Genomic DNA, 105,348 nt, shown 5'->3' with positions numbered 1-105,348 from the left:
CATGTACTCAGACATTTCATTTCATATAATGGTTGTTGTTGTTTCAATCACAAGCAGTAAAGAATCCAAAATAGACTCAAATAGTAAAGTTATTACTCAAGTTCAAGCGAAATTAAAACAAGATGATGGGATTCACCTGTAAATTATTCTCTAGAAATCCCTTTTAGAGTTTTGATAGTTTAGAGTCACCTCCAGTTCACTTCATGAATACCATTCTTTGTAAAAAAAAAAAATACTTCATTTGGAAACAGTTGGGAAGCTCAGAATTAAATCAAACATATTATTTACTCTGCCTCCCTCATCTGGTCAAAGGTTGTCACAACAACTCTGGTTTGCGTGGACTGTGTTCGGGTTCTGTGCTGGTATCACAGGTGGAAAATAGGAAGGGATATTAAAAGATTCCCTGCATGCGTTTTAAGACACTTAAAGAACAAACTCACCCAAAAATTACATTCAGGAATTATCAACTCAATCCCCATGCAGATGGAAAGTTATTTGAAGTTTCGCAGTCCTAAAACCATTCCTGGAGCTTCGCAACAAAACAGCGTTGTGTCATTCTCCTGACTAACTGAAGCACATGGGGACTTGTTTTAAAAGATAATAAAACAGCCGAAAAACAAACATAAAACGGCCTCATACAGTTCGTCAAGCATGATCCAAGTCTCCCAGAGCCCTGAGATCCAATACTGATTTGAAAAGACATTATTTACAACCTCATAACACGGTCGAGCTTATGCAAACATTTGAAATACCAACCCTTTCAGCTCAGCCGCTCAGCATTTCAGCCAAGATTTTAGCTTCCAAAAGAGTGTATATACACTCTTCAAGAGTTCAAGAGTTTTGATCTTGGGGTTTTCCGGTAACTTGGATTACAACAGAACCGTTTTTGAGTAATTTTTGCCGTTGTCTTTTTTTTGTTGTTGGCGGTGGTTAGGGTTAGTTTCTGCATCTTCTTCAGTTGTCTTGGAGAATGCTTTTTTGCTGAAGAAAGAACAGTTGAGGAGAGAGCGGCAGGAGAGAGGGATATCAGTTTGTGGTGGTTGGTGACCGTGTGAGGTGTAGGGGCGATGGAGGCGGTGGACTTCAAGGGGAGAGAGAAAGTGACAAAGTGGTGGTGGTCAGACACAGTGGGCGGGGTAACAGAGTGGCACAACACATCTGATCCCCAGTCATTCCTTCCAAACTTCCCAACAACTATATTACACTGTAACTTTTTGTTGTTGTTGTTCAAGTATATTTTTTGGCCTTTTCATGGCTTTATTATTGTACAGCTGAAGAGATGACAGGAAACAGGACGACCTCTGTACATGGGACGCCCGCTCTACCAACTGAGCTAAACGGCACTCCATTACACTGTAACTTTCACAAAGTAAGCATTATACTATTTCACTAATGACAACACTGTAGGTTTGTATTAAATGTGCTTTAAAGTCTGTCCCCGAGCTGTGGATTTACCTTCTTCAGAGCACTCTTGTTTAGACTAAGCATCAACAGACTGGCGGCGACTTTAAATCCATTTCAACCTTCAAAAGAAGATTTCTATGGAGGTATTATGGAAAATCAAATGATGCCATATCAAGGAATTAGTTGTTGTGCTGACCTACTGCTCGTTTACACTAATATTTTAGCCAACATGATGCACAGGATTTCTTACAATTATAAAGACTTTTTCACATTTTATTTTTAGTTTTGGTTGTGTGGTTTTATTTTGGGTTTGGGTTAATTAGTATATTTCAATATTTATTTCACATCAGGGCTCAACTATATCCACTGCCCAGAGTGGGTAAAATGAAATGTTGTGCAAGAAATTTAGCAACTCACGTAAAAGAAAAAAGGAGTGAGTTGCACATGTGCAGGACCAATCAGGCATTCATTTATTTCATTAATTATTTATTTGATATTGTTCCCTTTTTATAGTGATGCAAGACATAACGAGCGAAACGAGACATAACTAGGTACAATCATGTCATGACAGGGTTAAACACGTTGAGGTAAGACAAGCAATCACTGATTAGAGAAAATGGAAGCAGCAAAAAACAAACACCCGGAAAATACTGGTATGTTAGGACGGTGTGTTCTGGAGAAACTTTATGGCAGTACACAGGTGTTGGTGTGTGTGTGAAAAAAAATATAGTGGGTTTACAAAAAAATAGGAAACACAAAGTGGATCGACTTGCGTAACTATCTGACTATCAACAATTAAAAGTTCATTGCTCTTCGACATGATGTTATTGCATTGTTATGCTATCATAATATCATTATATCAGCGTCATAAAATGTCCTCAAAGGACAATGTTTTTTTATGTGATCATTACTGGACAATATGTTGTCCAACAAAAAGAAGTGACAGGCCTGGTAGGTATAGAAAGTAGTATAGTTAAATATTTAGGAGACAAGAGTTTTGCATGAAACCTGAAGTAAATACCTCCAACAACTCCATCCAGGTTGATGTAGGAGAAGGCCTTCATGTTCAGAGAAGTAAGATAACCCTGGATATACAAAAAGATACATTAACAAAATTAAGGAAGAGCGCTGAAACCAACGGAAAAAGATCTTACAGCAGCATCGTCAACATGGAGGACTTTCCCTCCCTAACTTCCAGTTTTACTATTGGGCTGCCAACATTAGGTCTATGCTGTTTTGGAAAGATTCTCCATCTGGTGACACTAACCCTGAGTGGTTACGAATGGAAAACTCCTCGTGTCCTCATACTTCTTTACACTCACTACTCTGCCCAAAACTTCCTCTTTTGGAATCAATATCTAAATTTACCTTAAATCCAATTGTGAAACACTCTTTTAGAATTCTGACACAGTTCAGACGAGCTTTCTCTCTGTCAGGGATCTGCCCACTTGTGCTCCTATAATAAAAAATCACCAGTTCATGCCATCAATTATAGACAGTGCTTTTCATGAACAGACTAATAGAGGAGTTGCGACATTAGAGAATCTATTCATTGATTATACATTTGCATCCATTGATCAATTAATGCTTAAATTTTACATCCCTAATTCTCATTTTTTTAGATTTCTGCAGCTCCATAGTTTTATATCAACATCATTTACTCCCTTCCTGTCCCAGCCACCCAACTCCCTCTTAAATTCCATTCTGAAGCTTAATTCAGGTTCCAGAGGGACTATTGGGAAAATATACTCCTTACTAAACACATACCATTTGGAGCCTTTGACGTCATTAAAGATTCAATGGGAGGGCGACTTGGGGTTCGAACTTCCTGAGGAGATCTGGGAAAGAGCTTTAGATAGAATACATTCCTCTTCAATCTGCTTACAACACACAGTTATCCAGTTCAATGTTATGCATCGCCTTCACTGGTCTAAAGTGAGACTAGCAAAGTTCACACCTAGCATCAATCCTTTGTGGGATCAGTGCAGGCAAATGCCAGCCACGGTCTGACATATGTTCTGGTTTTGTTCAAAACGAGACAATTTCTGGCAGTCAATATTTTAAACTTTTTCATAACAAGTACCTATAGAACCTTTTGCCATCACTGCCATATTTGCAATAACTCCACAAGACACTCACCTTCACCGCCAGGCAAAGAATATGATAGCTTTTGCATCTCTCATAGCTGGGTGATTAATACTCTTTAAGTGGAAGGGGAAACTTCCCCAAACCTTTAAGACGTGGATCAATGACCTTTTACACCATTTGGTATTGGAGAAGATTCGCTATTCTATGTATTGATGGATGTATTCAAAAATGTTATGCTACATGGAAACCTTTTTTAAGTTACATAGAGAAATTATGTGTCACTAATATTGGTGTTTTCTATGACTGATCCTGTATTGTGTATAATTTGAAACCCATAAGGACCATCCTTGATTACTTATTGATTTTTTATTTACGTATGTATCTTACTGTTTTATTCAAAACCTTTTTTTTGTATATGTAATTTTGATATGTAAGTGATGCATGTAATATAAGCGAGGGGGGGGTGATGTTTATACTTGTGTTATTTCTGTTCACTCATGCTTCTGAATGTATGTTCTTTGTATACTTTCTCTCTATATATAAATCTCTCTATAAACGCAAGGAATCTCTGTCTGTGTGTGTGTGTGTGTATGTGTCTGTACCTCAAATATCTCTGCGGATCAGGATCAGACTGACCTGAGAGTTTCAACATGGCTGCTGCTTGGTTCAATGGTGTGCAACTAAGCATTTGTTTGGACTGCAATGATACCGTGAATAAATTATTTCATAAATGCTTTACAAATTCCACAAGCATTGTCCACCGGAGCCACCACAGTCACGTGCGCACCAGAGCCAATCACTGCAGAGCTCAAGCCCACGACATACCTTAATAAACAAGAGGATTTCTACCTGCAGCGGCGCGAGCTGGACCGGGATTTTGCCGGCGGTTCGGTCCCGTTCTGTTCTGTTCTGTGCATCTAAACTGACTGTTGTGGATTAATGAGAGGTCTGAGGAGATCCGGAGACGCGCGGACAACAAGGTGGAATCGGAATCTGTGGATGTTCATGTGTAGCTAGCTGCTAGCCACTAGCCAACCCACACAGCCCACCTACCGAGTCGACGGACCGGACGCACCGGCACGTCCAAAACCGGACTTAGGGTAAATAATGTCCAACACGCTTTTTTGAGAACATTGCCGTCACGTTTGCTTTGTGTCTGATGCAGGAAGAAACGGTAAAAACAAGCTTTTGTCACGAAGGTGTCCAAGCAACAAGTTTGGTTGTTGAGGAAGAGGAAGATGTGGGAGGAACGTCGGCAGATGAGTGACAGCAGCAGTGATGTGTTGGAGATGGCGACAGAGATAGCGAGTTTTGAGAGTTGAGAGATTTGTGACATATAGCGTGTTTTGGAGTGTATAGTTAGTGTGTTATATAGTGTTTGGTGTGGTGTGTTTAGTGAGTAGTGGAGTCGTTCTTTTGTGTTGTGAGTCAAAACAAGGAGGAGACGGCTGAATGTGGAACAGGCAGGAATGAGCTGAGCCCTGAACCTGAGGCATTGCCTACATGTAAATGTAAATAGTTACACATAACTTTGTAAATTTCAAAAACTTATGCACCAATTTAGCAAACAACAATTTATATTTACATTATAACTAATGCAATTGGTTCATTAAACATATTTGTGGTTTTCACAGTAAAAAATCTAACTTTTTCCTACTCTGATTTTATGTTATTTTGTGATTTTAGGTCCATAGTGTTAATATAGTACCTTAAAATGAAAAAATAACTGTACAGTCACACATGTGAGTTTGTGCTGAAAATAATGACACCAAACAAGGCAAGGTAAATAGTTTTTAAGGCGAAATATTATGGTATAATCAAAAGTAGTCAAAAACAGCCAATTATATCCCTGACGTCCCACCTTCAAACACAGCCTCATTTGGCCATCAATGAAAAAGCTACTTAACCTCCCACTTTTCTATAGGAATACATTCTTCCTACGGGCAATGCACTAGTATCAATAAAAAGACTTGGAGCAAAAAAAAGAAAGAAACGGCTTCACTTTCATCAATCCCTCAATAAAAAAACAAAAGGAAACTGGCCAACTGGTTTTCATACTGCCGGTTGTGATAAGAGGGCCAAACCATGAACAAGGGAGGTGGGGGGGATATTACTATTAAGTTTCCATCAAAGCCAAAGACCAGATGTCCCCTGCTAGTGAGTTGGCACAGCTCTGAACGGTCCAGGTGGCCAGGGCGAACTGGTTGCAGAACAGGTCGGCGTCTGCCACGGGGTCGTCGGCCTTGAGGGCGTCGAGGTGGCTGGACAGAGCTTTGAGAGTGTGAGGCCCCGAACCCAGCAGGATGTGACGGAAAGGACTCTCTCTGGGGGACACGTAGGGAGACAGGAAGTTTCTTTCCACCTGAAGAAACAAGAAGATGATGGAAAGAAGTAAATTTGCCATCTGTTTTTCTTTGATGATTCAGATAAAGGGAGTTTTTTCTTTGACTAACTCTGGATTAAAAAAGCTGAGATATGTCCAGGTGCCCTGCGGTACTTCATACATTGCAACCTGCTGTTAATTTAAAAAGCCAGAAAAGCTACTATAAGTGCATTCTGATGAGACTGAACACAGCTTTGGTAATATGATCATATTGTCTTTTATAGATTAAAAAAACACGGACGTTTGTAACTTGTTCATTGAACTTTTGAGTTGTAATCTTAATTCAAGCATATGTTGTAAAAGCTAAAATAAAACTGGATTTGTATTCAGTACATTCCAACCAAAGTCCTGACTTGATGATCATTTATTTTGATCTCCAGTTGCGTTTCATATTGCATAAAGAACACCAGTTTGGCAAACATTATGCTGGAGTGAGCAACGGAAAACAGAAGAATCAAGAACTATTTTGAAATAAGAATCAGTGGTGAATCAAGTCACCCAACACCCAAGAATTGCTTTTAATCTAGAGACTGCTTAAGATTTATACTGCTACAATTCTGGGATGCTTAGAGTTCAACTGGAGTGTAGAACCACAGAATGTGCATCAATTAATCATCTCAAAGATGTGCAAAGTTGAGGTGGACTTACAGCCATGATGCGGTCATTAATGATGCGGCACATCTCGATGTCGTCCAGGTTGCTGTTTGTAACGTCTTCCGCCAGTTGGTGAGCAGCACGGCCGTACGTGCCCATGGCCGAGATAAACCACTGCATAGTCAGGTCCTTGGGAAGCAGCTGGGGCTGCATCTGGAAGCATAAATAGCATCCATGGGGGTCAGTAAGTGTTCTGGATAACAACTCATCTAAGAACATCTGGGTTACAAACTGGACAAAAACATGGACAAAATCTATTGAACACTGTCGTATATCGACTTCTCTTTTCTTGGTTGGTCCAAAAGATTTCAGAGATCAAAAAATCACCAGGAGTCTTCAAGGCTGAGAGCAATATAACTTTATTTGCTGGCAAAAAAGAGCAAGATCAGACACAGACAAAATCTGTGAAAAAAACAAACAAAATGACCCAAGATTCAAAGTCCTGAGCACCCTATTTTTAAACACAAAAAAACTGGGAGTGTCCTCTCGGACGCCATGGTCTCAACCACTCCCTATTTTTTATTTCTGCTGACACTGCTATTTCACTATGGAAAATTCCCATATTTCTATGGAAAATCTATTGCAACTACGCAACGACTGGCGTACGTGCAGAACTGCATGTCGACCAGTTGCTCTTTGCCTCGCTTTGGGTTTTTTTAAGTAGGTGCTCTCCCTGTGTCCCTATCGCTGGCTCTTACAAACTCAGGCCTTCAGGCTTTCTGATAACACAGTCCCCATCTTGATGCATCTCAGTATAACTGATCACTCTTTGCACTGTATTTTCAAACTTAATAAAAGTGTTACATGTTTGGTTATCTCTCTATAAAAGCAAATAACCTCTGTCTGTCTTTCTGTGTGTGTGTGTGTGTGTGTGTATTCCTCAAATATCTCTGCGGATCAGGATCAGACTGACCTGAGAGTTTCAACATGGCTGCTGCGTGGTTCAAGGGTGTGCAACTAAGCATTTGTTTGGACTGCAATGATACCGTGAATAAATTATTTCATAAATGCTTTGCAAATTCCACGAGCATGTCCACCGGAGCCACTACAGTCACGTGCGCACCAGAGCCAATCACTGCACACCGTGGCCACGCGCGCACCAGAGCCAATCACTGCAGAGCCCACCGCGACCCCCCACCTTAAGAAACAAGCAGATTTGTACCTGCAGCGGTGCGAGCTGGACCGGGATTTTGCCAGCGGTTCGGTCCCGTTCTGTTCTGTTCTGTGCATCTAAACTGACTGTTGTGGATTAATGAGATCAAACGAGTCCGGACTGAGTCTGTTCGGGTCTGAGGAGATCCGGAGACGCGCGGACAACAAAGTGGAATCGGAATCTGTGGATGTTCGTGTGTAGCTAGCTGCTAGCTAGCGGCTAGCTTCTAGCCGCTAGCTACACGGCCCACCTCCCGAGTCGACGGACTGGAAGCATCGGCACGTCCAAAACCGGACCTAGAGTAAATAATGTCCGCCACGCTTTTTCGCGAACATTGCCGTCACGTTTGCTTTGTGTCTGGTGCAGGAAGAAACGGTAAAAACGGGCTTTTGTCACGAAAGTGTCCAAGCAGCAAGTTTGGTTGTTGAGGAACAGGAAGTTGTGGGAGGGACCTGGGCGGATGATTGACATGCAACGACGGTTGGTGTGTGTGTGAGTTGAGAGATTTGTGACATTTAGCGTGTTTGGAGTGTGTAGTTAGTGTGTTATGTAGTGTTTGGTGTAGTGTGTTTAGTGAGTAGTGGAGTCGTTTTTTTGTTTAATGAGTCAGAATAATGAGGAGAAGCTGAATGTGGAGCAGGCGATGCAGCTCTTCATTCAGCTGGAAGGAGCACAGGCAGACCTGAGTATTGCCTGCATTTAAATGTAAATAGTTACATATATTTTTGTAAATTTTTTAAATGTATGCACACATTTAGATAAACAACAATTTATATTTGCATTATAAGTAAAAAAAAAAAAAAAAAAAGGTTTGTTAAACATATTTGTAGTTTTCACAGTAAAAAAATCTAACTTTTTCTAAACAGTAAAGAGCTTTTAAGATGAAATATAATGGCAAAATCAAAAATAGTCAAAAACAGCCAATTATACCCTGGAATATCAGATTTCACAACAAACCTAAATATCCCTGACGTCCCACCTTCAAACACAGCCTTATTTGGCCATCCATGAAAAAGCTACTTAACCTCCCACTTTTCTATAGGAATACATTTTTCTTACGGGCACTGCACTAGTATGGCTTAATTCTTGGAATTCACATCATCTGACTACAGCAGCTTTAATCAGTAGATGCACTTTTCAGTCAGTTGGTGCCCAGTAGTATGTTTCAGCAACTCTTATTCAACACTTTATTACCCTTCATTTCTTACTTTTACCATTATAACAGTTATTATCAGTCACCATTAGTCACTATTTACTAACCGTGGTTATTTTATACTGACCACTATCTACTTGCTATGGTTATTTTACACAACAACACCGGTGAGCTGCTACTTTAAAAAGCCAGAAGATCAACCGAGAGTTTATTCATATGTTGATTCTTTATTTCTATTCAGACAGACAGGTCATGAACATGCAGACTCCGAGGCAACAAACCTAACACTGCCACAGTCTGAGTCAGCATGAGCAATACTGGAACTCACCCTCCTCACGTCCTTCAGTCTCTTGTTGATCCGGAACACGTGAGTACGGATCATGTCGTTGTACCTCGTCAGGTTCATCCCCAGCACGTGATGGTGGACCAGCCTCAGTGCTATGTGACCTGTGAATTGGGATGCTATTTCAGCCAGCCGCGTTACATCACCAGACGTGAGTGATTTCAGCCTGTCCGGCGTGTCCAGCATTGTGCCAAAGAATGGGTACTCCTGAGAAGGAAACCCACGGTGTGTTAGGAATGATTTGTCCCAGGATGAAACAAGCTTTAATGGCTCGATGTACATTATTGTCCTGGGTTCTGATAACTGGCTGAAAAAGACATTTATTTTACTGAAAATACAAGAAGATTACTTACTGAATTACCAGGGGTGAACCTAAAGGAGACTGAGGGGATGCCAGAGAAGGCGAGGAAAGGATATGCAGCGTTATCCATCTTCAGATCCTCATATCTGGAAAACAAACGCATAAAAGATAGAGCTTTAGACGACAAGATTAGGTTGTGAGCTTTCACCCAACATGAAAGTGACAGCTATCCTATACATTCCAGCTGTGGCTGGAATACTGGGGAGAAAAACTTTGTTGTCATGGTGACGTATGAACACAGACTAGTCACAGCCCAGTCAGACTTACACATTTGATTCCCAGCTGTCCCTACCACTTCCAAACTGAGTAAAGAGAGACACAGCCTTGTTGAGGGTGCTCACCTAAGGAGAAGACAATTGTATATGTACGTTACACTGTAACTTTCACAAACAAAGCATTATACTTTATTTCTCATGACAACACTGCAGGTTTGTATTAAATGTGCTCTAAAGTCTGACTGACTGACTGACTGACTGACTGACAGCCCCCCGGCTGTTGATTTACCTTCTTCAGAGCGCCCTCGATCAGGCTATGCATCAACGGACTGGCTGCAACTTTAAACCCATTTCGACCTGCATAAGAAGATTTCTATGGAGTTATTGTGGAGAATCAAATGATGCCATATCAAGGAATTAGTTGTTGTGCTGACCTACTGCTTGTTTACAGAGATGTCACTAATATTTTAGCTAACATGATGCACAGGATTTCTTACAATTATAAAGACTTTTTCACATTTTATTTTTTGTTTTGGTTGTGTGGGTTAATTTTCAGTTTGGGTTTTTAAGGATATTCTAATATTTGTTTCAAATCAGGGCTCAACTATTTTAACTGCCCAGAGTGGGTAGAATGAAATGTTAGGCGAGAAATTTAGCAACTCACACAAAGAAACTTAGCCATCTTGCTTGCGTCTCATATCTGTTTAGATTTGCACATGTGCAGTACCAAGCAGCACTTGAAAATGGCAGCAGGTTAAGATATTTATTTTATATTTTCTTTTATATTTTTTTCCTTTTACTTAGTGAAACAAGTCATAACTAGGTACATTCAGGTCATGACAGGCCTAAACACGTTGAGGTAAGACAAGCAAACTCTGATCAGAGAAAATAGAAGCAGCAAAAAACAAACAAACACTGGCAAAATAATAGCACGGTGTGTTCTATGTAAAATAAAATATTAGTATGTTTACAACAAATACGAAACACAAAGTGGATCGACTTGCGAACTATCTGACTATCAACAATGAAAAGTTCATTGCTCTTTGACATGATGCGATTGCATTGTTATGCTATTATAATATCAATATATCAGTGTCATAAAATGTTCTTAAAGAACAGTGTTATTTTATGTGATCATTTATTGGACAATATGTTGTCCAACATAAAGTAGTGACTAGTGCCTAGTAGGTATAGAAAGTAGTTTAGTTAAATATTTAGGAGACTGATTTAGAGTTTTGCATGAAACCTGAAGTAAATACCTCCAACAACTCCATCCAGGTTGATGTAGGAGAAGGCCTTCATGTTCAGAGAAGTAAGATAACCCTGGATATACGAAAAGATACATTAACAAAATTAAGGAAGAGTGCTGAAACCAATCAAAGTTTGAACAGTCAACATCAACTTCATTGTGCTACTCTTACCTCCAGCCACTCGGTGGCGCCAACACTCCCATATTCTCCAGCGCTCCAGCTGGCAAACACAATGCTTCTCCTTGGTTTGAATCCATCTGACAAAGGGATAATAAATGCATTTTAACAAAAAACAGCATAGAGAAGACTGAGCATATCCTGCAACCACAACCTTTTGCGTCCAATGACTACATGATGACTTCATTATCATTTTAGTCAATTTGTATTCAAAACTACTCATCAGCTGCCACCTTAGACTCACCATTCTTCACCATGTCAGAGATGGACCGGGCCAGCTCCACAAGGATGCTGGTGCCGACAGTGGACGAAGCAAAACCTGGACCCCAAGCATCCCTCTGGGCTCCGATAACCACATATCGATCTAAAATAAAACTCAGATTCACTCATATTCTTTTCACTACGAGTTCCTGATCGCAGTGTTTCTTGTTTAACAAACATTTTGTTGTACCTGCATCCACAAAGCCTTTAATGACCCCGAAGACATTATGTATCTCCTTCTCAACGAGAACGTTGTTGACTTCCAAAGTTATAAGATCGCTCTCGTCTCCCAGTCTGTTGATTCCTCCCCATGTTTGCGGGACATTCTGACCCCCGAGCTGCCTGTGGGATGCAGACAATACGCATCAACACTATGTAAGCCGCTACAAAGCCAACTGTAGACAATCACAGTGCAAGAGGAAGATTTGAAAGTGACAGAAATGGCCAAGTATTTATCATAATCTGCCGTGTGTCAGGTGATCTGCAGTGTCAGTGAGCCTTACCTCAGAATGCTGGTACCCATGGCTGCTGTGATGGTCTGAGCCAAGATTTTTGGCAGGCCTGAAGATTTGACAGGTGGATACTGGGTGTGGTTGAAGGAGGGGAAGCCTGGGGTGTAGGGATCCCCCGAACCCATGTGGACCTATGGGAGACAAACAGGAGGGTAAGATTCAAAGATGTAGTATTACAACATTTGCAGAGGAGCGTTGATTCAACGCTGACATTTGGAAAGTTTTCGTTTTCTTGTGCATTTCCTCCCTGCAGCCTCACCCTCAAACTTCTACATCTGAAATTAACTAAATTATTGTATTTATTTCATTATCAGTTTAAAGGCTCAGTTGGTAGCATAAATGTCAAACACATGTTCTTACTCATGAAACATTTGCAAAGTTTTTTATCTAATATGTGGACCTGCATTGTTTAACACTATGGTTTAAACAGCTCGCAGTCTTCCTCTTTCCTTATCTTTGCTGTCGCACTGCTACATTCTCCACAGCAGACAGAAAAACGTGAAACTATCTGCAGGAATTTGTTTTCCGTCATGCTCCTATGCAGGCAGGCGAGCATGCATCAAGTTGTTTGATGCATTTAAAAAAGAAGCAATATGAAGTTTAAAAACAAAATCAACAGATTATGAAGACAGATAATTAATACATTTTCTCAAAGATGTATTTGTGTTGCAGCGATATCTACTGAAGTTAGCATGCTAACCAGCTAGGCTTGTGCTAGAAAACCTTGGTCCAAAGCTCCTGATCAAGGGGCCCAAACACCATCACTCCACTGGAAGTTCAGCTAGCTGCCCTGCTAAATAAGCTAACTAGGTAACAGCAATACAGTTAGCAGTTATTCTGGTGATATGCTGCACCTGTTTGTTGGCAGTATAAATTCAACAGGTAGCCATTCTGACATACTGCACCTTTAATAATAGGGTTGAGCAAGTCTTCATCTGAAACAAATATCAGGTACATATAATGTACTTTTTACAAAGATGAAATGAGAGGTCTCACAGCCTGAGGAATGAAGCTGCCCTGTAGTCTGGAGGTACAGTACAGCACTGAAACAAAGTTTACTGTGTTTCACCACAGTCATCTTTTTTCTAGAGGAGAACAAAGAATCAATAAAAGATGAAAGTCTCTCAGCTTTAAATATTTGTGATCAAAAACATTAATCTGAAACTGTATTTTCAGGCTGTTTGGGGAATAGTTTTCTCATAATTAATCGATATAGCAACTTCTGATCAAACCATATCGGGCTCAAATTAACACCTTTCAGTTAGCCCCCATTTCTGGCTTAAGACCATTTCGAGTGTGGATACAGATAATTCTGTTGGTTGAACAGCTCATTCATCTCTATCTAATATCATCAGTACACTGCACAAACTAAATGTGTTCCAGCATTATTCCTCTAAACATTCCACACTCACATGTCCAAAAAGCTCAGTGGTGTCTCCAATAGGGTAATCAGTGGGGTCTGGGTAGATCAACACAGCAGCAGCATTCATTTTGGCAGCATTGGCTACCTGTAAGAGAAAAAAAAGTCAGGGAAATCACTTCTCAATTACTGTTAATAACAAAATACTTTATAAGAAGTCACATACGTTACAAAAACTGTAACAGTAATATTAAAGTTATGCTGGGATCCTTACTGAAACCACCTACCTTCTCAGCAAAGCTGATTTTACCAGCTCTGACCAGCAGGACTCTGCCAGTCAGGTTGATATTCTTGTCCCGCAGCAATATGAAGTCACTTTCCTGCCCGTAGTATGCATACAAGACAGTACCGTTCACTTTTCCAGTTGCACTGTAGGACAGGAATCCTGTAGGACGCTGCTCAGTCCCCTTGAAAACAAATTTGTTGTAGCCAGAAGCCGGGGGGTCCTGAACCTTCACAAAGAGCTCATCACTCCAGGTGTCCATGCCGTACGTTTTAAACTTGGTGATCACTTTGATAGCCAGAGCTTTATCACCCGGTGAACCAGCTCGATGGTCAGCACTGGTAAACTCACTACAGTAGAGGAAAATAAGCCGTGAAGAGGAAAAAAAAGGGAAGCAGGACAAATTGACTAACTTTGCAATAAAAAAAAAACACACTATTTTCCAAGAATATCATTTTGGTAAGAAATGCCTTACTGCAGATTCTGTGGGGGGTTTATACTGACCTCAACACGGATTCAAATTTGGATGGAGAGATTTTATCAGCGAAGAGCTTCTTCACATCGTCCCAGTCCATGAGGGGGGCAGCGCCTGTCTCATGGACAGGAGGTTCTTGAAAAGCGCTCACGGAGGGTGCACATGTTGGAGCCACATCCTTTTTGCGATGAACCAGGAAGCCAATCGAGTAACCTGAAATCAGCAGTGGTTTTAAACAAGGAATAACCAGACACATACAGGAACAATTGCACTTACAGCGAGGTAGAGAGGACACATCCAAGGCCTAAAAGGCATCCAGTTACAGCTTGAACCACACAATCAGCAATTTAAAATTCTGTATCATCAAGAGACAAAGACTGTGCCGTGCAGTATGCACACCTTACACCACCTGAGATACTTCTACTACTAAGCCTGGCGTAGTAGAAAAGCATTATCCTGGTTGAGCTGTAACTAATTTCTAGATTACGTCTGAGGTAGGTGGGGAAAGATGTACTGTCTAATGGAACGCCCACCAATACAGATTAAGAAGTAGTGGTCTGATGAGTGACCCCTGAGGATCTCCTCATATTTTAGAGTGCATCAAACTTTATACAAAGCCAGCTTTTCCATTCCACAACCCCGTCTTACCGATGATGAAGAACAGGAGGGTGGCGGCTGCCATGAGGCAGAGGTTCTTTGAGGTGCGTCCGAGCTTCTGAGCCACGTAGGGTTTAGGGTTGGAGTTGTGACTGCCATTTCCTCCAACCTCCTCATCCATGTCGGACGACAGCTTCATCTCCACCTGGCCTTTATCACCTTCCATGTTCTGGGTCAGGTTGAAAAAAGTGTAGGAGTGTGGCTCCCCGTTAAATTGTAATAACATAACAATCAGGAAACGAAAAGGATCATTCTTTTAGTTAAGAACATACATTTTTGACACCTATTAATGCAGGGCATAAAATTGAATCTAATAGAGTATTTTTGTAAAATTATGACTTGCTTGAGATTACACAGAATAAGAAATTATGGATGTGAACATTGATTTTTAAATGTTCCAACATCAGCAGTACATTTTTTGTGCCACTTTTTATTAAGCCATACTTTAAATTAGTGGATGTGTAAATTAAAGCCAAAGAGTTTACAACTGGCAAATGGACTACGGTTTCTAACAAAGTACACAATCTAGAAGGGCACAGCCTCGTCGTATGCCGATATGATCACGTTCATATAAATAAATAATATGCATTAAACAAGAATGTGAATAAGTGTATAATTAAATGAACTTACAACAGTCGCTTTCTGAGAGCTGCCTTTATCTTAGTTAATTGTGGGGATTTGGGCAGGAAGTCTGACACACTCACACACCCTGCAGGGTCACATGATGTCTCATGATCACATGACTGAAATCAGGAAGTGATAATTGTTTTTTCTTTTTTTTGGCCTTATTGATAGTACAGCTGAAGATATGACAAGAAACAGGGAGAGAGAGAGGGGGAGTGACACGCAGCAAAGGGACCCAGGCCGGGAGTAGAACCCAGGTCCATTGCAGGGCTTCGGCACATGGGATGTGCGCTCTACCCACTGAGCTACACGGCGCCCCGGAAGTGATAAATGTTTGGGAGATGCCACTCAGTCTCTCTTTGTTCTTCCAGCTAACTCTGCACAGCTGAGCTGGGTTCGCCTCACATGCAGGTATGGGGGGTCATTTAGGTATATGTCGGTTCAGTTGCTAAAACATAGGTTTAATACTTATTTATTCCATTTTATCAGGATAATCTAGTGTGTTTGCTCCTTGCGGAGAACACAGACCACTGCATGGCCTTTTCATATTGACGGGATCATCACATTGTGACTCCAGCTGTGGAGATATGCTGCACTTGGAATGTTCAACTACACCTGCATAGTTACTGCAATGTGGGACAATTGAGAATACCTGCCAAGTAGGCCTATATTTATTGATTATGTTAAAGGTTGAATATGCTGTGGTGTTAAACTAGGCTGGCAACTAATGTGTTTTATTTCTCTCTTAGAGAAAGGACCAGGCCAGCCACTGTTTTGTTGTTAAATCATAGGTCTTTGTGAATTCAACTTGTTTTGGTTCTTTTTCTTTCTTTTGTCTTTGTGTGTTTCTGGGGCCAATTGTCAGTTGTAATTCTGAGTGAATTAATTTAAATGCGCTGATGCTGGTTGTTCTCCTCTCTTACATGTGCTCTCTTCTTAGGCTGTCTCTGTATAAGGCCGGATTCGCACGGGTGTACTGCTCCTCTCCTCGGGGTGACCACACAGGTAAGACACTGTAGTGGTGTGTAGTATACCTATAACCGCAACAGGGTGTGATATACTGTAGTGGTGTATTGATATTTTATGTGTTTAGTGTTTGCTGTGTTGCATGTGTGTCCCGGTGTTGGGTTTGCTGTCTCTTGTTTCCGGTCTCTCCAGGGGCCTCTTAAGGAAGAGTGATCTTTGCTCGTGCCAGTCCGACCTTTTCCTGAGTGAGGAGTTCCAACCAGTTATCTTTTAAAACATTCTATTCATGACATCCCAGACTTATTGCTTTTATACTGAATGTTTGGTATTTATACTAATTGTAATAAATGTGTTACTTTTTTATACATATTTGCCTCATTGTCAACTGTCCCTGTTGCGGGGAAGATAACAGATAGCCACACTACAAAAACTGAGGGGTCCCCTCTGCCCACCATCAGGGGGTGGCGTTGTCAGACAGTTACGTGGTTGTGCTGCTTGCCAGGCACCAGATAAATATTAAGCACTGAGTGTATGATATGTGTGCAAGAAATATCTAGAAGTCAAGAATGCTCTGGCCTCATGAGATAGGATGTCATATGTACCCTGTACGACCACCAGGCCCAAAAAGGTATGGATGACGACATAGTGACATCTGCTCTGAGTTTATATCTCTCACGATCTTTGCAAACTACGCAGTCCAGAGCTGCTGTAGATATGTCGAGTGAACAGATCTCCGACAGACCAAAGCTGAATGTCCGTGTAAACTCGTAGGAGAGCAGACTTATTGTAGTAGATTTAGTGTCTTCTATTCCTCACTAGGCCAGAGGGTGAGGAGCTCTGCAGTATCTTTTTGCTGTTAAACGGATAACCATGTATGGTGATCTGAACATTGGGGAGACTCGACATGATTAACATGGCATCTCATCGTGCAGACAGATGTGCTGTTATTTTGTCCCTACATGATTGTGTTTTATAAACTACTTCAATGCAATTCATCTAAAAAAAATCAGCACAGAACATCCAGATGCTGATATAATATCTTATGCAGCAGTCATCGCTCCATTGTGACAAAGATGTTTGCTTGGAGAGTAATAGAGGTCAGAGGTTGTAACTGCATGGATATCATTGCAGAAAGGGATGTTTACAGGACAAGTGACTAAATGACTTATTTTCCATATGAGCCTTTCATTTAGTGTACAGAATACAACAACCCTCCACGTCTATTTTCATTTATAATGTAAAGTCATGTCATTCTAGAGGCGGAGAACAGATGCAGATACTGTGAAATAATAATCATACCAGGACTCAGCAGCTGTGACGTGATTGTTTATTGCAGCAACAAAAATGTAAAGCTAAAAAAACATGTACAGTTTGAGAAAAAAAAACACATTGTTGTTTTTAAAACAATTTCAAAGGACATTCCTTATCCACATTGTCAGAATTTTGAAACAACCAATTTTGCAGATAATTTCCTTCATCTTCATCCAATCAGTAAAGACACATTTTTTGCAAGTTCTCTGCAAGATGCCAATATCAGAAAACCAACTTCTATTTCCTGCCTCAGTATAACCCAATAGATCAGGTCAATCACTCAGGCAAGGTACGCCTGACCGCTTACCAATCTAAAATTAATGTTTTGCCACTGAGGCGTAACACCAGGAGGTTTTCGTACAGAGATATTGAAAACAAGTGACCAGATTAGCTAAGAGAAGTCTACTGTAACATTCGCATTGTAATTTTTTAAATCCTTTGTTTTTTTAAATAATGTTCATCTTGTGGTAACTTCTTCTACAGGGTATTGTAGCATTACAGGCTTTTGAACCAGTAACTTTAGATTCTAACAGATCAGAAACATCAAAACTAAAAACAAGCCAAATACACATCAACTGAAACCTCTTTCAGCACTGTACTGCACATACAAACTCAGCTCTATGAAGCACTCATGAAACAAAAAAGGCACAAGGAAATCTCTTTAAGAATGAATGAACACATCGAAATAGAAAGCAGCATGTACTTTCATTAAAACATTTTGCAGAGTGGTGGTCTTCACTGGAAATCCTGGTCAATGCTGCTGTAACCAGTGGTCCCAAACATGTTTGTGACTTTTTTTCTTCTTTTAAAAGCAAAAGACTGCCAACATCAGTTCCATATGAAGCCCAAAGAAAAGATAACACATTATCAGCGTTTGATTAAAATGACACAAACAGCTCAAAAGAAACCCAGACCTGCAGCCTCTTAGCCTCACTTCTCAGAGCAGATGTTAAAGCTCATCCCTGTCATTCAGACGTCTGCAGGCCTCAGAGGAAACTGCAGAGGACATATCAGCATGGAAACATCATAAAAGGGTCCAAAAGACGCAGACAACATGTGCATGGTGCAGCGATGTACTGTATATTTACACATTATGGGAAACACTGTTCCCGATAATAAAAACAACCACTCCTACAGTGTAATATGGAGGGCACTGCCTCCGATACGGACACACACTGGTAGGCAAAAACTACCTTCTTCTTGTTTCACATTATGGAAGACACTGCTCCCAATAATGGCTTCAGGACGAGACGTGTGCATGGACCAAGGGAGCGATGCTGACACAAGTGTTCTGGGAACATTATCCAGGGTGTGATATGTGTAATGGTCTTCACTCAAAGACCAATCCAGTGTCAGTTAAGTTTTTTTTTGCTTTTGTTAATTACCACAGCGAACTGGTTTTCATACTGCCGGTTGTGATTAGAGGGCCAAACCATGATCAAGGGAGGTGGGGGGGATATTACTATTAAGTTTCCATCAAAGCCAAAGACCAGATGTCCCCTGCTAGTGAGTTGGCACAGCTCTGAACTGTCCAGGTGGCCAGGGCGAACTGGTTGCGGAACAGGTCGGCGTCTGCCCCGGGGTTGCCGGCCTTGAGGGCGTCGAGGTGGCTGGACAGAGCTTTGAGAGTGTGAGGCCCCGAACCCAGCAGGATGTGACGGAAAGGACTCTCTCTGGGGGACACGTAGGGAGACAGGAAGTTCCTTTCCACCTGAAGAAACAAGAAGATGATGGAAAGAAGTAAATTTGCCATCTGTTTTTCTTTGATGATTCAGATAAAGGGAGTTTTTTTATTTTTTTATCTAAAAAATATGAGATATGTCCAGGTGCCCTGTGGTACTTCATAAAGCGCTACCTGTTAATTAAAAAAGCCAGAAAAGCTACTTTACACTCAAGAATTGCATTTAATCTAGAGACTGCTTAAGATTTATACCGCTACAATTCTGGGTTCTGAGTTCTGAGTTCAACTGGAGTGTAGAACCACAGAATGTGCATCAATTAATCATCTCAAAGATGTGCAAAGTTGAGGTGGTCTTACAGCCATGATGCGGTCATTAATGATGCGGCACATCTCGATGTCGTCCAGGTTGCTGTTCATAACATCTTCCGCCAGTTGGTGAGCAGCGCGGTCGTACGCGCCGGAGGCCGAGAAAAACCACTGCATAGTCAGGTCCTTGGGAAGCAGCTGGGGCTGCATCTGGAAGCATAAATAGCATCCATGGGGGTCAGTAAGTGTTCTGGATAACAACTCTTCTAAGAACATCTGGGTTACAAGCTGGACAAAAACATGGACAAAATCTATTGAACACTGGCGTATATCGACTTCTCTTTTCTCGGTTGGTCCAAAAGATTTCAGAGATCAAAACAGTCACCAGGAGTCTTCAAGGCTGAGAGTAATAGAACTTTATTTGCTGGCAAAAAAGAGCAAGATCAGACACAGACAAAATCTGTGAAAAAAAAAACAAATTGACCCAAGATTCAAAGCCCTGAGCACCCTGTTTTTAAACACAAAAAAACTGGGAGTGTCCTTCTCGGACGCCATGGTCTCAACCACTCCCTATTCTTCTTTATTTCTGCTGACACTGCTATTTCACAATGGAAAATCTATTGCAACTACGCAACGACTGGCGTACGTGCAGAACTGCATGTCGACCAGTTGCTCTTTGTCTCGCTTTGTTTTTTTAAGTAGGTGCTCTCCCTGTGTCCCTATCGCTGGCTCTTACAAACTCAGGCCTTAAGGCTTTCTGATAACACAGTCCCCTTCTTGATGCATCTCAGTATAACTGATCACTCTTTGCACTGTATTTTCAAACTTAATAAAAGTGTTACATATTTGGTTATATGACTTAATTCTTGGATTTGTGGTTACATTTTCACAATTCACATCATCTGACTACAGCAGCTTTAATCAGTAGATGCACTTTTCAGTCAGTTGGTACCCAGTAGTATGTTTCAGCAACTCTTATTCAACACTTTATTACCCTTCATTTCTTACTTTTACCATTATAACAGTTATTATCAGTCACCATTAGTCACTATTTACTAACCGTGGTTATTTTATACTGACCACTATCTACTTGCTATGGTTATTTTACACTTCAACACCGGTGAGCTGCTACTTTAAAAAGCCAGAAGATCAACCGAGAGTTTATTCATATGTTGATTCTTTATTTCTATTCAGACAGACAGGTCATGAACATGCAGACTCCGAGGCAACAAACCTAACACTGCCACAGTCTGACTCAGCATGAGCAACACTGGAACTCACCCTCCTCACGTCCTTCAGTCTCTTGTTGATCCAGTACACGTGAGTACGGATCATGTCGTTGTACCTCGTCAGGTTCATCCCCAGCAGGTGATTGTGGACCAGCCTCAGTGCTATGTGACCTGCGAATTGGGATGCTATTTCAGCCAGCCGCGTTACATCACCAGACGTGAGTGATTTCAGCCTGTCCGGCGTGTCCAGCATTGTGCCAAAGAATGGGTACTCCTGAGAAGGAAACCCACGGTGTGTTAGGAATGATTTGTCCCAGGATGAAACAAGCTTTAATGGCTCGATGTACATCGCTGTCCTGGGTTCTGATAACTGGCTGAAAATCGATTTATTTTACTGAAAATACAAGAATATTACTTACTGAACTACCAGAGGTGAACCTAAAGGAGACTGAGGGGATGCCAGAGAAGGCGAGGAAAGGATATGCAGCGTTATCCATCTTCAGATCCTCATATCTGGAAAACAAACGCATAAAAGATAGAGCTTTAGACGACAAGATTAGGTTGTGAGCTTTCACCCAACATGAAAGTGACAGCTATCCTATACATTCCAGCTGTGGCTGGAATACTGGGGAGAAAAACTTGGTTGTCATGTTGACGTATGAACACAGACTAGATGCAACAGCCCAGTCAGACTTACACATTTGATTCCCGGCTGTTCCTTCCAAACTGAGTAAAGAGAGACACAGCCTTGTTGAGGGTGCTCACCTAAGGAGAAGACAATTGTATATGTAAGTTATGCTGTAACCTTCACAAACAAAGCATTATACTTTATTACTCATGACAACACTGCAGGTTTGTATTAAATGTGCTCTAAAGTCTGACTGACTGACTGACTGACTGACTGACAGCCCCCCGGCTGTTGATTTACCTTCTTCAGAGCGCCCTCGATCAGGCTATGCATCAACGGACTGGCTGCAACTTTGAACCCATTTCGACCTGCAAAAGAAGATTTCCATGGAGTTATTATGGAAAATCAAATGATACTATATCAAGGAATTAGTTGTTGTGCTGACCTACTGCTTGTTTACAGAGATGTCGCTAACATTTTAGCTAACATGATGCCTAGGATTCCTTAAATTTAACATTTTATTTATTGTTTTGGTTATGTGGTTTAATTTTGGGTTTGAGTTGTTAAGGATATTCTAATATTTGCGTCACATCAGGACTCAATTATATTAACTGCCCAGAGTGGGTAAAATAAAATGTTGGGTGAGAAATTTAGCATCTCACACAAAGAAACTTAGCCATCTTGCTTGCGTCTCATATCTGTTTAGATTTGCACATGTGCAGTACCAAGCAGCACTTGAAAATGCCAGCAGGTTAAGATATTTATTTTATATTTTCTTTCATATTTTTTCCTTTTACTTAGTGAAACAAGTCATAACTAGGTACATTCAGGTCATGACAGGCTTAAACACGTTGAGGTAAGACAAGCAAACTCTGATCAGAGAAAATAGAAGCAGCAAAAACAAACACTGAGAAAATAATGGTATAATAGCACGGTGTGTTCTGGAAAAACTTTAAGGCAGTACACAGGTGTTAGTATGTAAAATAAAATATTTGTATATTTACAACAAATACTAAACACAAAGTGGATCGACTTGCGAACTATCTGACTATCAACAATGAAAAGTTCATTGCTCTTTGACATGATGCGATTGCATTGTTATGCTATTATAATATCAATATATCAGTGTCATAAAATGTTCTTAAAGGACAGTGTTATTTTATGTGATCATTTATTGGACAATATGTTGTCCAACATAAAGTAGTGACAGGCCTAGTAGGTATAGAAAGTAGTTTAGTTAAATATTTAGGAGACTGATTTAGAGTTTAGCATGAAACCTGAAGTAAATACCTCCAACAACTCCATCCAGGTTGATGTAGGAGAAGGCTTTCATGTTCAGAGAAGTAAGATAACCCTGGATATACAAAAATACACATTAACAAAATTAAGGAAGAGTGCTGAAACCAATCAAAGTTTAAACAGTATAAGGGAGTATCAACTTCATTGTGCTACTCTCACCTCCAGCCACTCGGTGGCGCCAACACTCCCATATTCTCCAGCGCTCCAGCTGGCAAACACAATGCTTCTCCTTGGTTTGAATCCATCTGACAAAGGGATAATAAATGCATTTTAACAAAAAACAGCATAGAGAAGACTGAGCATATCCTGCGACCACAACTTGTTGCGTCCAATGACTACATGATGACTTCATTATCATTTTAGTCAATTTGTATTTAAAACTACTCATCAGCTGCCACCTTAGACTCACCATTCTTCACCATGTCAGAGATGGACCGGGCTAGCTCCACAAGGACGCTGGTGCCGACGGTGGACGAAGCAAAACCTGGACCCCAAGCATCCCTCTGGGCTCCGATAACCACATATCGATCTAAAATAAAACTCAGATTCACTCATATTCTTTTCACTACGAGTTCCTGATCGCAGTGTCTCTTGTTCAACAAACATTTTGTTGTACCTGCATCCACAAAGCCTTTAATGACCCCGAAGACATTATGTATCTCCTTCTCAACGAGAACGTTGTTGACTTCCAAAGTTATAAGATCGCTCTCGTCTCCCAGTCTGTTGATTCCTCCCCATGTTTGCGGGACATTCTGACCCCCGAGCTGCCTGTGGGATGCAGACAATACGCATCAACACTATGTAAGCCGCTACAAAGCCAACTGTAGACAATCACAGTGCAAGAGGAAGATTTGAAAGTGACAGAAATGGCCAAGTATTTATCATAATCTGCCGTGTGTCAGTTGATCTGCAGTGTCAGTGAGCCTTACCTCAGAATGCTGGTACCCATGGCTGCTGTGATGGTCTGAGCCAAGATTTTTGGCAGGCCTGAAGATTTGACAGGTGGATACTGGGTGTGGTTGAAGGAGGGGAAGCCTGGGGTGTAGGGATCCCCCGAACCCATGTGGACCTATGGGAGACACACAGGAGGGTAAGATGTAGTTTTACAACATTTGCAGAGGAGCGTTGATTCAACGCTGACATTTGGAAAGTTTTCGTTTTCTTGTGCATTTCCTCCCTGCAGCCTCACCCTCAAACTTCTACATCTGAAATTAACTAAATTATTGTATTTATTTCATTATCAGTTTAAAGGCTCAGTTGGTAGCATAAATGTCAAACACATGTTCTTACTCATGAAACATTTGCAAAGTTTTTTATTTTATATGTGGACCTGCATTGTTTAACACTATGGTTTAAACAGCTCGCAGTCTTCCTCTTTCCTTATCTTTGCTGTCGCACTGCTACATTCTCCACAGCAGACAGAAAAACGTGAAACTATCTGCAGGAATTTGTTTTCCGTCATGCTCCTATGCAGGCAGGCAAGCATGCATCAAGTTGTTTGATGCATTTAAAAAAGAAGCAATATGAAGTTTAAAAACAAAATCAACAGATTATGAAGACAGATAATTAATACATTTTCTCAAAGATGTATTTGTGTTGCAGTGATATCTACTGAAGTTAACATGCTAACCAGTTAGCCTTGTGCTAGAAAACCTTGGTCCAAAGCTCCTGATCAAGGGGCCCAAACACCATCACTCCACTGGAAGTTCAGCTAGCTGCCCTGCTAAATAAGCTAACTAGGTAACAGCAATACAGTTAGCAGTTATTCTGGTGATATGCTGCACCTGTTTGTTGGCAGTATAAATTCAACAGGTAGTCATTCTGACATACTGCACCTTTAATAGTAGGGTTGAGCAAGTACTCATCTGAAACAAATATCAGGTACATATAATGTACTTTTTACAAAGATGAAATGAGAGGTCTCACAGCCTGAGGAATGAAGCTGCCCTGTAGTCTGGAGGTACAATACGGCACTGAAACAAAGTTTACTGTGTTTCACCACAGTCATCTTTTGTCTAGAGGAGAACAAAGAATCAATAAAAGATGAAAGTCTCTTAGCTTTAAATATTTGTGATCAAAAACATTAATCTGAAACTGTATTTTCAGGCTGTTTGGGAAATAGTTTTCTCATAATTAATCAATATAGCAACTTCTGATCAAACCATATCGGGCTTAAAATAACACCTTCCAGTTAGCCCCCATTTCTGGCTTAAGACCATTTCGAGTGTGGATACAGATAATTCTGTTGGTTGAACAGCTCACTCATCTCTATCTAATATCATCAGTACACTGCACAAACTAAATGTGTTCCAGCATTATTCCTCTAAACATTCCACACTCACATGTCCAAAAAGCTCAGTGGTGTCTCCAATAGGGTAATCGGTGGGGTCTGGGTAGATCAACACAGCAGCAGCATTCATTTGGGCAGCATTGGCTACCTGTAAGAGAAAAAAAAGTCAGGGAAATCACTTCTCAATTACTGTTAATAACAAAATACTTTATAAGACATGACATGACATGAAGTTATGCTGGGATCCTTACTGAAACCACCTACCTTCTCAGCAAAGCTGATTTTACCAGCTCTGACCAGCAGGACTCTGCCAGTCAGGTTTATATTCTTGTCCCGCAGCAATATGAAGTCACTTTCCTGCCCGTAGTATGCATACAAGACAGTACCGTTCACTTTTCCAGTTGCACTGTAGGACAGGAATCCTGTAGGACGCTGCTCAGTCCCCTTGAAAACAAATTTGTTGTAGCCAGAAGCCGGGGGGTCCTGAACCTTCACAAAGAGCTCATCACTCCAGGTGTCCATGCCGTACGTTTTAAACTTGGTGATCACTTTGATAGCCAGAGCTTTATCACCCGGTGAACCAGCTCGATGGTCAGCACTGGTAAACTCACTATGGTAGAGGAAAATAAGCCGTGAAGGGGAAGGAAAAAGGGAAGCAGGACAAATTGACTAACTTTGCAATAAAAATATACACACTATTTTCCAAGAATAGTCATTTTGGTAAGAAATGCCTTACTGCAGATTCTGTGGGGGGTTTATACTGACCTCAACACGGATTCAAATTTGGATGGAGAGATTTTATCAGCAAAGAGCTTCTTCACATCGTCCCAGTCCATGAGGGGGGCAGCGCCTGTCTCATGGACAGGAGGTTCTTGAAAAGCGCTCACGGAGGGTGCACATGTTGGAGCCACTTCCTTCTGGCGATGAACCAGGAAGCCAATCAAGTACCCTGAAATCAGCAGTGGTTTTAAACGAGGAATAACCAGAGGCATACAGGAACAATTGCACTTACAGCGAGGTAGAGAGGACACATCCAAGGACTAAAAGGCATCCAGTTACAGCTTGAACCACACAATCAGCAATTTGAAATTCTGTATCATCAAGAGACAAAGACTGTGCCGTGCAGTATGCACACCTTACACCACCTGAGATACTTCTACTACTATGCCTGGCGTAGTAGAAAAGCATTATCCTGGTTGAGCTGTAACTAATTTCTAGATTACGTCTGAGGTAGGTGGGGAAAGATGTACTGTCTAATGGAACGCCCACCAATACAGATTAAGAAGTAGTGGTCTGATGAGTGACCCCTGAGGATCTCCTCATATTTTAGAGTGCATCAAACTTAATACAAAGCCAGCTTTTCCATTCCACAACCCCGTCTTACCGATGATGAAGAACAGGAGGGTGGCGGCTGCCATGAGGCAGAGGTTCTTTTGGGTGCGTCCGAGCTTCTGAGCCACGTAGGGTTTAGGGTTGGAGTTGTGACTGCCATTTCCTCCAACCTCCTCATCCATGTCGGACGACAGCTTCATCTCCACCTGGCCTTTATCACCTTCCATGTTCTGGGTCAGGTTGAAAAAAGTGTAGGAGTGTGGCTCCCCATTAAACTGTAATAACATAACAATCAGGAAACGAAAAGGATCATTCTTTTAGTTAAGAACATACATTTTTGACACCTATTAATGCAGGGCATAAAATTGAATCTAATAAAGTATTTTTGTAAAATTATGACTTGCTTGAGATTACACAGAATAAGAAATTATGGATGTGAACATTGATTTTTAAATGTTCCAACATCAGCAGAACATTTTTTGTGCCACTTTTTATTAAGCCATACTTTAAATTAGTGGATGTTTAAATTAAAGCCAAAGAGTTTACAACTGGCAAATGGACTACGGTTTCTAACAAAGTACACAATCTAGAAGGGCACAGCCTCGTCGTATGCCGATATGATCACGTTCATATTAATAAATACCGTGATATGCAGTAAACAAGAATGTGAAAAAGTGCATAATTAAATGAACTTACAACAGTTGCTTTCTGAGAGCTGCCTTTATCTTAGTTAAATGTGGGGATTTGGGCAGGAAGTCTGACACTCAGTGGCAACACTCACACACCCTACAGGGTCACATGACTGATATCAGGAAGTGATAAATGATTGGGAGATGCCACAGATAGCCACACTACATATAAAGGAAAACTGAGGGGTCCCCTCTGCCCACCATCAGGGCGTGGCGTTGTCAGACAGTTACGTGGTTGTGCTGCTTGCCAGGCACCAGATAAATATTAAGTACTGAGTGTATGATATGTGTGCAAGAAATATCTAGAAGTCAAGAATGCTCTGGCCTCATGAGATAGGATGTCATACGTACCCTGTACGACCGCCAGGCCCGATAAGATATGGATGACGGCATAGTGACATCTGCTCTGAGTTTATATCTCTCACGATCTTTGCAAACTACGCAGTCCAGAGCTGCTGTAGATATGTCGAGTGAACAGATCTCTGACAAACCAAAGCTGAATGTCCATGTAAACTCGTAGGAGAGCAGACTTATTGTAGTAGATTTAGTGTCTTCTATTCCTCACTAGGCCAGAGGGTGAGGAGCTCTGCAGTATCTTTTTGCTGTTAAACGGATAACCATGTATGGGAGGGATGCTTTCTGAGCTGTAGCTATGATCTGAACATTGGGGAGACTCAACATGATTAACATGGCATCTCATCGTGCAGACAGATGTGCTGTTATTTTGTCCCTACATGATTGTGTTTTATAAACTACTTCAATGCAATTCATCGAAAAAAATCAGCACAGAACATCCAGATGCTGATATAATATCTTATGCAGCAGTCATCGCTCCATTGTGACACAGATGTTTGCTTGGAGAGTAATAGAGGTCAGAGGTTGTAACTGCATGGATATCATTGCAGAAAGGGTTGTTTACAGGACAAGTGACTAAATGACTTATTTCAGTGTTATTTCAGCCTTTCATTTAGCGTACAGAATACAACAACCCTACACGTCTATTTTCATTTATAATGTAAAGTCATGTCATTCTAGAGGCAGAAAGCAGATTCAGGTACTGTGAAATAATAATCATACCAGGACTCAGCAGCTGTGACGTGATTGTTTATTGCAGCAACAAAAATGTAAAGCTAAGCAAATGTGTACAGTTTGAGAAAAAAATACATTGTTTTCTTTTTTATTTTTCAGAATTTTGAAACAACAAATTTTGCAGATCATTTCCTTTGTCTGCATCCAATCAGTAAAGACACATTTTTTGCAAGTTCTCTGCAAGATGCCAATATCAGAAAACCACCTTCTATTTCCTGCCTCAGTATAACCCAATAGATCAGGTCAATCGCTCAGGCAAGGTACGCCTGACCGCTTACCAATCTAAAATTCATGTTTTGCCACTGAGGCGTAACACCAGGAGGTTTTTCATAACAAAAATATTGAAAACAAGTGACCAGATTAGCTAAGAGAAGTCTACTGTAACATTCGCATTGTAATTTTTAAATTCTTTGTTTTTTTAAATAATTTTCATCTTGTGGTAACTTCTTCTACAGGGTATTGTAGCATTACAGGCTTTTGAACCAGTAACTTTAGATTCTAACAGATCAGAAACATCAAAACTAAAAACAAGCCAAATATACATCAACTGAAACCTCTTTCAGCACTGTACTGCACATACAAACTCAGCTCTATGAAGCACTCATGAAACAAAAAAGGCACAAGGAAATCTCTTTAAGAATGAATGAACACATCGAAATAGAAAGCAGCATGTACTTTCATTAAAACATTTTGCAGAGTGGTGGTCTTCACTGGAAATCCTGGTCAATGCTGCTGTAACCAGTGGTCCCAAACATGTTTGTGACTTTTTTTCTTCTTTTAAAAGCAAAAGACTGCCAACATCAGTTCCATATGAAGCCCAAAGAAAAGATAACACATTATCAGCGTTTGATTAAAATGACACAAACAGCTCAAAAGAAACCCAGACCTGCAGCCTCTTAGCCTCACTTCTCAGAGCAGATGTTAAAGCTCATCCCTGTCATTCAGACGTCTGCAGGCCTCAGAGGAAACTGCAGAGGACATATCAGCATGGAAACATCATAGAAGGGTCCAAAAGACGCAGACAACATGTGCATGGTGCAGCGATGTACTGTATATTTACACATTATGGGAAACACTGTTCCCGATAATAAAAACAACCACTCCTACAGTGAAATATGGAGGGCACTGCCTCCGATACGGACACACACTGGTAGGCAAAAACTACCTTCTTCTTGTTTCACATTATGGAAGACACTGCTCCCGATAATGGCTTCAGGACGAGACGTGTGCATGGACCAAGGGAGCGCTGCTGACACAGGTGTTCTGGGAACATTATCCAGGGTGCGATATGTGTAATGGTCTTCACTCAAAGACCAATCCAGTGTCAGTTAAGTAGAAAAAGAACGACTTCAGAGTTGTGTGGTTTGGCTGATGTGTTCTGTGTTCAGCACCGGCCGTCGGTCCATGTACACTTCTTTAAGCAGATGCTGCTTTTGTCAATTCGACAGTATAACTGTCATAATTATGGAAGGCACTGCTCCCGATAATTATACATTTTTTTTATAAAAGGCAATAAAAAAACTATTTATAGTGAACCCTGCCACTGATAAATAAATAACACAATAAATAGACGTACGGTTTGTTTTTCAGTGCCACATGGTTGGAGACATGCTCCCTCGGTTTTTGAAAGGCCCACAGAGATTTGCTTAATTGTCAGGAAGTGGACGAGTCAGATCATTAACTACTTCAGTTTTGTTTTGTATTTTCGTCGCGTGTAATTAGGATTCTTTTTTTGAAAGATTAATGCAGCCCGAGTGTTGAACGGTGCCAAGTAACGACAGCTGATCCTCCGAGATGTGTCCTGTACAACACACCCGCTGTGTTATTGTAAAATATTCTTTTGTCCTTTTTCGGCAACTCCTGAATCTCTGACGATGAGTTGAGCAGCCAATTTCAGCACAGTACGAAATTATAGCTACCAACATAAACAGCTCAGGTTTGAACATGAGGCTCCAGCAGCAGCGGAAGCACCAGCAGCTCCAATGTGTAATAATTCTGATGAACAGGAGCAAAGTCGTCAGCTTAATACCTAATACTGGCCTCTTGTGTTGTGTTAATCTCTGAGCTGGCAGACGCAGCATTCCCTGTGATAATGACCTGATACTGTGCTGAAAAAGCATCACTTTCACTACATTCAACTCATTCATAGGGTAATCTAAGTAGTGCTGCCACATAACATGGCTGTTTGAAGGTAGTTGTTACTAGCACCAAGGTATTCAAGATGTGGTATTCGAGTACCACGTGTTAGAACTATTCAATAAATTGTCTTTTCAAGTGGGAATAGAAGAATGTGACTTTTTCAACTTTCTTTTTGTTAAGGCGGAAGGTTTAAGTACATTTTCTGGTGAATTTTTGGCTTCAGGGAGAATTTCAGAAAGAAAATTACTATTACTGTTACAGTAACTGTTATTACTGTTGACAATGATGGATCAGAGGTGATGACTGATGTTGGTATACATTTAGAAACAGCTCTACTTTCATCAATCCCTCAATTAAAAAAAAACAAAAAGACACTGGCTGCTGGTTAATTACCACAGCCAACTGGTTTTCATACTGCCGGTTGTGATTAGAGGGCCAAACCATGAACAAGGGAGGTGGGGGGGATATTACTATTAAGTTTCCATCAAAGCCAAAGACCAGATGTCCCCTGCTAGTGAGTTGGCACAGCTCTGAATGGTCCAGGTGGCCAGGGCGAACTGGTTGCGGAACAGGTCGGCGTCTGCCCCGGGGTTGTCGGCCTTGAGGGCGTCGAGGTGGCTGGACAGAGCTTTGAGAGTGTGAGGCCCCGAACCCAGCAGGATGTGACGGAAAGGACTCTCTCTGGGGGACACGTAGGGAGACAGGAAGTTCCTTTCCACCTGAAGAAACAAGAAGATGATGGAAAGAAGTAAATTTGCCATCTGTTTTTCTTTGATGATTCAGATAAAGGGAGTTTTTTAATCTAAAAAATATGAGATATGTCCAGGTGCCCTGTGGTATTTCATAAAGCGCTACCTGTTGTTAATTTGAAAAGCAACTTTAAGTGCATTCTGTTGTCTTTTATAGATAGAAAAATGTGGAAGTGACATTTTGTAACTTGTTCATTGAACTTTTGTGTCGTGTTTTTTTAAATCTTAGCATATGTTTATAAAAGCTAAAATAAAACTGGAATTGTATTCAGTACATTCCAACCAAAGTCCTGACTTGATGATCATTTATTTTAATCTCCAGTTGCATTTCATATTGGATAAAGAACACCAGTTTGGCAAACAGTATGCTGGAGTGAGCAACGGAAAACAGAAGAATCAAGAACTATTCTGAAATGAGAATCAATAGTGAATCAAGTCACCCAACACCCAAGAATTGCTTTTAATCTAGAGACTAGGGGTGTCAACGTCTACACGTGTAAACGGATACACGGATAACAAATCATAACCGTTTAGAAAAATCAATAACCGTTTACACGTCTTTTTTTCTTCCTCCTCCTCGTTCATTTCTCATCAATATATATAGTATTCAGGGTTTCCCCTACATGTAATTGACTGTGGCGCACCGCCACGGCAAAAAATAAGAGCCGCCACACCTTAAAAATTCAGGCATAAATAAATCCAGTGGAAATATTTTACCGTCGTCTTCCACCGCAGTCTTTGACGTTAACTAGCATGTTGGATATTTAGCTTGATAATTGGCTAGAGGATTAAAATGGTCACTTAGACCAGAGTCCTGCACTGGTCACCGCATCCGACCCGTTATCCGACAGTAGCACAGATTACATTCCGTACCAGAGCCGACCCGCTATAAATTGATACCGACGCCCGAAGGAAAATTGGACGGACGCAATTTTTAAAAGTGAAAGTAAGATAATGTTACCTGAAAGCTTCAGATAATAACATTAACTAACTATACACTTAAATGTTCCCACTAGTGCAGTTATCCGCATACATAATAGATGAATGGGGCACAATGTTACGTTGATATAAAAAAAAAAAACCCGCAGCCACAGCCAATGTCGCGTCACGTCACGTCACTTCAAGTTGACTGGGGGACACGATGGCGGCGGTCAACAAGCGGAGCACTGTGTGTTTTTTGAACAAACTGCCAGTGGAAATCAAGTTGAGTGTAGGCTATGTCAGGCAAAGTTGGCTTACAACAGCAGCACGGGATCCATGCTAAACCACCTGTGATGGAAACACCCGAACAAGTTGGAGGGAGAGACTGCTGCTGGCTTCGGTGCCTCCGCAACTGCGATAGAAAGAGATCATAAATCTCCGACGTGTAACCGTGTACACGTCGGTTAGAAGCCCCGTTTACACGTGTAGAACAAATTGTAAACGTTGACACCCCTACTAGAGACTGCTTAAGATTTATACCGCGGCGCGCAGGTGGTCGAGTGGTTAGAGCGCATGCCATATACGCATCTGACCCCCGTTTCAATTCCGGCCGGAGGTCCTTTGCTGCACGTCACACTCCCCTCTCTCTCCCTTATTTCCTATCTGTCTACTGCTTAATAAAAGGTGTCTACCCCAGAAAAAATCTTTAAAAAAAGATTTATACCGCTACAATTCTGGGATGCTTAGAGTTCAACTGGAGTGTAGAACCACAGAATGTGCATCAATTAATCATCTCAAAGATGTGCAAAGTTGAGGTGGACTTACAGCCATGATGCGGTCATTAATGATGCGGCACATCTCGATGTCGTCCAGGTTGCTGTTTGTAACGTCTTCCGCCAGTTGGTGAGCAGCGCGGCCGTACGCACCGGAGGCCGAGAAAAACCACTGCATAGTCAGGTCCTTGGGAAGCAGCTGGGGCTGCATCTGGAAGCATAAATAGCATCCATGGGGGTCAGTAAGTGTTCTGGATAACAACTCATCTAAGAAGATCTGGGTTACAAACTCAAAGCAGAAACTGGACAAAAACATGGACAAAATCTGTTGAACACCGGCGAGCTGCTACTTTAAAAAGCCAGAAGATCAACAGAGTTTATTCATATATTGATTCTTTATTTCTATTCAGACAGACAGGTCATGAACATGCAGACTCTGAGACAACAAACCTAACACCGCCACAGTCTGAGTCAGCCTGAACAACACTGGAACTCACCCTCCTCACGTCCTTCACCCTCTTGTTGATCCGGTACACGTGAGTGTTGATCATGTTGTTGTACCTCGTCAGGTTCATCCCCAGCAGGTGATCGTGGACCAGCCTCAGTGCTATGTGACCTGCGAACTGGGATGCTATTTCAGCCAGCCGCGTTACATCATTGGACGTGAGCGAGTTCAGCTTCTCCGGCGTGTCCAGCATTGTGCCAAAGTACGGGTACTCCTGAGAAGAAAACCCACGGTGTGTTAGGAAGGATTCGTCCCAGGATGAAACAAGCTTTAATGGCTCGATGTACATTGTTGTCCTGGGTTCTGATAACTGGCTGAAAAATAGATTTATTTTACTGAAAATACAAGAATATTACTTACTGAACTACCAGAGGTGAACCTAAAGGAGACTGAGGGGATGCCAGAGAAGGCGAGGAAAGGATATGCAGCGTTATCCATCTTCAGATCCTCATATCTGGAAAACAAACGCATAAAAGATACAAGATTAGGTTGTGAGCTTTCACCCAACATGAAAGTGACAGCTATCCTATACATTCCAGCTGTGGCTGGAATACTGGGGAGAAAAACTTGGTTGTCATGGTGACATATGAACACAGACTAGAAGCAACAGCCCAGTCAGACTTACACATTTGATTCCCAGCTGTTCCTTCCAAACTGAGTAAAGAGAGACACAGCCTTGTTGAGGGTGCTCACCTAAGGAGAAGACAATTGTATATGTACGTTACACTGTAACTTTCACAAACAAAGCATTATACTTTATTACTCATGACAACACTGCAGGTTTGTATTAAATGTGCTCTAAAGTCTGACTGACTGACTGACTGACAGCCCCCCGGCTGTTGATTTACCTTCTTCAGAGCGCCCTCGATCAGGCTATGCATCAACGGACTGGCTGCAACTTTAAATCCATTTCGACCTGCAAAAGAAGATTTCTATGGAGTTATTATGGAAAATCAAATGATGCCATATCAAGGAAATAAGTTATTGTGCTGACCTACTGCTTGTTTACAGAGATGTCGCTAACATTTTAGCTAACATGATGCCTAGGATTCCTTAAATTTAACATTTTATTTATTGTTTTGGTTATGTGGTTTAATTTTGGGTTTGGGTTGTTAAGGATATTCTAATATTTGCTTCACATCAGGACTCAATTATATTAACTGCCCAGAGTGGGTAAAATAAAATGTTAGGTGATAAATTTAGCATCTCACTCAAAGACAGAAACGTAGCCATCTTGCTTGCGTCTCATATCTGTTTAGATTTGCACATGTGCAGTACCAATTGGGCACTCAAGAGAAAATGTCAGCAGTTTAAGATGTTTATTCTTATTTATTTTCGAGCACCATTTTATTTATTTCGTTGATACTTTTTCCCATTACTTAGTGAAACAAGACATAACTAGACACAATCAGGTCATGACAGGGTTAAAAATGCTGAGGCAAGACAAACAAAGACTGATTAGAGAAAATGGAAGCACTGGGAAAATCCTGGTATGTTAGGACGGTGTGTCCTGGAGAAACTTTATGGCAGTACACAGGTGATGGTGTGTAAAATAAAATATAGTTGGTTTACAACAATAAGGAAACAAAGTGGATCAACTTGCGAACTATCTGACTATCAACAATTAAAAGTTCATTGCTCTTTGACATGATGTGCTTGCATCATTATGCTATCATAATATCAATGTATCAGTGTCATAAAATGTTCTTAAAGGACAGTGTTATTTTATGTGATCATTTATTGGACAATATGTTGTCCAACATAAAGCAGTGACAGGCCTAGTAGGCATAGAAAGTACAAACCCCAATTCCAATGAAGTTGGGACATTGTGTAAAACGTAAATAAAAAACAGAATACAATGATTTGCAAATCCTTTTCAACTCAAATTCAATTGAACACACTACAAAGACAAGATATTTAATGTTCAAACTGGTAAACTTCATTGTTTTTGTGCAGATATTCACACATTTTGAATTGGAAGCCTGCAGCATGTTCCAAAATAGCTGGGACAGGGGCAACAAAAGACTGGGAAAGTTATGGAGTGCCTCAAAAATACCTGTTTGGAACATTCCACAGGTGAACAGGTTAATTGGAAACAGTTGAGTGCCATGATTGGGTATAAAAGGAGCATCTCTGAGAGGCTCAGTTGTCACAAGGAAGTATGGGGCGAGGTTCACCATTTTGTGAACAACTGTGTGAGCAAATAGTCTTACAGTTTAAGAACAACATTTCTCCACGTACAACTGAAAGAAATTGAGGGATTTCATTATCTACAGTCCATAATATCAAAAGATTCAGAGAATCTGGCGAAATCTCTGCATGTAAGTGGCGAGGCCTAAAACCAACATCGAATGTCCATGACCTTTGATCCCTCAGGCGGCACTGCATTAAAAATCGGCATCATTCTGTCAAGGATCCACACGAGTCCACATTTCAAATTGTTTTTGGAAACCATGGACGTTGTGTCTTCCAGGCCAAAGAGGAAAAGGACCATCCAGACTATTATCAGCACAAAGTTCAAAAGCCAGCATCTGTGATGGTATGGAAGTGTGTTAGTGCCCATGGCATCATGGGTAACTTGCACATCTGTGAAGGCACCATAAAAGTTGAAAAGTACATACAGGTTTTGGAGCAACATTTGCTGCCATCCAAGCGACGTCATTTTCAGGGACGTCCCTGCTTATTTCAGCAAGATAAGATGCCGAGCCACATTGTACACGTGTTACAACAGCGTGGCTTCATAGTAAAAGAGTGCGGGTACTAGACCGGCCTGCCTGCAGTCCAGACTTGTCTCCCATTGAAAATATTTAGCGCATTATGAAGCGCAAAATACGACAGCGGAGGCCCCTGACTGTTGAGCAACTGAAGTCGTATATCAAGCAAGAATGGAAAAGAATTCCACCTACAACACTTCAACACTTAGTGTCCTCAGTTCCCAAACGCTTACTGAGTGTTGTTAAAAGGAAAGGTGATGTAACACAGGGGTAAACACACCCCTGTCCCAGCTCTTTTGGAACATGTTGTAGGCATCAAATTCAAAATGAGTGAATATTTACAAAAAACAATAAAGTTTATCAGTTTGAACATTAAATATCTTGTCTTTGTAGTGTATTCAATCGAATATAAGTTGAAAAGGATTTTCTAATCATTGTATTCTGTTTTTATTTACATTTTACACAATGTCCCAACTTCATTGGAATTGGGGTTTGTAGTATAGTTAAATATGTAGAGACTGATTTAGAGTTTAGCATGAAACCTGAAGTAAATACCTCCAACAACTCCATCCAGGTTGATGTAGGAGAAGGCCTTCATGTTCAGAGAAGTAAGATAACCCTGGATATACAAAAAGATACATTAACAAAATTAAGGAAGAGTGCTGAAACCAATCAAAGTTTGAACAGTCAACATCAACTTCATTGTGCTACTCTTACCTCCAGCCACTCGGTGGCGCCAATACTCCCATATTCTCCAGCGCTCCAGCTGGCAAACACAATGCTTCTCCTTGGTTTGAATCCATCTGACAAAGGGATAATAAATGCATTTTAACAAAAAACAGCATAGAGAAGACTGAGCATATCCTGCAACCACAACCTTTTGCGTCCAATGACTACATGATGACTTCATTATCATTTTAGTCAATTTGTATTTAAAACTACTCATCAGCTGCCACCTTAGACTCACCATTCTTCACCATGTCAGAGATGGACCGGGCCAGCTCCACAAGGACGCTGGTGCCGACGGTGGACGAAGCAAAACCTGGACCCCAAGCATCCCTCTGGGCTCCGATAACCACATATCGATCTAAAATAAAACTCAGATTCACTCATATTCTTTTCACAACGAGTTCCTGATCACAGTGTCTTGTTTAACATTTTGTTGTACCTGCATCCACAAAGCCTTTAATGACCCCAAAGACATTATGTATCTCCTTCTCAACGAGAACGTTGTTGACTTCCAAAGTTATAACATCGCTCTCGTCTCCCAGTCTGTTGATTCCTCCCCATGTTTGCGGGACATTCTGACCCCCGAGCTGCCTGTGGGATGCAGACAATACGCATCAACACTATGTAAGCCGCTACAAAGCCAACTGTAGACAATCACAGTGCAAGAGGAAGATTTGAAAGTGACAGAAATGGCCAAGTATTTATCATAATCTGCCGTGTGTCAGGTGATCTGCAGTGTCAGTGAGCCTTACCTCAGAATGCTGGTACCCATGGCTGCTGTGATGGTCTGAGCCAAGATTTTTGGCAGGCCTGAAGATTTGACAGGTGGAAACTGGGTGTGGTTGAGGGAGGGGAAGCCTGGGGTGTAGGGATCCCCCGAACCCATGTGGACCTATGGGAGACAAACAGAAGGGTAAGATGTAGTTTTACAACATTTGCTCCTATGCAGGCTTAACATGAACAAAACAAACTAGAGAGGGAACTACTCTTCAATAAATTAAAATCATTAAAGTTGTTTGATATATTTAAAAAAGGTGCAATATGAAGAAGTTTAAAACATTCACAATGTTAGCAAAATCAACAGATTGTGAAGACAGATAATTAATACATTTTCTCCAAGATGTATTTGTGTTGCAGTGATATCTACTGAAGTTAGCATGCTAACCAGCTAGCCTTGTGCTAGAAAACTTTGGTCCAAAGCTCCTGATCAAGGGGCCCAAACACCATCACTCCACTGGAAGTTCAGCTAGCTGCCCTGCTAAATAAGCTAACTAGGTAACAGCAATACAGTTAGCAGTTATTCTGGTGATATGCTGCACCTGTTTGTTGGCAGTATAAATTCAACAGGTAGCCATTCTGAAATACTGCACCTTTAATAATAGGGTTGAGCAAGTACTCATCTGAGACAAATATCAGGTACATATAATGTACTTTTTACAAAGATTAATTGAGAGGTCTCACAGCCTGAGGAATGAAGCTGCCCTGTAGTCTGGAGGTACAATACGGCACTGAAACAAAGTTTACTGTGTTTCACCACAGTCATCTTTTGTCTAAAGGAGAACAAAGAATCAACAAAAGATGAAAGTCTCTTAGCTTTAAATATTTGTGATCAAAGAAATTGATCTGAAGCTCTATTTTCAGGTTGTTTTGGGAATAGTTTTCTCATAATTAATCAATATAGCAACTTCCAATCAAACCATATCGGGCTCAAATTAACACCTTCCAGTTAGCCCCCATTTCTGGCTTAAGACAGTCAGTACCTTTACATGCACAGCTTAGTCGGATTACAGCCATAGTTAGACTATGCTACTCAATCAGACAACTGCATTGTCTGAGTATACATGCCTGTGAGAAAATCGAATTATTGGCGGGAGCATGTCATACCCGGTATGATAAGTGGCGCTGTAACCATTTCAACTAGTGGTAATAGAGCCACCTCCGGCTGACCTCTTTACGTCACCATCAACAACAAACTGCCTCGGCATTCCAGAAAGATGGCGCACGAAGAGCGAGACGAAGCTACATCTTTCTACATCATGTATATGGTGTACATGATAATTACACAAACTAGATGCACAATGGCGCTCTTGCTTGCGGTTATTTCGGAGGAAAGATGCCGCCGTCGTCCTTCTACTTCCGTCTCACGACCCCGGGAAAAAAAATCTCGAGCCTGCGCAGAACGCAAAATTCGATTCCAATCTGATGGAACGTATACATGCAGGAATAATGCGACTATCAATCGAATAATCTAGGTGTATTATATTCCGACTATGAGAAATCCGATCAGGTCCGATTTAAGTCAGACTAAGGTGTATACATGCATCTTAAAAAACGATCATAGTTGGACTGACCCAGTAATTCGGTTTTCTCAAGTGTCATGTAAACGTACTGCATTTCGAGTGTGGATACAGATAATTCTGTTGGTTGAACAGCTCACTCATCTTCAACTAATATCATCAGTACACTGCACAAACTGTGTGTGGACATGTTCCAGCATTATTCCTCTAAACATTCCACACTCACATGTCCAAAAAGCTCAGTGGTGTCTCCAATAGGGTAATCGGTGGGCTCTGGGTAGATCAACACAGCAGCAGCATTCATTTTGGCAGCATTGGCTACCTGTAAGAGAAAAAAAAGTCAGGGAAATCACTTCTCAATTACTGTTAATAACAAAATACTTTATAAGACATGACATGAAGTTATGCTGGGATCCTTACTGAAACCACCTACCTTCTCAGCAAAGCTGATTTTACCAGCTCTGACCAGCAGGACTCTGCCAGTCAGGTTGATATTCTTGTCCCGCAGCAATATGAAGTCACTTTCCTGCCCGTAGTATGCATACAAGACAGTACCGTTCACTTTTCCAGTTGCACTGTAGGACAGGAATCCTGTAGGACGCTGCTCAGTCCCCTTGAAAACGAATTTGTTGTAGCCAGAAGCCGGGGGGTCCTGAACCTTCACAAAGTGCTCATCATTCCAGGTGTCCATGCCGTACGTTTTAAACTTGGTGATCACTTTGTTAGCCAGAGCTTTATCACCCGGTGAACCAGCTCGATGGTCAGCACTGGTAAACTCACTACAGTAGGGGAAAATAAGCCGTGAAGGGGAAGGAAAAGGGAGGCAAGAAACAGGACAAACTGACTTACTTTTGCAATAAAAATACAACACACTATTTTCCAAGTCCAATAGTCATTTTGGTAAGAAATGCCTTACTGCAGATTCTGTGGGGGGTTTATACTGACCTCAACACGGATTCAAATTTGGATGGAGAGATTTTATCAGCAAAGAGCTTCTTCACATCGTCCCAGTCCATGAGGGGGGCAGCGCCTGTCTCATGGACAGGAGGTTCTTGAAAAGCGCTCACGGAGGTTGCACATGTTGGAGCCACTTCCTTTTTGCGATGAACCAGGAATCCAATCAAGTACCCTGAAATCAGCAGTGGTTTTAAACAAGGAATAACCAGACGCATACAGGAACAATTGCACTTACAGCGAGGTAGCGGGGACACATCCAAGGACTAAAAGGCATCCAGTTACAGCCTGAACCACACAATCAGCATTTTGATATTCTGTATCATCAAGAGACAAAGACTGTGCTGTGCAGTATGCACACCTTACACCACCTGAGATACTTCTACTTGACCCTGGCTGCTAGATTATAATTACACAGGGTTTTTCATTAATCATTATTCATTCATTATCATTAATTCATTATCTAGACTCTAGCAGCCCTCCAAAGTAAAATTTTCCCCGCCATAGTTTCATCATGACTAATTCACTTCTCATAGTAGCATTAAAGATCTCTTACATTCTGCTTTGTTGCATCAGCAAAGCGTCTTTTATTTTATGTCAGTCAAGCCACCTGCACCAACAGTCTTGCCCTTGAACCAAGAGTGTGTGTGTGTGCGTGTGTGTGTTTCCACATGAGCCTTTAATCCAAGTTCCAAAGAAACACAAGGTTTTCTGCCTCTTAGGCTGGTGGAAAGTTTTACAGAATTCAGTTTCTTCTTTTTCAGAAGTGGTTACAAATGCTTCAGTTTTATCCTTGTTGTTCCGTTACTCATCTAAATTACATCTGAGGTAGGTGGGGAAAGACGTACCCAGTCTAATAAAAAGCCCACAAATACATATTAGCAAGTAGCGGTCCGACGATTGATCCATGAGGAACTCCATATATCTTAGAGTGAATCAAACTTAATACAAAGCCGGCTTTTCCATTCCACAACCCCCTCTTACCGATGATGAAGATCAGGAGGGTTGCGGCTGCCATGAAGCAGAGGTTCTTTGGGGTGCGTCCGAGCTTCTGTGCCACGTAGGGTTTACGGTTGGAGTTGTGATTGAGGTGATCACCCACGCCATTTCCCCCAACTTCCTCATCCATGTCGGAGGACAGCTTCATCTCCACCTGGCTGTTATCACCTTCCATGTTCTGGGTCAGGTTGAAACGAGTGTACGAGTGTGGCTCCCCATTAAACTGTAATGACAGAACAATCCAGAAAAGGAAAAGGATCATTCTTAAAGTATTTTTGTAAAATTATGGACTTGCTTGAGATTACACAGGAATTGGCGATGTGAACATGTGAAAGTTCACTTTTAAAAGTTCCAAAATGAGCAGTACAATTTATTATAAAAAATTAATATATTTATTAATCCATACTTTAAATTAGTGTATATGTAAGTTAAAGCCAATGAGTTACTACAGTTAATAAACCCTTTATAATGCTTACTTGATCAGTAATAAAGACCGTCTTTTAGGTGCAACAGGGTTATGGAAAACCTCATTTTGTCCTCAAGCATGAGTTAAATTTTTTTAACTCAAACTTCAATTCATGAAAAAAGTACCCATAGCGGACCCCTGGACCACTTACAATCTTTATAAGGCCTAAGAACTTTAGGAGGAAACTCCACGTGGTCAAAGGGTTAACAGGATAAATGATCATTTATTGAGGTAAAAACATCAACTAAAACAAAGGATTTTAATAACCTGGTAAATATTTTGTAAAGGTTTATTATTAATCTAAAAAGGAATGAATTCAAAATGTGCCTTTTTTATTCACGGTCACAATGCGTTTCATTTGGTCGCCTATCGGTATACCTTCTGGCTAAACACCAGGTGAGTGAGTGAGAGAGAGAGAGAGTGAGAGAAAGAGAGAGAGAGCGAGAGAGAGAGAGCGAGAGAGAGAGCGAGAGAGAGAGAGAGAGAACATTAGATGGCGAATGTGATTAAACTCAACACTGAAGTGTAATAACCTCGATTGGCTAAAAATGCATGTGATGCATTCAATTATTTAACAACAATAACAAGTTGTAGTCTCTTATTTCAAAGTGATTGGTGACTAATAATCACTCAGCATGGTGTTGATTAAAATAAATGATAAGTAATAGGTATTTGTTTTCAACATGAAAAGCAAAACATTCAATTATGGAACACAGATAGTTATCATCACACTCATTTCTGAAGTGGTAACAAGAGGAGGATTATTCCTCACAGCAAAGCCTGCAATTTCAGGACTTATGTAATATTTGGTTACAATACTCACAATTTTGGATATCGTTGACCTTGCTTGGTCCATTGCTGCTTCACAGGAGTCTAAAAAAGGGAAACAAACAAGGATACATTAGGCCCAAAGATTGAAGGTTGTCTTTTACACTGTTTGTCATCATCCCATGAAGACTGAGTGGCTATAAATACAATACTTTTTCTTATTATGAACTGCTACATTTCAAGTCCAATGAGGGATTAGTAGTTAATAACCAACAGACAAGCTTTTAGATGGATTAAAACATACTTCAAGGTTTGATTTCTGCACAGTGTGTTACTGTTTCACTTCTGGGAATATTGGGGTGTCTACAGAACCTGTCCCACCTCTTATCAAAACATCCACGGGGTTTCCTCGTCTGCTAACTAGAAAGGCAGCACTGTTTCTGGGCACAAAAGACCAGTGTCCAGAACAGGTCAAAACAGACTCCATGCCTGCGTGTGAACACCATTGCCAGAAGAATACCATTACAGAATAACTAGCCTCCCACTAGCTTTGATACAATAGGCAAGCCAAACAAAGCAAGTTTTTAATTTAACAGAGGAACAAGATCTGAAATGCAACTCTTCTGTATATTTTCTTAAATAATGAAAGGCAGCACCAGTGGAATAAGAGCCATGCATGTGATCGTCCTCAGGGGAGAGGCCTTCTCTGTAAGGTGTTTAATACAACGATTATAACCGACAACCTTCATGCTTTCATATCAAGCTTTTCAGTAAACTTCGAACACATATTATCAAACATATCAAAAGAGTCAGAATCTCTACTATAAATAAACATTCATTCATGAGGGAGACAGTATTGCAGTATAGGATTTCTGACCACTCAGTGAAATTTCTATTGATTCACTGATATTTGACACTTGGACACTGCAGTCACCTTATGGCCCTCTACTGCAGTTTTTTGAAAACTGGCTATGGGTTGCCTTGGAGTAACAAATACAAATACAATGCAATGATTACTTTCAGTTAAATAACTCAGCTATGGTTTAGCAGTTGACAGTGTGCTTTTGACCACAGTGGTCAATAAGACTCAACAAGATTGGCTTATCACACATTTAAACACATCCTTTCTTGATAAGATGTTGAAGTGGAAGAACATAACACATAATCATGCAATCCATTTATTAATTTCAATACATGTATTGAAATTAATAAATGGATTGCATTTCTGTAGCTAGCTATAAAGATGTAAACTGTTTGATATCTCGGTCAAACTACATGCTATTAAAACCAAATTTCAGTTCCTTGGTTGCCATGACACTGGGAAAGGATGAGCCGAATTTGACGAATTTTGGCCACTAGGGGGCGCTAAAAAGATGGGAACTTTATATCTCTGGAACGGCTACACTGATTTTTACGAAATGTGGTCGGTATGATGTAGGGCCAATCCTGAGGTCATATCTTGAAGGTGGTCATTACTGGTCAATGTGGGCGTGGCTTAGTAAAACAAATCCAAATCGGCACACATTCTGCCTTTTGCACTTCCAGTGCACTTCCCATTACAGCGAATTCCACGGCTCAGACGTTGGCCTGTGTCTTCACTTTTGCCCAGAGCCTGTCATCCTTTGGGCCAACTTCTGTGGGCTCTGCGGTGCGCGGGGTCCGAGTCGCGCGGGGGGCTTGGCCCCCGTTCATAACTGCTTGCAGTTCTGCGCGGGGGGCTTGGCCCCCGTTCATAACTGCTTGCAGTTCTAGTTATATTTTGTATTTATATTTTGATTGACTTATTGATAACCAATTGTTGCAGCTCTAGTTTTGACCAATCGGGCTTGCTTATATAGTCGCTTCAAAAAGTTGAGCTCTTCTTCACTGCAAATGTAATTTTGAAGTCATACAACATCAACAACATTGCAACTATTCTACTCCAGTGAAACGTATTCCCCTGTGAGAAGCCCCCCAACTAAGCAACTACTACTAGATAAAAAAAAATAAGAGGCATCACTTCCCTGTTCATTATTAAAAGCACAATGTTTTTTTGTTCAAATAAGGCTCATACAAATGGGTGTTAACAATAGAGGCAGTACAAAGGTACACCGGGTTCCTACAACAATACACACTGAACAACGTACATGTAGAAAACACAATAGGGTTGGAGCAAGGATGTCCTCTAGTTCACAGCCCATCACTAAGACAACAACAACCCGAATAAACAGGTTAGAGAACTGTGCCCTTTTTCCTTGTCTCCATTACTCATGGAGTAACTTATTTTTTAAAAATACATTTTTAACAAGAATAGCACTTCGTACGGGAGGGTTAAATACCTAGGGACCGGGAAGTGTCTTTCAGAATTGGCCTGGCATTACACTACTGTCTCGCCATTTTTCCTCAAGCAAGCTACATTAGATACTTCAACATAAGCCATGAAGTCTCCTGAGTCTTCTTCAACACCTGAGATGTCCAGATCAAAGAATTTCTTCATAAATTGTCATGGTTGGCAGGATACCGCCATTACAGCCCAACAGTCCTCTTTTGTACTTGCGCATGGATACCAGCCACCTGAATATGCTGACAAACCAACTAACCAACCCAGTACCAACAAACGGTTGCGGGCACAACAACTTAATGGTATTGCCAAACTCTCACATGCAGTAATCATTTTCACCCAGACTAATGTAAACCAAAAGGACACCTATGCCATCAAAGCCTTTGTAAATTACTTTTGCAGGTAACCATATTACAGTAAAAAATCCTCTAATTAAGGCATATCCATGAAGAGCTAGCAGTACTTGGACCCAGTTCCACCTTATAACTTCTTAAGCCATAAGCAAAGCAACTTTTTACTAAGCAGACAGGATAATTTGATGGAAGTCCCCATGACCTCTCCTACCCTGTCTGACGTTCAGAAAAGAATAAACAGACCAAAGCTTCTCAACAACCTGGTCTTATCAAGCCCTGAGTTAATCCAACACCTTCTAATCAAATTTTAAGTGAGAGGTATATGGCTTCAGGGTTAAAACGTTACCACACTGACTGAACTTTAGACCGAAAAACACACAGATTTGTTGACAATAGGTTTAATCAAATACTACAAACCTGGTTAGTTTTAGCTCACTTTATAATAAGCACCATCTGTTCTATATATTCTTTAACTATCTGTTCAGTGTTTACCAAGTAATCAAATGGCAGTAAAGCTAAAACTGAAAATGAAAAAAAAGTTGTGGAGTTGGAGTTGTGATGTGTGCTGTGCTGCTAGACAACAGAGAAAAACCCTCAATGACCCCTACAGGCCAATTTACAAGCTTCACTGGAGGGAGATCCCAAAGTGGACATTGCGTGAGGAGAGCCGTGGGCAAATGCCAGAGGGACAGAAACCAGCGGGCAGACAGGCCTGCCCTAGTTTGCAGCTCCAAAGCATGGCCTTGCTTCAATCCAACAGCATGCGTCCAAGACAGCATAGATAAAAAGCCTTACCTTGTACTTCAAGTGCATTGGAATAAAGCACAAGGGTTCAGACATGTTGGAACAAAGCCATACATTAATTTAGCTCAAACACTTTGACCATTCGAGGCATTATGAAGCACAGCTAACTTTAGCACATGGCTTGGCCTTAGACAACCTGAGGACTTCATTGACTTTATAACCTGAAGGGGTGAAACAACCCTCTAAAAACAGTGCAGTAAAGGTCATAAACTAAAGAAATGTTTTTAAAAATGAGTCACCTCACACTTTTCTTACATATCCCATTTGCAAACACAACTTCAAGACATTTGACAAATATGGATGTTAAAAAAACTGGATCAGACCAGGCTTGGCTTTTTAAAACTAATTGCTCTCTAAGGTGGGCAGAGATATGGCAATAATCTTACATACCAAACATACCGGGCCTTAATACTATAAGCAGATTATCTACTCTTTCAGTTAAGAGACCTATGGATTAGGGGTTGACCAATTGTCGGATCCGATATTCAGCATTTTTCATATCTGAATCAGTGTGGGTTTTTTTAATTTTTTTTTTTTTACTTTTTTTGTTTGCTTGCCAATAAAATGTAATCTATAATGCACTTCTTAGGCTTTTATGCAGTATCGTTTCCCTATGACCTCACTCAATATGGCACCCACAAATCCATCTGTGCATCTTAAAATATTCAATCTGAACCTGGGGGTAGCGCTTTAATTCCCAGGGATTACTAAACTGTTACCTTACATTTCCTTTACCGGTGATATCATTTGCCTCAGAATAGATTTTAGTGTGTTTGTGAGTCAAGTGGGTGCATGAGTGATTGAAAAGAAACACATACATTTTTTTAGTTGGGAATTGCAAGTTGTACTCGAGTACAGTTCATGGGTGAATGTATTTAGTTACATTTCAACACTGATTTGTCTAAACTTTGCTTTTGAGATTTTTGTTTTTACTGCAAAAGTATAGCAGTCTTCTTGATTATTCATAATCGGATAAGCCCTGAAAAAAAACAAAAAAATACGTATTGGTCAATCCCTACTGTGGCTATTACATACTCAAAACAAAAAAAATCCTAACACAAATTAGGAATGTACACTTATATATGCAGACAAATACAAACACTACTCTAATAACTCCACTAAAATGTGATAGCATGAGTCGCAACCTTTGAGCCGTGTAGTGACAGTGTCCTTGAAGGGTTCGTATGCTTGTAGTGTTTGTGGTCTCTGAGCGCCAAAGCACGCCTTGAATATCCATTGAATAATTTTTAGACACGTGTCTGCAAGAGATAGTAAGAGTGAACTTGAGACACGCCCTTCTGAGAACTGCACTCACAGGCATGACCTGTTAGTCGTGCTAAATGAGGACTGAATAGCATGGTCCCCTGAGCTTCAACAAGAGATGATGTTGGGCAGAGGTCATCTGCACACCGAGCACATTAAGGCAAGGACACAAAAATTAAATGTGTGGAAGAGCCTGCCAGTTTCACCTGTTACCTGGACAAATTCTATCGCAAAGTAATGAAGACTGAATGAAAGAAAGGCTTGAAAAACATTGTGAAGAACATGTTTCTGGTTTCTAATAAAGCATGATTCAAGATCATCCTCAAGGACTGCATGGCCCTGCAGCTAGATTAAATATCACTGTCGGTGTGTAACGGGTGAATTTCTCAGATGCCCAGGTAAAATGTGGCAAAGGTAGCTCACTCAGTGTTATTAGTAACTGAGCTAATCCCTTTGAAAGAAAAGGAACTATTGCTTCATAAATAGGTTACAGAAGTTGTCGAAAGAGAACTCATGTTGTAACATTACAACAGCACTATTGTGAACTCAGCTGAGTAGTATTGAGGGAGGATGAAGACGTTGGCGGTAAAAAGGCCCTTTTCTCATGCAATAACTGAATCTGTCACACGCATTCACTGGAATTAATCGGTCCATCAGGACAGGTGCAAACATGCACAATGTATTTCAAAATGACATGATCACTTAAAAAATGTCATTGGAAAATTATAACTGGAAAGCAACCTTAAATACATCAGCCATGACAATAATCACACATTTCCAATCGTTATAATGCTCAAGACCTAGTCTTTTGTCTAAATGGCTCTACATTCAGGCTAATTATTGCGAAAGGCAAACTGCCGGCTTATCTAGCAATGTGGAAGAACCTTAATTCATGATTTTACTGATTTGAAAAAAGTCTTCCTGTTACAGTCAGAGCTTTGAAGCTGTTCCTGGTGCCAGTCACACAACTAAATACCATGCAATTAAGGGAAAACCCTGTCCAACTGGTGGTTGAACCTTAACTGGAAACATACAGAGGACATCAGGAAGTGAAGACTTTAAAAAATAATGGAATAAAGTTTTTTTTTTTTTTCAGAGCAGAATGTTCACCCTAGTTCAGATACCACATGGGTGAGAATAATTTAAATGATGTCAGAAACTGCTGATGCAGAGAGACATCTCCAATGCATGTTTTTCATAGATGTGGCTACAGATATTCTGTTAAAAAATATTATACTGAAAACCACCAAGTCAAACAAAACCACTAGACTGTAGTGCACTGCTCAGACATACAAAAGTTTATCATATATTTAATTAGCTCCTCAATTTAAATGCATTCATATACAACTACACTTAATACAGTTTAATTCAGACCGTGATCATTTTCTTCATTTCGGAGTTTAACTTTAAATGCTCTTCTCTGGTCAAAATACCCTGCAATCAGGAACATAACAAAATGAGAAACACTACATCAGAATTTGATCTAGTCTTAAAAATTTCCAGGAATCATAAAGAGACAGCAAGAAAAAGAGGACAGCGGTAGGGGGAGCTGGAGAGGAGAAGGGGAGAGGGGTCAGGGGAGCGTAGGAGTCATTGTTGTAGTGGCAAATCATGTGAGAGTCACACTGGGGGAAAAGCTCCAAGTAGCTCATGGGAAAAAATGCAGTGGAACAGTGAGGAAAGGCAAATCCCACTTTTTCCTTTTTTTAGATCTGCACGTCTGCAAGTCTCCTTGCAACAGCAGCACTTTCTGAATTATAGACACAAGCAGCAACACAAGATGCAGTTCGAGTCTCTGCAGAGGAGAAACAACGACCTCTTGTAGGCTTTACAGAGTTTTTGTTTTTACTATACAACAGGTACTGGCGGTCACTTTCGCCAGAGTTGATCATATCTTTATAGACAGGGGCCCACCAGGTGACACCATGGTGTGTGCATGTCTTTGAACATTTATGGAAGAGGCTTATCAACATTAAATTAAAATTTACATTCAAATAACTGACACTACTACAGACACTGCAAAACCTGCAAGCTGAGCTCTTTCCATCCATCCATTCTTAATAACAAATTCAAACTGCTCTGCTGTGTGTGTGTGTGTGTGTGTGTGTGTGTATGTGTGTGTGTGTGTGTGTGTGTGTGTGAGAGAGAGAGAGACCTAAAATGCAATGACGGATGATGACTTATTGTTCTTCTCAGTAAAACTAAAGACCGCATAAATTTCACCTGCTGCTAGTCTGAACAGTGTGTCTAATGTTTCAGCTATGACTAACACCACACTGTACTGCCTTAGGGTCAACTCATCCATAACCATATCCAGTTCCTGTCCTACCCATATGTTAACATAACAGCCTTCAAATCGCATTTTAGCTCCACTTAAATGCATAAAAGCAAGCTGGGTTACTTGGAAGCCGTCTAGACTGGAGGTTATATCCATGGATGTAGTAGTAAAGATAGCCTATCTATGCAGCAGCCTATTGCTGCCTGTCAAGGTCAGTAAACAGGGACAGTGTCATGTCTACCTACTGACACGGTTACTCCTGGGCAGAAGGGTCACCCAAGGGGAGTTGCTGTGTTTAACACCATCACAGGGCACTCCAGTCAGCCAGGCTCAGGCAGGACAGGCTGGACGTGACTACAGCCTGCACTCGTTATGGCGCCCTCGTTGCATTGGCAACGTGACAGCCTACATAGTGAATAGTGACTCGTATCATAACGAGAAAGCGAGCAGGAAATGTGTAAAGTAAGTGACAGGTGGCGTAACCGCCTCAGCTCCCGTATGCTTTGCTAAACGTGCATGGGCAAGTCAACGTTAGCACTTCAGCCATAAAGGTTAACCGAAGTTTAAGTTACTTAAAAGAAGTATATTCAATATACTACATTTAACACGTACTGGCACACTCCCTGGGTCCCTAGGTCCGTCCACAGAGCACACTTTGAAGTACTCACTTCAGTAACTTACTATAATCCTAAACGCCCCTCCGGCTCAAACTGAGCCATGCTGACTGTACTAGCGGTTTGGATAAAACGCTCACCTTTTTCTTCAACACAGCTCAAACCGACTCACTTCTTCAGTGACAGCCCTTGACACGAGGTTCTTCTCCCTGCTGTTTCCTTGTTATCTGCTCTCGTTCAGCCGGTGCCCTTGACCATGCTGCTTCCAGTTATATCTATCGGATTGGCTACGAGTCAGTGCAGACGACATAGCTCAACGTCACTTCCCCCTTCCTTGGTCTCGCAATAGGCGCCAAATGAATCGAATCATCGCGAGAACAACGTCTGTCCAACCGGTAGGTTGGGTTGTGGGCGAGGGTTACACGTGCCTTTTTGACTGGGTATAGATGTTTGCATTCATTTTAATGAGAAGGTAAGCTATTGTAAGGACTTACTGTATTTCTCTAAACTATAGCAGCAACGTTTTACATAAAACTGTACTGCTCTGTATATGAGACAAAACACCACAAAGGAATAGAATAAGGTCACTGTCAGTGGTGGAAAGTACCTGTGTGGGCTATCTATTCTCTGGAAATGAGTCATAAGTAACAACTTCCAACAGCAATGTACTGTTTTACTTTAGTATCTCCATTTTATGCAACTGAATACCTCTAGTTGACGGCATTTCTTAGGAAGATATTGCACTTTGGACTGCACTAAAATAATAATTGATAATAATTAATAACAGCTTTATTTCAAGGTGGCCATAGGATTAATTGTCTATAAGGTCTACATAAATATTATAGCTATACCAAGGAGGATAGATTGAATCAATCAAAAAGTAATAAATACTGAGATGGTAACACTTTATAAGCACCATCATGAATAGACGGTTAGTGTAATGTTGATTTAACTTAGTTATTTGAACAAACATGAAAATGCTTTATAAACCATTTACTAAGCAATTGTAAAAGTTTATGTTCAACTTTACAATAAAAAATTGCTTAATAAATAACCATTAAAGGTGCAATATGTAAGAATTGGCCACCTGTCAAATTCATACCCTCCCTTCGACATACTGTAACGTCTTAACTATTATGTCTTCACATTCCGTTAATAATTTGCGTTATTTATTTATTTTTTAACATTTGTGTTACCATTATTTGTCTTACGAAGAATCCTCTGGTTCATGTCAGTCAAGGATTACCTTAAATGACCCCCAGTGTGTCACAGACAAATCGGCGACTTCCATCTGGTGCTGGCCTTGAAATGTGAACAAACATTACACCAGAGTGCCTACGAATGTTAATGTTTCAGACCCCACAGTCTGTGCAAAAATAGTGTTTTCTTTGTGCTGCAGCTGTGAAAATATCAGCTCTAGGAAAGGAAAGGAAGTGCAGGCCTATTTAGTTTGGTCACCGGTGTGCTGACTAAGTCAGACGCACAGATTTTTTCCAGTTAAGTTGTCTGGGAACATTCCAACTAATTTCTTCTAATATGCAGAAGTAATGCAGTATTATACAATTGAGGCTTTAAGTACACGACATTGAAACCTACTGAAGCCAACACTGGTAACTTACTGCAAAGACAGAGGTCGCTTGATTTGCCTCTACGTAACAGAAAAACAAAACTCTTATTACAACAGCTTCAAATTGAGACAATATTGATAATTTGGTTATTTTAAAACTAATGTTTTGTCCATACAGACAGGGTTGACAAATCTACAGCCCTGTGATTGGGCACCTGCAGTGGGTAGGGGCAAAGCTGTCGCCAGTGGTGGTAAATTATTAGTAAATCTTTGTAAACAGCTGGTTCCTTTTATCTTTTAATAGCTTGTTTTGCAATCCCATTTATTTACCAGCACTCTTAATTATTGATTATTTTACCATAACAGCCTTAGTAAGGTTGTGTAACTGACCCTGTAATTGCTCTTTTGGGTATCTGCAGTAATCACATGTTTACGCCCAGTGCCAGGCTGCTAACGTGTAATTTGTGCAAACCAGTCATTGGGGGGGTCTTAGCTCAGTTTTTAATAATTTTCCCACCACATACTTTTCTCACATTGTGGGTCACTTTCTGTCATTGCTTTGACATTTCAGGTGGGGGCTGATGTGACTCAGAAGACCTATATTTTCCATATGCAGCAACAACCACATTAAAGTCCAAGAACATGCAGGTTGGTACGCAAGTTTCACTTAAAAAGCTACTGTATATCACCTGCTAAACAGAACAGTGGACGTGATGGGAGTTCATTTCTGTGTCCTCTCTTAGAAACAGCGGCCTCAATTTAGAGCTCTGAAAGTTCAACAGCATTTTTCACAGCAAGTCGTTGTTGTAGTTTCACTTGTTCGCAGGCCAAGAATGTAAAGTCGCCATAGAGACTGTCTGCAGATTTCATTGTCTCTTATTTTCTGTGTGATCATTACTTGACACCAATGAGGCCATGCTGCTGTTGAGCAACATGTAATAATGGCCCAGCCTGTTGTTTGGATCACTTGTTAACTGGGCTCAATGTGTGAGAGGTGAGCAGCACAGCAAGCCAACAGATTTCCACAATATCTGTAGCTGCCACTCATGACACTGTAACAATACTCCAACTGTGCGAAAACAGAGGAGGAAATGTTTTCTTAAAAAGATAATAGAAGTGAAGCAAGGTGAATGTGGTCATGAACTTTAACTGGAAATGTGTGTGACTTTTTTAAGAGTGTACTAAGAAACGTATGTAGCCTTTCATATGCACACACAGACTCAGGAGGCTGCAAGACTAAATGATTCAGTAACACCTCATGCAACAGCTTAGTTCCCTTCTCTTCTTGTGAAAACATCCTCTTTAGCGAATCATTTTCATGAAGTTATTTGTAATTTTTCACAAGCAATGCATCACTGAGTGTAGTCCAAAGCAGAAACACGGATCTAAATGTTAACGGTTAACCAACTCATTAGACTTATCTCACTCCAACAAAGAGACGTGAGATGAGAGATTATATTGTTAACTGTTAACAACTTGACTTCCTCCCGAGTGGTATGATGGTAGAATGGATTTAGTCACTCTTGTTGCATTACTTTAGCGAGCTGGTATCTGTCTCATCTAGCTACCACTTAAATATTTGATCTATCTTCTGTGAAGATTGGTAGTGACATTCATCGTCCCCAGAAGATGAATCCCACTAATCAAACTTGCTTTTTTCATCTCCCGTAAATGTTTGACATTGAGTGTCCACTTACCACGTATACCTGTACAACCTTATGCAGTCCAATACAAATGCACTGCAATAATGTCTGTCTAAATGTTCAGCCTTTGCCTATATTGACTGAAATATTTAAATTCAAATACACATTTATGAGATTATAGTTGTTTTTGTCAATGCCATTTACATTCATGATGAGGAACAGAATAGTATCAACTATGACCTCAATGATAAACATCATACTCATAGTAGACTTTATGGCACAACGGTCGTATATGGTTGCATTAGACTGTACAGGTGCAGCTAATAAAGTGAACACTGAGTGTCCATCCATAACTATTCAATGGATTGCAGTTTGCTACAAATATTCAGGTTCCCCAAAGGATGAACTGAACAGACCTCGTCATCGGCTGACTTTTCATTGTGTGACACCAGCAGGTCGAATGATTCAGTAAAAAAGCTTGTTATCTACTGCAGTGATTAGCACAGCATTTGATCTATCCTAAAACATTTTATAATCCTCAAGGTAGCACCACTTTGAGATTTACATTTTCATTTTAGTGTGAAATATCTTTACTATATAGGCTTTACGATAAGTTCTAGTCACAAAGATTTTCTATCACCATCATCAGATCTATTTTCAGTTAGCCCAGCACTTTGGTTTATTGATATTTACAGGACATGTTAAAATTCCTACTAGCTGCAACTACACATTGTGTTAATCGCTAATTAGCAAATGTGTGCCTGCTTACACCCTAAACTAAGATAGCAAACGTTTTCAAATGTTACCTGCTGAACATTAGCATGTTAGCCTTTTTAGTAGCACATTAGCGCCATTAGCACGTACACATGTGCCTACTTCTTGTTCAAGATACAAGATTCATTCATTAGTCATTATCACTGGTCGACTCGCATATGAAAACATGATGAAGATAAAGTAAGCTACTTGTTATTATACAATACAAGGTTGTACAATGAAATATTAGTTTTTCAACAAATTAGAATAATATTTTATTATATTATACCCTATCTATCTATCTATCTATCTATCTGTCTATCTATATAAATGGATGAATTAACAATAAGTCATATATGTGCAGTGTGGAGGATGAATTGAGGAGTCCCACAGCCTGAGGAGTAGTAGTCTGGTGGTATGGCAGTGGATAATTCCATATCGTTTGCCAGATGGCAGCAAGGTGAACAGAGTGTGGTTGGCTGGGGTTTGTGTTGTCCTTTAAAATCCTTTACGGTCTGTGTAGGCACCTCAACTCACCGATATCACTGATGCTCAGTAGATGGGTACCAGTGATGTTCTGGGCGATTTTACTCACCTGCTGCGGAGCCTTCTCGTCCTGGGCCATGTAAGAACCAAGCCACAGGAATGGGCCTTTTTAAGTTTTCCGTAAGAGTCAGAGCTTTTCCCTCGCAAACACACAAACACACGTCATGAACCATGATTGATTACACCGAAAGGCTCAGAGCGCTCAGGACCATATGAGAGAAAAACATCTTCCGTTTCCCATAACGCTGCTAAATCCCATTTAAAAACTGTTTTATGTCCTCTCAGAAAACAGCTAACACTCAGAGATCTTTTTGTTTAGGTGAAGTCAATTATGAGATCAGGCTTTCCAGGATGTAAACTCAGCCGTGGTGATCCTTTCTTTGAGAAAAGTAAATGAGGCCAGTGTCTACGTCGACCACAGCTGGACCCATAATCTTTTATGGATAGAGTCTTACATGGTGGGATCTGGCAAAACAAGCCTGTTAATGATACCTCATGCTGTATACTGTACATATTCACTTACAGTCAGTTACATGATTCACATGATGTACATGATATCTTTTTAGCGTGTCCTCATTTGCAGAAATTATACTTTTATATCATATCATGTGCTCAGTTGATCCTGAAACTGCAGGTGATTTTACTGTTTCCTGTTCTTGTGTTGATGACAGAGGAAGTGTAAAGATGAACCACTGGACACCTGTGCTGTAGCTATGCAAAATGACAATAAAGAGAGGAAGGAGCGAGTGGAAATAGGTTTTGCACCAGTCTCTATTTCTGCTTCATGTTATTTCAAGCATTAATCTCTTTCAGGGCTTTGAACTAGAAGCTTGTAACCTCACTGTGTCCCTTTCATCTGATAAATGCCCAAGCAGGGCAGATATTCATGGGCTTAATTCAGAGTGACTGGTTTGTGGCTGGCTTGAAAAATTCTTGTGAATCTGGTTCAGTGTTTGGCCTTCAGAGGGTTTTTGGTTTTTTTGTGGGGGGCGGGGGAGTTTGCCACAGGAAACCATGTTTCTGCAGCTGCAAATCCAGACAGACAACCACAACACACACCTGCAAAGGCAACGTGGACCAGTCCAATACAAGTTTTCAACTGTACCCTACTTAGAACTACATGTAACTGTGCAGACAAAACCAGTTGTGGCCTGCACATGTGGTGTTCTGGTGCTCTGGCAAAATCATTCACAAGGTGCGGAGGACAAAAGGAGGTACTGTGAACTTTGTTCACGCTGTCGGAGCCACGTCTGATCACGCAATTTCCAGACATATCAGGTTGAGAGTAAAAGATCATTTTTAATTTGTAATTTGCTTTCATTTTGAGGTGATTCTGCCGATATGGCACACAGAGTCTGTAAGACTGATCAAGTCTGATTATGCAAGTGAAAGAACTAACACCACCCTGTGAAAAAGCTCCAAAGATAATATAGGTCTTGCATTAAAAAAGCTCACTTGAGTAGGAGTATGCAAGTACATAAAGTATCAGATAAAAAGTACCAGTTGTGCAGTAAAATGGTCCCTGTCAGTGTGTTACTATTATATTTGATGGATTAAAGGACAAATTCAGTCATTATCCTCTCACCCCCATGTAGTTTGAAAGTCAGGTGAAGTTTCAATGTCCAAAAACACAAAAATGTCTGGAGCTTTACAGCAGAGCAGTGTTGCAGGAAGCCCTAAGATCCCAAATCGATTTGAAAGACATTATTTACCACTTTTTAAAGCAGAAATCTTCACTTCAGATTACTAAACTTCCCTTCCCTCGTCTTTTCAAATCAGTGGGATCTCAGGGCTTTCTGAGACTTGGATTATGTTCGACAAGCCATATGGAGCCATTTTATGTTTTCTCATTAGTTTTAAAACAAGTCTCCATCTACTTCAGCAGTGTAGGAGAATGCTGCAACTCTGTTTTGGACTATGAAAGTTTGCCAGGGAGATTCCCATCCACATTGGGGTGAGTGAATTATGGCCAAATTCATTTTTCGGTTTTGGGTGAACTCATCCTTTAATGCGTATGTCGTATTCTACTGCTGAAGTTGTTTAAATGAGCTTCATGGAAGAATTCCAGCTGGAAACATTTAAAAATTAACACAAATAATCGACAGTTTGAAAAAATAGTCATCAACGTCATTTCAAAGACGTCGATGCATCGTGTCGCAGGGAGTTAGCATGATAAAAGCTAGCCTTTTACCATGAGTCATCCTCCAAAAGAGTAATCCTACATAAGACACCTTTAATGTTGAGCTCATTTAACTACTTTGTATACTGTAGGCTAGTTTGATCTACAGCAGGTCATCGTGGTCTGTAATATCATCAGATGTTTGTAGCGTGGCTGTCCTGTGAAAACCACATATCTCTGAGGATCATAAAGGCAACTTGTTTTCAAAAACAAAGGCCTGTATTCAGCTCTGTCACAAATCATTTTCCAGCTAATCCAAGAGGGTTTTCAAATGGATTATTTAACTTCGGCCTTAACATTCAAAATCAACACATCTGGAGATAGCTGCTTTCAGATGGACCGGAGGGGTGCAAACAAATATTTAATCTGAAAAGTAACTTGTAACTAAAGCTTTTAGACAAATGTAATAGAGTTAAAGGTGTGGTGTTTTCCTCTGAGGCGATAAAATGGAAACGCTCAGGTAAAGTGCAAGTATCTTAAATGTTGTGATCTGAGTGATGTTACATTCCACCACTGGCAGCTCCTGGATGGTTTCTAGGACCAAACCTCACACACTCTTTTCAGTATGAACACACTCCTGCTTCGATCCTGCCTTCTTCACTCGAATATTATCTCCCGTCACCCTCCTTCTGCCTAACAGTAACACATCTCTGTCCCACAACAGATATCTTTATCGCTGTCCCACCCATGAGCTCTGCAGGGGGGACACACCACGGACAGTACAATCTACAGTGCGTGAACAATCAGCCTTCAACAGTAGCTGAAACAAAGTGATCTGACAGCTGGAATCCCAAGATGGTACGGCATGTAGATGTTGATCTGAGTTGGTCCTGGCACAGTTCTTCTTTAAGCATTTACAGCCGCACCGTCGCGAGACACTTCTAGTAAACACAGAAGGAAGTGATGACTGCTGACTGGAACGATAGCATGTGGAAACCAACAATGGCATCTCTCAGGATCTTTATTTCCTTCTCGGCACGCGCAGAGATGCACAATAGGGGAATATGAGGAAGTAGTTAAAGGTTTAAAAAAAAAAAAACCCTGAGGATTCCAGTATAGTTTTTCTGAATCTCGGGTTCCTGCTTATTTTAAACCTCTGTGCTGTGTGCTTAAATGTTAAAGTAAAAGGCAGCCATGAATGACACTACTCTTGACGACTACTATGGATGATGCAATTCTCATCCTGCATGAGGGCAGACGGGGTCCCAGGGAGGGTCAAGCATCTTCTGGTGAGCTGCTGACGAAAGATACGCTATCTTTCGAATAACAGGGGCCAAGCTTATGCACACAGGGCTGGGCTCTGACATCTTCGGTTACGTAATGTTGGTGACATGTTGGTTTGTACGGAGGCGAGCAGTCTACCTTTGGATATTTATTTAATACTTTTGTGTTCAGTATGAGTCACGTAGCCTCGTGGCAGTGGGTGTACCTGCACGTACATTGGCCGTACCTTTTTCTGCATCTCCCTGTTCCGCTCTTGTTTTCTAACTTTAAATGTCATTCATGGTGCACATGGTTTCCACATTACACCGATCTTTATCTCTTGTTCATAGTGTAAAAATAGAGCAGAGCACATAATAATTGGCTTGGAGCATGATTACGCCTGTGGCAGAGTTCTCTATCCATGCCAGCTTCCAAATAGAGCCCTGAAATGTGTATCTGTGACACTGGAAAGCTGTGTTTGCGGCTGGGAGTGGGATGACAGTGACCACATGTGGTCAGCACAGAGAACAACACCCGGAGTGAGATAAAAAAATATTTATTGGACAGACATGTTAGCCTCACAGTCTGCTGCACAGACAAATCTGCTTATTAACACCATAATACATAATACATCACTTACACACGCCAACACGCAGACAAACAAACCTCATTGACCAGCACACACACACGCGCGCGCGCACACACACACACACACAGCTTCACATCTGCAAATGAGTTTCCTTTAGTGGCTGGGTCTGAAGGGGAACGGCATCCCCGTCATGAAAGGCTGAGCAGGGTACTGAGGGTGAGAGGATGGGTGGGCAGCTAGAGGTGTGTGTGGGGCATGGGCGGGGTGTGCCGGGTGTGGGGGGTGCGAGGCGATGGGCGAGTGAGCTGCATGCGGGCTGAAGGCCAGCGGAGGTGTGTGGATGTTGTTGTAGTACATCACCGGGCCTGACAACACCAGCTGGAGCAAACTGGAGACGGAAAGAGAGGAGGAGGAAAGAGATGTGTTTGAGCAAATGTTGTACACGTCTCAACAACAATCTGAGACACATCCAAAATACAAAGGCCCAAACATAACTTTACTTGGATACAATTAGAGATTCTTTTATCGGTTAGCATCTGCACATCTTATTAGCAATTAGGATTTTTCGATTACTGTTGCTAAGTCAGAATTTGTGTTTTTATAGTGATATATACTTAACATTAACTTAATGTAAACAAAAGTATATCTTTTTGGAATCAACCTGACTGTGCGACAACCTTTACCAGTGTGCTCACTACAGCCATGTGGTGGTTCTAAAAGTGATCCCACTGTAACCCCGTCTGCCCACGAAATTGGCTCTGGTTCTTGAACTGGTTCTGTTTAAGAATTGTGTAAACTTGCTGCGATCAAACAAACCGTGTTTCCACCAGTTTTGAGTTCCATTCTTATCAAGGATGCGTCATCAACAGAGTGCGTCGTGCTTAAGATAATGGAAGACCTGCTGGTTTTTTTGGTTCCGACTTGGCAACGACCATTTAGGCTCCAAACCAATTTATTTTTAGTCACAAAACGGTTCAAATTTAGGTGAGCGAAGTGAAACAGAACAAGTTACATGTTGGCAGAAACGGGGCATGTGTTGTCAGCACATTCAATATAAAACAGGATGATTACAGCACTATGTTTAAAGGACAAAGAATGTCAAATGTCATCAGATATGTCTCAACCTTTCATTTTCAATCTTAAATTACAGGAGTTCAATCTGTATTTGACTGAACGTTACAGTGTTAAACTAAAATGGTTTTATTTTTATCTGTCATTTATCTGGTGAGTTTACAAAACCTCGGTTTAGCACCATGCATTGTTCAGTGTTTGACCGTGAAGCTGGGGCTGAGCTAGTTAAACTCTTAAACGATATAGTTAATTAAACACGTCTTTATCAACATGATCCTATAGTCAGTATTTGACTTGTGAAAGTGGTTGAACTGTGCTTCAGTATTTCTCACAATGTACCTACAGGTCAGTTTTAAACCTTGATCAAACTATTCTCCTCCTAAATGTTACTATTTTTAACTGTTCTCCTGTTTGTTTATTTTCCATTAGTCAATTTTGTGTACTTATTCAGTTTTAAGAGGACTCTCAACATGATTGAAAATCAGGGCATGCCCTCAGTGATTCTTGAAGATGTGAATAGAGGGTTGAATGACTGAAATAGTTCCAGCTGAAACCATGTAAGCTTTGGAAATTGTCACAAGGTAAAGGAAAATAAACGGTTCTTACTTGTTGTGTGGGAGGCGGGAACAGATGGCTCTCAGGTCCTCTGTGGTGATACAGCAGCATGAAATAAGCATCAAACATTACACCACAGCATCATTAGACAGTCCATATGACAAGCAGTCAGTTATTTAGTCATCAATTAAAGGGGCACTGTGTAGTTTTGAAGAAATTCAAACTCAGAATTGTAATATTTACAACACTAGTGAGGTAATTATACAAACTCAGAAATATGTATTTTTTCCAAAACTGAATAAACTAGCTGTGGTCAGAGGAAAATAAGGTCCCCAGAACACCGTTTAATGCAGGAAAGGTGGCAGATTCCGCCACATATAAGCAAAGTTAAACAGTATGAAACTGTAGTTCTTTAAGGTCAGTTTTAGTTCAGCCATAGTTGAACAAGAGTTTGTTTATTCAGTTTTTATGCGTCAAAAAAAAAAAAAAAAAGTAACTCAATGAAGATCATCTTTCTCTTCTGATTAAGGGTGCACTCACTCCATACCATGCCGAAGCATGATTGTCCTTCTTCCCCAGTCCCCCCGCAGGCCTGCATTGACATTGCTCCAGCCCCAACTGGGCCTGAGCTTGGTTATCTCTGTACGTATGTGTCCAAGGTTGCGTACCCGTGCTTTCTGCTCGTGCATGATAACCATACCGTGCCTTAGCACTGACTTCCAACCATGCCAGGGCCAAATAAATGTACTGTGCTTGAGCATGGTACAGAGTGTTCACACTAGTCAAACAAACTGGACTTTGGGGGTCAAACCTGCTTGAGCACGGCATTTCTTCATCAGAACTAGACAGTGCACCTCAAATCTGTAACTTTTCACACAAGTTGCTGTCCTTTGCAGGTCTACAACAAAACATGTGGAAATGTAGAAGCTTATGTGAATGACTGATGATCAATATGTAAATCCAATTCTTCTCCTACATCCACTTTTCTAGCCTCTACTTCTGCACCACTCATATCTTTCCAGCCATTCACTTTTTCAGTCTTACCTCTCGCGCAGAGCAGGGCTCCATTGGCCATGGCCACCTGCAAGGCCTGTGCAAGCCGGTCCAGGGTCAGCTGTGACAGAGCCTGTGTGTCGGCAGATGACGTGTGTGTGTGCTTGTCGGCCTGGTCCAACAGTCTGGAGAGGTCGGAGGTCAGTGTTGCCAGGGACTCCATCTGGAGGAGTGCCAGGCGACCGAACAGCCCCTTCTCATTTAATATGTTTGGTAAAAGCATGAAGACCTGATGTGCAAGGAGATTGACAATGACATGGGAAAATAGCTTTGTTATCTTCATCTCGGATGTGTTTTGTATCCTGAAAGTAAATGTATAATGTAAGCAAACACACACCTGTAGGACACTCAGATGGAGAGCAGAGAACAGAGGCCCCGCCTCTGTCTCACTCTCAGAAGTGCCATTGGTCAGTGGCAGCTTTTTGTCTCTCCTGTAGGCCAGCGGCGCTTTGACACACCAGCGTACCAAACCTCCTAAAGGTGTGACTTCGAGTGAGCTGATTGGCTGGCTGCCAGAGAGGGGCGTGTTCAGGAAGGTGATTAAAACTAGACGAGGATCATCTTGGATCCACGACACAATCATCTGAAGGAGTTCTGAAGGAGGCGTGAGCTCCTCTGAAAAGACACGCACAAAGATTTTCATTTTGTCTGTGAGGATGCAAAAATGTGAGAGAAAGCACTCCAGGATATTTTACATTTTCCGTCATTGTGAAAGGAAATATCTGCTATCTTTTTGCACAAATTACATTTTTAACATAAGACAATTCACACTTGTCATCAATGTTTTTGGACATTTTTGTAATGCCACGGAAGTACCTGAGGTGAGGTCATATAGGGTGGTGACAGCCGTGATGAACTGGCAGCAGAAGCGTGGACTGGCGCTGTGGATGTTCTGCAGGGTTGGCCCCGAGCCTGGCACCATACTACAATAGTCGTCTACCAGCACCTGAGCCAGGCGCACACAGTACACACGGTGCGTTCTCTGCAGGACACAAACACACCCGGAGGCAAATGTTCAGTAATACACAAACACACACAGGGAGTTGAAATACATCACACAAAAGTTCTCAATTAATCTAGCCTCACATTTCAGATCTAACACCCCTCTTACACATGTATTACATTATCTGTATCCAGATATGTTGTCTGCATAATAAATTATCCAATTTTGCCTTGTGTTTTACACCTGATGTTTTGGCCCCAGACTCCCCTGAAAAAAATCATAACAAGTCGTTGAGTTAGGGAGCAACTATGTAAAATGTTGCGAAAGACAAATCCAGAAATTATGTTTGTCTCTTTAGGCTTTTTGGCATACACCAAAATATTTCATTTTAACTTTTCACAAATATCAGTATCAGTGTAGTGCTTTGGATGTCTGCCAGTGTGTTTTTACAGACTGTGTTTACACCCACCAAAGATCTGAACACATTGTGTTGTATGGGGCAATTACGACATATTTACAACTTGCATTAACAGGTATTTATATTTATCTGGAAAACATGTCAGGACAAACACTGCATTTTGACACCAGGTGTAAAAAGGGTATTAAGTCAGCCTGAACAGGAACATAAAAACACACGTCTAAATGTATCTGTTTGAATCCTCACCTGTAACCAGGTAGCTGCGCATTCCAAGATAGGTACCCTACCCACAGCAATAGCCATAGAGACGAGTTTGCTCAACAATGCCATGCGACTTTCGTCCGCCTGGTTGCCTTGGAGACTGAAGAGGGCCGAGAACATCAGCTGACGTACAGTATCGCGGCTCTGTTCCTGGAAACAGCTGCACATGATCTCCAACAGCTGGAGCTCCTGGAGGGCACTCATCCTCTGAGAGAGAAAGAAAGAAAATTTATTGGCTGCCCACATTCATGTGCTTACAATAGGTACTTTGGTTTATAAGCATTTCAGGGTCATGCTGTTTACCCTGGCTGGGGTGTTTCTGTCTTTGGGTGCATGCAGAATGAACTCCTCCACCAGCTCCAGGGTTTTGGAGTCCACCTGGGGAGGCTGCCTCCCTGACTGCACCAGGTTACAGATGTAGATGTCCAGGTGGTACAGCAGCTCCTTGGCTGCACTCAGCACATCGCGAGGCAGCAACGACTGACGGATGTCACCCATCACCACCTATAAAAGGTCAAAAACAATACAGGAGACTTATGTATTACTAGTAAAAGGTGTTGAGTGTTCAAGAGCGACATGTGACAAAAAAGGTTATTTAACTGTTAATGAGTTAAATGTGGTTTTCATTACTCAATAAATGCAACACGGACATGATGTTGTAGATGTTAGCTTTAAAAAATATCGAAATCATTTGCCGGAGATGTATGATGTGCTTCAGAGAAAAACTTCAATAAACTAAGTGCACCTAAATATGTCACAACAATGCACTGAATCTCAGCCTATGTTCGCTTGTCCCTACAACAAAGAGGGAATACGGCTGTAGGATGAACTTGATACAACATTAGTAACAACAAAAAAGAGTTTAACGCTACTTTTCTTTACATCGCTGTTCAAACCGTAGGTTCACAGCTGTAAGCCCACACTTTTAAAGTGGACCAGCTCCACAGTCAATCGCTCTCCTCCATCCTGCTACAGCTAATGCTAGCAAGGTTAGCTAGAAGACTTTACTATACTGCGGCAAATCTCACGCGCCTTAGTTATCATCGGAGCAGCCTGTTAAAGAAAAAAATATACTTGTAGTTAAGCTCTTACCTGTGTAATAAAGCTCTTGATATACTCTTGATACAAATTAGCCGCTGATGAGAGTAGTGAATGGTCTCCCAACGACGACGGATTCACTTCCTGCTTCTACGGAAGCCTGCGTGGGATAAAAGTACTGCCATTGTCGTAGCGAAGTCCGTGCATGTGCTGTTTGGTAAAATGTCAACAAAGACTGATACTTCCATTGTTTGCTGGCACACATTTGTGCTAGCGGCAAACACTAAAACGAATAAGCAAACAAAAACAAAAACGTCGGAACCTCAAGGTGCTGTAAGCAAACTTTACACAACAAAGTCGTATTTGTCAAAAATGTAAATATCTTCATACATAATTACATAGAAGGAAAAAATGTGTCCTCAATTCGGTGGCTATCTAATTTAAAACGGGCCTTTTTTATATCTTAAAATTACATCAAAGAAAAACATTTTTATTTGTATATTAATAGGCTTAATATTATTTTTTTCCATTTGGAGATATTATGGTGAGTCAGCCAAAGAGATCTGTCGAAATTAGGACTGATGGTATTGTCCCTTAGTTTGGTTTACTTTAATTTACTTTCCTGTTTATCGGGTTTATACATTCCGGCCTGGATTTGTTTTTGTGTAGTTTGTGAAGTCTAAAAAACTAGCTAAATGTTTGCGAGAAATACCAATAATACACTGGTTTGTAGTCTTGTTTGTGATGCTAACATGTGGCTAGCCAGCGCTGCTGGCCGACCGTTAGCCTACGCGCTTGACTTTTACGTGTCATTGTGTTAAAAAAACAACTGTATTTTCATTTGTGTATCATATCATATCACACAAATGCCTAATTTAACAGTAAAACTTGTTATATTTCGTATACAGATATAATGATGATATAAATTATAATAATAAAGACCCAGCACATGGAGAAGTTGCTGTTTTCGCTCCTGTAACATCACAAACTACCGTATATATCATATTGAGATTCACTCTGGCACACTGTCTGTAATCCCTCCTAATCTACACAGGGGCGTGCCCGCCCGGCAGCGGAGCCGTGGTGCGGGTGCACTCTCTGCAGCGCGCTCCCGGCACCACTTCGGTGTTTGCACTTTGTCCGTCCCGTCGAGTGATCCCAGGCATCCCGCAACATGACCATCAACACCCTGGCTAAAGGAGGCTGGCAGCGGGAGCAAATGACATGCTTCCGAAAGGTAAGACTGTACAATTCTCTCTGTGTTGGTTAATTTAACAATCTGGCATGTCACACTGTAGTTATAAGCCTGAATGAATCTGGAAACATCAACGTGAGCGGGAGGCAGGCAGGATGGAAAAAAGTGAGGAAAAGGGTGCAACATTTAATATCTGCATTTTATTTATAATTTTTTTGGTTCATACATTTGTTGTGTGTGTGTGTGTGTGTGTGTGTGTGTCAGATGGAGAAAGTGATCGTGGCCATGCAGGACCCTGACATGGGCATGAAGATGAGAAACCAGAGGCTCCTCATCACTGTCATTCCACACGCCATGACAGGTGTGTGTATGTCTGTGTGACTCCTTATGTCAGTGTGCATCAGCATCTGTTTGTGTGTGTGTGTGTGTGTGTGTGTGTGTGTGTGCGTGCGTGTGCGAACAAGCACACTGCAGCTTGTGTTTGTCCCAGCGGTCATGCATAATGCAGCAGTGAATTTTGGAGAATACCGTGTGCTTTGCAGAGCAGAGGGAGGAAGTTTGTCCTCCTTTCTTGACTCCTTCCTCTGTGTCTCTTTATTTTTCCTCAGGCCGCGACATCATCGACTGGTTGATCCAGAAATACAATGTCTCTGAGGAGGGTAAGTAGCTGCATATGTACATTTTCTGTGCGACGGAGAGAGTATTTTGCTGTGATTCTCTGTTTCAGGGTGACCGGCTTGTTGTGTGTCGTTGCTAGCGCGTTGCCAGGATATGGTGTTTTCTCTCAAGCTGACGTGCTAGTGATGTGTGTGTGTGTGTGTATTGTTGGGGTTGCTGTTTCCAGTAAACAGGAACGGGGTGAGCCCCAGAGGATCCCAGTGTGATTAACTCACCCGAACTTCTGGGTTTGATTAGCTTCCCTGTGGAGGATTTTCCCCCCTCAGGAGATTTTACCGTACCTGAACTAAATTAGAGGTTGGAAAAAAAAAAAAGTAGAAGTCTGAGAGCAGACTGAAGTAAGAGAGTGTGGAGTCAGTTAACAAGGGATGGGAAGGGAGAGAGAAAGAGAGAGAGGGAGAGAGTGGCAAAGGCTGATTAAAATGCACCGCACAGCTTTTTTTTGGTAGCTGTCAGTCATAAAAGTAGGGCTCTTTAACAAATGAGAAGAGACTGAAGATTGATGATGCGTTTCATCACTGGAACCGAGCCCTGATTTGAGAGAGATTGCAGACAGGGCGCAGGCGTTTGATAAAAAATGCATGAGGAATTAGGTGCACCGCATTTCATACTCATTTTATTTCTCCTGGCCAAGTGATACAATTTGTTTTCACTCGGGGTAGCTTATCGTTCACCTGAAATTTTAATGCGCCTCATGAGTATGCGTCAAAAACATGTATGGCAGTCTAATGTGTGTGAGGTTGAATAAAGTCCTAGATGACCTTCTCTTCAGTTTACAGCCCTGACAATTCCCCAAAGAAGCTGAAACAGTCTTCATGATTAGGTACTTTTGTGGTGTTTTTAACAGAGTCGCTGCATGTCGGTGGCATGCTGGTGAAATACGGGTACATATACCCCCTCAAGGAGCCAAGATCTCTTGTGCTGCGGCCTGATGAGTCACCCTACCGCTTCCAGGTAAGTCGATCATCCCCCATTCAGTATGTGTACCTTGATAGTTTGTACATTTTCAACAGAAGGGATAGCCCGAATGAGACCCTCAGAGCCCAGACACACTGATTTCTGTCACTGACGGGCTCCGCTGCAGATTCTACACGCTCAGCTGAGACAGGTCGGCAACTAATAGCCGACTAGTGCCAACAGCCTTTATCATCTTTACCATGATCATGAAGGAGATTCTACTCTACAGGCTACAGTATAGCTTAGAATTTAGTATTTCTATTCAGTTTAGAGAATGTTATGGAGCCAAGGCAAAACTGATAGAGGGTTGGGATAGAAAGAAAAAAGCGCAATTAGAATGAGAAATCCTTCTTCTACTTCAGCACCACGGACAGTACCGTGGATTTATCGATACACAGCTGAGGTAGGTTGCTGATATTTCAGAGCCGTGGTTGAGGCCATAGATTCTAACTTGCACAAACCTCAGTCAGATGAAGGATCAATAATTCAGACCGACGAGACCGACATTTTATTCACCTGGTCTGTCACAAAGGGGGGACGGAGAGGGGGCTGCACAATGGGGGGAGGCATCCCCTCTCATTCTCACTACTCACCATGTTTATCTTTTTTCTGGCTGCTTGTGAAAAGCACCGTCCTTTACCACTTTTTACCAAACCCTCATCTTCTCTCCACCACCGTCTATCTCCCTGTCTCCCTCTCAGTCCATTAGCCCACTTCCTAATCCTCCATCCATCTGCCTCTCTCCCTGCCGCCACTTTATCACCACCCCACCGCACAATTAACCTCCGTCAGAAACATCGTAAAGTGTCACTTGGTTTTTTTTTTTCTCAGACTCCTTACTTCTGGACGAGCACCCGGTGGCCTGCCTCAGAGCTGGACTATGGTAATGCCAAAAATCAAACTGAAGGGGTAAGAGGGCAGCTCAGTGGGGTGAAGAAAAAGGACATGCATTTTCAGCACAAGTAAAATTACGTTGTATATTTGATATTTAATTAGAAAAAGAAAAAACAAACGTTTTCAACTCAGTAACACGCTACAACGTGTGACAATCTACCAGTAATGCCTCCATCTAAAATATAGATTTTAGATTTCTCTGGGCAAAAGGAAATAAATAGATCATGGCACAAATCTCTCAACCTCTATTTTCATTTCTATCTTTATCACTCTTCTTGTTTTCCTCCTTATATCCCAACAGCAATCTATTTGGCTAAGAAGAACATAAGAAAACAAGGAGAACTCATGGAATATGAAAAGGTGAGGAAAGTGCGTGTCTGTGTGGGTAAGTAAGGGAGCAAAGTGAGTGCACGTCATGAATTATGTAGTAGTGACTCTGGGGTGAAAAGGTCTGCAGTATCAAGTCGTTATCACTTTTCAGACATCCCACTCCTCTTTTCTCTCTGTGTTTTCTTATTTTATTTTTTTTTTGTCCTTATTCATCTCTTGTCACTCTTTCCTCTTCCTTTTTTTCAGGAGAGGTACAGTGTGTTGCACAAGAGAATCAACCACACCTGGGACTTTGTGGTTATGCAAGCCAGAGAGCAACTCAGGTACACACACACACACACACACACACACACATACACTCACATGCACCATTGCGCACAAAGTCACACACAAACTTACTGTGTGATATATGTTTAGAGCATCCAAACAGAGGAGGAAGGCTGACCGCATTGTCCTAGAGTGTCAGGAGCAGGCTTACTGGCTCATCAACAGACCCCCGGTACGTTCACTGTTATTACTGTGCTCTACTGTAATGAATCAGGCTGTGTGTTATACTCACATGACACTACACTGCTATACATCATACTATGCTATACCATACTGTACTTTACACTGTATATACTACACTACACTGCACTGCACTGCACTATGCTACACTATACTATACTATACAATACTTTGTAACTTTGCTGTGCTAAACTAGACTATAGTATACTATGCTGCACTACACAGCACTTATCTTAATATGCAGTACTTTATACTACACTACAATATGCTATACTACACTATATAACTCTACACTACACTTCTGTACTCGTTCTCTACTGTGGGGGATTAGAATATACCATGCTATGCTATGCTATATTACGCTATGATGCTATACTATGCTATGCTATGCTAGGCTATGCTATATTACGCTATGATGCTATACTATGCTATGCTATGCTTTAGTATGCAATGCTGTAGTGTACTTTCCTATGCTATACTACACAACACTATGCTATGCCATACTGTACTACGCTATGCTATATTAAACTTCACTATGCTATATTATACTATGCAATGTTATGCTATACTGTGCTATGCTATGTGATACTATGCTATACTATGCTATACCATAATATACTATAGTATACAATGCTGTACTATACTACATCACTCTACAGTGTTCTCTACAACGTTCTCTACTGTGGTAGATTTAAATGTACTATTGGTACTATACTATACAATACAATACTGTGTAGATCTGAGCTATGCTATCCTAAAATCAAAATCAAATAAATTTTATTTATGTATTACTAAAATCACAATCACATTGCCTCAGTGGGCTGTACAATCTGTACAGTGAACGACATCCTCTGCCCTTAGACCCTCGATTCAAGTAAGGAAAAACATCCCAAGTGAGGAAAACCTTTTTAGCAGGAGGGACCAAAAAGATGGAAGAAATCTCAGTAAGAACCACAGAGAAGGAATCCGTCACCCAGGATGTGCTGACATGCAATAGATGTTTATTCTATACTTTGCTGAACCATACTGCACAACTACAGAAATGTATATTGAAGTATTGAAATACAGTCAGAGGTCCCACTAATGTTCACTCACAGTCCCTTCTGCAGCCAACATGAAATATTCAACCCATCTGGTAAAAGCCTCAGCTCACAACAGGGGCGAAAGAGAGAGAGAGAGAGTGAGGGACAGCGAGTGAGAGAGAGAGAAAAAAATATATCATCATATTCGACTTTCTTTATGTCGCCTGCACATCACTGCATCCATTTGATTCTTAGATAGACAGGCAGACAGAGAGAAGGGACACGGGGGAGATAAAGTGGGGGGGGGGGGGGGAAGGAGGAGAGGAATGATGGGAAGTGTAGATGTGCTGTGGGGGAGAGGGTTAGAGGGGAGGCAGGGGACAAGGGTTTGAAGGAGAGACTCCATCTTGCCTTGCTCTTATGAATTAGGGACGAGGGCATGGAGAAAAAGAAAGAGAATCCGGAGAGTAAAAGTCAGAGCTAGTGGAGTGGAAAGCTCCAAGAAGGATAAGTGCTCACTCACACACATCAACATCAGACACACACACACACACACACACACACACACAATGCAAAACATGCTATACTGTACACAGTTATCAGAGTGTGTATGTGTATTTTTTTTCAGCCTGGGGTGCATAATGTGTTGGACGTGGGTCTAGAGAGACCAAATAACTTCAGTGCACGAGTTACACTGGTCAGTGGCTTTATCGCATTTATTTACTTCCTGTTTAACTGTTTACTCCCCTCTGAAAAATCTAATGTGATGACACGTTCTTCTCTCCTTGTTTGATTGCTTTCCCTCTTTTTTACTGTGGGGATTGTTTCAAAGTAAGTGCTATACTATGGACAATTACATTGTATTACAATGTTTTCAGAAATATAAATAGAGGGTGAAAATGTGAGGCGCTGACATGACTTGTTCCCCATTTCCTCTGTGCCACATGGAAATTATGGCTGATTACAACAATTTCCCTAGCAGCAGACAAGAGAAACATCCGTGTATGATGATGATTAATTACATATTGTTATGACCAGTAAATAATCAACATCGTTCACCTGTCATGATATTTCAATTTTGATAGACACCGGGGGAAGCTGCCTGCTATTGAAATGAATACATAAATGTATAATAATGTCGCTGTGTGAATTTAAGTGATGACGATGTGTTTCTCTTCATAGATTTAGAACAGTGACTACTACAAAAATGAGGTAAACATCGTATATAACTTGTAAACTCTCATCTTAAGTATAAAAATAGTAAATTAGTATATTAAAGCTCAATGTGTATGTGTGTTTATGTGTGCTTTGTGCCTTTGTTTACAGATTGAAACCAGCAGAAGGGCCCTTGGAAGAAACCGTGTAAAGTCATCCATCTGTCTAGAAGGGTAGGGCACGCACGCACACACACACACACACACACACACACACACACACACACACACACACACAGACGGTCTAATGGGCTTGATGTTGCCTGACCCGAACCCTCCGTCTCATACATAAGGCTTAGTGTTCCCACTGTAAGAGCCACTAATGGATTCTTCCTGAGGGAAGTTGGAATTACTGGCCATTAACTCTTATGATTTGCAGCACTAATACAATAAAACTGTGTGTGTCCTCTTGTGTGTGTGCATGCCGCTGCATTTGTGGATGTGTGGATGTGCAGTTTTGTGAAATACAGCGAGCAGTACCTGAATCACGATCCCATCATGCAAGGCTGCCTCCCCAGTAACCCCTGGATCTCTGATGACACCGCACACTGGACAATGAACGCAGACATGTGAGAGAATACACACATAAACACACACACCTTACAGGTCCAACCTACAGACAACTATTTTGTTATGTAGTGTGGCTGGTTTTGCTTCTGAAGCATCTCTTGACGTTGTCAGGGATTTTTTTTTCCAGTTTACAGTTATGACAGTTGTTGGGGCTGTCATCAGATCTGCCGTCAGATGGGGCTGGATGTGTGTGTCATTGGTGTGTTTCTGTGAGCAGGGTGCCGACACCGACGCGCCTCCGAGTGGAACGTTGGAGCTTCAGCTTCATGGAGCTCCTCGAAGACTCCATGGGGAGGCGGGAGTTCATGACCTACCTGGAGAAAGAGTTTAGTGGTAAGGGAGAGTGACAGGAATCCACGTCTTGTATCCTGATGGTTGTCGTAGACGGTTTGATACAGTAAAGATTACTTTTTAAAAACATTTAGTGATAAGGTCTTGTGATTGGACCCAACCTATGGTTCAGATACATAATACCAAATATTTCCTCTACTTGCTTACTTCTATGTTAAGCCAAAGGTTTTCAAAGTGGGATACGGGCCTGCACAGGGGGGCTCCGATGTCCAGGAGGAAGTCACATAGAATAGCCGAGCCTGTGGGTGATTTCCCCACTTCCCCAGAGTCAGAAATATAATGAATGCATTAGGACAGACCTTTTTTCAGTCAGAAGGTGTGTAAACACAGCAGTATGAAGCTATCTAGGCCCAACTGTGGAGTGTCTATCTAAAGAAGTAACCTAATCGTGATCACAAAGGCATCTGGGAATGAAGGGAAATTAAGCGAGTAAACTAAGGCCATGTTCTTATATCACCATGTTGTTGTTCCTGGAACATCGTAATCAGTGTTAATCCAGGACCATCTTTGAAACTGACTAGACATGTTTTTGTGATGTCATGGCTTAGCACCTAAGGGGAAAAGACCGGAAAAATATGCCCATGAGAGAAGTTATCCTTTCAAACATGTCTAATGTTGTGAAGGTGGTTTATTTTAATCCAGACCATGATTTTCTAAATATGACCAAGTACTACAGCAATACAGAGAAATGCTCCAAACAGGATACAAAACCCAGTCTCCTGAACAAGAGTCTTATATTTATCTCACTCAGACATGACGGCTTGCCAAAGATGCAGTTCTCGTTGCTTAGGCTTGAAATAATGGTCAGTTGCAATGACAATCCTGGAACAACGTTAATCATAATGTTCTAGAAGCATCACCAACAAGGCGCTATCAGATACACCAAAACAGGCACACCACTCTCCCTGGTTTGTCTGAGAGGACGCCCGAGGTCTCTGCCTTTGAAAACCACTGTTCTAAACACACTTCTGTCTTACTGGTTGAATCACAGTCATGTGGTATACACGCTACAAGCTGACAAGTGATTCATATGGAGAGGCTTATTGCAATGATAAACAGTGGAAAATACATTTTAATTGCTATTCATATTAACATTTTATAATCATCTTCCCAAATGACATTTTCCAATCCCAGCGGTGAGAGATGGAAGGATTGATGTAGTGGAAAAGAAGATTAATTTCATGACAGTGTTATTTGTGAGGATGGAAAGAGTAGGTCAGGAGGCAGAGTAAACAGGAGAGAGGTGAGTCCGGGACACATTTAAGTATGCAGATAAATGAAATGCCGCCAGAGCCTAAGGTTATCCACAGAGGCCAAATCGTGTGTCACTTCTCCCTGCATCGTTGTTGTTTCGTTCACCTCACTGTCCGTCTCTCTGCCAGCGGAGAACCTGTGTTTCTGGCAGGCCTGTGAGGATGTTAGACACGGAGAGAGTTCCAGGATCGTAGAGAAAGTGGAGGATATTTACAAGTAAGTGTACAAGCACAAAAGCGTGCATGCAAAAAATACATACTTCTACCCACTGTCAGGTGACAGCCACTCCTCTGTGTGTGACTCAGAAACTTCCTGGCTCCTGGAGCAGCCCGTTGGGTCAACATCGACAGTAAGACGATGGATAAAACCCTCGAGGGGATCAGACACCCGCATCGCTTTGTCATGGACGACGCACAAATGCACATCTACTTTCTCATGAAGAAGGTCGGAACCCATTCCACATTCTACTAATCATTTCCCAAAACACTTAACAGTGTGGAAGGTTTGAATGTACTCCTCCGGACACCCACTGTTTTCAGTTAATCCTAAAAGACTTTTTTGAACTCATATGCAAGCAAAAAACTTTTTACTCATAGTGTGGTTTTTTTAGGCGGATCAGTGGGAGGGAGTACAAAAGATCAACTGTCAAGAAATGAAAGCATGTCTTCATCAATATGAAATTAGATTTTAAGATAATATAAGGATGTGTTTGTGATGTTGGCGATGTGGCTCTGGAAAAGAAGAGTCAGACTCAAGGAAACACCCACGCTGACCTGTGCTGTACTATTTTTTCTGTGTTGAGCGGCAGGAAGTTGTGGGCCGTCCAGTTGTTTGTGTCTATGGTGCATTTGTTAAGTGATTAAACAGGGTTTATCTTTAGGTATAACTGTGTGTCATCAGCGTAATTATCGTGATTGAATTGTTTTTGTGTTCATTTTATGAACACCACATGTAATGCTAACATCTCTAGATGTGCAGTTCCTCATAGTGCAAACCGAGCACCTTTCATTGGGTCAAAACATACATTTTCTATCAGCTTTAGGTAGAATTTCTTCATATGTCAACCAAAAGCTATAGCAGACAAATCCTTGAGCAAGTTTAGCTATCTATTCAGCAGCCTGAAGGAAAACCAGATGGATATTTTCTCTATAAAACATGACCCAGTTTCCCCAAAATTACTGAAAAATACAAAAGTTGTGTTTTTTTTTTTACAGTAATTGGTGAGGGCCAAGCAACACACTCATCTGCAGCGTTCTTCTTTTTATACATCCATGGCAGCATCATAAAATAAAGTTTTTATTGGATAAAAAAAATATATATATATAACGCCCCCGAGCATCCTCAACATTTTGAATGACTTTCCAGGATCTCTAAAATACCCTCAAAACAAACAAGACGTGTGAAAAAAAGCAATTCTGACTTCATAGGTACTTTAAGGTTTACTGACAGTTATTGGGATTTGCTTTGGTGGTAATGTTGTGGGATGCCATCGTGTTTGTGTGTGTAGGACTCTTACCCAAGATATCTCAAGTCTGACCTGTACAAGAACATGCTGGCCAAAGCTATTGTCCCCCAGGAGACAAAGAAAAGGTAAAAACTCACATTCATCGCCACTTTTACTTTCCGTTACTCTATCAGTTTTCTAACCATACGCTTTTCCGTCCTTTCTCTCCCTCCTCTCAGCGTGTTCCCCTTCATGAGACGCCAGCGGCACTCCAGCCCCTCCCCTGCTCAGGCTGCCACCCAGGCGGAAGACGGACAGGCCAAGGGGGCCGGGCAAGCAGGTACCAACTCTGCAGGCGGCTCCAATGCCTGACGCCCGGGCCGAAAAAAAAAAACAATGTCAGTGCTCCATCACCTCCATTGTCTCTGTTGATCACCATTGTAACCACCCAAGGAGCGCTCCTCTGCTTTTTTTCTTTCAAGTCCAACTGTCTGCGTGAAAGCCAGAGCTTCTCTCACACCGCTGTACCTTGCCACAGCTAGGGTTTTGACGTTTGAGCGTCCTCTCAGAGCTCACCTCAGGGGCATCACTTCTTATTCCCAAAGCACAAGCAGTGAGCAGCAGAGGGGGGAAAAAAAAGAGCTTTTAGTGATGTTGTTACAGCATTTAATGCTGCGTAGTCATGCCGCCTCTGCACCCCGTCTCAGTCCAAGAAGTCTGTCCTGTTGTTCTTGTGTATTGATTCCTGACACCAAGTCAACCTTTCTCCCTTTTCTATAGAATCTCTCATACCCAGGTTTACGCAGGCGTATTAGAGTAGTAGAGATGTAAAATGTGTACTCAGTCCAAAACATTTGCCTCAGCATGTCTGTGATTATCGTGCAGTTTGCTTATTTTGTTCATTCCACGCGGCAGCTTCACGTCGTGACGGCTGTTGCTGTTCATTTCGCTCGAGCATGTTTTCATCCCAATAAAATGTCACAACAGCATTCAGTGTTGTGTTGTGTTCTCAGCTCTGCATGCCGTGGTCGACTGTGAGTGTGCGCGCAGATGTTGATCAGGCTGTTATTTTTAAATCGACATCTTCTTTTCTGTTGACCTCCACTGAGCCTTATCTTCTCTTTTCTTTGACGTGTTTTGTTTTTTTGAAGCCTTTGGATCTATTTAAAGCACAAAGCCTTCACATGGTTTGTTTTAGCGTTTCTCAAAGGCGTGCTGTGTAGTTTTGGGGAGAAATTTTCATCAAAGGAGAAGGATATAGATTGATTTATGTCCAAACAAACTCCCCCAAATTACGTTTCAGATATTGATCGAATTTTCGTTATCACTGAAATTAATAGGAGGACTCAGTTACGGTGCTTAAGTTAAAAACCAGCTGCTACATCGGCTCAGGTCTGCTTCCACCTGTCTGCTCATGCTGTTCCGTCTCCACTTCTGTGTCTGAACTTACAAACCTCTTTTTTTCCACCCTTCCTCTCCATCTAATAACCTTTCAGATTTGACTTCCCTCCCTGTCCTCCATCGTTCCTGTGGGAGTTGCAGTTTCGTCTACATGACTGGCTCCCTCTGCTGGCTGTGTGTGGTCAAAGTGGTTCCATTTCTTTTCAGCTTAAAAAATGTTACAAATTTATAGTTGATCTCAGAATAATGCCTGACAGTGAATATGAGTTGTGAACAGTTAAGCCAAAGAGTCATTTTTCCTTCTAAGACCATTTTATGTAAAACAGAGGGATGAAAGAAGAGATGAAAGTAAGGAGGAAAGGAAGAATAGTAAAAAGAAAATATTTAGAAAAGAAGGAATTTATGAAGAAGGAATTTCTTTTTTAAACCCTTTTGTCCCTTTAACCATATATCCTGGCTAAACTGAGTGTCCACATAAAGACTATTTGTCTCTGCAGGAGTCACAGTATCATACCAACACTAAAACTAAGAAAGTTTCCCTTTTAAGGGGACAATTAAAGGGGCAATACACAGATTTCTCGTAGAAATGCTACGAGGGGTACCACGCAGCTCGTAATAACAATTGTATAACATCTCCTAAAGCAGTGGAGGAATTATATGTGGTCTTGAGTCGGGCTTACAAGTCCAAACATTTAAAGGTGCAGTATGTAAATAATTTAGTTGACAACGTGCTAAAAAAAGGAAATCCTGTTGATAAGTGTCAGTAGAACAGTTTTGACATTATGAGTCTGGCAATGAGCTGTTGTTTTGAGTGTGAGATCCACAGGACACCGACTCTCTGATACTACACCATTAACAGAAAACTTTTTAAAGGTGATGGTATTTTGGCCTTATGCTTCTGAGCTGCATGATGGGAAATGCAGGATTCAGCCCCTTTGAAGCATGACTCATGGGGGAGGGGGACTACAAGTCAGGATATGTCGGCCGTCGTTGCTCTCACTTGGACTGTCAGACAGATGAGCAGTTAGGCTTGATGTTGTGATCTGTAGTGCTGATCCGTGTCAGCTTTGCTCCATCTCAGCGCCCATCAAATTTACTAATGGAGGAGGGCTATGTACACACACACTCACACACATAGAAATGTGTGTTTCACCACTCCAAATAAGCACTTTCTATATTTCTGAGGATTATGGTAATCCACTTCCTTTCACATCGCATCCTCTCCTGCTGTGTGTGTGTGTGTGTGTGTGTGTGTGTGTGTGTGTGTCTGAGGAAGGCACAACAGTATGAAGCGAAAAAAAGGAAAAACTCATGAAACATGTCTCTTTTTAGACAGCTTTATTTTTGGGAGGCTAAATGCTGTTTGGGTATTTTTCTTTTAACAGACTGAGAAGAAGTCGTCCAGGACAAGGAAGTAAAACTGTGTTTTACATGGAACATGACACATTTCTTCACCTTACACACAATGAGAGCTACAGTACGTTGTTGTGGTAGAATCCCTTTTGTATACCACTGAACAACAAGAAGTGATTCACTTTCACAAAAGAGAAAAAAAACAACAATTTAAAAAATCATGGAAGGCTCTGCGAGAGTGACAGAAACGTCCCGAAACAGTGCAAAATCACAATGAGAAGATCACGGGGTGCATAAATTAGACAACACAAATTATATGTCTTACAATAAAAAAAAAAAGTATGGAAGGTGTTTCAAAAACACACCCTCATACACGCTCATACGACACACACAGCGCACTCATTCACATGAAGATACCGACAGGAGGCGGCACAGGACACAATAGTCTGAATATACATTCATAAAGTGCCCATTTATACACATGTGGGCTTATGTACATTACATAGTGGAATCAGCTTTAATCAGCTTTTTAATCATAAAAGTGCTTCAGAGTTCATGTTTCCTGGGAAGGTTTCAGCGAGGGGAAAAGAAAAGTAAAGAAAGCTGCATATATATTTGTATGTGAACATAACATCCTGTCATGTACGGCATTTTAGCTGGATTTTTTTCTTTATTTTTTTTAAAAAGCGGAATGAGAAGGCACCCTGTATCCCCAAATGACTACACCTTAGTTTATCCACCTGTTCACGCGTACGCTCGGTGAAAAGCCTCCGAGTACAGCCGGCTTTCTGAGAAGACACATGGGAGAGAGTTAAGAAGCTGAGGTCGACATTATGGGGAAGACGACATAAAGAAAAAGTTTGCTGGTTTTGAATGATGCATGTTAGATGATTTCTTTGCCTTCTTGTTCTCCGATGATACATTTTGATGTTAAAAGATGTTTTTTTTTCTTCCTTCTTCATCTGATTGAAAGCTCCAGAACTAAGCTAAGAAAGAGGACTGAAAATACAAGAGGGCACATGAGTGAGGGCTTACATCAGCTATAAATATTGTATACCTTATCAGCAGACTCATCGATAGGCTGAATATATAAAGATTTAAAAGAGTTCCACAAAGTGCTATTCCTTATAAATATTCCAAATATTTTTCTAGCCGAGTAAAATATGTACATATGCAATATGTACAAACTCCTGGTCGTGAGGTCAAAGGTCAGGTGGTGTGCTACCTGCAGGTTCTGATGTTCACACCGAAGCTGGTGCAATGGACCACCTGGGAGGTTTCAGCAGGTTTGATTTGGGTTCACCGGGATGTTTGTGTATGTGCGTGTGTATTTCAAGGTGTCTGCAAGGTAATTGTTTAAAAGGGACAGTTCACCACAAAATCTAAATGACACATTTCTCTTCCTCCCTACACTGCTGTTTATCGATCTAGATTGTTTTGGTGTGAGTTGCCAGGTTTTGGAGATCAGGCCGTATAGATTTCTGTCTTCTCTCCGATATAAAAGGAACTGGGTGGCACTCGGCTTATGCTCAAAGTGGCAAAAAAAAAAAAGTGCGTAAAACTCTTTCCAGATATCGAGACCAGCTTTTTAAAAAAATCCACAGACTTTGTTGTGAGCAGCTTCATGTAGGAACTATTTTATTTGTACTTAACGACGCCCTGCAAGCATACTTGCCAATCTTGAGATCTCATATAGATCCAGGGCATCTGACATTTGTTTAAATATTATTTTTCCTTTATTTTAGAAAAAGGTATGGATTATCTTGAGTTTTTTGTATAGTTGAAAAGTTTGGCTTTTTGAGCACCACAGGCCATCTTGTTCCGTTATACTGGAGAGAAGTCAGACATCTCTATGGCTGATATCTCCAAAACTCAGCAACTCACACAAAAACAATCTAGATGGATAGTTCAACCTGCATGCAAGAGGACAAATATGAAATTTTGATTTTGGGGTGAACTGTACCTTGAGGCTAATTTAAACACCTCTTGAGAATGTTATTACTGAAATATAAAAACATTTCACCTTTTGTCCTTTTACCTTGTGTAAATGTTTGTAGTTAACAATCAATGCCGAGTCACTTCCTTCTTTCCAGCGTCTCTGCTCTATGTGACAGCGTACAGTTCGTCCTTGCTGCTCTGACAGAGCGTGTACCCACAAACCCTAGGTCTCCAGCTCCAGCTCCAGCCCCTGCTCCAGCCCCACGCCTCCCTGTTCTTCTCCTCGGGCGGCAGCAGGAACACCACGCAGACGGCTACCAGGATGTGCCACAGCGAGTGCGTGTAGTAGTAGTTTTCCTCCGTCCCGGCGAAAATGTACAAACATACCCCAATCAGGGCGCACAGCGCCCCGGGGATCAGGTAGAAGACCCAGCGCTTCCAAGAAGGTGGGTAACAGTGACGCCGCCGCACCCCTCGGTACACCTGTGGAACAAACAAGAAGTCTGTTCAGCAAAGCTCACAACGTCCATAGGATAGTGTTGTCCCTGTAGTATCGTGGAGTTTCTCTTACCCAGGCAGTGACCATGAACAGCAGGGCACAGAGGACGGGGCCCAGCAGGTTCCACAGACCTTTACGGTCCAGCTGCATTGACATGGCTATCAGCAGAGCCCCGAGCATAAACACAGTCTACACACAAAGAGGGATACAGAAACAGAGTATATCAAACAACCTGAAGCACTTAAATATCATTTTAATCCTCAGTAGTGTGTGATGACACTACAGCAGGATTGTAATCAGTGGTCAGTGTCTTACATATTTGAATGTGTCTCTGATGCGAGCCATACACAGGATGGTGACCCAGATGGAGCAGACTGACCCCAAGAAGTCACAGTATTGTAGGGTATCGTAGTCCATTATACACATTACAGCTACACCAGGCTGGTCACATGCATGGTAGAACTAGAAAGTGGAGAGAAGAAAGATAAACATGCAAAAAGAGTCTGTTAGTGAAGTTGTGATTAACTCTCACATCATCTGCTCTCGCACACATAGGTCTTGTTCAGACTGCCAGAACAAATCTGGCATTTGGTATATCCAGATTGATTTTAGAAAGTCAAAACTAAATCAAAATGCAATTTTTGCAAACTTGGAAGGTCTGAAATGTGTTTGTAGTTGGATTTCTCCAAATTAATCTCAGTCCAACTCTCTGGCCAATCGAGAAGAGGGCGAGTCACCAGTGTACGTAGTTGCCGCCACTGTCGTTGCCGCACTAACCTAATGCAGACAGGCTGGAGATGTGTGGACACGAGTCTGAGCTGATTACATGTAAATTCCAGGGTGTGCTTAAAGAAACAAATCTGATTTGCCTGCAGTCTGAACAAAGCCTCAGTGACTGATCTGCCAAATGTTTTCTCAGAAGTGTAAATAAAATAACCCTGGGTGGTAACAATGAAATATGTGTTTAATCTGGTGTGGAGTAATCTGAAGATAACCTACATCCAGGGCGATACCAAACAGCTCTACTAAAACACAGGTCGGCATTTATACAACCACATCTAGTAACAATACATGATGTGGTCTGTTGTGTCCTTAAATAGATGAATTAGGACAGTTAACAGGAGCCTGCTTTCAAAAAATAGTAGATAGATGTGATAAACAAGTCTTGATTTTTGCATCCCTGCACTAATATGCTTTGCTATTATATAGGTCATAAAAATATCTGTCAAAGGCACATTTAGTGCCTTAACTGGCAGTCTTCACTGTTAGTTGGCACACTTGTCACCTTGGCTCATTAAGAGTGTGATGACCCAGATAAAACATGGCAAAAGTTGGAGCTTTGTAAACACGAAGGATAAGTCTGTTTTGATTTACTGAGGCTTCCCTCTGACACAGTATTTCCCCGGCAGGCCAAAAGAATAGGTAAGTATGACTATTCCCACATCTGTCCGCGTATATGTGTGTGTTTCTTAATGTGTGTTACCGTGGAGAAGAACATTGTGAAGAGGTAGACGGAGGCCTCGGTGATGTAGAAGCGCGTGACGGCTACCGCGATGGCGGGCAGGAAGGCCAGGTTGCTGAGCGTGAGCAGCAGAGTGGCCGTCAACTGGCGACGGTAAGACTGAGCTGTGGAGTCGTCAGTGCAGCCCCAGCCGTTCCAGCCTACACACACACACACAAACACAGACACAGACAATAAACCAAATTATTTCTTCGCTGAATTAAACATGCGAAAATAAAAAAAAAAAGTCTTTTTGTGTGTGTGTGTCACAGTCGTACCAGCCTTGCAGACACAGGCGGCGTACAGGTAGCTGTAGGATCTCAGCAGTCTACATTCTCCGTATGTCCCACAGTCCTCGACACAGGCACTGAGAAACACCTCTGGGACCACGGACACCAACGATGTGTTACCACAGTCACTGCTGCAGGGAAAAACACACATATTTAATTATTAAACAAACACTTCAAACAATAAACGAGACAGAAGATAGCTCATCAAACTCAGAGTCTCAACACTCTGGGACCTCTAAATGTGGATTCAAATGTTGTACAAAGACCCTGACCCCTAACCCTTTTCACACAGTTAGATACAATTATTATAAGCACTCCTGCAACTAAATTTCATAGAAAAATAATCATTACATTCAGATGGATTTTGATTGGCTGTCTCTGTTTCTATGGTTCCTTAAATTAGTCTGAATGTGATCCCAAAGATATCGTTCACCACTGTCATTATAGGAGTGAGGTAGGAACAATTTTTATAAAACGATATATGGTGCTCTAAATACACATTTTTAAATCAGGAAAAAATGCTGAAAGTATACACAGTATTCACTTCCTGCTGCTGTCAGACTTTACAACCAGCACTGCTCCCAGTAGAACTCACTGTGCACTGTGCAATACAAACTCTATGCTCATTTTGATTAGCACCGGACAATTTAATACCCATATTTACTATTTGTAAATATCAATACACTGCCACACTGCTTATAAATACATGTTCATATTGTACAATATAATGTACATACAACGTACACATGGGTACATATGTATATTATTTTTTGCTATTATTATTGTTTATTGTGATATTACTGTCCTGTGGCTGCTGTGACAAAAACATTTCCCCGTTTGCGAGACAAGTAAGGGAATTCACATTCGGATTCTGTAGTGTGAAACACACTTTGACGTTGCGCAACGTTACCTGTTACACGTGAGCTGCAGGGTGAGGTACCATGTTGTTGACTGAGGGAAAGGCAGCCTGACCACAGCTTTAGGAACACTGGCATTCACACGAGCACCATATCCTCCAAACAAAGCTGCAGACGCACATGTGAGAGTCAATCTTCCTGCTTAGTTATGTATTTCTCGACATTAGTGTATCAAAAAGGAGTGATTCATTTATTGGAATTCTACTACAGATCTGATCAATACAAAATCATATATACGAGTGTAAAATATCAAGCTAAATTAGAATTTATATCACAACTATTCTTGTTTGTTGTCTAGAGATTAGCTACCGTAAACAACACCTATTTCCGCGTAGCGCCATAAAATATCCATTTGACAGTGTTTGAGTCATAGAGAAGTTGGAACGGATCCCAGCATGCACCTGGCAGAAGTCATAGAAACACTTTGAAAGACTTCCGTAAACTTGAGCAGGTGTAGTGAAGGTGAATGTCAACTTTTAACACCACACACTCTTATAAAAAACATAACCTGTCTTGTTTACTCAGACATTTGTAATACGGCATTTAATATTATTTCTACAGTATTTCCACATGTACTATCTTGATGTTGTCTGATTAATGAAGCTACAGGAGGTGTTTAAAGCATCATGTGAATGTGAATAAATCATTCCAGTGAGTTTTGCTACCTGTGCGACAGGGTTGAGAGTGGTTGAGTTGGAGGACTGGAGCCCAGGGAGAGAGGCAGGCCACCACACTGCTGCTGTTCCCCAGGGTTACATTAGTCTACACACACACACACACACACACACACACACACACACACACACACACACACCTATTAATATAAAACAGCAAAATCACGCACCTCTCAATTTTAACATGCTTTGTCATACTGTGTTAAGTTAATTCAGTGTTACTCACAGTGTTGAGTGTGAGCTGCAGGTTGAGTGTACCACCAGTGGCCTGTGTGTGGAGGGGGTAGGTGAGCAGTGTTGGGTGTGTGTGTGTAACACTGATGTTGGGCCCATTGACGGCAGTGAATCGTAGCGACAGTACATCCACCTCCTCGTACAGCACTGGGATGCTCCACACACACGCCGACGCCGGTAGCGGTGTTGATGCTGATTGGTTGCTAAAGGCGACTGTGTCTGTAACCACGGAGCCGTTCCCCGCTGATGTTGAGTTGCTGTAGCTGCTGTTGCCACGCAGCTTGTTCATGTCGTCGTCTGCTTTGAGGCCGACACTTTTTGGTTTACATCCCACTGTGGCAGACATTAACACACACACACACACACACACACACACACACACACACACACAGTTGTAGGATTAAAACAGAGAGTGTGTGAAACGTGTCAAAGGTGTGTGTGGGTGTTTCTGTGTTCACCTGTGTAGTTTGAGACGATACTGAAGGTCACGGTACGGTTGTCTTGGCTGCTCTCCACAACAACCCGTAACCATGTGTCCCAAGGTGGGTTAGAAAGAGCTGCAGAGCAGCCAATCCCTGAGCAGTTCACTGTTAACGGGCCGCGGTGCAGAGAGGAAGAGCCAAGCCTGAGGATCAGTGAACAGTTTCCACTGTCTGACCCCTCCCCTGAAGAACAGTCAGCCACAGAGACGGAGAGAGAGGAAGCAAACTCTGGAACATACAACCTGAGACAAACAAAAATATGTCTAAGTTAGTGTACTTAAAGAACCATTATGTGACTTTTCCACCTTAAAATAACAGCTTCAAAATCATGTTGATGCTACAGTGTCTTGTAACAGGGTGAATGGCATCTCTGTCTCAGCCACTCTGCCCTCCCATCACTTGTTTCTGCACTGTGTGACTTTAGTGAGAGGGGAGGGATCACAGTGTTAAATACATGTTTACTTCAACATACACGTTTTCAACATATAACATTGTTATAATGTTATGTTATTATGTTTGCAACCTACATTACGTCTGATAAATTGTTACAGACCTGGGATTTGTATTCAGAAATCTGGAGGGTGCCAACTTGCACAGAATGCTGATTTCTACATAATGCTGCTTTAAATACAGTAAGTTAATAATAATAATAATAATAATAATAATAATAATATAGCACAAAGGATGAGATGAGAGAAAATAAATCAGACACTTCTTACTTAAGGCGTGCAGGTCGGTCGGATGCTGCAGTTTGTTGGAGGAAGGTGCCCTGCTGTAAGGTGGGAGTGTCCACCGCTCTCCTGACTGACAGCTGAGGCTGAAAGAAGTACGAGCAGGACGGAAAGCCCTAACAGATAAAGACAGAAATGTTATTTTGTATATACAAAGAGATGTAGGTGTATAATTACTCTTCAAATTATAATGCAATGTGTTGCAATGTAAGGTGCCCTGGGTAGTTTTGGGGAAGACATTTTGATCAGAAGGGAAATCTTAATTTATTGACTTTAAGGACTGGAGAAGCTGAAAACACAAACTGTCATCAGAGGACAGCACAACTTCATACTGTGTCACCTTGTTTATAGTAGCAGGAAGTTTTTAAGTAGCCACTCAACAAGGCTTCATTACCAACTCATTTTGCAACAGGAACACAAGCCAATAACAACAATACAGAAGAATGCAGTTTAGCTACCTTGCAAAACACACAATCCACATACCCACTGCTCCAGTGGAACTGGTTAGAGTTAAAGGGAAATTTGTAAGTCGAGCTCTGATATGAATACCGACACTTTACTAAGGCAAGACAAAACTCTCATTCAATTTTAAGTAATAACATATTCAGGGTAATAAAACTTTAAAATTGCTGGTTTTCAATTAGCACAGAGTTTGTGCACATATGGAACCAATGAAAACATCTTAGAAAGTGAGGACTCACAACAGCAACAACAGTAATAAAGACCAGCAGGTACTGTATACAGCTGGAGACAAACCTTCTGCTCTATGCGCCCGTCATCCTGAGGCAAGTGGGCTGCAACGTACCAATCACCAGGAGCTGGATTGGAGAGGTTAAAGGTCGTGGAGCTGTGCGAAGTCACCGGCAGGATCAGAGACAGACAGGGGCTCCAGAGTGTGTGATTGGGAAACTTTGATCCTGTAGGGTTTATGACTGGAGGGGCACCCCATCGAATATGGCTACAAAACAGAGAGAGGGCGTGAGCTTGAGAGGAACAAGCAGCGGCAGGAATTGAGCAGAGAGACTTAAATGAATAGCAGGGATGAGGGATGTGTTAAGAACATATCATACATGGTGACATTGCGCTGTCCACAGTGGAAGTTGTGGCCCTTGGTGACAGTGAAGAGCCAGCGAGCGATGGCAGTCTCCTCCGGTATGTGAAACCTCTGCAGCCTCACGTTGCCGTACCAGCCGTACTTTGACAACTTCTGAGCTGGTTTGGAAGAAAGCTCTGACACAAACGTCATCTGTCCATCTGTAGGGCCAAACACTTCATTAGGAAAGTGCACAAACAGTTTTTCTTCTGAGTGTAGTGAAGTTAGACTCAAGAGTCAACAAAACTTACTGCCAATGTCTTGTGCATCTAGGATTACCATTACACTAGTGTGGACAGGCAATTATTAACGTAGCATGCCATTTATTTTATCTAAACTTTTGTGTCTCTGAATGTTAATGTAATAGAAATGATTTACATCTTTACATGACTTTTTCGATTTAGTTTAGTTTGGTACAAATCTAATATTACATAGTGTTTTAGGAGGCGATACAGGTAAAACAGAAACTAAAGGAAAGAGGAGGGTCTATTGACACACTTTAATATAAATAACCAGATTAGCAGTATAGTTGTGAGACAAATATTATATATTTACATGTTGTCACCCTAGTAATAATGATAGGGCTCACAAAACATGCCTTTAACAATGTGCCTGCGAGTGTTAGAGACAACTGTACAGAGCGCAAACTGTCAAAAGGTCTCTCTCCTTCCGGTAAACTAACAAGTCGAGGTAGTTAGCAAACATGCTAACTCCAGCTTCTCTCCGGAATTCGTCACTTTAGCTTAAAAAAACAAACACTTGCCGTCTCCTAATGTCAACGACGCCAGGAAGACGAACAGGAGACCACGTAGAAAACCAAATTCCATGTTTCCTCCGCGGGTGTCTGAACCATTACATCGTCCTTGGTCCACCTGTAATGTCACACAGACCGACTTGCTAACGGGACAACATTTTACCTGCACAGCACTTCCGGATTTCCATGTAAATACGTGACGTCACGAGAGCCGTTGGGTGGGCCGTTTGCGGTCTGTCGGAAAGACTGCCATCGCACGCATGAACGACCTTTTAATAACGAACTTGCATGTCTTGTATAATTCATGTCCTTCTAAAAGACATAATGATCAAATATCATTAAAATGACATAAACAACCACATCTTGTGTGTTTGAATTTGATGTTGACACGTAAAAGCTTAAAAAACGAAACAATGAAGACAACACATACCCACTGTAACATGAGGCTGCTGAAATGCATACATATCATGTTCAATTTCAGGTTGATACATTTATTTTGGGTCACCAGCAGAGTAGCTTTATATGATTCACTGCGACAAAAATAACCCACATCAGGAGGACTTCGGCCCTTTTAAACAATGGAATCATAGTTATAATCCTCAGAGGCTTATTGTTGCATTATATCCACAATTGTGAAAGATTTCAAGGAGACAGGACAATGTGAGAAATAAGTACAAGAAACGATTGACTGCCAGTCTTGTTTTATGAATACAATAAGACAATCAAAGTTAAGTGCAAATACATGAAAACAAGGCAGGCCCACTTACTTAAAATAAAAAATTAAAACTTCTCGTTCATTGTTAATATCTCTAAAAGTCCCCAATTGTGTAAAACATTCATCAGACAAGGACATCATAATTTGACAAATTTCATTTTAATCAGCTCCTTCTTATTTGTGAATACTTTTATATTTGATAAAAAAAAAAAAACAAGTTTTAGGTCGACTTTCTTTTGGAATTCCCCAAAATACACAGGCAAATAGAAAAAAAATAAGATCCAACAGCATACATCCTATCGTAAAGCACTTGACATAGTCACTGAGTGACAAGTTCATCTCTGAGCATCATTCATTCAAACAGTGAGTGTCAAAGTGCATTTTAAATCTCACTGCATATCTGGCAGTTAACTGTTGAGGGGAATATCATCAAACCAGAGATCGTACATTTAAACTGTGCTTATAAGTTCACACGAACGTCACATCGTCCTGTGACTCCACCCAGCACCACTGAGCATCATAGCCCAGCAGACCTGTCTCTTTGTTAGGCGCACTCTCTTCCTTTTGCATCATATTGTTCTGAGAAGCTCTGGAACTCTCCTGAGTGTGGTGCTCTGTCTGTTTCTCCTCTGACTGTTTAGTTGGGGCGGAACAACCATTACCTACTTTTACTTCTCTTCTTGCCCTGCTTGATCTGAGCAGAGCTCTTCTAATGATGTCAAGACCGCCAGCTGTCATGTCTTGTGACAAATCTACAGCCGAGTCCTCTGGTTGTGCCCTTGGTGAACTGGCACTAGCCACCCCGTTGGCAGGACCGGATGATGCCGGACTGTGTGTGGAACGAGTGACTTCAAACTCTGAGAAGGAAGAAGGACTTGGAGGTCTTGCTTCAGCAAAGGCAGGGCTTAGCATGTCAAAGCTGCTCCTGTGGTTTGAATCACCATGGTCAGAGTGTGGTTGCTGATCTTCTGATTCCTCACCAGTGGTTTCAGTAAAATCCTGAGTTGGACTCAGGCTGTCTCTGTGGGAGCAACAGCGGAAACGTTGAACCAAATATGAAACCTGAGCCATGACACTAATACCTTAAAAGTGCACTATATAAGAATTGGTCACCTGTTGAACTTAACTCCAAACAAACATGGGGCAGCATATCGCCAGGGTAACTAACTGCTGCTAAATGCATTCTGTTTATGAAGCTAATATTAGCTTGTTAGCTCAGTTAGCCATGCGGCAAGCCAGAGACTTAGTGTTTACACTGGTAGCACAGGATCTTTTGACTGCTTAGAGCAAGAGGTTTTCAAGGCCCAGGGCTAGGTTAGCATCCACTGGTTAGCAACACCACACATACAGCAGATGTCTTTGACGTAATGTCAAAACCGTTATCTTTTCACATTCTGTTGATAATCTTTGGGTAATTGTTGAATGTTTTGAACAAGAATTGTTACATATTGCACCTTTAATGGTCACATATTTAAACAATAATATTCCATGGCTTTTTTTTTATTAGAGACGGGTGAATGTGCTATACAAATAGTGTGAAAGTATCAGAATGCTCCAGCCACAGAGAAATGCACATGGCCTGTATACAGAAACTGAGCACAGGTTGCCTGTGCTGTTAGCATAGGTGTGCCTTTCTCTTAAAGAGACATGCACTTAAATGGAGCATTGACACAGAGGGTGAACTGAGGTGCTGCAGCGATGGAAAGAAGAGAAAGATATTGTGTTTTTGAACACTGAAGCATGTCAACATATTCTAAAACTAACCCAAAATAAAAGTAGGAAAATAAGCATAATATGGGACCTTTAATGTAATATTTTATTCCTGATATTACTTATTCTTTAACGTCATTGTTCATACACACAAGCTGGTATTAGTTAGTTTTAGATTTTTAAAACAATGAGGGGAGCTTCTGCCAAACTAACACCAACACTGTACTGTACCTGCAGGGGGACATGGAGGCCCCGTGCTCCTCCACAGTCGCCAGGCTGCTGAGGCTGCCTGTCAAGCTGCTGCCACGGCTGAGGAAGGTGTCCCGCTCCTCCATCAGCCAACGCATGGCCTCGATCCCCTCGTGCACGGCCACCAGCTGGCGAAGAATCCTCACATCAGCACACCTCAGCCACCTCTGCAAGAAAATAGACATGTTGCAGGTACATGTATGAGGATGTTAACCTGTCTCTCATGGTCCTTACTTGTGAGGCCTTTACTACTACAATACATGAAGCAGACGAAGAGCAGAAAGAAAAGAGGGAGCATACAGAGTGACACAGAACGAGCAGAGGAATCTGGTCAGAATGTGCCAGATGACTGGAGGTGAATGAGGGAGAAGCCAGCTGAGGGGTGTGGCTGAGAGACAGGTGACAGTGCCTGTCATTACACTTCGAAATGAGCAGGTGAAGCTTCCCCACAATGGCACTCAGCGACTTTGACATCGCAGAGGAAAACATGTCACCATCAGAATAAACAGAGCAGTGATTGCCGAAACTAGTTGTGCAAGTTGTGCAAAAAAAAATAAAAAATGGAGAGATGCGCAGACGCATGCGGGCGCGTAAAGTCACCATGAAACAGAAAGGAAACTGTTGTCGTTATGAAACACACAGCACCTATAACATGACACATAAGCAATCTTAATCTTTACCATCTCTTGTTTTAAGTTGCTGATTTTGTCTGAGAAGCTGTCGCCGGCGGCAGAGCTGCGGTCCCCCCTGTCCACCGCGTCAGACCTCCAACCATCTTCGCAGTCCGCAGCATCCCTCATCCAAACCAGGAGACTCTCCGGTGTTTTCCTGCCAACCTTATTTTCCAGCTCTTTCAGACACGGGAGGGAATCGTTGAGGAGTTCTTCTTCCATCCCGCCGTGCTGTAGGCAATCTCTTCCAAAAGTATTCCGATCGGCGGCTTCTGGATGGAGAACAGCTTGTGCGTAAAGTTCACAACGTTTTTTTTTTTTTTTTTTTTTTTGCTCAGAGAAGTCAGACCCACGGCGGCGGGGACAATATCAGAGCCGTAAATCTCCCGCACCTGTTGACTGAAGTCCACGCGTTATATTCCCGAACAGTCCACAATAAACCATGATCGCGACCGACGGACCCGCCACTCACACACACACACACACACACACACACACACAGAGGCGCAGAGCGAGCCGTGAAAACGCTGGAAGTGTGAACGCGCCACTCATCTGTCCTGTGCACCATTCACAGCACGGAGGTATTGCTGGTATGCCGCCCAGAACGCGATGCTGGAAAGTGGAAGTGCTCGTTGTGTAGTTCTTAAAACAATGATGGGAGTCACATACCGGCGGTCACATGGGCAGGCTTCAGGGACACCTGTGCGCACAGAGCCGCAGCGGCACGATCAGAGTCAAATAACACAAGAAATCAACTCCTAATTTAAATGTGCTCATGGCAAAGATGGAATAATGTCCAGACAGCTTTTGAAAAACAGGCCACCTGACATTTTATGGAAGAAATGACACTGTTAACCTTTGTACACCACAGGTTGTTTTTTCCTCTTGCACTTTAACCATCTTCATGGCATTTAAACACATTATGTGTCTTTAGTACTGTGATCAGAATCTGATTTTTATTTGCTGATTTTACCACTAATCCAACAAAATAAAACTTCATTCCACCACATGAAAAAAACACACAAGCATTTCACACAAACCGTTAATTTACAGTGGTGGACTCAGGCTGTTTGAGGGGCAGGGGCGAAAAACATAAAAAGGGCACCAGCCCTGTGTGGTGGGGGGCCCCCTGTTTCTAACTAATGTCAGCTGTCAATCAACATTTCCCTGTATCAACCTTGGCGGGTCAGCTCAGTGGATATATTGGAAACTGCTCTATGACTTAACTACTATACTATTTTCCATTTTTTAAAGAAAGCTAGCTAACCAGTCAGCCATACTAGTAAGCTAACTTTAAGTAATGTTAGCAAAGGCGACACGAGTAACGTTAGCTATTTAAAGTTATTAAACCAAAGTTGACTAAAAACATTCAGCTTATAAAAAGGCATTATAGATTAGCATAGGCTATGTGATTAGAAATAACATCATCATTGCTAAAAACAAACACAAATGTATTAATTTCTCCCCCAAACATTTTTCAGTCACTAATTTTGGTGTTTTTATGTTTCTGTGTTCATTAATTGAACACAATATACTTTACAGTATGTAGCCTATACTAAAGGAAATTAAAGGGGCACTGTGCAGTTTTGGAAAATTAAATTCAAACTCAGAATTTTTATATTTACAATATCAAGGAGGTCATAATACAGACTCTGAGATGTTTATCTTTTCCATGACTGAATAAACAAGCTGCTCTCAGAGGAGAATAAAGTCCACGAAACAGTTGGATTACATTCGGCTGACCCCGCCACCTTTCCAGCTACAAAGTAAAACAGTATGAACATGTGTTGTCCTTTAAAGTCAGCTTTTCGAATCAGTTTGTTCCATCATGGAAATCAGTCAGTGAAGATCTTTCTGTTCTGATGAGTATTTCCTCTCTAAAACTATACAGTGCACTTTCATAATAAATGAGCAAATGAACAAACATATAAACAAACAGTAAGAAAAGGTATGTATATTTATAAGTGGACAGACTACAGGTGCTGAGAGAGTGTATGTTGCAATATACAGTGTCCAATGTATTAGTTGCCTAGGCCAAATGGTGTTGTTGTTAAATTATGTTTAATCTAGTTGAGTCTCATTTGTGCTTAACACTTTCCAAGGAGACTGTGTAGAAGAAAACAGGTCTGTAGAGTTTCACAGCCCACTTTTAGACACAGAGACGGGGCCAAATAAGCAGAGCGGAGGCCAACATCTGCCACCCACTCAAATAGATGATTTATTTTTATTCATCTGTCATCTTGCCCCATATTAATGCCTTTCAGAATCAGGGCAACAGTTGTGGGAGCTTCCTGTTTTTCCTTCGCGGTTGAGGTCAAGGCCAGTTCGTGTGCATCGTTTGACGACGAGGTGGCAGCCTGAGAAAAGATAAAGGAGACGGGCGGAACTCAAGGCTGACAGTAAGTTTACGACAATTCGCCAGCTTACAGACAAAAAGAGCCTGGAGCTCAGATGGAAAAGAGCTTTTTGTGTGTCTGAAAAGAGAGGTCAGACAGTGTGGGACTGAGGGAGAAAACTTCCAGGATGGTTTTTTTACCACAGGCTGCTGTTAAAGGGAGACAAACACTGCTGCATCCGACACAGACCTGTAGAGAGGTCGATACAAGCCGTCAACAAGCAAGTAGCTCTGCCTGTTTCACAGCACATACAGTACATGCTTGTGCAATGAAGATGAGTAAATGCTTATCTCACACACAAAGAAATGCAAAGATCTGGGTGATGCTCAGAAAAAAAATTAAAAAATTGATTTCAAGTCTGTCAAAACACTTACAGCAGGAAAAGTACCACAACGCATGCAAGATTAGCTCAAATATGACAAACTATCACAGTACGTACGCCACACAGAAATGGGTAGAAGCGTGTGAATGAATCATTTTCTCACACACACACACGTGATTTAGAGGGGGACAGTTTACGAGCCTCCGGGCCTACCACCCTCAGCGGGTCGCCCCGCAGTTGAGAGGCTCATAAAAAAATCAGTCACCTTTACTCTTGAATCTCAACAGTGCAACTGGATCCGCCGGGCTGAATTTACTGGAGCTGCTGCGTGGAAACCAGTGCAGTACAACCCTGTGGACACAGTGGGCAGTTCCCACAGCGAGGAGTGAATGTGCGTGAGGTCAGGCTGCGTTGGTGCATTTCAGAGAGGAATCTTGTCTTCGAACAAAACGACAGTCAGAGAAAACATTATTGTTTACTTTTTTTTCAGACAAAAAGACAGAAAACCTCTGTCATCTGCTTTTTTCGGGCGTTACATGAATGTTCCAGAGTCCAACTGCAATGTCCAAATGTGCAGAAATGATCCGTTCAGAGGCGGCTCTGAAGCTTTTGAGTGTATCACACAACCCCTTCGTAGAAAGTGCAGGTTGTCATCCATTGGTCGTGCCATTGTGTCATATTTTACTCCTCACTTTAAAGCCACCATTATGTAACTTTTTTACCTTCAAGTAACAGAGGGTAGGATCACAGCGTTACACACACGTTTACCTCAAGACACAAGTTTCAACATGCAACACTGTAATGACGTAATGAGTTTTGTTTGTAGTTACACCTACATTATGTCTGACAAACTGTCACAGACCTGGGATTTGTATTTACGACAGTGGTGTTGCACTCAGAAACTGTGGGGGGCGCCAAATCACACAAAATGCAAATTTCTACATAATGTTGCTGCAAGTGCTTTACATGCGTGTTTGCATTAAAGACATATTTCACACACAGAGATGAACAGTTTGAGCAGAAAGTGAAACAAATGAAGAGGAGTCACTCAAACCATTTCTAGTCATTCAAATACAGAGTTGACCACATTTCTATTGCAACAACAGCATCATCAATGATCACTATTATCTGTGGTTTGTCATATTTTAAACTGAAGTATGTCACGTTCGGCTGGACAGTGTTGTTCCTGACATTGTTTGTACAAAACCAGAGGTGGTTACGGATCATCTATAGTGTTTACTCCCACATGGTGTACCGTGAGGCCAGTCCAGGTGCGCTGCAGGATTACAACCATATGGTATTGTTGTAATACAAAACTTTACTTTTTAATGTCACTTATCTGTACCTTTTATACACACATTTTTCAATGCAGAGTCAGGGTTGTTTGTCAGATCTTATTTGGCACTGGCAGATGAAACAAACATCTGATTGGATAACTTGCGTTGTAGAGGTTATTTTGCACATGAATACAGCTGTGCCTTGAGATTGTGGCTCACCCTTTGGTGTGCTGTGGGCACAAAAACTTTGCAAACCACTGAGCTAATAATTGGTTAATTAATCACTAACTTACTTTTTTTTTTATCATCAGCTATTCCAACAATCTAATAGTCTTTTTTTTCCAGCCTCATAAATGTGAGTATTTGCTTTTTTTCTTTCTCATTTATGACAGAAACAGAGGGGACTGTTGTCTGTTGTCTGGAACACTGGCTGGACAAAAGAAGCAATATGAGGACGTCACTCTGGGCCCTGGGAAGCTCCACACCCTAAAGACTAAACAATTAATCAATGAATCATGAGAAAAACATAACTGATAATGAAAATGATGGTTAGCTGTTACTGTATCGCCGCAGCAACCTCTAAGGTTAATGATTCAAAAGCTTTAAATGGATTTCCCTGTAATGGACACAACACAAATAATTAATAGTCCCTCCACATCAGCTGTCTGTTGCAGCATGAAAGTCTTTGAGGGGACATCTGCTCAGCCTGCCTCTCTCTGACGTCCGGTCAGAACACGCAGCTTCTTCTGACGTGACCTGGCAATCGATGTGTTTTGGAAAATCAACTCAGAAAGATTGAAATAGATATATACAATACAGTGCCTGCAGGGGGCAGCAGATGTTTAACTAAGCACTCAGGCATCTGATGACATTCTCAGGGGCTCAACAATCAATCCTGATTTTTGCCTCCTCTGGGGACACATTCATTAGGTGTGTTTTCCTAACAGTGAGGCTCATGTTTCACCGATGAGGCCGTCGGACCCGCGGAAACGCCGAAAACTGAGCCTAAGTCAACACGCTGAGGTCATCTCATCTACTAAAAAATATGTTTTCTGTAATATTATAGGAGAGCCTGGGCCATTAATTGTCCAAACTCCTCGACAAACGTGCCCCCCTGCTGCGAACACGTCCCATGATTTCATCAGAGGGAAGTGTAATACCGAGAGCAGATTTGTCATACTTGACACAACATTCCTCTAATTTTGTCGGAGTGAAAAACAAGTGTGGAGGCTGGAAGACGAGTGGATAAACAATCTGGTTACTGGAACCCACTCGTCATCCAGCCTCCCCAGGGAGGGGCTGTAAAATATTACCCGCCTATGAGCAAGTGTTTTCAGGGCAGCTGAGGGCGACCCCGGGGGTCAGCGTTACATTAGGTTTAGGCTCATCATAAAAAAAAAAAAAGTTACACACAGAAAGAATTATGTTCTTTACGAGCCCGGGGGCCTCTGACTTCCAGTTTTGGGGAAATCATAAACTTACACAAACATTAAAAACGGTCAAAGCGTGGATGTCACTGAAAGGCCAGCATTATGAGCAGATAAGGTTTTACAGCACCTGTCAGTGCAATTAACTGTGATTTACTGTGAATCATAAAGAGGATGTGGGGTTTATTAGGGGAGTTACCCAAAGTTTTTTTTTTCTTTTGTACGCCAAACCACCTGAAACGTACAGAGCAGAGAAACCACATTCACCGGCATAAATCCTGGAGCCTCTCACACACAGAGTACATGTGGACGGTTAAAGAGGACGAGATATTTCAACATGCTCGCGGTGTAGCCCTGTTCCCTGGTGGATAAGCCTGAGGCGTGGTGTGTGTGTTTGCATGCATTAACGATGGGGTCAGAAAAACAGCAAAACAACCGAGGCCATCAGGTCAGGAAATCCTCCAGGTTCATATGGGCCATGCAAAAGCCCTCACGCGCAAACAAAGCCAGACGGGGAGGGGGGCAGGGACCCCCCCGGGCCCTCACGGCACAATCAGGGCCAGAAAACACTATAAGGTTCATTTAGGTCTCCCAAGAAAATATAACATGTCAGATGTAGTGGACACAAGACATTTTTCATCATAGTGTTGAGCTGATTTTACCTCCCTTCAATGATTACCTTAAAGGGGCACTTTGTACTTTTGCCGAAGAAATTCAAACTTTTAATGTTTACGGATTCAAAATATAAATTTTTTCAATAACTGAGCAAAAAAAGTGAAAAAAGTTGAGCAAAATAAAGTCCGCGGAACACTATTTGATGATAGAAAGGCGGCAGGGTCCGCCAAATATAAGCATATTTGGCATACATAAAGCTGTGTTGTCAGTCAGTTTGTTTATTTATTTAGTTGAGGTGTAAACAAATCAGTCGATTCTGAATTTCTTCTCAAAGATTCCCAGCACACCGCTAGCCCCTTCAGGTTCCCCTGGTCCTGGCCCTGAAAACCTCCTCCTGCAGGCTGCCAACTGAGCTAACTCGCTGATAGCCGCTACAGTAAGCAGCAGTCACCGGTTACTATTTGTTCGGAGTATGACTTCAGTAACCTGTGACGTAAGCTTACATATTGCACCTGTGGAAGAGAAGTGCAATATTTGCATTTGAGAAAATTCTCATTTGCGTTCTTGCCAAGACATCTTACTTATGTCTCTCTTATGTCTGTATGCTAAATACCTCCAGCAGCCAGCTACATGAGCTTAGCATAAAGCCTAGAAACAGCTTGCTTGACCCTAATGCTAAGGACAATTTTCCACTTATGTTGTACTCATCTTTTGTAATTAAGCTTCACAAAACCTAAAATGTTAACAACAACTCGTGTTGTGGGGGTTTATGAGTCAAACTATTCATTGGTCCCTGAGACAGTCCAGGATGGACTGGATTCCGAGTTTGCTTCCAGGCCAATGCATTCTGCCTTTTTTTGCTCTCCACGCAGATAGTTTACCTGCATGCACAGCCCAGTCGTCAGGACATAATGTTTGCAGCTAACAACTACAGATACATTCAAGGTTGACATATCACAAACACATTATATGCTTCTCAGCTGACTTTGGCATCGGGAGGTGGACAGGATAGTGGTGGCGTTATTCTAAGCCAACAAGGCTGCCTGACGGCTTCAAATCACATCGGTGGATACCATCCGTTTACGTGGCGACCAAAACACCTATTTTAAGCCTAACCTCGTGGTTTTTGTGCCTCATCCTAACCAGAGCAAGTTGTAAGATGAAGAAATATCCTGTTTGAACTTATCTGTGGTTTTGCATAAACATATTCCACTAACCTTTGTTCTGGTGATTGGGGTAGCAAGCAACCAAAACCCACTCACACGTGATTGGTCAATACTACCTTGACTACCGACGGTCTACAAACAGACACCAGAACCAAAATCTTGGCCCCTGTCTACAGATTCTGAACTGATATGCACTTTCTGTTTACAGAGATAACACTGTATAGCGTCAGTACTTACTGTACAAACTTCAGAGTTGTATCAGTCTTCTCTGCTAGCTCTTGGCATGAAAGTGAATAAGGGCTGTTTCCCAATATGCTGAACTATTCCTTTAAAGCTTGAGCTGACATGTTTAAGACTCGTGTTAAATAGGCGCAGATTTAAAGTGAAACAGTAAGTTAATAACTCCCGCTGCTCATGAATTTTTAGTTAGATGATCATGCTGCTCCGTGCATCTGTTTCCATTTAGGAACCTGCAGAGAGATTAAATGAGTGTGGAACAGTAATGGATCTCATATGTATGGAGAGGCCCATTTACATCCTGTAATTGTGTTGTGTTTATTCAAACCGTGACATAAAGCGCACAACCCGCAGCTGAGAGGACGCACAGATACAGTGTTTACATTGCGTGAGAGGCTTACCAAGACGTCCATGAATTTCTACAGACAGGCGTGCAAATATTAGAATACATCAGCCTCCAAAGTGCACACTGCACTGTCAAATTGAGGCAAAACAAACGGAGATGCGCACTGTTTGGATGCGCCGAGGCAGGCTCCTGCACAAACACAACCGACTGCGGGGGTCATCAATAGATTCCTGCTGCATCAATCTTTGTTGTTTAAACAGATGGCAGCGGCACCGGAGAGCTTGTGCAGCGCCTGATCGAACGCTTGATAGGAAAGCCCAGCGGAGCCTGTGTCAGAGGCCACGGGGGCCAGTAGATTCTAAGCACATTAACATTCCTGAATAAATAACCCCAGGGAATGTTATTGTGGAGACATTAAACAGGATTTTCCTCCCATAGCCCAGGAGAACGGCCAGGCATCACTCTGGCATCTCCATCGCCCCGGGTTAGGAGGAGCTAAAGAACCCCGTGCCAAAAAGAAGAGCTTTCTAAAACCCTTTATATCCTCCGCTTCCTCAGGAGGAAAATCCAAGTCTCTGAGAATTGCAGCAAATTGCACCACATGAAAGAACCGTGGTGATTCCAGGTTTGATGTTCTTCCTGGCACAGCCTCGTTTCCTGTTTTCATTTAGGTAGCGCTCATCTTGATGTCAGTGTGCATGTCAACACATCCGACCTGTAATTACAAAGTCAACTCAAAAACAACAACACCATGTTTTAAGCTACATTTAATTACGTTATACCTCTCCCAATAAACCCGTTTAGCCTCTCCGCTTCATTCTGCCATCTCGACCACATTTTGGGTTTCACATGGTTTTCCAGGCAACATGTGTTTGTAATGACGGACTGTGAGAGGGACCTGTGGAGGTAAGGAGATTCAGCCTAGTGAGAGGCTACCAAAAAAAGAACCACATGCAAGCGCCGCTAAACTTCGTATCTTGCGTTGAATTGAAACTCTTTAAAGGTGAACTGTGTCGTTTCGGGGAAGACATTTTCCTCAGAGGGGAAAGATCTTCATTGACTGATTTTTTAATGCCTAAACAAACCGGATAAACAAACAAAATTGACCTTAAAGGACAACACAATGTCCTCCTGTTTTACTTTGTTATTATTTGGCGGACCCTGCCACATTTCCAGGTTCAAACAGTGTTCTGTAGACCTTGTTTTCCTCTGAAAACAGCTTGTTTATTCAGTTATGGAAAACATTTATATTTCTGAGTTTGTATGATTACCTCTTTAATGTTGTAAATATTAAATTTCCTCTCCAAAACCACATAGTGCCCCTTTAAAGGCAATTTCGTCACTGTCATATGTTGCTCTGTTCACATTGTGACATTTTGGATATGTCACTTACTGCAGCAGTAAACCTCTCCATTCTTTCATGGAACATCACACATGCTGTAAATTCCATAAGATTATGATGATACATTGTGCTGAATTGAGTCCTCAGTTTTGCACTGTTACCTTTTAAAGATAATATGTATGGTCCTTTTTTTAATAAGGTTTCGACACTTGAGTGTGTCTTATAGTACAACATTTTCCAGAGCGTAGTCTAATATAACAGCTCTACAGTAAACCCTAATAACGAAGACTGCTGTGCTGCTTATACATCACAGCCAGTGGTGGACAGTAACGGAGTAAATTTACTTGAGTACTGTACTTAAGTACATATCCAGAGGATTTGTACTTTACTTGAGTATTAGATTTCTTTGGTACTCTTACTCTTACTTGAATACATTTCCAAGACAAATATTTTTACTTTTACTCAAGTTAATTTCTAGGAAGGATGAAAAGTACTCGTTACTTTCAGGTATCTCTTTTTATTTTTATTTTTTTCTAAAATACTATTGGACACAGGCTGTGTTTGTCAAAGAAGTACCTATCACAGTGCACGCTCTCCACTGGGATCTACGTAAAAGCGGATATACGTCATCGCTCCCCATAAGGATACCACCAAAGTAGCCACGCTCTCAACTGCGTTTGTCAACACAAAACCGCGACAATGGCTGCATCAGATGTAGTTTTTTGTAAAGCAGTGATTCTCAACCAGTGGTCTGGGAACAACATTGGTCTTTGAGGGGGTTCCAGTTCCCAACTTAGCTAAATTATACTGAGTTAGTTGGACGGTGCAGGTTCATTTGGTTACAGTTTTAATGATTGTTAATAAACATCTGAGTCTGCAACATCTGCTGTCCTCCTGTGATCCCATTCATTTTATTTGTTTTTATAGGTGTTTCTGCAGGCTTTATATAACATTGTGGGTCTAAAAGCATCAGTGCAGGTGGTTTCAAATAGTTAATTCTAAGAAACAAGAGTTAAAAGGTCCTAAATTTATTTCGAAAAAATTATATTAATCATTGATGTGAAAAATAAGAAATTTACTCTTACTCTTACTTTTACTTAAAGTAAATTTAAAAGCATGTACTTTTGGATACTTAAGTACCTTTAAAAGCAAGTACTTTTTTACTCTTACTCGAGTAACATGTCGACTGAGCTACTTTTACTTGTAACGGAGTAAATTTTGACCAGTAGTATTTGTACTCTTACTCAAGTACTGGGGTCGAGTACTCTGTCCATCTCTGATCACAGCCTTAAAGTTGTGGCATGCAGATTGAACTATTGCTCATTACACAAACTGTACATATTTACTTAAATATAGGACCCCATCTTTATTCTTTAATTTCATTTAACTTTTTATAAAAAAAAAGTTTTCACTAAATCTCTTTCATATTTTAGGCCCCACACACTCAAAGGATTTAAAAGATACGTATCATACTCCTTTTCAGGTTGATCATTTTATTCTGGGTTACTACTAGAATAGGTTAACATGCTTTAGTGCTCAAAAAACACATCAGTTCTCTCATACTGTCCATTGCTGCAGCACTGTATTCCCCCCTCTGTCTGAAACACTCTGTTTCAGCTCATGTCTCTTTAGGGCCCTTCTGCCCGAATACCCAATCTCCTGTGATTGGTCATCGCACACATGCCTGACCAAGGCAATGCTAACACCAATACAGGAGCTGTGCCAAAAAAATTTGTGCCAAACTAGCCACAAGGCTCATATTATGCAAATGTGTTACTCTCTGATGAGGCGTTTCAGGAGCGGTGTTTTCTGTGGGAGAGAGGAGCTTCTGTTGGTGCGCATTTTGACCTTTTTGACTTTGAAAAACGTTTACATGCAAACGAACATAAATAACACACAGACGGGAAGGGGAGGGGGGAGCATAACAGGTCTCCTTTAAAACCAAACGCACAATATATTTGAGAAACAGTAACACTAAGCTTGCTTTCACAAACTCCCCCAGAACCACTTCATTTGTGAGTTCTGCACCCTGCAGGTTTCCAGTACCTACAATAACACTCAGTGCATAATTTCTTTCTCCATGCCGCTAAAATGCCCAGTTCTTACTCCCTTGCTCCTAATAGTTCTGTTTTCTTCCACTGTATATTCAAGCACCGACAAGTATTTTATTATACCTTATTCAAGCAACAAAATGACACTGTAAACTGCAGGCTGTATTATAAAGTGCTACTGCAGATTTTGTTGCCCGTGGACAGAGCCAAGCTGGCTCTTTATCACTGTTTCCAGTCTATGTGCTTCTCACGTTCAGTTGTGGTTGCAGATATTTCACAGAGGTGTTGAGTCACACTTATCGTTAGTTTTATGGTGCAGATGCATTGCAGTGTGTTTCGATATCCGACGGATGGGGTGAATCAAAACCGGTATAGTCACCAAATGACATCTCAGACAACACGGCTTTAAAGTAGCAGTAAAGTCACCAGTGACTCATTATATATACATAACTCTGCATCGCTGTCTGGTCATCGACAGATCAGTATCCAATCCGTCCAAATGAAAATACTAATATGCAATCAATTCACGCAGATACTACATTATACTTGTCATATTATGCACCTCAAGTTACACAAACAGCAGTCAATACTACTACTAATGCACATGTACTCAGAATAAAACAGGCTACACTAATAGGTGTTAAGCATAAATATTGATGAAGCTCTATCTGATCAATATTTAGACCACAGGGAGTAAATGTCACAATCAATGCTGCATCTCATTTTAAGAGCAGACATCAATGTCCCATCCTCCTCTTTTTTACACGAACTACAATCATAGATCTTTTTCTGGACACTTCGGGTTAGTGCGAAGCTTTAAAGACAATACGAGCAACATTATGGTTTAATTTGAGTCCTGTTTGTGTCCATCTGACGAATAATAAGTCTGTTACTCACTCAGCTTCTGGCTCTGTTTTGGTCTCCACCAGCTCCTGAGGGGAACATCTGGCTCTTTTAGCTGCTGCATCCTCCTCTTTGTTCAACAACTAGCTAGCCGCTAACTTTTTCTGTCCGCCGTTTGGTGCTGAGCAGGTTAGTGTTGGTTTACAAAGATTTTTCCACTGGAAAAATGTTAGCTGAAGGCTACATGTAGGCTACACTAAGGTCCTCCTGCTGAGACTGAAAACAAGTTAATAGCGTTGGGACTGAACCACAACAGTAAAACTTTTAACTGGTGATGAAACAGTCTCATTTTAATGCCTCTAACTGGCCAACATAAGCAAAGAGACCACCAGTGAGAAGATTGGCTGCTTCTGTATAGTAAATCTAAATGCTTAAGAATTCAAATATTACTCGGAAAGGTTGATAAATTCAGCTTTCTCAACAAGGTTACTGTTATCAAGCACCTGAATCTTGTATCCGTACATGACATGTAGGCTAACTGAAAGACACTAAAACAGGTTTACTTTGTTTCACTGGTCTCATATCACACTTACAAATAAACATGACCTCACTGCTATACATCATATGCTCTTTAAACATGAAGGATCCATAATTATATAACGTTTCCCATAATCTTGGTGTGAGTTGTGCAGGAAGTCAGTCAGTTAAGGACACTTTGGAACAGAGTACCACTATTGAATCATAACAGTATGATACAATCTGTTTTGTGCTTTTGGCCTGTGGCCCGCCGTTGAGTTTCAGTTCGGCCCTCTGAGGGGAAAATGTCTGTGACCTCATCATCATTTGTAAATGTTAACATGATCAGTCAAAATCACAGTTAGTTGAGAATCCAAAGTGTGAAATTTGCCCTTGGAGACATTTTTACTGGATTGTCTGGCGGAAAAACTACAATGCTTGGCGCGCATTTCTTCAGTCTTACGTTGTCTGGGTTGTTTTCAGCTTTCTAATCACCATTAAACGACTTGTCAAACAGCTGACTAGTAGGTCCAAATGGAATGCAGCACAATGAACCCCCCCTGCAGTTTAAATGCTCCACTTCTCCTCAGAAAAGGCTGTTATTGCCAAATCTTTCGCTCTCTGTGTGCATGTTGTGGTGCTGGAGACGCCTGAGGAGGAGGCAGAGCCTGCTGACAGGATCCCCCCGGCTCATCCTGCAGCTCCGCAGCTTGGAGTCTGCTAGATAGGAGCAGAGTGCGCCCATCTCCTCCCCCGGTGAATCATACATTCCTAATGCTGGAGGTCAGCATCGAGGGAGGACTGTAGCTCCGGACACATTGATGATTGCGTGAAATATAGCTGCGCTTGATTGGGCGATTTTTCTCTTTAAGGCCCGTGAAGGGTTTTCTGTAAGTGATCTTTCTCCCGAGACGTGTATTCATTGCCCGGGAAAGGTCACCGCCGAGTGACATGAGAAAGAGAGCGAAGAAGGTCAGAAGCCTTTGGCCAGGTGCCAAAGGAAATACAGGTTTCGGTGAGAGCGAGTGTGGTACCTGAAGTCAGAAGTTAATCACACAGGGAGAGTTGGACCCCGTCTTCCTTTCCTTCATTTTTCTGTCCTGTCTCCTACTTCCCCCTCCGCCGTTTCTCTGGTAACCACATGAAAGAGGGGTTCTGGGCTTTAATTTACTTCCACTGGATACATGCGAATCATTTACATCAGACTGACGCATTTAAATCTTATCTGATCTGAAGGCCAGAGTAAACACAAACCCTCCTCTCCACGCTGACATGTTGCCTCATCGGGCGATAGCGGCGAGGTTGACCAGCCCCCGTCCTCTAGATACTGAACAGCGTGTGGCGCGAGAAGATAAAGAGCCTCACGGGCGGGATGTTGCCGCGCTGTCAGCGAACAGCCGCCAGTGCCAGGTGAGCATATGGAGAGCATCAGAGCGCGCTGCTCGCGATGTTTGATGAAGTCAATGTTTGTGTTCCGTCAGCAGTATATGCTTCTTGGCCCATTTCCCATGGGGCTCCTTCAGACACATATGGAGGTGATTTGTTCAAAATTCTTCAGCAGAGAAAGAAGTAAGAGGGAAGAAAATGGCCTTGGGATTTTGGGGTTGGAAATCAGTTGGAGAGGTTGGGACAAGGTGGGGGTATACGTCTTTGGGGGGTACTGGGGATTGGGGGTTTCTGTGAGAAATGGCCTTTTAAAGAGCTACAAGTAACATGCTAGTGTACGCTTGATGGATGTGCTACGTGACTGTGACATCAAGTGGAGAGCGACGCAAAAAAGCCCTCACCAGTAGAGCTTTCAGGGTTTGTTACACCCCACCATAATTGTTGAATTAAATTAAAAACACTCTTTCTGGTCTTACAGCGTCATTGCCAGGAGAGATAATGCCGTAAAGTTTGACCTCAGGATGTCTCTGGAAAAATGGTTAGTAGTTGGGTTACCACATTTACAAGGAATCTTTCCCAAAGTGAGCGTGAGATACTGTGTTCCTTTGACTATTTGTTTGCAAAAGTGAAATGGCTTCCTGTGGGAACTATGAATAGTCACAATGAACTGAAAACAATAGGTTTTTCTTTGGTGAGTTTTGGTTTGTCATTTTTCAGATTTAATCTGATGACTGGAAGTCTTGTGGAGGGTGGTTCATCATCTGGAGAACCTGAACGATGGATTTGTCCAGTGTCCTGTAATCCTTATCTTGGTCATCTTTGGCCCTCTAGGGTTCACAAATAAACAGAAATGTTTTCACTACAAAAAGTGTTGTGGAATCAACAAATTTCCAATGGATCTTCCTCTGAGGACCACGATTGGCTTATGACAGTCACCCTTTTTACATGAGGCCACACGGTATTGTATGCAAGAGGAAAAACTCTGATGTAAGATTGATACCTGATGCTGATACCTTGTCTTTATTCTTTGTAAAGACCCGATAGTGCAGAATCCTTGGATTTGACCTGTTGTAGCCAAGGACAACTTGGACTAAAGATTACTTGGGACTTGATGGGGACTTGGAGTCACACATCTGGTAGGATTTTCATCGGAAATATGTTTTTTTTGATCCCTTGTCTTGAGTTAAAGTCCATCACAGGAAATTGAAATGATCTTGACCTGAGAGTAGCACCAGACAAAATGGCATGGTTGTCATTAGGTCTGATGCTTTGAGGACTGTGAGTATCCAGAGCAAAGTCCATGGCAGTAATTGTTTCCCAGAACAATGTCGGTCAGTCACAAAGCTTTGGTGACTGACCGACTGATTGACATCATCATCCTGAGGCTCCGTCACCAGCAATAAAATAAGAAACACTATGAAGAAGGAATGGTTTTGATTTGTTAGCCCTGCATCCACGGTGTGACTTTCCATGAGCGGGACGGCTGACATGTTGAGGGGAAAAGCTCCAGTATAGAGTTAAACTTTCAACACAATGCTGCAGCATTACAATCCAAACACTAATCACACATGTGTACGTTAGACCGTGTCAGGCTCAGACTCCCGGTCAGTGTAGCCCTGTCTCCATATCAGCTGTAAGAAAGCTTCGCCTCCCTCTTGATGTTTACATTCTCCAGACGGAGGGGAGGATGGAGGGGGAAAGAGAGAGAGACAGGGGGGAGAGAATGACTTACAGCTGCAGCGCTCCAACCCAAAGTCCTCCAAGACTCAGTGCCTCTGGGCATGGACACAACATATTATGGCTAACATCATGGTTTAGAGTAGATTTTATTTGGGGCGTTTGCGTGTATTGTGCGTGGATGAGTGAGGGGCAGATGAAGGAGACTTACATAACATGTTTCAGGCCCGCGGCGCTTTTGTCTCGGTCCACTCAAACAGAACATTTCCAAACGATGATTGTTCTTCTTGCAAACAACAAGCGTAGAGAGATTAAAAATGTGGTGCGTTTCTGTGTTTCGGGCTGATAATGACAGTCCTGGAAACTGATTGTGCACCACGAGCCAAGACGAGAAAAAAACTCTCGGAAAGTCCGAAAGCTTGGCACGGCTCAAAAGCCGAGGTCTCCCGGGGAGCCAGCCATCATGTTGGTGTTCTGTGAA

At 41.6% G+C, this 105,348-nt stretch overlaps 7 protein-coding genes and 2 long non-coding RNA genes across 15 annotated transcripts; 3 read left to right on the top strand and 6 right to left on the bottom strand.

The window, feature by feature from the left end:
* Positions 1–5,369: 5,369 nt before the first annotated feature.
* Positions 5,370–15,455, bottom strand: LOC115573413 (transferrin receptor protein 1-like). 2 transcript variants are annotated; one of them, XM_030404198.1, is made up of 16 exons: positions 15,360–15,455; positions 14,721–14,898; positions 14,102–14,285; positions 13,602–13,947; positions 13,367–13,462; positions 11,946–12,085; positions 11,633–11,784; positions 11,426–11,545; positions 11,176–11,261; positions 11,014–11,077; positions 10,044–10,111; positions 9,807–9,880; positions 9,532–9,625; positions 9,164–9,385; positions 6,524–6,682; positions 5,592–5,854 (listed from the first exon to the last, which is right to left on the bottom strand). In XM_030404198.1, the coding sequence occupies exons 2-16, from the start codon at positions 14,893–14,895 to the stop codon at positions 5,609–5,611; spliced, it is 2,226 nt and encodes a 741-aa protein (XP_030260058.1). In that variant the 5' UTR covers positions 14,896–14,898; positions 15,360–15,455; the 3' UTR covers positions 5,592–5,608. The 2 variants fall into 2 exon arrangements, with proteins under 2 accessions (XP_030260057.1, XP_030260058.1); XM_030404197.1 differs by lacking the exon at positions 15,360–15,455 and having other exon boundaries at positions 5,370–5,854; positions 14,721–14,970.
* Positions 15,391–16,686, top strand: LOC115573415 (uncharacterized). 2 transcript variants are annotated; one of them, XR_003982270.1, is made up of 3 exons: positions 15,395–15,764; positions 15,843–16,012; positions 16,294–16,686. It is a non-coding gene; the product is annotated as an uncharacterized LOC115573415 (long non-coding RNA). The 2 variants fall into 2 exon arrangements; XR_003982269.1 differs by having other exon boundaries at positions 15,391–15,764; positions 15,843–16,686.
* A 946-nt stretch (positions 16,687–17,632) lies between these two features.
* LOC115573414 (transferrin receptor protein 1-like) lies at positions 17,633–27,239 on the bottom strand. Of its 3 annotated transcripts, none has more exons than XM_030404201.1 (16): positions 27,092–27,239; positions 26,448–26,625; positions 25,829–26,012; positions 25,328–25,673; positions 25,116–25,211; positions 23,703–23,842; positions 23,390–23,541; positions 23,183–23,302; positions 22,933–23,018; positions 22,765–22,828; positions 21,775–21,842; positions 21,544–21,611; positions 21,266–21,359; positions 20,899–21,120; positions 19,669–19,827; positions 17,633–19,341 (listed from the first exon to the last, which is right to left on the bottom strand). In XM_030404201.1, the coding sequence occupies exons 2-16, from the start codon at positions 26,620–26,622 to the stop codon at positions 19,096–19,098; spliced, it is 2,220 nt and encodes a 739-aa protein (XP_030260061.1). In that variant the 5' UTR covers positions 26,623–26,625; positions 27,092–27,239; the 3' UTR covers positions 17,633–19,095. The 3 variants fall into 3 exon arrangements, with proteins under 3 accessions (XP_030260061.1, XP_030260060.1, XP_030260059.1); XM_030404200.1 differs by having other exon boundaries at positions 26,448–26,670; positions 27,092–27,229; XM_030404199.1 differs by having other exon boundaries at positions 26,448–26,688; positions 27,092–27,211.
* Positions 27,240–28,175: 936 nt separating this feature from the next.
* Positions 28,176–50,138, bottom strand: LOC115573412 (transferrin receptor protein 1-like). The gene is made up of 17 exons (XM_030404195.1): positions 49,960–50,138; positions 42,243–42,292; positions 40,939–41,176; positions 39,946–40,129; positions 39,434–39,779; positions 39,227–39,322; positions 37,456–37,595; positions 37,143–37,294; positions 36,942–37,061; positions 36,692–36,777; positions 36,530–36,593; positions 34,109–34,176; positions 33,886–33,953; positions 33,621–33,714; positions 33,253–33,474; positions 32,808–32,966; positions 28,176–31,031 (listed from the first exon to the last, which is right to left on the bottom strand). Exons 2-17 carry the CDS (start codon positions 42,273–42,275, stop codon positions 30,786–30,788), a joined length of 2,316 nt encoding a protein of 771 aa, XP_030260055.1. The 5' UTR covers positions 42,276–42,292; positions 49,960–50,138; the 3' UTR covers positions 28,176–30,785.
* Positions 50,139–50,200: 62 nt separating this feature from the next.
* Positions 50,201–57,802, top strand: LOC115573416 (uncharacterized). Its single transcript, XR_003982271.1, has 3 exons — positions 50,201–50,291; positions 51,958–52,034; positions 57,172–57,802. It is a non-coding gene; the product is annotated as an uncharacterized LOC115573416 (long non-coding RNA).
* A 448-nt stretch (positions 57,803–58,250) lies between these two features.
* Positions 58,251–63,818, bottom strand: ints15 (integrator complex subunit 15). Its single transcript, XM_030402681.1, has 8 exons — positions 63,693–63,818; positions 62,904–63,104; positions 62,586–62,807; positions 61,795–61,960; positions 61,316–61,593; positions 60,970–61,207; positions 59,977–60,016; positions 58,251–58,687 (listed from the first exon to the last, which is right to left on the bottom strand). The coding sequence occupies exons 2-8, from the start codon at positions 63,096–63,098 to the stop codon at positions 58,453–58,455; spliced, it is 1,374 nt and encodes a 457-aa protein (XP_030258541.1). The 5' UTR covers positions 63,099–63,104; positions 63,693–63,818; the 3' UTR covers positions 58,251–58,452.
* rgs11 (regulator of G protein signaling 11) lies at positions 62,983–77,456 on the top strand. Its single transcript, XM_030402680.1, has 18 exons — positions 62,983–63,113; positions 64,693–64,875; positions 65,098–65,194; positions 65,442–65,492; positions 66,359–66,465; positions 67,300–67,351; positions 67,664–67,722; positions 67,939–68,015; positions 68,110–68,191; positions 69,850–69,918; positions 70,410–70,433; positions 70,548–70,609; positions 70,891–71,004; positions 71,223–71,338; positions 72,739–72,826; positions 72,916–73,054; positions 74,118–74,200; positions 74,294–77,456. The coding sequence occupies exons 2-18, from the start codon at positions 64,813–64,815 to the stop codon at positions 74,424–74,426; spliced, it is 1,416 nt and encodes a 471-aa protein (XP_030258540.1). The 5' UTR covers positions 62,983–63,113; positions 64,693–64,812; the 3' UTR covers positions 74,427–77,456.
* Positions 76,777–86,115, bottom strand: pgap6 (post-glycosylphosphatidylinositol attachment to proteins 6). The gene is made up of 13 exons (XM_030402679.1): positions 85,931–86,115; positions 85,145–85,328; positions 84,831–85,032; positions 84,063–84,190; positions 83,320–83,585; positions 82,854–83,194; positions 82,619–82,715; positions 81,947–82,061; positions 81,025–81,167; positions 80,729–80,907; positions 79,561–79,707; positions 79,318–79,434; positions 76,777–79,229 (listed from the first exon to the last, which is right to left on the bottom strand). Exons 1-13 carry the CDS (start codon positions 85,992–85,994, stop codon positions 78,912–78,914), a joined length of 2,301 nt encoding a protein of 766 aa, XP_030258539.1. The 5' UTR covers positions 85,995–86,115; the 3' UTR covers positions 76,777–78,911.
* A 664-nt stretch (positions 86,116–86,779) lies between these two features.
* LOC115572525 (leucine rich adaptor protein 1-like) lies at positions 86,780–89,905 on the bottom strand. 3 transcript variants are annotated; one of them, XM_030402683.1, is made up of 3 exons: positions 89,276–89,905; positions 88,578–88,762; positions 86,780–87,657 (listed from the first exon to the last, which is right to left on the bottom strand). In XM_030402683.1, the coding sequence occupies exons 1-3, from the start codon at positions 89,486–89,488 to the stop codon at positions 87,105–87,107; spliced, it is 951 nt and encodes a 316-aa protein (XP_030258543.1). In that variant the 5' UTR covers positions 89,489–89,905; the 3' UTR covers positions 86,780–87,104. The 3 variants fall into 3 exon arrangements, with proteins under 3 accessions (XP_030258543.1, XP_030258542.1, XP_030258544.1); XM_030402682.1 differs by lacking the exon at positions 89,276–89,905 and adding an exon at positions 88,830–89,091; XM_030402684.1 differs by lacking the exon at positions 89,276–89,905 and adding an exon at positions 88,896–89,089.
* Positions 89,906–105,348: the final 15,443 nt, after the last annotated feature.

This window comes from Sparus aurata, chromosome 21 (genome assembly GCF_900880675.1).
Source record: "Sparus aurata chromosome 21, fSpaAur1.1, whole genome shotgun sequence".
Taxonomy (NCBI): Eukaryota; Metazoa; Chordata; class Actinopteri; order Spariformes; family Sparidae; genus Sparus; species Sparus aurata.
Note: the sequence above shows the minus strand (reverse complement) of the source record. Positions and strands in the feature narration are given on the sequence as shown.

Excerpts from the sequence above, each read along its gene's own strand:
- rgs11 (XM_030402680.1), top strand. The coding sequence starts at position 64,813 with ATGACCATCAACACCCTGGCTAAAGGAGGCTGGCAGCGGGAGCAAATG. Across the intron at positions 69,919-70,409 it reads TCAGTGCACGAGTTACACTG|AACAGTGACTACTACAAAAA; the intron begins GTCAGTGGCTTT and ends TCATAGATTTAG. Across the intron at positions 73,055-74,117 it reads TCTACTTTCTCATGAAGAAG|GACTCTTACCCAAGATATCT; the intron begins GTCGGAACCCAT and ends TTGTGTGTGTAG.
- LOC115572525 (XM_030402682.1), bottom strand. The coding sequence starts at position 89,084 with ATGTTTTCCTCTGCGATGTCAAAGTCGCTGAGTGCCATTGTGGGGAAG. Across the intron at positions 88,763-88,829 it reads TAGTAGTAAAGGCCTCACAA|AGGTGGCTGAGGTGTGCTGA; the intron begins GTAAGGACCATG and ends ATTTTCTTGCAG. Across the intron at positions 87,658-88,577 it reads GCCTCCATGTCCCCCTGCAG|AGACAGCCTGAGTCCAACTC; the intron begins GTACAGTACAGT and ends TTGCTCCCACAG.
- pgap6 (XM_030402679.1), bottom strand. The coding sequence starts at position 85,994 with ATGGAATTTGGTTTTCTACGTGGTCTCCTGTTCGTCTTCCTGGCGTCG. Across the intron at positions 85,033-85,144 it reads GGACAGCGCAATGTCACCAT|CCATATTCGATGGGGTGCCC; the intron begins GTATGATATGTT and ends TCTGTTTTGTAG. Across the intron at positions 79,435-79,560 it reads TCAGAGACACATTCAAATAT|ACTGTGTTTATGCTCGGGGC; the intron begins GTAAGACACTGA and ends CTTTGTGTGTAG.
- LOC115573413 (XM_030404197.1), bottom strand. The coding sequence starts at position 14,955 with ATGTTATTACAATTTAACGGGGAGCCACACTCCTACACTTTTTTCAAC. Across the intron at positions 9,881-10,043 it reads TCGAGGGCGCTCTGAAGAAG|GTGAGCACCCTCAACAAGGC; the intron begins GTAAATCAACAG and ends TCTTCTCCTTAG. Across the intron at positions 9,386-9,531 it reads GGTTCACCCCTGGTAATTCA|GAGTACCCATTCTTTGGCAC; the intron begins GTAAGTAATCTT and ends TTTCCTTCTCAG.
- LOC115573412 (XM_030404195.1), bottom strand. The coding sequence starts at position 42,275 with ATGGACCAAGCAAGGTCAACGATATCCAAAATT. Across the intron at positions 39,780-39,945 it reads AAATTTGAATCCGTGTTGAG|TGAGTTTACCAGTGCTGACC; the intron begins GTCAGTATAAAC and ends CCCCTACTGTAG. Across the intron at positions 33,715-33,885 it reads AACAGCTGGGAATCAAATGT|ATATGAGGATCTGAAGATGG; the intron begins GTAAGTCTGACT and ends TTTGTTTTCCAG.
- LOC115573414 (XM_030404199.1), bottom strand. The coding sequence starts at position 26,682 with ATGTTATTACAGTTTAATGGGGAGCCACACTCCTACACTTTTTTCAAC. Across the intron at positions 23,843-25,115 it reads CCACTGAGCTTTTTGGACAT|GTCCACATGGGTTCGGGGGA; the intron begins GTGAGTGTGGAA and ends TGTCTCCCATAG. Across the intron at positions 21,612-21,774 it reads TCGAGGGCGCTCTGAAGAAG|GTGAGCACCCTCAACAAGGC; the intron begins GTAAATCAACAG and ends TCTTCTCCTTAG.
- ints15 (XM_030402681.1), bottom strand. The coding sequence starts at position 63,098 with ATGGGTGACATCCGTCAGTCGTTGCTGCCTCGCGATGTGCTGAGTGCA. Across the intron at positions 61,594-61,794 it reads CCTATATGACCTCACCTCAG|AGGAGCTCACGCCTCCTTCA; the intron begins GTACTTCCGTGG and ends GTGTCTTTTCAG. Across the intron at positions 58,688-59,976 it reads TCCCGCCTCCCACACAACAA|TTTGCTCCAGCTGGTGTTGT; the intron begins GTAAGAACCGTT and ends TTCCGTCTCCAG.